This window comes from Miscanthus floridulus, chromosome 7 (assembly GCF_019320115.1).
Source record: "Miscanthus floridulus cultivar M001 chromosome 7, ASM1932011v1, whole genome shotgun sequence".
In the NCBI taxonomy this organism is placed as follows: Eukaryota; Viridiplantae; Streptophyta; class Magnoliopsida; order Poales; family Poaceae; genus Miscanthus; species Miscanthus floridulus.
In genome coordinates this window covers 135,013,908-135,155,022 of record NC_089586.1, presented here as the reverse complement: position 1 = coordinate 135,155,022, position 141,115 = coordinate 135,013,908, and the positions used below count along the sequence as shown (strand labels likewise).

Genomic DNA, 141,115 nt, shown 5'->3' with positions numbered 1-141,115 from the left:
AGGAGATGGCACTTGGTTCTTAATGAAGCATTGTGGGCTTACCGTATGGCTTGTCATGGGTCCACTCAAATGTCTCCCTATGAACTGGTTTATGGGCATCATGCTGTATTACCATGGGAATTACAGTCGGGTTCAAGGCGAGTTGTGTTACAGAAAGAATTGGCAGAAGAAGATTATAAGAATCTGATGATAGATGAATTGGAAGATTTACATTTGATTCATCTCAAGGCATTGGAAAATATTGAGAAAAATAAAATACGCGTCGCCAAGTATTATAACAAAAGGGTTAGGCTGAAGCAGTTCGCAGAAGGAGACTTAGTTTGGAAAACTATATTGCCAATTGGAACAAAGGATAGGGTGTTCGGCAAATGGTCTCCAAATTGGGAAGGTTCTTTCTGAATAGTAGAATGTGTACCTGGCAATGCATACATATTGAGGACTTTATTTGGAGAGGAGTTTACCAGAGCTATCAATGGAAGATTTCTTAAGAAATATTACCCCGGTGTTGAGGTTGGTTCATGAATGTAGATCAGAAAAACCAATAAAGAGAAAATCGCCTTTAGCCTAAAAATCAGATATAAGACTGAGAATAGCCGATATTGTTCATATCGCCTTTAGCACAAAATAGCCGATGCAGTTTGCATCGCCTCTAGCACAAGAATGTTTATGCAAGACCGGGTTATTTTCAGCATTTTTTTGATAGTCGCAGGCAGAATTTTACCGAAAAGAATCAAAGAAATAAGTATTCTTCCAAAAGACGAGATTATTTATAGAAGTCCATCCTAATACAAACTACTCCTCAAATAACTTGTTGAGGACGGACTGGGGGTTTGTGGATTTAGCAAGGGCAGCGGCATGATCATCGTAGGCCTCCAGACGCTCATCGATGTCGTCGATCTCGTCCGGGCGTCCTCCAACGAAGCCAACTAGCTAGAAGGAGTAGTCCTCGTTGGTTCGGGAGGTCATTGCTGCCAGCCCAAGAGAAGCGCCAAGGTGCACACCTTGGATGACGGCCTAATCAATACGGCCGTCCACAGCATCAAGGCGTGCCTCGGATGTCTCCCCCTAGGCATTCACCGTGTCGGCAATCTTGTTCGCCGCCGCCTTCAAGCGGTCATTCTCCGTAGAAAGAGCTGGGCAGAAAAGAAAAAAAAATGGGTCAGCAAGCAAGGGAAGCCAGAATGATAAAACCAAATGAAGATATCAAACCGGTGATGGTGTCGTAGAGTTGCTTCCGCTGGTCCTCCCATTCGGCTTGATCGATGCCAAATTTCTTGGAGACATCGCCTAGCTCCTCCCGGGCTTCGTCCCTCTCCTAGCAAAACTTGAGCGCCTCCTCGTGAGAGTACGGATGGTGTGTATCTGCTGGTTTCGCCGGGCCCCAAGGATTGGAATGATAGGAGCTTGAAGAGCTAGAAGAGCCGGATGATGGAGTTCCCGGTTGAGCTGCTGTTGCCGGAGGAAGGAGATGATATTGGTTGGAGCTGATAACCCTTATCTTGATGAATGAGGAAGAAAAATCGAAACTAAGAGATGAACAAGAAAATTGCAAGGGGCCAAAAAGCCGAATCATACCCACGACGCCGGCAGCGCGATGCTCTGCTTCCTTCAGCCTCCCCGTCGGCAGGACGCTTGCCACGGTCGCCACTGTTCGCCATTTGCTTTGGTGGAGGTTAGGGTTTTCTTCTAGAATGAATCGAACGAAGGAAGTGGAGGAGACAGATGTGAGAACGCTAAAGCGAAGATAGCGATGAAGGCTAACGGAAGGGTCTATTTATAAGCCGGAGCAAAGAGTCGTGGCGAATTCTACGGAGTCATGGGGCGAGAATGCCGAACGGTGGAGTAGGGTTTTTCCCTTTCAGCTGGGCTGCTACTGGGCTAGGCCAGGCATGGGTTAAATCAGACGTCGCTCGACTGTCTCCCTGATTTGTTGGAGCCAGTATTATTCGGCTATACCCTCACAACATTTAAATTAGGATTCGTTCGGCTATTGGAAGAATGGAGACAATCGGCTACATTCTAATCGAGTAATTTAAGGGAAAATGGCCGATTGCTTTTTTCGAATGAATAAAAATAAGTAAACATAAAGTTGGTTGATCAAGGAAAAGAGGATATCACACTTAAGTTTATTACAAACCCAATGTCTACTTGTTCAGAAGATGATTGATTGCCTCTATGGCTTCAGTCCTGATTCAGCTAACATTATCTAGCACTTTTTGATCTTCATCTTTAGAACTCTGGATGCTAGATAACTTGGTTTTGATTTGCTGGTCTTCTTTGATGGTCGAAGTTATCTTTAGTGAAGCTGCTTCTATGTCCTTCGGCAAATTAGCTTTATGGGCCCTGTGAGACTGAATTTTGGCATTCAGTTCGGCTAGTTGAGCTTCTAGTCTGCTTTTTTCATCCTCCATGGCTTTCAGTTCAGGCTCCAAGGTTGTCAAGGAATTTCTTGTAGTCTGGATATTAGAGTAAAGATCTTTAATCTCCAGCTTTTTCAAAGATCTATCCTTCTGCAGAGCAGCCCTCGAAGATATGTTCTTGGTTGCCCTTCTCACCATAGCAAAGTGGTCATCAAGATGGGCTGCAGATTCTAGGGGGGCCTTGAGAGCAGAGGTGATATCTTGATCAATGAGTTCAAGGAGGTCTTTTATCTGGTCTGTATCCTGAACTAGACTAATGGTATCCTTGTTCAGCAGAATGATCACCTCTTTTAGCCGAGCCTGATTTTCCAGCGATAAGGTTTGATAAGAAGTGATCTCTTCACCTTTCTCAATGATGTAGTCCTCAATAGAGAAGGAGTAACTGGTGGTCGGTTTAGTGATGTTCTTCTAAAGAAAAGAGAAGAAAGGAGGTGTTAGCCGATTGGGTAATTTTACTAAAATATAGTATAAGACAAGGCATTACCTGCTGAGCTAATTGATCATCAGGATGGGTTATACCCTAGCTTGTTGGAGAACTTGGCTGGAGGTTCAGAAGGGACGGGTTTGGAGCTTGATCAGGAGAAGTTTCCCTTGCCAGTTCATCTAAGATTTCATCTATTCTCAATAAAGTAAATGATAATGAGCATAAGAGATAGATGTTATTAAGAAAAAAAAAGAAAGGAGAAAAAGAGAATTGGTTGAACAATGTTACCTATAGTCTCATCAGATTTATGAGCCTTTGAACCTTCAGCTTCATGAGTCTCTGAAGTTTCGCTATCATGGATTTCTTCATCTTCAGTAGAAACTTCAGGGGTTAGTTCTACAGGTGCTGAGGTATTGCCTAGTGTGGGAATTTCGACTTGTGGCTGCAATGGAAGTAATGAATGTAGAGGTGGTCAGGTTTACTGCTAAGTGAGGTTGGTAATCTGATAGAGAATAAAAGGTTCATACCTTAAGAGATAATTTGGCTTTCTTGATCCTTGGTTTCTTAGGTAAGAGAAAACTTTCAGGTGTTTTACTTTTGCTTTTTCCTCTTGAAGATGCAGCAGCTGAAGTAGCAGGAGTTCTCATGAGTGCCTTTAAAGGTACTAAATCCAAAGTTGTAGGAGTTTTCATGAATTCCTTTAATTTGGAGCATCAAACCCCAGAGCAGGCTTGGGACCAGCCGAATAGTACTGGATTACTTTGGCTGGGGGAGTAAACTCAAGATCCTGTGTATAACTAGATGTTAAAATAAGAAGTGGATTTAAGAGCAAGAAATGATGAGCATAATGAAATTACCTCACTATCAGAAGCAAAATCAGGTTGCAAGTTTTTGCATAAAGAATGAACTGATATATTGAAGATATGAGCATGCCATTCTTGCCACCAAGAGACAAAGAAGGGATGAGCAACATCTATTAGCCCAAATGGAGATGGTTCGTATGTTGGCAATTCTCATCCTAATTCAAAGATTTTCTTGGTTTTCATTCTTTCTGTTATTACTTCCCTTGACTTTATGATTGTTGAGAAGAGGAATCTTGGAGGTAGTTGGCCACATCCTAATTGTCTGGCCACCATATTTATAGTAGAATTCATAGGTGGATTGCACTAACCTCCCATGATGAAATTCGGCTGGCAGAGTGCAAGGTTTGATAAAAGAGTTGAAAATCTTCGTGGATTCTTGACCTAAACAACCAATTTCATAGCTAAACTTACAGGGCAAAGTTAAATTTTCATTTTCTCTGTAAGGAAACCAGAGCACATTGCCGAATCCTTTGAAAAATAGTTTGAAGAAATGATCGATGTCTATGTCAATGCTTATAGATGATGCTGCTTCCCCATAAGTCTGACAAGCCTTAACCTTTGCTGTACTGCCTTTAGCATAGTTAACTGAAGGAAAACTTAGATTGAAGAGGCTCACAGAGGTTATCTGATGCATATATAGCTGGAGCCACATTTGAATTAGCCACCAGGGACCATTCACACAAGAGATTTCTCCACCTTGACGCATCTGAAGAGTAATCTGATGCATCATATGATAAACAGACCCTAAGAGATATTTGCCTAGTGGGATCTGAGTGCCTGTAGCTAAGTCTTCAGCCATCACTATATGATTCATGGTTGGTTCATTAGATTTTCCACAGAAGATGAATCTGCATAGCTACATATTCATGAAGGCTTTCAACTCTTTGTCAGAGACGGTGCCAGATGCATTCATGTAGTTCTGAATGTGTTTGATCCATCCACATCCAGAGCTAACGGCTCTTTGATTACTTTTGCTCTTGTACTTATAGGGGTATACTGGCAGTGACACGTTCAAGCCAGTCATCATGAACACGTCGGCTAGAGTGATGGTCATCATACCATGACCAAAGATGAAGGTATTAATAGTGTCAGACCAAAAATGGGAAGCTGCTATCAAAAGGGAATCATTTCTTGGTGTTTCTGCTAAAGATAATTCTAGACAATGACTGATGTCTTGACTTTCTCAGTGGCTACTGCTTTTCTCCAGCATTCTCCTGTACCAATTCCGCCATCCGGCGATTGGGGGAAATGGCCAATTCTTGAACGTGTTTGGCCATCGGTTTAGCGAGATGATCCCAGATTTGAAAGAGATTCTTTGGGTTTCCTTCTCGATAATTTTAGAAGGGTTAGGATTTCCCATTGGGCCGAGGAAATAGGAGTCGAGGTTGGCAGCATAGGGGATCAAAATCTGGTTCTTGTATTCCTTTAGAAGGTGATTGAAATCAAAGAGGAATAAGCCAAAAGAGGAACAGGAGGATCAAATGAAAATTGCCGAATATAAGTAAAGTTTACCTCTGGGATTTCATCCTGGGCCGCCATTGAAGATTCGAAGTAGGTCCGAGGTTGCGCTGAAAGCTTGAATTTTTGGGCAGCGGCTGCGGTGTTGAACGGTGCTGACCTAGGAGGAAGAAGGAGCTTGTGGTCAATTTTAGAATAAAACAACTTTTATCCCGAAATTGACGGGGCATGTGTTAACACTGGATTTTGGTCGATTCTGGAGGATGATAGGTGGACCCGCATGCGGGAAGAAGGGTATTCGGCAAACAAAACAAGCGGTCGGCTAAATGCTTGTGCGGTCGGTTACTCCAGAAGGCGGTGACTCCATTCGGGAAAGCAGAAGATGGCAGGCGAGGCCGATCGAAAAGATGAAAGTTGTAATAATAAAGGACTCTGAGAGTTTAGGGTAAGGGATCGTAAGTTTCCAAGTTTGTTTAAAAGTTCCTTTGTAAATCGTAGTCTTCTAGGACTCGTGTTTTGTCTAGGGTATAAATATTGACCCTCGACCATTGTAATAGGGGTTCACAACCAAATCAATACAACCGGCCCCGTGCCAACTTTCAAGTCCTTTTGTCGTGTCGTCGAGTTCTTCGAGAGGAGTCATCGATCCGTCGACCTCCGTAAGTTCCGACAACCTTGTTATCATGTTTAGTATCATGCGGTGGATTTAAACGTGATGCAAGTAGTCTTATTTGTTTTCAATGGTCGTGCGGCGGATCTTTGCTTGACAATCAAGAAGTCTTTGCTTATGCTTTGTTTATGAGTAGATACCGTGCGGCAGGCGTTTGCTCAATATGCTTAGTGAAAGCAAGATAGTTATCGGCTCTATTAGATATGGCAAATCTAAATAGATTCATTAAGTTATCCAGTGTTGCATGTTTTAAATATTTTATATATTTGTAACACACTTCTGCCCAATCTAGAATGATATTGTTCGGCTCTCTCTTATGGTTTTATTCGTGCTTCGACGATCATTGCTTTTCATACTACCTTTGCAAATAGATAACATGCTCATAATGGCTGAGTTATTTTAATCTAGATTGTCACATGTCGTGGGTTCATGCATGTTAATCACATTTAAGCTTTAACAAAACCAGGTGTCGTGCGGCAGATGCAGGTTTTAGATTAGTTTAATCATTTTTATTTGCACGTTCCTTCTTCATGGACCCCAATTCGGCTGGACTGCTGAGCTTGGTTATGCATTAACTCATAATTAATTTCACTTGTTTCAAACATGTCTTTCCATGCACATGCATTTGGCAATCAGGTCTTTACGTGCATTCATCTTACGATTAGCTGAATGGTTTATAAACTTGTTGGCAGACAGCTCTCTATAGCCGTATGTCGTTGTAAGTGGCTTCAGGGCCGTATATGTGGAACTGTCTAGTCTCACCCAACATGTTCCGGTTTGGCATTTAATTGTTTTATCCCTTGTTAGTTTTCAGGTCAAACTGACTGGCACGCTTCTGGATCACGAAGCACCCAGGAACCTGATTGAAGCCACGCTTTCCGGCTTGCTGTGTGTGAGGCATAGTGTGTCACATTTTGTGTCAACAATATCATCATGAACTACCTGAGTTTCTAGGGTATTGGGTAGTCGTTGCATTGTCGCCATAGCAATGGCTATGTTGGCGCTTGGAGTCCTGAAGACCTGCTTGTCCCCACCCTATCAAAGGCATTGTTAAGATCGCATGGCTAGACCCTTATACATCGAGCCTCCTCTTTGGCCTCGGCTTCGATTTGTCAGCGATTAAACTGATCAATATTGCGTGCTTCGCGTGCCAGCCTTTCTTGTTCCATCTCACCGATTGTCGGTGGTTCATCATTACTGACAACATTGATCAAGTCTCCTCACCTTGGTGGGAAGGACGAGAATCGCGGGTATCCCGGGGCGTGGTCTAGGATATCCAGATCGTATTCAACGCCTTCATTGTCATGATTCTAGAGCTCGGTGCGAACAGAGGCATTAGATGCAGTGCCGGACGAAGAGCTTGAGCCACCCTCTTGAACTATGTGGACCGATCCTTCTTGATAATCCTCAATCCGAACCATGATGACAAAGTTGCGTGGCTTTGGTCAAGGTCGAAGTATAAAACACAGATCTGAGTAGCGTTGTATATTGTATGCGTAGTTGGAGGCAGCGTTTCGCAGGCTGTAGGGCTGGGCCTGGTAGTTCTCCGTCGAGGCTTCGTACTCGAAGAGCCAGAGACCCGTCGCGGAGGCTAGCCAGCGACGAGCGGAGCGCCCTTCAGGAGTAGATATGACCATGAGATCTGTACCTAGTCGTGCAGGACGACTGGCCCAAGCTGGTTGAGTAGATCTATTGTGGGTAGCGGTTACCTGCTCATTAGGTTGACTTTGAACTAAACTTACCAGAGCTAGGGTTTCAGCAAGTTGGGTGCTGACCCGATCGATGGAGTCGAGCAGGTCGGTGTTATCGATCTGCTTCCCTTTGTAGCAGGGAAGCAGACGACGGGTTGTTGGCATGGCTGAAGGCGATACGGACATGGTCAGAGCCGGATCCACCATGGTCAGAGCCAGATCCATCATGGTCGGAGCCGGGTCCACCGTGGTCGGAGCCAGATCCACCGTGGTCGGAGCCGTAGCCGATGCAGGTGAAGCAGTGGTCGATGTGGATTGAGTCCGCGCCTCCTCCGTGATCATGGCGATGAAGTCGTCGGAGCCAATGGTCCAGGTGATCTGGCCGATGGTAAACGTGAGGCCATTCGGTGTAGCCACGGAGCCAGAGATGATGACCATCTTGTTTGCTTGGAGAGCAGTATGCACACCCCCTACCTAGCACGTCACTGTCGACGAAATATGGTCGGCAGTCTACCTAGGGGTATGCCCAAGGTAGTAGATTGTTGGCAGACAGATGCGCAAGCCACAAACAAGACGGTGACATAAGACAGACATGAGGTTTTATCTAGGTTCGGCCGCCACGAAGGCGTAATACCTACGTCCTGCGTCTAATTGTATTGATGTATGTCAATGAGAGATGTTTTCTAGAGAGGTCCCCTGCCCGCCTTATATAGTCCAAGAGATAGGGTTACAGATCTGGAAACTAATCCTAGCCAGTTACAATTGCCATAGGTGGCCGAATAAGGATTCCTATTCTAACCAACCAGGATCTTGCTTGATCTCCAAATCTACCTTGACTCCTTGCGCGGGACTTCGAATGGGTTGGCCAGGCCGTGCATCGTCTTTTAGTGGACCAAACCCCCTGATCCGGGCCGACCCAAGCCTAGCAGTAAGGGTATAGGGGTTAATACCCCCATAACTTTAGTGATGCTTTGAGGCTCTCCAAAGCTTGTTGAGCTTCTTTAGTCCAGATGAAGGCGTCCGTCTTTTTGAGGAGCTTGTAGAGTGGCAACCCCCATTCGTCGAGCCAAGAGATGAACCGGCTCAGGGCAACCAGGCAGCCGGTGAGTCTTTGTACGCCCTTGATGTTGCGTATAGGACCCATGTTGGAGATGGTCATGATCTTTTTGGGGTTGGCCTCGATGCCATGTTCGGACACGATGTATCTAAGTAGCTTCCCTTTTGGAACCCCGAAAACACATTTTTTAGGATTCAATTTGATGTTGAACCTTTGGAGGTTCACGAATGTCGTGGCCAAGTTTGTGATTAGGTCGCAAGCTTGAGCCGTTTTGACCACTATGTCATCAATATAGATGGCGATGGTTGGTTTTGGCCAGTCAATTTGATCAGGTTGGTTGAGCGAGTCGATTTGATTGGTGAAGCATTGCTGCATGCACCGTTGATAAGTGGCGCCAGCGTTCTTTAGGCTAAAAGGCAATGTTACATAGAAGTACAAACCATATGAGGTGATGAATGAGGTTATGAGTTGATCGGACTCTTTCATCATGATTTGGTGATAGCCTGAGTAGGCATCCAGAAAGGAGAGGATCTCGCATCTCGAAGTGGAGTTGACTATCTAGTCTATGCGTGACAAAGGAAAGTGATCCTTCAGAGATGCTTTGTTGAGGCTAGCATAATCAACGCACATTCTCCATTTCCTAGTCTTCTTTTTAATAAGAATAGGATTGGTAAGCCAGTCAGAGTGGTATACCTCTTTGATGAATCCAGCTGCCAGGAGTTTGACGATCTCTTCGCTTATGGCCCTACGCCTCTCATCGTCAAAGCGACACAGGCGCTGCTTGGTAGGCTTGGAGCCTAGGATGAGGCACAGTGTGTGCTCGGTGACCTCCTGCGGTATGCCTGGCATGCCGGAAGGTTTCCATGCAAAGATATCATGATTGGTGTGTAGAAAGTCGGTGAGCTCGCATTCCTATTTTGCCAAGAGCTAGGTCTTGATCTGCACCGTCTTGGTAGAGTCAGTGGGGTCGATCCCCACTGCCTTAGTTTCCTCGAGTGGGCAGAAGGTAGTCGAGGAGGTTAGCTTGTTATAGTCCAAGACTGCTGGGGTCAATAACTCCCCGAGCCACAGGAGCTCGAAAGAGTTGATGACGGCAGTGGTGAGCTCATAATGCTCGCGGTTGTATGTGAAGGCATGCGACAAGGTGCTACCCACAGTGACATCTTTAACTTCAGGTAGGTGTAGTTGGGGACCACCATGAACTTGGCATAGCATGGCCGCCCCAAGATGGCATGGTAAGACCCCAGGAAGTCCACCACCTCGAAGGTAAGCACCTCCGAGCAGAAGTTGGCTCGATCACCAAACATGACGGATAGGTCGATCTGCTCAAGTGGGTACGCCTATGTCCCTAGGATCACACCATGGAAGGGAGAGCTCACTGAGCAGAGCTCCGACCAAGGGATGCATATGGTGTTGAGGGTGTTGACGTAGAGGATGTTGAGGCCACTGCTTCGATCCATCAGCACCTTGGTGAGGTGCTTCTTGCGGACAATGGGATCGACAACGAGTGGGTAGTGCCCCGATCTGGCGATGTGAGATGGATGGTCTCTCTGATCAAAAGTGATCGGAGATTCTAACTAGTGGAGGAAGGTGGGGACGGCCATTTTGGCGATGCATGCCTCTCTATAGCGCACTTTGTGCTAGAGCTTGGAGTAGATGGCATCGGACCCCCCCGAAGATCATGATGCATTCCTTGAGATCGGGAAAGCTATCCCCCTCCTTGCTCGCCGTGCCTCCTTTCTTAGATGCTGCCTCCTTACCCTTGCCTTCTTTTGGCCCGTCAGACTATCGCAGGAAGCACTTGAGGAGCTCACAGTCTTTGTAGAGGTGCTTGATAGGGTAAGCATGGTTGGTGCATGGGCTATCCATAAGCTTATCGAAGTGGTTAGGCAGGCCCTACTGGGGCTACTTGCCCACATGATTAGCCGTGGCGACCAACATAGAGTTGGTCGGTCGGTGCCGATCCTTCTTGTTCTTCTTACCCCTCTACATGGAGGGGCCCTCATCTTGGTCCTCGCGCTTGGCCTTGCCTTTGTCCCAGCCTTCGTTGAAGACCACTTCGATCACCTCCTCGCTAGAGGCATGGTTCATGGCAACGTCGAGCAGGTCGCGGGTGGTTTGGTGCTTCAGATAGCCAAGCTTGTGGATCAGGGACTCACAGGTTGTCCCGGAGAGGAATGCGCTGATGACGTCTACATCAACGACATCAGGAAGGGAGTTGTATTATTTGGAGAACCTATGGATGTAATCCTACAGGGACTCGCTGGGCTCCTGCTGGCAGCTTTTGAGGTCCTAGGAGTTCCCAGGGCGGACATACGTCCCATGGAAATTCCCAACAAAGATTCTCTTGAGGTCCACCCAGTCGTGAATGTTGTCGTGTAGAAGGAATTCGAGCCACGCTCGAACATGTTCCTCCACACAGATGGGGAGATATTGAATGATGAAGTGATCATCATCCACTCCTTCGGCTCGGTAGGTGAGCCGGAAGTCTTCAAGCCATATACCAGGATTCATCTCCTCGGTATATTTGGTGATGTTGGTTGGCGGTCGGAAGCATTGTGGGAATGACGCTCTCTGGATGCATCGGCCAAAGGCCCGTTGTCCCAAGCCATCCCGGTGAGGACTCCCGTCGTCTGGCTAGCGACCATTCCTAGGGTGCATTTTACCGCTCCCCTCGATGGTCTAGTCGGGCTTCGTGTCATCTACCCTCACTGCCGCTCGGGGGACTTCATCATCATGCTGGGCCCGGTGCCGATTGCTGATGATGCTGTGAGCGTCTCGGTTTGGCTCGAGGCATTCATGCACAGGGGACCGGTGTGGAGCGGGTGCTAGGTCAGGCCATGGTGCAACTTGTGGCCTCCTGTTCTACGCCTAGTTGCTGCAGCGGTGAGCGGATGGAGCGATTTGTCTAGTGCGTCCCTACTCCCCTAGTGGCGAGAGAGGCTGTGAGTCAATGTCGCGATGCGTAGCTCTCCACCTATTGAACGGTGGCAGTTTCTACCAGTGCCTGGAGGTTCTGGTGGACCGCCTGCTCCTATGGGTCGACAGGCTCAGGAAGGCCACGCAGAAGCATTGCTGTCGCGGTGATGTTCTGGCTAGCCCAAGCAAACTATGGGAGATCATTCCCCTCATCGATGATGTTGCGCTGAACCTAGCAGGCGTGACCCCAGGTGTCGCTCGCCGAGTTCCATGCACAGGGTGTAGCGTGCTGCACCGAGCATGCCAGCGCAGATGGTGGCTAGTTCTACTGCCTTTGTCATAGCTCCTCGCCGTGCTCCTAGGCACATGCAAGGGCATCCTCGCGAGGGTCTTGAGGGGTGTGGGTCTGAAGAGACTCTACCACCACCAGTGGCTATTCCGGAGCGTCCGCCATAGCGTACTCATGGGACAGAGGGTGGCTAGGTGCCACGACATCATCGATGCTGGAGCCGTCGCTCTCAAAATCATTATCCATGAGGTCGTGAAAAGAGACAGGAGCGTAGTCCGCCATCCCCATGAATTCGGATGCAAGAGGGGCGACGCCAACATCTTTTGGAGCCCCCATGCATATGCGTCCATGGGGATGCGAGGCCATAGGGGAACCGGTCACACGACGATCGTGGCAGGGACAATGGGGTTCCTCTAGAGAATCAGTGGAAAATAGTAAATAATGAGTAAATAACAAAGCGTACATTACTCACAGTTGTGTTTGAGCCCAGCGTGGGCTCGGTGCGAAGCGTAGGTGCCTCATCGTTGAAGTTGCCGAGAGTCCTAGAGTCGATGGAGTGCGCCCCTCCAACGGGCGCTGGAACAAGTGCCTCCTCACGGAGGTGTAGTACGCCGAGTCGGTCGACGATAAAGTCTAGACTTCTAAAGAGAAAGGCCTAGGATGGTTCGAAGACAGGTGGAACCCACATCCCAACAGGTGGGAGTGCGGGAAACTCCAGCAAGCCAAAGCGAGTCGTATCGCTTGAGCCCGCCATGGTGAAGATGGCAGAAAAGTGGGCTATTCGATGACCAAAAGCGTGAACACACGACGTCTTCCCCACGGATGGCGCCAACTATCGGTGCAAAAAGTGACCAACATGTAAATATTTGTAGTTTTATCGTACATTGTGATCAGATGTGGCCGAGCACTCAATGACACAGGGTTTATACTGGTTCAGGCAACGTGCTCTATGTCCAGTCTGAGTCGGTCGATGACTTTATTCCTGAGCCCAGGTGCTTGAAGTTTGTTGTGGGGTTATAAACAAGAGAAAGAAAGATGAGGGGGGTGCAAGAGGTCCGGTTGGACTCCAGACTAAAGGGCCAAGAGTGACGGGAGCTCCTACATGCGCTATGTATTCGAGTGTGTGCTCTGTGTAGCTTTAGAGTGTCTAAAACTAGCGGAGAGTGAGTCGATCGTCGGTTGTTCGAATCATCTTTGTGTGTTCGAGTTGTCCATATTGGGAAAGAGTGCATCCCCTTTTATAGATGAAGGGGATGGCTTTACAAGAGAGAGAGTACGTATGCTACTAAGTTTTGTTGCCCATACCGTCGAGTACAAGATGATTGTAGGCGCCCATAATACTGTTTATGTCAGACACATGTGGAAGGTTCTACCGTATTCACCATGTATGGCAAACGATGGCGCCCACAACACTGTTGATGCCTAGAGGCATGTGAGGGGTTTACCGTGTTCGCCTGGTATGGAAATTGATGGCGCACACAACACTATAGGGCAAACGTCAGCGCCCACAACACTGCTTGGGTTCTGACATGCCTGGAAGGTTGCAGGGCACCCTTCTGACATGCCCTGTCGGTACTGTAATGCAGATGTACAGGGTACGGTCCTTGGTATTGCGATTGACATGCCCGTTTCTTGGGTCCTCACCGAGCGGGCGTCTCCGGTCGGTTGGTCCCAGTCGGCTCCGACTGCGCCAGTTGGAGAAGAGCTGTAAGAAGAGGTCCGATGCATCTCCGGTCAGAGTCGGAAGCGAGCGTCGTTCCTCCTCGGCTAGACCTTCCGGTCGGAGAGGCGGGCTGGAGTCGGAAGCAAGGCCTTCTGGTCGAAGAGGCGGGCCGGAGTCGTTGGCCAGGCCTTCCGGTCGGAGAGGCAGACCGGAGTCAGAGGCGAGCGCTGTTCCTCCTTGGCTAGGCCTTCCGGTCGGAGAGGTGGGCCGGAGTCAGAGGTGAGCATTGTTCCTTGGCCAGGCCTTCCGGTCGGAGAGGCGGGACGGAGTCGGAAGCGAGACCTTTCGGTCGGAGAGGCGGGCCAGAGTCGGAGGCGAGCACCGTTTCTCCTTGGCCAGGCCTTTCGGTCGGAGACTGGATCGCCCTTCTGGCTTGTCGTTTAGGTATTTCGGACCGGCCTAAGAGTTGCGCGTCGTTCACAATATCGTCTGTCGGGTCGAGCTTTTGCTGGGAAACAGGTTCATAATGGACCCCGGGTTTATGAACACGACATTAACCTTAGTTTCTAACTACTTGATGCGTTTTCACAGGAGCTTATCATGCACGTGAAAGTTTTGCCTCGAGGAAAAATGAGTGAACTTATTTGCTGGTACTTCCTCCTGCCTCGCTTTTTTTTTTGTCTTTTCTCTTTCTTCCTTCCAGTATTCCACTACCCCACCTATTGAGATAGAGGAACGGTGTGTAGTACTCTAGTGTTTGGGGGCATATAGGTTGAAATTTTGTGTTTGTGTCTTATCCCTAATATAAATTAGTACATGTATGGTGTATTAGTATGTATATGGTACTATAAGCTTTGGTGTACTAATAAGGAATGAAGAGGCGTATGGGTCACATCTACAATATTTTTCTCTCACATCAAACCAGCTAGTGGTAAATAATCTAAGATCGTTTACGACGAGACGAACATGCTGCTTATTATTGATGTGCTGCAGGGCTAACGCTAAGTGCCTGTTTAGTTCCCAAAATTTTGCAATTTTTTTCAAGATTCTCCATCACATCGAATCTTTAGACGCATGCATGAAGCATTAAATATAAATAAAAAATAAAACTAATTACATAATTTAGACGAAATTCACGAGACGATTCTTTTAAGCCTAATTAGACTATGATTGGATACTAATTGTCAAATAACAACGAAAGTGCTACAGTACCATTTTCTAAAAAAAATTCATTAACTAAACGAGGCCTAATCTCTGGAAGAGGGGATCCTTTTTGCAGTTGGGTTGGCAAGTTAGCGTCTGACCGAGTTATTGTAATATAATAAACAGAGCGCCAATCGCGGCCTCACACACCACAACGATGGGAGGAAGGAAGCAGTGAGGAAACGGTTGAATGAGTCTTTTGCGTGCCGCGTCTGCTGCTGGAGCTGGAGTGCTGGCGCATCAGAAGATCACATCACGCGCTCCGCGCAATCTCCCTCGCAGGGGGCGTTTAGCTGCCGCCTCAAATTCACCAGCACTGTAGTGTAACGTAACTTTTTATTTATATTTGATAATAATTATTTAATTATTAATTAATTAGATTTAAAATGTTCGTCTCGTAAAATACCATCAAACTATGTAATTAATTTTTAATTTTATTAATATTTAGTATTCCATACCTGTAGGTTCGAGGTGAATGGAAATTTTTTGTTTTCGTAGTGCCAAAGTAGTTTCTACTCCTCCCTCCCTCCCTTCACCGGCACGGCACGGCAGGCGTCTCTCCCTGATCTGCCCTGCCTGGAGACCCTCCTCGTACTCCAGCCCGCCCTGCTCTCCGGCTCCGACCGACCACCGTTGCGGCAGCGACTCCGACTCCTGCCCACCCGCCCGCCCGCCGCGGCTTTGCCTGAGCCCCAGATCTCACTGCGCCCTACACGCCGCGGGCCCCAGATCTGCGGCGCGCCCGCCATGGACGCCGGCGCCGGGGCCACGGCCATCCGAGTGCCCTACCGCCACCTCCGCGACGCCGAGATGGAGCTCGTCAGCCTCAACGGCGGCGCTCCCGGAGGGGACGCGGGCCCGATGCCGCCGCCGCCGCCGCACAAGGACGCGGACCCGGACCCGGCGGGGCCGCACCAGCCGCGGAGCCGCGGCGCCACCGACAGGACCAAGCTCGTGCTCGCCTGTATGGTCGCCGCGGGCGTCCAGTTCGGATGGGCGCTGCAGCTCTCCCTCCTCACGCCATACATCCAGGTATTCTGCTACCAAGTTGGCGCACCACCTGCCCACCCCTCTGCTTCGCTCCTCGCTCACGCTCTTGCTAGCTGCTGTTCTACTACCTAGCTAGATTCCGCTGCCTGGCCTGGCCTCTCATTTGGGTTTGGTGGAGGCCGTCCCCTGCTGTGATCCCCCACTCCTTCTCGCGGCCTGCCTTCTTTGCTCTGCGCATTTAGGATAGCAGCGCCGGTGGATCTCGTCTTGCCCACCGCTTTCTCTTTTGGGTGACTGCATTTCTGTTTCCACCGCGCACCGATTACAGTCGCACACCGACTGCTTATTCCTACTCTTGTCTGCTGTATAAATGTTCCACATACCCAATTGTTTTCAGATTCAGATATACTAACGCTTGCTGCCAATACATTGAACTCTCAAGACAGGGAATACTCACTATCTGGCTACGAACTAGGCTAACACCAAACAAATCATGGCCGCTAAAACATCTCTAGACTCCAGGCTAGCAGGCAAAACCGCCACTCGGTTTTCATATCGATACCACATTGCTATGCTAAATTGAACCGTCTAAGACTTGTAGTAATGTCGCATATAAATGCTGGAATGCTGATTAAAATGTACTGTAACAACCACCGGGGTCGACCTGCATTTATGTTTTTTATGCCCCCACATCTCATTTCTGCAATGTATTCACCTGTTGCTTATTTCTCAATTTTGTGCAGACCCTAGGAATAGACCATGCCATGGCATCATTTATTTGGCTCTGTGGGCCTATAACTGGTTTTGTGGTAAGTCACCCCAGGGAGAATAAGGCTCCCCTCCTTTTTCTTTCTTTACTTGATTCATAGCCAGGATTAGAGCTATGTGCTGATGCGTCGCCTTTCCAGGTTCAACCTTGTGTTGGTGTTTGGAGTGATAAGTGCCGTTCAAAGTATGGGAGAAGACGACCATTTATTTTGGCTGGATGCATAATGATATGTGCTGCTGTGAGTTAGATGAAGTTTCCTAGGTCATTGTATTTCCTTTTCTCCGCAATTCCGCATGATCTAATAGATAGACTCCATACATAGGTAACTTTAATCGGGTTTTCTGCAGACCTCGGTTACATCTTAGGGGACACCACCGAGCACTGCAGGTAATCATCACAATGGTTCCTTGCTTGCTTTTATTTGCATCAAGCTTGTTGTCACTGAAATGCTGTGTTTTTTTTTAATTCAGAACATATAAAGGTTCAAGATTTCGAGCTGCTATGGTTTTCATTCTAGGATTCTGGATGTTGGACCTGGCAAACAATACAGTGCAAGTAAGCTTGTGATCTGGCATGCCTGCACCATGTCTTTATCAACTTTGGTGCTGAAGTTATATTGTAAAACTAAAAGACCTTTTAATGGACGTTCTCCTAACATTTTTGTTCCTTTCTGATATGTTTAGGGTCCTGCTCGTGCTCTTCTAGCTGATCTTTCAGGTGGTTACTACCCTAAATTTAGGAAGTTTACTAATGCTGGATTCACCATCAAGTCTTAGTTATTCAATGATCCTTTCTATTATGCAGGTCCTGATCAGTGTAATTCTGCAAATGCAATATTCTGCTCATGGATGGCTGTTGGAAATATTCTTGGTTTTTCAGCTGGTGCGAGCGGGGATTGGCACAAGTATGTTTTTTTTATGTGCTCTCTTTTGTGCTTGCGTAACCATGACTATGGTTCGACAGTTGATGTTCTCTTTAAGATAGTTATTATACATTTGATTTAACTTGTGCTAGTTGATGTAAATGGTACCTTGTGCAGTTAGCAAACCATAAGATATGTGTCGATTTGCATCCAAAAGTAATAGGCTAAAATTTGTGTGGCATTTTGATTTTTTCTCTGTTTATTCTGTAAAAGTAGTAGAGGAAACTAGCAATCCCGTAAGTTTGCTCTCTTACCTTTCCAATTTTTGTTTTCATGATGAAAATCCTCGCATAGTCAGATAAGCTTATATAAAAAAAACGATGATGGCATGTATAGCTCTTCATGCCATCTTTTGACATTTGGTCCTCTTATTAGGTGCTTCTTGGTCCACCAAGTTCACATATAATTTCTCCCAAATTCTCCCTAGTCAACAAAATCTACTTCTTTATGAGAATTGAGCTTGCCTGCTTGTTCTTTGTGCAGATGGTTTCCTTTTCTAACGACAAGAGCCTGCTGTGAAGCTTGTGGTAATTTGAAAGCAGCTTTCTTAATTGCAGTTGTAAGTTTTCAGAAATTCTGTAACTGCCCTTGGAATTTGAAGCTAGTACTTATGCACTAAGGATCCTTCTTAGATGTTCTATGGTTCTTTTAAGGACTGTGTATGCCAAAGCTTAGCAAGCTGAATTTTGCAGGTATTTCTTTTGTTTTGTATGTCTGTTACCCTGTACTTCGCTGAAGAGATCCCACTAGAGCCAAAAAATGCACAAGGACTATCAGATTCTGCTCCTCTACTGAACGGTTCTAGAGATGATGCCCATGCATTGAATGAACCAAATAATGAAAGATTTCCTAATGGCCATGTGGATGGAAACAATGTGTCGGCTAACAACACTGAGGAATTTCTAAATGCGAATTCCACCACAGACAATGGAGTCTTCAATGATGGACCTGGAGCAGTTTTGGTTAACATTTTGACCAGCATGAGGCATCTACCTCCTGGGATGCATTCAGTGCTTGTAGTTATGGCCCTAACATGGGTATGCTAGCAGATTACATATATACATGCCTACTGACACTTGCTGATGGTTTGTTTTCCATCTTCTAGATTGATGATTTACCCTTGTTTTATTTTCTTTGCAGTTGTCATGGTTTCCCTTTTTTCTTTTTGACACTGACTGGATGGGGCGTGAAGTTTACCATGGGGATCCAAATGGAGATCTGAGTGAGAGGAAAGCTTATGACAATGGTGTCCGAGAAGGTGCATTTGGTTTGCTATTGAATTCAGTAAGAACTCACGATCAATTTGTATTGCTAGTGTTTTTAGTGTTTGTGTATCTCAACGTAAGTTTGTAACTGTAATATTTACTCCATTTGTGTAGGTTGTCCTTGGCGTTGGTTCCTTCCTTGTTGATCCACTATGCCGGATGATTGGTGCAAGATTGGTTTGGGCCATTAGCAACTTCACAGTGTTTATTTGCATGATGGCTACAACAATACTAAGTTGGATCTCTTCTGATCTGTACTCAAGCAAACTCCATCACATCATTGGGGCAAATAAAACAGTCAAGACTACAGCATTGATTGTTTTCTCTCTTCTCGGATTGCCACTCTCCGTAAGTATCAGAACCATACTCAACATATTGTTCTTTGTGAATTAAGTTGGAAGCTGTCTTATGCTTTGCTCTTACGCATTGCAGATCACTTATAGCGTTCCATTTTCTGTGACTGCTGAGCTGACTGCCGGTACAGGAGGTGGACAAGGTTCGTGTTGCAGATATATTAGCACTGTTATTTATTATGCCCTTGTGAATCACACTGACTGATATTGTTTGTGCCCCATCTCCAGGTTTGGCCACAGGAGTCCTAAATCTCGCTATTGTAGTTCCGCAGGTTAGCAACTACCATTTTTGTTTTGAACCGTCTGCTGTATGCATAGCTGTGAAAGATGTCCATACACTAATGCTTACATTTTATTTACAGATAGTAGTCTCACTCGGAGCAGGTCCATGGGATGCTCTGTATGGGGGAGGAAACATCCCAGCGTTCGCCTTGGCTTCTGTCTTCTCCCTGGCAGCAGGTGTGCTCGCAGTTCTCAAGCTACCAAAGCTGTCGAACTCGTACCAATCTGCCGGTTTCCATGGATTTGGCTGATGCTCATGCCCAGAGCCGTCTGCCATGTAACATCCAGATACACACCAACACCTAGCCCCATTTTTCCATTCGTTTACAGAGAAATGATTCTTTTTCCTCGTACCCCTACAGAATAATGATAGTGAAAGTAGAAAATTAGGTTAGAGAGGCTAGTTAGGTTGATGTGCATACAAGCCAATGCAAAGGTGTAAAAGCTGTATCTTCGTTTTTTTGACAGTGTATGTAAGAGCCGCCCATATGGTGGAGAAATTTTACAAGTGGTGTAACATGTTTTGGTCCTAACCTGCCCTCTTTTGTACATTGTACTACTACAGCTACTACCACATGCTTATCTGTTTGTACCTTGTACTACTACCACTGCTGCATGCTTACAAGTGTTGATCAAATTCAGATGGTTCTGTATTTACATACAATTGAACTGTATACCATATCAAAATAGTAACACATTACATGCCTCCTCGCAAAAAATAAAACAAAAATTTACGTGCCTGCATAGTTTTGAGACAAGGACATGAACCAAGAGTTGCACTAGCTTCTTATCTTGGTCCGACTCGAATTAGGACTTTTGCGCTAACCATCCTCTCCTCGCTCGGCGCTCATTGGCGCGAATCGTAATCCGAGCTCGAGTCCGACATGGCATGGGCCTGTCTATTGGGCCATGAAACGGCCCAGCCTGGGAGTGGAGGAGAAGGCCTTGGCAGGGCCTTCCTCGTACCGGCCGCAACGGTACCGGAATCCTCCGGATCCTCGTTCCTAAATCCTAATCCTACCACCGGTGCCGATCGCCATGGCCGCCGCCTAGGTTGATCCGGCAACGAACCCTACCTCTGACCTCCACAGCGGGTCTGCCGACTCCGCCGTGCAGGACCGGAAGAAGTCCCGCGAGAGTGAGCGCCGCCGCCGCCGCCGCAAACAGAAGAAGAACAAGGCGGCGTATGCGGAGGCTGACGAGGAGGCGGGACTGACGGCGCCAAGGAGAATGCCGATCCGAAACCCCAGGTGCGGAGGAAATTATCGGGCTCGTGAGGGTTTAGCTTGGAAATGGTTTTGGCCTGACCTCTAAGGAACCACGTGGTGTGTGGCTTCGCCGCAGGTTGAGGTGGAGGTGGAGTACGTGCCGGAGAAGGCCGAGCTTGACGACGCCCTCCTCTCCCACTTTAAGGAAATCTTCGACAAGTTCACCTTCAAGGGCGCCCCCGCTGCCACCGAGGTAATCTCACTATTCTCAGTGATTGCCATTTTTGCCAACTTGAACAAAGGACCCGGAGACAGTGACGTCGCAGTGTAGTTAGTGCTCTTGATGCTGTTCTGTAATTTGACTGTTGGGTTCCTATCTTGCTGGTAGGATGGTGAGAAGGATGAGGCTGGCACTGATGCGGCCAAGAAGGGGGATGGATCTGACTCAGACGATGACGCACAGGAGGCCCAGCAAAAGAAGGAAGGGGGTGTGTCCAATAAGCAGAAGAAAGTTTGTTCTTCTGTCTCTGACTGTTTATTGTTACACCGAATCAGGGATTACGTTCTGTGCTCATTACCTTAAAATTGCATCTCTTTTGTGTTTTTCCAGTTGCAACGGAGGATGAAGATTGCAAAACTGAAACATATATGTGCCAGGCCAGATGTGGTTGAGGTAGCATGCCTCCTATTATATTATATACTTATTATAATTGCTCTGGAAAGTTTAATGTCTAACCTTGGTTGATTTTGCTTCCTACTGTATTTATCCACCTAGCATTGCATTGCCAAAAACTGCTGATGGCATCATGCACTTGGAACCAAAGTGAATCCAGAGATGTGTCTAACGGATGATATAGCTCAAGTAGAACTGCTTATGACAAATTGTATTAGATTTCAGCCATTTGATTTATCAAGTTACTGTTATCATTAGATGTGCAGTAGTAGCATTCTTTGCCCCTGTTGTTATTGCTCATTAAGGTTGTGTAGGACATTATTGAACCTTTCTGTTTTACCTATGTAATAGTTACAACTCATCTAGATTCTAGCATTGTTATGATTTGGGTAGATAGCTAGAGAAGTGAGTAGCTTTTTTCCCCCCACTCTTTACAAAAACACATTTGCAGACCATGATTGCAATACTGTTAAAACAAACATGAAAGTTGGTTTTAGTATTACTCAAGGGAGTAAGTTTAACTAAAGAACCTGTTAAGCTATTTCTGTGTTTTGTGCATGTATTTAACTCTTAATGCCATTTATTACTGTAAGGCTGCTTACGATGGTCTTCGTTTGATACAACTGTGCTTGCGTTGCTAGGTATGGGATGCTACTTTTGGCTCGCTGAGGCCTTGTTTTGGTTCTGTTGTGCAGGTCGATCTTCTCAAGAACCAGAAGTCTGATAAGGTGGATGTCACCATACAGCCTGAGGAATTGGAGGTTATGGATGATGTATTGGTGAATAATCCGCCAACCATGAAACAGGTATGAAGAAGCACAGAGAGGAGGAGAAGCTGTGGAATCAGAAGGAAGACTTCAGCGACATGGTGGCAGAGGTACGCACGTTTTGTTTTATTCTTTTGGCTTGGTTTCTCCTAAACAAGAGAACACAACCAACAGTGGCGCATTGTATTGTTTGGTGTGCAGAATGCAAGCAAGTGGAAGAGGAAGCGGCAGGAGAAGGATGGGAAGTCGAAAAAGAAGGAATTCAAGTTCTAGGGAGGGCAGAGCAACCTTCTCAAGAGAAGAGGGCGTTTGTTTGCCTGCCTCGTCAAAAAAAAAAAAAAAAATGGAAAAATAATACCACCCCACATTGTATAGAAGGGGGTATGCATACGCGCATGGACGAGTGTAGCTGTAATAGCTTCATGCGCCTGATGGTGGTACTGTATACTGACTACCATGTATGTCTCCATGCTTATCTAAGTCGGAGCAAAAACAATGTAACTAACCAGAGCTTGCCTGGAAGCACATAAGCCATGGCTATCCTACAGGGGTCCATGACGAGGGCTACCTGAAGAGGGCAGAGTCAAGTTGCAGCTTAGGTTCCAGATTACCGAAATTCAGAGTGAAGTAGTGAACCAAAACCAAGTTGACTACTCTGGATTCTGAAGAACAATGTGATCTGGTTCTTGTCTGGCAGCTTTGGCTTTGCCATTTGCTGTGCTCCCAGCGGGTGAGGACAAACTCGCAATTATTGAAGAGCTTTTTCAACTTTTTTTTAATCGCCTAGCACAAATACTTGTTGCACTTCAAATTTTACTTGGATGATGTATCAAATCGTATTGATCTATTTTCTGTTGTTTTTTTTTTTTGGGGGGGGGGGGGGGGGGGGGGGGGGGGGGGGTGGGGGGCGCCAGGAGCACCTGCAGTCCTGCACCCTCAATGGACGGAGGAAAAGCAGTAACGGGTTTGAGCCCTTCTCTTTCGGACAGGCCGCAAGGTTTGCTGGGCTTTCCTCGTTCCTTCCCTCAGGGCCCTGGGCCGACTTCTTCTCCTTCTTGTCGTCCGAAGTCTGAACTTCTGAAGCTTGTTGCTCACCGCTGCTGCGATCACCACCGCATCATTCAGCAGATGCCTTTCCAACCTTCTTGCCATTCGGTTCGGCCGGCGGCACCTAAGCCACCGCCGCCTGACGCGTGGCTCAGCCTCTCCGTCCCCACCCATACCCTACTCCAGTACTCCGCTACTCGGAAAACGAAACCGAACCCCATCGGTGAACGGCGATCGCTAGCTAGCTTGGCGATTTTCGAGCAGGTATTAATGACAGATGTTCTCTCATCCACCTTGATGGGGGAAATTGGGATCGAGCTGACTGGGCATGATTTTTGGCGCATTGGGAATGGGACTCGCATTACTAGCTACTTCCGCCGGATTCTTTCTTCTTCTATTCTACAGGCAGTTCCACATGCTGTTTCTTTGACGTGTTGCCATGCATTTATCCACTTTCTCATGCATGCTGCACGCACTTTCATTTCCTGTTCAGCAGTTAATTTCGGTTGAATAGTCATGGCACTGCCACCACTAGCCTATTTGTGTGTCACGTCATGGCCTCATGGCATGGCATGCGTTTCTTCGTGATGAATCGATCGATGATACTCCCTATGCAAAACGATCCCATTTCTTCAGCCAAGAGCTAGTGCTGGCAAACAAATTTGGGAATTGCTAGAACTCTGTGTTGGTAAATTGTAGCAGGGAATATATTCAAGTGCCCATATTGCTTCTTTCAGGATCTTGAGAGCCTTCTTGGACCAGTCTTCCCTTGTGGTAAGTAGGAGTATCTGTTGAGTTTAAATCACCCGGTTCTGATTTAGTAACGTAAAATAGTTTGACTTGATCTCATTTTGTATCGCTAGTACTATAAACTATTGAGTCCTGTGTGCGGCTGAGATTCGCTAGTATATGAATGACTTGCTGCAGTACAGTGCTGGTACTGCTGCAGCTTGATGGTAACTGAAACTGCGGGCGGCCGCCGCGTGGAGCTGCTGGAGCAGGAGCACGACGGTTGCGGTGAAGGGTGGGAGTGGGACACGTGGCGTCGCGACGGCCTCCGTCTTCCTCATCCAACTCGGTTGAGTTCTTCTTGTGTGCGGCTGCCAGCTGCGGCAGCGGCAGCGCCCTGCTCTGCTCTTCGCCTCCCTCAGCCTCAAGGTTAGCTAAGCTTGGTGAGTTTCAAAAAAAAAAAAGGTTAGCTTGGTGGAGGTCTCACTCCCATCCCATACCATGGCGCGCTTTCTTTCCCTATCTTGTTCTTATTTTGACTAGTATAATAAATAAAATCGTTTTCCTCCTCCTTTTTTTTTGTCATGCCGCCTGCCCTTTTGGGTGGAGCCTAGGCCATTTTGGGTCTCCACCACTACTCCCAAATCTTACAATTTTGGAGCCAGCCACTACACTAGTCTTCTCTTGCAGGCTGTGGCTGTCCCACTCCCAACCCAATTCCATTCCAACGGCAGGGCCTGCGCCACAAGTAATAAAGTAGCCTGTTTTCTTCCTCTCATGTTCCATTCCACCATCCCTGGCCCTGCAACTGCAATAGCACCACGAAACCTGAGGAACCCAGCCAGCCGCCAGCCATTTCTGAACCTCAACACCCTGCCACCCAAGGCCATAGTATCACTGTCACTGGGTGCAGGCGTGCAGCAAATTGAGGGAGGGAAGGCGACTCATTTTATTAATCCGTGCAGGCGTGCAGCACATTGATCAAGTCCTGTGCTGTGCTGTGCTGTGCTGTGAAACCATCTCCATTCCATTGTGCTACTGCATGCTATGCTATCCACCCGGCTTTTGACTTGACCAGCAGCAGGCTCTGCCTCTGAATGTGCTAGCCTACGACTGGCACACCTACCTGTGCTGTATGCCATGGCTGGCATCATTATTATCATTCAACGCCGTGGATGAGGTTCTCGCTTCATCTTCTTCTTCTTTCCTATCACCTAAGCAAAGCATAAATACACAGGCGTCAGTCATCGCATTCCTGTGTTGTGTTGTGTTGGACTTGAAAGACTGACTGAGGGAGGGAGGGGGGATGGTGAGCAGGAGCAGCAATCTAGAGGTCTTCCTGGAGGCCGCCACTCCACGGTTGCCGTGGCGATCAGCGCCCATGGTGAGACGACACCTCTGATATCCATTCTTACCAATCTTGTGCTGGCTAGCTCCTGCATTTGCATTCTCCACAATCAAGTGTCCTAGTCTGATCATTCCTAATAGAGATGTCCAATTTTTTTTGCACTTACTGATAATATATGTATGATACTTTTTCTAGTGATTGCTCACCTTACCATTTTGCACCTGTGAGCAAAAAAAAATATTTTTTCTTTACTGTTACCAACACCATCAGGCTCTGTTCTCGTCAATCAACAATAATTCGACTGTTTTTCTTCTCCTTTTTATATACAAGGACTGTTTCCGAGGGCCAGACACTGTCTGGCAACTGGAGAAGAAACACTCGGTCGACTACTTCACCCTGGAGGATCTGTGGGAGCATTATTCAGAGAGCAGCGCGTACGGCCTCGCTGTTCCTGTCCATCTTCAGACGACGGGCAAGTCAATTACCCAGCATTTCGTTCCCTACCTATCAGCTATTCAGATATACACCGCCAAGGCTCTTGCTGGTGTCCCCAGGTTCGCCCTACTTATTATCTGAATTGATGCCTGACTTGCTTAGCTAGCTCTCATGAGTTGCATTTCAGGCAACATTCTAGTCTAGCTCTTTCGTTCTCTGGGAACTGACCAACAATTTCCTGTGCATGCCGATTGGAATTGATGAAAACCCACACAGCAGGAGCATGGAAAGCGAGACTGATTCTTGGAGCGACGATAATAGCGTCGGCGACAAGGATTCCAGGTCTTGGGATGCCGCGTCATCGTATGATTCAAGCCATGAAGACTTGGATGATCCTACTGTTCGTTCAAAGCAAGGTGGATACTTGAATTTCCAGTACAGTGAATGCGACCCACCCTATGAGAGAATTCCTCTTGCAGACAAGGTACCACTAGTCCTAACATATGTATGCTATATGACTGCTGAACAGTCTAATAATCTCTCAAGTTGAAAGACTAAGGCAATGCGGCAGTAATTTTGAAGTAGTGTGTTACTTACGATCAGGTGGCAGAGCTGGCACAAGACTATCCGTGCTTGACATCGCTGAACAGCGCAGAATTGTCACCTTCAAGCTGGCTATCGGTAGCATGGTACTTCATTTTTTGTACCAAATTTCATCCATCTATTGCAATTTGTTTTGGAGATTATATGGCAGAACAATATCTACTGTTACCTTTTTGACAGTATAGAGAATGAGATTCCAGCAACATGAAGAAGCTATAATAAATAAAGCTATAGACGCCTTTAATGATTCATCCTTTTTCTAGCGCTGTCCATTGTGATTCTGCCTTTCCGAGATATATATGTTCACTTTTGCTCTGACTTATCCTTCATTCATCAGGTATCCTATTTACCATATCCCTTATCATGGGAACCTGAAGGGAATTTCTGCATGTTTCCTTACCTACCATTCTATTTCAACGGTGTTTCAAGGTATGGTACCCTTCTGTTCTATGCATGATCGAAAGGAATTCCATTCACAGTACATCTCTTTGTTTTTTTTTAAAAAAAATATATGGCAGGAGCTCTGCCTCTCAATTAAGATATGAATAAGAGTTTATGTACAGAATGGCCGAAGGCCTAAATGCACACCCAAAACACTTTCTCTGCTATGGGAGCACCGAACACACTAATTGAAATTGTTATTGAACGCCCTCCCATGTAGTTCGATGTCTTCTTTGGCTTTGGAGGCCACCTGTCTTGCATCCATGGAGCTGTTCTGGAAAATCCTCCTATTCCTTTCCTTCCAAATATTCCAAAACGTGTAGATTACCACCCCGTACATCTCTTGTTTGTTGCATGCAAACTTTTGTCTTAGTTTCGTGCATTATATATGCTTGAGTATGTAGTTGCTGCAATCCAATCTAGCTTCTTGCATTGTGGAGAAAGAGCCTACTCTAACGAAGTTGTTTCCACCTCCCCGAAAGACAAACAGGCCTGTCATTACTTCAGTATTGTAGTGCATGCGTGCATATATGATATGATATTAATGGGTTGGTCATACTATATATATGCATGTAACAAGATTGCTGCATAACGTGTGTTTGCGGCGATGGTGATTCCTGGCACGGACAAATTAAACTGAACTGAAATGAATAGGTTGGTTGCATTGCAGATGAGATCATAGTGAGATGCGGTGGCGACAGGACCGTGGCGCTTTCCCCATTCGGACTGGCGACCTACAGAATGGAAGCAGGGAAGCGGATCTGGACGGAGCCGCATCACATGCCTGCAGCTGCTGGTAGTGGTAGTGGTAGTGGTGGTGGATCACCAAATGTTGCTGCTGCTGGTAGTGCTAGGTTATCAGTCTCATCATCCCATTCTGACCTCTACTGGGCAGCATCCTCTTGGCTGAAGCAAGTGGGAGCACACCATCCTGACTTTAACTTCTTCACAGCTCATCGCTCTGCGATCAGATAGCAGGAGCAGGAGACATCATATATGATATACAGATGCCAATGCCATGTATTTTTCTTCCTTTCATATGCATACACTTCAACTGCTGTCTGTTGGTGAAAAAAAAGGGACAACAGGTAAAGTAGCGATGGACGTCTCTGTTTCCGTCAGCCTCGGACAAAAGCACAAACAGTTAAACACCACTCAGACAGGTTCTTGTGTCAATTTCTTTTATTTATTCTTTTTATGAGAATACACTGAAGAATTGCATGTCAAACGTATTAAGTAAAATATGCACTACGACTACTGGAGCGCTCAGTACCCTACATCAACACAGGATCACACACCAACCATACTATCAAGTCCTTTCTCCCCTATTTTCCCGTTGGTAGTGGAGCCACACATCTTCTTTTTTTATTATTTACTAGCAAACATGTCCGTGCGTTGCAACGGGAGAAAATCAAAATTTGTATCTCCACTTAGTTACTAAAGATATGTATATTTTTGTAACGCCCGAGCTCGGAAAAAACGGCTAAGATCCACTCTACACGTTGAATGGACCACACCTGCTAATTAACTCACTTACGCTTTCGTCCTCGCTTCACGCAAAAGGTTCAAACCGAAGTTTATTAGCTTCCCGAAGCTCAGGCTTTTAAGTTGGCTCCACCCACCCTCTGGTTCGTACTAAGGCCGGCTGCTACAGTAGGTTCCACGGCTACAGTATCCGACAACCTTTCACGTCTATAGTCCGGCAATCTGAGCTACAGTGGTCCGTCGGCCCAGCCCATCATCAGACCGGCCCAAGGCCCATTAGTGGAGTCTCACAATTTTGCATTTAATCCATCAGCAATGAAGCAATAATTAAAATTTTGAAATGAAGCAATAGTTAAATTAGAACATTCTATAAAGTGCAATTTAGAATAACACCAGCTAAATTAGTAAATTTCTTCTGTAGTGCAAAATAAGTAGATATATAAGAGCATATTTAATTATCCATGAAAGAGCGGAAAAGTTCAGTGCAAAAAGGAATCCTTGTAGGCAGCCCGCCTTGCTTGCTAGGGCACCGCCGTTGGCGGTCGCATCCGCTTCGCCGCCGCCGCCGCCGTCGGCAGCCACCTTGCCGACGTTCGCCACCTCCTCCCCCGCTCGCTTCCCCACCCTGATAGGTTGTTGATGGCCACCTTGCCGCCCCGCCGCCACCCCCTCCTGCGGCGTCGCGTTTGCCGGCGGCGCAACCCCCGCTACCGCCTCCCAGTTAGATTAGACCATAGGCTGCCCAAGATTTCTGTTTATGATTTAATTAATTAGACCATTTGCTGATCTAGGTTATAATAAAAATAATTTTTATTCTTAATCAAATTACATCAATAATTTAGTAGTTGAAATATTTGATTATTAAGGATTAGCGAAAGATGAAAGATCTAAAGACCCATAATATATTGTGTTTATTATTTATTTTTATGCTTATAAGAAAAAACCTGAGAGAATCGAGAAAACAAAAATGACATGCAAAATAGTAAGGGAAAAGGCATGAGAAAAACGGACTTGATAGTCCATAAAAGAAAAAGAGAGAAAAAAGAGAAGAAAAAACAAAAAAGGAAATCAAATATGAAAATGAAAACGGATACGGTAACTAATCGGAGATAGTCCAGAAAAAAGAAAAAAGGCCGGACAGATGATGGAATAGAAAAAGAGGAAAAAAACTGAATTTACTATATATACACTAATCGTATTGGGTAAGGACTTTTTTTCGCAGGAGCATACGCGACTCAGTATGTTTTGGAATTGGACTCCGTATCGCGCTAGACAAGAGCTATTCTAGCTCGTATGAGTACATGTTATATACATAAGTCCGGACAGAGAAAACTCTCCATTGTTCTGTAGTTAGGAGAAGACGGTAAAAAAATGAACGGATAAAAAAAAAGGTGGGAGAGAAATTTTGTGTTCCTTTCTCCGGTTTAAGATCCCTCCGGTTTAAGGCCCTCAGCTTCACTAGAGGAGTTAGGAAGACAAAGAAATCATCTTTTAGAGCACCAACAACATAGGCATACAAAATCAATTGTCCCAGCAAAAAGTTATATATCTTCCATATAGGATATAGGATCCGAGGCATTGACGCTAATGTCATTCTATCCCAAGCCACTATATATATACACACTGTATTTTTCTTCGTACCAGTCCTATATTACTTGTTCTTCTACCTTTCTCGACCTCAACATGCAAGCTGCTAGCTCCAACCGTAAGCCTTCACGTGCGAGGGGTGGACTCCTCTGGATAAGAGAAAACACATCTCGAAGGTGTTCATCTCTCACAATGCGTTGTTCCGGTGAGTGCTTCTGCACAAAGTCAGGTGAGGCACTTGTTGACAACCTGCAATGCAAGGCTACTATCTCCATGCTTTTTTTTTTTTTTTTGAGTTAAATGCACCAGAGATCCATTAACTTATGAGGAGGTTTCAGTTGGGTTCATCAACTTTTAAAATGGTTTTTTTGAATCCATAAACTTTTAAATGGTTTGCTGTAGTCCATACATATTTATTTAACTTTAAATTCAAAGCACGTTGATAGAAACCCCCTTTCCGCACCGCTGCTGGACGGCTACCAGGGCCGCGGCCGGGAGTTCAGGCTCTGCGGCAGGGACCCGGCGCTGGCGACCCGACGGCAAGGGCACGGCATCGATGTTCACGATGTGCTCCTCGTGGAGGTCTAGCAGGCCGAACGTGCTCTGGGATGCGGCGGCTCGGGATGGGGTGGCGCAGCTCTACGTGGCTCGCTGGCTTCCGCGACAACACCTGCAACTCCTCCCAGCACTCGCGCGCAACGCCGCGCGGGCGAGCGGCCGGAGCGAGCAGAATGCCTTGCTAGCTTGATGACATCACCATGAAGTCATGCTCACACATTATACGACCATTTTCCTTTAGAAAAATAAATTCAGAAAAACTTTAGAAATACACTTCTGCAGTTCCTCTCTGGCAGGCGGACACGGCAAGACAGGGAGAGGCATGCTCAACAGCGCTCGTGTGTGTGGTCCGGATAGCTTCGAATTTAGCTCTCGAATTTTACGGGATGCCGGCAGGGGCGGCGGGCGTGAGATTCGCGGCGCACTGGGCGCGACCGCGAGCGAAGCGAACCTCCACGCGCGCGCGCAGCGGCTGCGCACGCAGACGCAGGCCCTCTGCTGCGGGTCCGCCGGCCGCGGCTCAGGGCCACGGCGCGGGGTCACGGCGAGGAGGCAGCCGGCCGCGGAGTCGCCAGCCGCGGGGTCATGGACTGTCTGCTCTGCCCGGCCTCTCCTTAGCCATGGACGCCGCAGCAGCAGCCGCCTCCACAACGCTCCTCTACGGCGCGCTCCTCCTGGCGGCGTTCCTCTTCGTGGCCGCCGCGGGAGCAAGAGTGGTGGTCAGCTCCCCACTCCCAGGTGGACCCACTCTTCGACCCTAGGTCGTCTCGCACCTACTCCCCGTTCTCCTGCAGTTCCGCCGCGTGCGCGCAGCTCGGCCAGGAAGGCAACGGCTGCTCAAGCTCTACCTCATGTTCAAGCTGCGATGCATCCTCTCCCAGGCTATCGGACGCGTCGTCGCCGCCGCGCTTGTGGCAGCACTCAAGGCGCGCCCAGGGCTCCCAGGTGCCGTTGCCTGCTCGCGCACCCTCGTGGCCGCGGCAGCGGCTCGCCAGGGCGCTCGCACTTCGCAGCGGTCTACGTCTGGCACGCGATCACCGGCTACTGGGGCGGCGTCCGTCCCGGCGGGCCCGGGACGGAGCACTACCGCTCCAGCATGCAGTTCCCCAAGGTCTCGCCGGGCGTCATGGAGAACGAGCCCGGCATGAAGACCGACGTGCTCACCGTGCAGGGGCTAGGCCTCGTGCACCCGCGCGCCGTGTACCACTTCTACGACGAGCTCCACGCGTACCTCGCCGCCGCCGGAGTCGACGGCGTCAAGGTGGACGTGCAGTGCATCCTAGAGACGCTCGGCGCTCGCAGGCGCTGATTCCGTCGCCGCCTCCGTCGGTCGCCCTGAAGCAGTACACGGTCTGCACGATGACGGTGATGTTCTGGTCCAGGTTAGAGAGGTAGTAGAGGCCGTTGGGCGTCTCCTCCGTCGGCGGCACCAACGACGGCTCCCTGCGTGCGTGCGTGCATCCATCCATGCAGGAGAACGTAGACGAGCAGGAGAACTGGATGAACGAACATTTCCATTGTTGGAGTCAGATCAGCAGCGAGCAGCAACGGATTGGATCTGGACGACGTAGACCTAGTTTGTGCCGCAGTTCGCTCGCTGGCGTGGGCGTGGACTTGCCTGCTTCGCGCCGGCCTACCAGCCGTGCGCACGAGCAGGCCTGCCGTGGCCACACGAGCCACCGCTGCGAAGTGCGAGCGCCCTGGCGAGCCGCTACCGCGGGCGCGCGAGCAGGCAACGGCGCCTGGGAGCCCTGGGCGCGCCTCGAGTGCTGCCACAAGCGCGGCGGCGACGACGCGTCCGATAGCCTGGGAGAGGATGCATCGCAGCTTGAACATGAGGTAGAGGATGAGGACAAGGATGCCGAACCTGACAGCTACAGTGCGTGCAGCCAGGGGCACGACGGTGGAGACTGCCGGCGGGGGTGGCTGGGTGCTCGCGTGCTCGCTTGGCCGCGGCGGCATCGTCTTGATGCGCTGCGCCTGGTCCGCCAGGGGCACGTGCACAGAGAGCCATGCATGCACCTGCATGCGTGTGGGAAGGTGTTTTCTATAAATGTGCTTTGAATTTAAGGTTAAATAAATAGGTATGGACTACAGTGAACCATTTTAAAAGTTTATAGACCAAAAAAACCACTTTAAAAGTTGATACCTTACAAGTTAATGAATCTATGGTGCATTTAACTCTTTTTTTTCTTCTATATGGCGTCCAAGCCTACCTGGCATGACGAGACTACCAGCCAACCTGTCCCCCGTTGGGCGTGCTCTTAGGTGGCTTCACTCTTTGTAGTTCAAAAGGCGGCTTTTGCTCTCTAGCTTATCTCGTGTAACCATTTTCTTGAGTTAGTGAAAAGCTAGAGAATCCATGGCTTAAACTATCAAGAAGTCTTGCCAAACAGACACGGCTTCACTTCACAAACACACACAAAAAATGAAAGATGTTTACGTTGTTAATCATAGGAGACGATATGAGCTATCACACTCGACCACATGAGCCTAAGTTCAATTATAATCACGTGTTCGATCGTGCACGTGTTGACCCTTAGCTCTCGTAGTTTTGTTATTGCCCTTGGCTGCGTCATCGGCGCTAGGTCCACGTACTTATGCCGCCCTCCTCTCTACGTGTTTCTTTTTGTGACCGCTTTCTCTGAAAACATAATACCATTACATATCGGTGTCAAAAGATAATATATAGTTTAAAACAAAATACCGCAAAGGGTTCATCCTAAAAATTTGACACACTCATGTGTATAGGAGTTGCAAATAAGAGACGGAAATACTTTGAGTAGAGCGTCCATTTCGTCCGGACGCATGTTGGTGGGCCTTAACGTCCGCTCGAATGGTCCAATAGGCAACACTGCCATCTGCATGGACGTATCCATCTCGCGTTACTCAAGATAAAAAAATCTCCGCTCTCACATTCCTCTCAAATCGTCGTTGTGCCCGCATCCATTCTCGAACCCACTCTCCGCGCGCGCATCGCTGTGGCATGCTCCACTGCGACCGCATTGCCGCGCCTGCGGCGCAGCGACATGCTGCACCGCGTCCGAGCACCGCCGCCGCCTGCCTTCCTGTTCCCCCGCTGCCACTCACCACTCGCCGCAGAGTTCTTCGAGCCGATGCGTCATGGTCCACGACAACGGCTCCGGCTCCGCGTTCTTCACCGCACCCGGCCGCTTGCCTGCCGGCATCCTCCCTCTCCATTGCACCTGAGTGCTGCTTGTTGGCTGCTACCGCAGTTTCCCACCAAGTAGGCCATGGCTGCCGGCGACGCCATGTTTAAGTGTTTCAGAAGTTGTTTTCAAGTGTTTCATCTGGATGTTGCGTATGTTGCAATGGCTATATACGCATGTTGCAAGTATATGTTTCAAGTGTTTCAGTTGTTTCAAACGTATGTTTCAGTTCATCTAGATGTTGCAGAAGTATATCTAGATGTTGCATAACATGCATGTTGCAAGCGTATGTATGTATGTTGCAAGTGTTTTATCTGATGTTGCAAAACTAGATCCGGATGTTGCATGCGTTTGCAATGATTTTGATGTGTTTTCAGGTGTTTTGTAAGTTTTTCAGACGTATTTTCGGACGTATATTGTAAGTATTTCATCTAGATGTTGTAAAAGTAAATATGATGTCACACATGTTGCACTGGGACCACCTACCGCAGTCGCTTGCGGCAGCTGCTGGGGCGTTGGAAAACGTACGATGCACAAGTGGTCCCCGCCTGTAAGCGCGTAGAAAGTACGAGGCAAGCGACGAGCGACCTTCGCGTGTTGTCGGTTGGGCGAGCGGTGCGCGTGGTCTAGGTGGTGCGGCCCCACGTGAGTGCACCAGGGTGCGTGGGAAACGAGGTAATGACACTGGTGTCTGTCTGGATGTCCGGGGCTAAGGCCTCTTTTGGAATCTAGGATAGGAAAAATACAGGAATACGATAGGTTTGCGTATAGAAAACAAGGATTCAAAATCATAGGAAATTTTGGATTGGTGGTTGTTTGGATGAACATAGAAATTCGTAAGAATGGAAAACTTAGGAAACTTAAATCACCTGTCATTAGAAAGAATTGGAAAGATATTATTGTATCGTACATATACGTGGTCATCCTAGAAGCCATGCCGCTCGTAACCGCCGCAAAAAAAAAAAAAAAAACTCGATCTTATCCTCTCCCACATTTGTTTTCATCCGCTCGCCCTGTCTCTCAGAGTCCATCGCAGGCAGGACGCGCGCGCGACCATCCGAGTAGCTGACAGATGCGGAATGAGCGAGCTCGACCTACGGTGCGGCAAGCACGGTGCAGTTGAGGCGCTCGAGCTCTAACGCGGCTGGCGGGCGAGCAAAGACGAGCTCGAGCTCGCACTGGCCGGGCGGGCGGCCGACGACGAGTTGCAGCGGCGGCAGGCGGCCGGACCAGCGCTTTGAGCTCCTTTGCTTTCTTTTCTTTTTTCTTTTTTGACTTAGTCGTTTGGCTCGCAGAAATTTAAATTGGCTAAAAAATACTGTTTTTATTGAAATATTATGAGAGAGATACCGCTTTAATAAAAAAAACCGAACATATCGAATTTAGGTTAAGCCGAACGGGCTTATGCCGTGCTTCTACGATGAGGTTGTTGGACGTGGTTACACAAAGGAATGGAAAAAAAGAGGTCGGCGTGGATTTTAGTTTCGTCCGTTTTTTCGCATTAGAATATTTCCTCCGTTTTCCATAGGATCGATTCCTGCGATCCAAAGGGGTAAACAGTGCCCAATCAATTCCTTAGGATCTCAAATCCTACGTTTCACCCTCAATCCAAAGGAGCCCTAACCAGAGGGAAAAAAAGACTGCACAACCGTTGCGTGAAGCAAGCACAGACATGTGGGCCCAAGACATTCCGTAACCGGACCCACGCGTCACCGCGTCCACACGCTCCTCCTTTGCTCTGATTTTTTTTAATTTTAACAATTTTTTGAAACTAATTTTAAATCTAACACGGTCGTTTTTTTAAAACAAACACTTTTGGCCACGCCTATTTTCCTGGCGCGGTCAAATGCCTAAGCCGCGCCATGCATGGTGGCGCGGCGGAGGGCTGACGTGGCGGTGATCAGAATCGCTGACCGCTGACGGGGCAGGGCCTGCCGTGCCACCGATCTTGACGCGGCACTGCCGTGTCCTGATCCGTGGCGCGGCAGAGCCGAATAAAACCCCCCGCCGCGGCCTGCGTCCGCCAGTGGCCGAGCCGCTGCCGTTGCCCGAGCAGCGCAACAAGGCCGCCTGGTCCCCGCGCCCACGTCCGCCCGCGCCAGCCCGCCGTCAAGCATGCCGGCCGCCACAGCCGCGTCCGCCCGCGCCAGCCAGCCCGCCGCCGAGCACAGCATGGCCGCCGGCCGCCCGGTGCGGCCGTCGAGCCAGCACACCGACGCGCCACCCCCTCCGGCCACGCACGGCGGCTGCCAGCCGAGGACTGCGCCCGCGCCTCCTGGCCCGGTCTAGCGCGCTGCAGCAAGGTACTCCCCTAATAAAGTTAGTAAAATTATTAAAATATAGTTAGTATAGTTAGTAAAGTTAATTAGTTTAGTTAGTATATGTAATATAGTAAGTTAATATAGGTAGTAAAGTTAGGTAGTTTAGTTAGTACAGTTATTGAGTCTAGTTATACATTGGATTTAGTCTAATTGGTTGTTGTAGTTAGCCTTGTATAGATGTTAATATTAGATTAGTTGGTATAGTTATAGTTAGAATATGTATTAATATTACTATGGACATTACGTACGACGATTTCGACGACTTGACGAAGTTTCTTGAAATGCTTTTGCAGATGGATTGTTGTGTTAGAATTTTGTATGGAGGAAGTGTTAGGAGAGAAGATGGTATGTTTAACGATATCGAAGAAGAATTGGAATAGTTTGATGAACCTCCTAGCTTCAACGACCTTTGTGTCCATTTGAATGCAAAGTTTGGTGGTGATTTTACACTAAATAAGAGGTTTGATACTGGGAAGACTAGGGCACACTATGTCCTCATACCCTTGCATGACTCTGCTCACCTGTCCCGCTACACTAGGGTTCTCTAAGGTTTCAATGTGCCCATGGCTGAGGTGGTGGTGGAGAATGGGTACAGGATGTAGGATGTTCAGGACGGTCCATCCATTGACGGTGTTGGAGGCAATGAGCAAGAATTGGAGGTCGAAGGGGAAGCAACTCAGGATAACATGGATTTAGATGATCAGTTGATGTAGGGAGCAGTTTCATTCAACTGCAGTAGGTTGTATAAACAATGACTTCGATGTGAATGATTTCGAACGAGAAGAGGAGGAGGATGACAAGATCGGTGATGTAGTTAGCAGTGATTCAGACAATTCTGATGATGACCAAGGAGGTACAGATGCTATTGAAAGCTCAAGTTTGGTTTTAGTTTATTGATAAAACTCTAAGTGCTAACCTAGTTTATCAAAATGATCATGAGATAGGTAGTACTACTCCAAGTGATGAAGCAATTACGAAGATCATGACATTGATGATGATCAAGTGCTTAGACTTAGAAAGAAGAAAGAGAAAAACAAAAAACTCAAGGCAAAGGTATAACCATAGGAGCTATTTTGTTTTGGTGATCAAGACACTTAGAGAGTGGGCCTGCGTCCGCCAGTGGCCGAGCCGCTGCCGTTGCCCGAGCAGCGCAACAAGGCCGCCTGGTCCCCGCGCCCACGTCCGCCCGCGCCAGCCCGCCGTCAAGCATGCCGGCCGCCACAGCCGCGTCCGCCCGCGCCAAGCCAGCCCGCCGCCGAGCACAGCATGGCCGCCGGCCGCCCGGTGCGGCCGTCGAGCCAGCACACCGACGCGCCACCCCCTCCGGCCACGCACGGCGGCTGCCAGCCGAGGACTGCGCCCGCGCCTCCTGGCCCGGTCTAGCGCGCTGCAGCAAGGTACTCCCCTAATAAGTTAGTAAAATTATTAAAATATAGTTAGTATAGTTAGTAAAGTAATTAGTTTAGTTAGTATATGTAATATAGTAAGTTAATATAGGTAGTAAAGTTAGGTAGTTTAGTTAGTACAGTTATTGAGTCTAGTTATACATTGGATTTAGTCTAATTGGTTGTTGTAGTTAGCCTTGTATAGATGTTAATATTAGATTAGTTGGTATAGTTATAGTTAGAATATGTATTAATATTACTATGGACATTACGTACGACGATTTCGACGACTTGACGAAGTTTCTTGAAATGCTTTTGCAGATGGATTGTTGTGTTAGAATTTTGTATGGAGGAAGTGTTAGGAGAGAAGATGGTATGTTTAACGATATCGAAGAAGAATTGGAATAGTTTGATGAACCTCCTAGCTTCAACGACCTTTGTGTCCATTTGAATGCAAAGTTTGGTGGTGATTTTACACTAAATAAGAGGTTTGATACTGGGAAGACTAGGGCACACTATGTCCTCATACCCTTGCATGACTCTGCTCACCTGTCCCGCTACACTAGGGTTCTCTAAGGTTTCAATGTGCCCATGGCTGAGGTGGTGGTGGAGAATGGGTACAGGATGTAGGATGTTCAGGACGGTCCATCCATTGACGGTGTTGGAGGCAATGAGCAAGAATTGGAGGTCGAAGGGGAAGCAACTCAGGATAACATGGATTTAGATGATCAGTTGATGTAGGGAGCAGTTTCATTCAACTGCAGTAGGTTGTATAAACAATGACTTCGATGTGAATGATTTCGAACGAGAAGAGGAGGAGGATGACAAGATCGGTGATGTAGTTAGCAGTGATTCAGACAATTCTGATGATGACCAAGGAGGTACAGATGCTATTGAAAGCTCAAGTTTGGTTTTAGTTTATTGATAAAACTCTAAGTGCTAACCTAGTTTATCAAAATGATCATGAGATAGGTAGTACTACTCCAAGTGATGAAGCAATTACGAAGATCATGACATTGATGATGATCAAGTGCTTAGACTTAGAAAGAAGAAAGAGAAAAACAAAAAACTCAAGGCAAAGGTATAACCATAGGAGCTATTTTGTTTTGGTGATCAAGACACTTAGAGAGTGTGATCACATTTAGGTTGATAGCTGTACTATTAAGAGGGGTGAAACTCGTATCGGAATACGGTTATCAAAGTGCCACTAGATGTTCTAACTCATTGCATATGCATTTAGGATCTAGTGGAGTACTAACACCCTTGAAAATATTTATGAAAATATGCTAACACATGTGCACAAGTTGATACACTTGGTGGTTAGCATATTTAAGCAATGGTGAAGAAGATATAGGAGAAATGAACTCAGTCTCACTGTTTTCATTGCGACCAGACGCTAGGTCTGAATTGACCGGACGCTGTAAGTCCGAGTCCGGTCGAACTAACGGGTCAGTACAGTATCCAGGGTTTTGCACCGGACGCTATAGTGTGTCCAATCATGGTGGACCGAACGCGTTCGATCAAAGAAAACCTGTTTTGGAACCTTACTGTAAATAACCGGGCGCTGGAGGTCCAGCGTCTGGTCACTTATGTCGGAGCGTCCAGTCGCTACTTAACCTTTGCGATCGGGTGGTTCCTGTTGAATGGACAATGACACGTGGCTTACATCGGTTAACCGAACGCTGGGTCTAGAGTTTAGTTAGTCTGACCGTAGCGTCCGGTCACCCCGATTAGTATCCAGTGAAGGGGTACAACGGCTCTATTTCATGGGGGCTTCTATTTAAGCCCCATGGCTGGCTCAAACTCCATCTCTTGCACATTTTCACTGATATAGTAACCTTATGAGCTTAGCCAAAGCCCTCCCATTCATCTCCATCATTGATCCATCATCATTGTGAGATTGGGAGAGAATCTAAGTGCATTGCTTGAGTAATTGCATCTAGAGGCACTTGGTATTCATGTTGCGCTGCGGATTTCGCTTGTTTCTCTTGGTGATTGCCACCACCTAGACGGTTGGAGCAGCGGTGAAGGATTGGCATGAGTTGGTGATTGTTCGTGGTCATCTCCGGTGATTGTAAGGAGAGTTGTACCTTCCCCGGTGGAGTGCCGAAAGGTAACTCTAGTAAATTGCTCGTGTCATTAAGTTACCTTACTTGTGGGTCAGTTCTTACGGTGTCCTATCGTGTAGACGAGGTTTGTGAAACACCTCTTAGCCACCGAACCACCAAGTGTTGGTCGACACAACGGGAACGTAGCGTGTTGGCAAGCACGTGAACCTCGGGAGAAAATCGATTGTCTCTTGTCTTTGGCATTCTCCCGGTGATTGTCTATATATTCATCTTGTGATTGGTTCATCCCCTACACGGTGGTATAATCACCCTACTCACTTATTTATATTCTTGCAAACTAGTTGATACAAGCTCTTTAGTGTAATTAGAATTGAGAGCTTACTTTATTATTTACAGTCATCTAGTTGAGCTCTTTAGAGTAGCAAAATTGTGTGCCTTAGTAATCATTGCAACTAGAATTATTGGATAGGTGGCTTGCAACCCTTGTAGAGCTAGAGTAAGTTTGCATTACGCTATTTGTCATACTAATCAAGTTACTCTAGTTGATTTGTAAATTTTTAAATAGGCTATTCACCTCCCTCTAGCCATATTAGAACCTTTCAGCTATGCCAACACCGGCTGATGCCATGCCGGTACTGGTTCATACTATACTATTATCAATACCAACTGAGATTTTGCATGATGTCTAGGTTTAGGATAGACTAGTCATAGATTTAGCTGCAGATGATATCCCCTATGATTCATGGGCCAGAATTAGCAAAGCGCAGTAGTATGTTCCACCACCACCTTACACAGCGACTGAGCTTGAGCAACTAAGGTCCAAGAATGTACCTTTTATGGGCGTTCCGAACTATAGGGATGTCAGCATGACGAATATGATAGTTTATGACACTGGTCTCTAGATGTGTAGGAATTCATTGTATAACCATGAGAAAGAAACTCTTAGGAAGGAAATGATATTCAACACAATATCAGAGATGAAACTCTTCCTTCAGGACTATATTGTGTACCACCATAGGCCATACACTGTCACTCATTTAGACCAGGAGTTGAGATACCACGTGATATGCAAAAACAGTTATATGTAGAGGTTAAATGCACGGAAGAGACAGAGTGATGGCAAGTGGAGGATAACTAAAGTTGTCAAACCCTACACTTACCTAGACAATAGGGGGAAGGAAAATCATTAGTACCTCACTACACATTACCTTGCCCATCGTATATTGGGGCTCGTTGATGATAATAATGATATCTCGGTGTCTTCTTTACAACAATCTATATCTAGATTTGTTAGGTACGATGTGATGTACGGAAAGGCTTGGCGTGCTAAGCAAATTGCTCTAGCGATTCGATGGGGTGCTTGGGAAAAAGCGTACAATAGGGTGCCCCGCATCTTATGTGCAATGCATTACTACAACCCTGGCTTGAAATGGTTTGTGGACACCAGAGGGATATTTTTTCGGGACCCATTGAGGCATGTCCTCTATCATGTGTTCTGGTCGTTCGTGTAAATGGAATATGCATTCCAGTTTTGTCGGCCAGTCGTACTTGTTGATGGCACTTTCCTAACAGAAAAATACAGGGACACCTTAATGATGGCTGCTGCTATTGATCCTGAGGACCAGATAGTACCCATGGCTTTTGCTTTGGTAGAGGGAGAGAATAATGAATCATGGTCATGATTCATACGGCTTCTACATGTGCAAGTGCTTGGCCCAACTCGCACTATATGTTTGATCTTGGACCGTCACGTAGGGCTTCTTAATGCTACAGCTAAGCATATAGATGGGTTCTCGCCTCTAGTACATAGATGGTGCATGAGACACTTTATCGCTAATTTCTAGCGGCATCAGCAGAAGCAGGAGGTATGTGACAAGGTAAAGGCTCTATGTTGTGTACGTACAGAGTACCAGTTCAAGGAAACAAAGAGAGAACTAGACAAGATGATAAATGTAGTGGGAAAGACCTGGTTAGAGGCATAGATAGAACAGAAGGCTCAGTGGGCGTTAGCATGTGACGAGGGGTGTTTCAGGTATGGCATCATGACCACTAACTTCTTAGAGTCCTTCAACCGTGTATTCATCGGAGTTCGATCATTGTCTATGTTTGGAATTGTTGAGTTCTTGTTTCATAAGTGCAATGAATATTTTGTGAAGAGGTGGGAACTTGTGTAGAGGAATATAGCTGAACAGGGGCGTTTTGGAAAGGCCGAAGCTAAACATTTGAAGGAGGCCGAGGAATTAGCCAAGCAGCACACCGCCGAGCCATATGGACCCCCGCCGCCATATCTTTAGTGTACGGGGCAAGGGTGGCACAAGTTTGGACGACGAACTTTATGGTGGACGAAACTACTGAGTTGATCTTGAAAAGGTAGAGTGTAGTTGCAACGTCTCTCAGATTATGCATGCCCCTTGCTCTCATATGATCACAGCCTGCAGGGTTCGTGGATACAACTATAAGGATCTGCCATATATGTCACCCTTGTATCTCTATTCGAACACCGTTAGTATTTGAGAGATGAGCTTCGAACCATATCTTGACCTGACACAGTGGCCACCTTATAATGGTTATGACTACGTGCCGCATCTAGATCTAATGAAGGTAGGGAAGGGTAGAAGGAAGAAGAAGCGACTCAAGGGGGACATGGACGCTATGAGAGGGTACGGCGAAGACATACGGCGGAGGAGACTTCAACAAGACCCGTGGCAGGAATCTTTGCTCCGTTTGTAAACAATCTGGTCACAAGACTAGCCGGCATAGAAGACGAGGGCAGCAGGTGATTTCGTATTGTGTTCGTACTGCATAACAAGTAGTTTAAATTTTGTAATGCTACATAATATTAATCTGAATATTATTAATTTGAATACTCTAACCCATTTTTATCAATTTGTAATAGGATGGCCCCTCCCACGTCGCACCAGCTGTACCCCCTTCTTGAGGTAGAGTACAATGACCCCCTTCTTTTATCGGACGACGAGGTTTCCAAAAGGCATTCGAGGCATCCTTACATTACTAGGACTTAGTTCATTACGTCGAACTTATGTCGAACGAATATTATCATCAAAAACTTACAGACTTATAAACCAATGAAAATATTATGTGGCAACTTGACGTCCATTTATTTGTTTCATGTTCATTTTAACTTGCGCACGGTCGCGACACCACTTGTAGTTTTGTAACAGCACCGACAACAACTCAATTGAAGTTGGATGTTGTCTGTCCGCGTCGCTGTCATGCCATCGTCTATGGCATGGCACTGACACGCCGTGGACTCTGGCATAGCAGAACCTGGGCTATGGCGCGGCTGAACCAGTGGGCTACGGCGTTGTATTCGAGATAATTTCACCCGATTACGTTTATTTTAGAAATTTTAAACACATAATACAAACAGATGTGATCACTTAAGATCGATCATGAGTAATTCGAGTACATGACATATGGGTATAATACATCAGTAGTTCAAATGGAATATAAGACAACACAATGGAATTTCTACTACATAGCTACATTGATCATTAATAAAGCATGGAACTAACAGTCGGCGCAATTAAAAACCCTCAGTCAGAAACGTACTGAGTAAGCAACTCATCGTTCGAGTACCAATCCTCAATCACAACAATATTATTGTGGCTAGGCTCACCTGTATTGCCCTAATCTGCCTTTCGCCTATAGTAAGCGACCTCTGCTTCATCTGCGGCCTGAGTGAAGAACACGTCGTCATCGTCCTCCGCCTGCAAGCCCGCCTCTACTAGAGCGATGAGCTCGCTCAGTCTGCCAGTGTTGTCCTCAGCCTCCTCCGCCTGTAAGCCCGCCTCTGCTAGAGCAATGAGCTCGCTCAGTCTACCAGTGTCGTCTTTAGCCTCATTCGCCTGTAAGCCCGCCTCTGCTAGAGTGATGAGCTCGCTTAGTCTGTCAGTGTCGTCCTCATCCTCATCTCCCTCATCAGACAACACAATCGGTGATTCAATAGTGTGACCAGCTCGCTTTATGTGCTCATCTAACTTCTTTTCTCGTACCTTGCACAAGCCACCTCTGCAACATGGTCCTCGCTGCATCCAATCCCTTTATATATAAAATGCAATCAGTTAGCAACGCGACTATATTACATTTAAAATCAGACAACAAAAAAAGGCTTCGAAGTACTCACTGGCACATAATGAAACAACATGCTCGTTAAAGACCCACATCTTTGACAAGCCTTCTTTCTTGCCCTCTCCGCCTCTAATGTCATCTATCTCTCCAATCCTCATTTGACAAGCTCAATGTCGATCGGGTTACAAATACCGCACTGTCCAGTAAACTTACACATCTTGTCTTGTGATGTTTAACGAAAAGATTGGCGTAGTTAGGTCCATATCCCCTCTTTCGTGCAATTACTTGCTTTTCCTTCAGTTCATTCAAGAACTTAGCTTGACCATTATAACATTTTCACTTGCATTTGCTAGTGCTCTGTTTAAACGATAAATTATATCATATATGTCTTAGCAAAAAAAAAACAAAATACGATTTCATGGTTACCACAAAAATAACCAACCTCATCATAGTCAATCATATGGCCGCAATAATGGCCTATTCTAAGTTCCGAAGGGACTAGACCGTAGTTGGATTTAACACCACATTCGCACTTGACTGACGGTACTTTATAAATTAATCTTTCTTTCTTCTTTTGCTTTGCTTTTGGAGATTATTTGGCCTATTTGTTCTTAGGACCATACAACCACTCCTTAAAACGATACTTTGTCATTGAATACATCTAAATAACGTGACATTAGTACATGACACATATAGCTTAATATTTCAACGCATACACTTTGTACTTACTTCATGCTTGTTTGAACACACAAACTCTAATGTATTATTAGGGTTTATTATGGCCTTGTCTTCACAATGGCATAGAGAATGTTCCTCGAATCGTCTAACTGTGGCTAAGTGCTTCTTCTTAGCTGTTATTGGAGGGAGGTTAGAAAGAGGTGAAACCCACCGCTCGAAGTGTTCTCGTGGATGTCGCCCTCTCCACTAATCATCGAAAAGGAGATATCTAGAGTCAAACTTGTCTGCACCGTCGATCCACTAAAAGAAAAAATACCTCTCATGGTCCTACACAATAAAAATTTAATAAAATATTAGTAACCTAGTAATACAAATGAAGAAGAAAAATATACGAAAATAATTACTTATATTAAAACGACTGCACATGTAGAAGCAACGAGCCGCTGTGTCCGGATGTCTCGATTGAAACACGTCGGCCGGACGACCACAGTCACAGTTAGGGACAGGGAGTTCAGGAGGGACGGGGGGCATCTTTGCTAGATTCGTCGAGGTACAATTCTCTAGGACGACCCCGTTTTCGCCATAACTGCTTCCGAAACATGTCTTCCATCTAATAAAACAGTTCAAATTAAACATAATCAAAACAACGTAAATTAATATAAAATATAATCATTTGCAATGTAACTAAAATAATATAACCGATAATTATAGCAACAAAAATATACATGGTAAACATACTTCTAACTAAATAATTAACCTTAACATTGACAAAATCAAACTAATATATTTCTTCAAACCGTAGACCATAGTTTCCAAACATAATTTTTCTCCTAAACTTAGTTCCCATTCATAATATACTATCCACCATTCAAACAAAAATAAAATATGCGTCATTACCTTGCACGAGGACGAGGAGGGAGGGAGGCGGCCGGGGAATGCAAGGGAAGGGAGGGAGGCGGCAATAGAGGGTCGGGCGGCCGGCGTTCGTGGTGTGGCGACCGGCGTGCTTGGTGGTGGGCTGGCGCGGACGGACGTTGACGCGGCGGCCAGGCGGCCTTGCTGCTCGGGCAGTGAGACTGGCGGCGGGGGTTTTATTCGGTTCTGCCGCGCCACGGATCAGGGCGCGGCAGTGCCGCGCCAAGATCGGTGGCGCGGCAGGCCCTGCCCCGTTAGCGGTCAGCGATTCCAGTCATCGCCACGTCAGCCCTCTGCCGCGCCACCATGCATGACGCGGCACAGGCATTTGGCAGCGCCAGGGCAATGCAAAAAATGTTAGTAAAAAAAAACCGACCATATTAGATTTTAAATTAGTTTTCAAAAAATGTTAAAATTTAAAAAAAATCTCTGCTCTCGACTCTCGTACACGGCGGCACGCTAAAGAGAAGACAAGAAAAGAAAAGTAGAAAGGCAGGCAGTCCACGCCCCCCCACCCCCACCCCACCCCCACCCCACTTTTTCTTCTTTTTACAATCCGCTCCCCCGCTCGCCCAAAAACCTGACACCCAGGTCCCCCACGTCGCCGGCGCCCGGCGATGGCGCTGCTGCCCTTCCTGCTAGGTTTCCTCATCGGCGCCCTGGCGCTGGCCGCGCTCGAGGCGGCGGCACTCCTACTGCTGCTCCGCCGCCTCCGCCGCAGGAAGGCTGCGCCGGAGGACGCACCGCCGGCCGCCGACGAGCTGCCCGGGGAACGCCCCTTCCCCTACGAGAAGCAGGTGAGTGGGGGCGCCGCGTTCGTCCTTTTGCTGCGCCTAGCTCAGCTCTCCCTTCGGTTCGGTTCGCTCGCTCGTGTCCGCCCTTAGCTTAGGGCATCCACTGCCGTGGGGGTGAGAGGAGTAACTGCCTTTTGCTGGAGTGGAGCTTTGAGGAGATGCGGTTTCTAGGATCCATCGTCCCCTCCCCGCTTCGCTGATTTTCGAGCGAGCGGAAGCTCACTCCAGGAGCTTTTCCTCATGTGTTGTGATGGAGCCTGTATTATGTAGGCCGCACTGCTTGCAGCTGTACCTCACTAGCTTCCTTGCGTTGCTGCTTGATGTGTGCATCCATGTCGATTAATTCAGGACCCCCCCCCCCCCCCCCCCCCCCCCCCCCCATCCCAATCCCCCAATTGCTTGATGTTCGTTTCCAAAAATAGTTTGGGAGTCTGTGTCTCAATCGTAAAACCAGTGCTGCTTTCTTAATTCTTACTGCAAATTGATTCCAAAGCCCTCTTGTCTGTACCATTTGTTTGTTCTGCCACTGTAAGATGTAATCCCAACTCCTGTGTATCACATTTATCGACTTATTATAGATGCCCTTTCTTAGCTGTATTTTGTTTTAAACTAGATTACCTTTGACACTGACAGGTAGCGTTATATGTTTTCAGGGTTCTCTGTGGTTACTGGAGCCAGAAAAAATGCCAAAAGTTAGTAATGAACGCTTGTCAGTTGGAGGTCCCAAAGAGACAAAAGAGAAGAAGAATATCTTGGAGGTTTTCCCTGCAAAGAAGATGGCTAAAATCAAGGGACACTCCCTTTGTTTGTCTGCTCCTGATGGCTCCCAAACAACCATTGAGCTTTTGAACTGCACGGTCCTTGCAGTTTCTGCGTCAAGTATGCCCTCACATAAATGGTTAGTGCTAGCAAACTAAATACCATTTGTCAGTAACTCATCAATCACTGCTTGTCGTGTAAACATGACAAGTTTGTTGAATTTGACTGTGCGTTCTTAGTTATCAGATATAATCCTTAAGTATATTATTAAATAATATGGACATTGGAAGCTTTGCCTTAGGGTTATGTATATGTTGCAATCGGATAAATTTAAGTCCATTTTATTTCTTGAAAGAACTTCTGTACAAATGAAATTCATCTTACAATGTAGTTAAGTGTGCTTGTCAATCAAATTTCTTTGCCTATAAGGTTCTTTAGGATTGATTCTGCTCATTGACTTATCTTACTTCACTCTTGATGTAACTTTACTTCTGTTGCTAACTGTCAGGGCTAAGAGGTACCCAATAAAATTAGAAAGCAAGGACAGTGAGATTTATAATGGAAGCAAGGTATGCTATCTTTATGCAGACACTTCCTGGGAGAAGGAATCATGGTGTAAAGCACTCCGTATTGCAGCTACTGCTGACAAGGAAAAATTAAATTGGCATGCCAAGCTGAGCGAAAAGTTCCTCAATTATATATCATCATTGAATTCTGAATACCCATGTTTCCTAAAGCCTCCAATACTCTCTGGTGAGGACCATGAGGTTATGGACAGGACATCAAAGACTGATGGATCTTCAAAAGTCCGTCTTTTCCTCAAGAAGTTGGCAAAGAAGGCATCTACGAAGGCACCCTTAGATGGCAAAACAAGTTCGGGGTCATCAGTGCAAGGTGAAAAAAAGATACTTGATAAATTGCGCAGCTATCAGGGTGCACCATTTATTGAAGCATTAATAGGTCCACAAGAGGACAAGCTCGGTAGCAGTTCATCGCAAGATACTGTAAAAGCCACTGCCCCACCTGCTGCATTGAATCAAACTGGACAGCTTTCAACTTCGTCTGAGGTGAATGCAGATGATCGTGTTGCTGATGAAGGTACACTTTGTTGGAACCTCCTGTCATCACGGTTGTTTTTCGATGCTAAAATGAGTGATGAGATAAACGAAGGCCATCAAAGCACGCATTCAGGTTTGATATACTGCTCACTTTAAATACACTTGTATCAATATCTTTTATTAATTATTCTTTTGTTTGGTCAGAGGACTCTGTCAAATATGAGGACTCCATCTTATGTGGGTGAAATTACACTTACAAACTTTAGCCTTGGAGAACTTCCACCTTATGTGCATGCGATGAGAGTCCTTCCGCTGGATCTTAATGAATTATGGGCCTTTGAAGTTGACTTTGAGTATTCGAGTGGGATACTGCTGCACATTGAAACAAGGCTTGAGGTTCAGGAACCGGAGTTGCAAAAGGACATCATGAAAAGTAATTTTGGAGCAGATGCTAATGGAGAGGTTGATTCTGATCTTCTTGAGAGTATTGAACAGTATGGTAATCAATTTAAAGGCTCGCATAAGTCAGCTTCTTCAACTGGGGAGAATGATGAAGCAGGTCTCTTTTAGTTTCTTATGTCTTTCCTTGTTTAATATATCTACTGGAACCATTATTTGTTCTTATGTAGTGCAGTGATTCAATGGTTGTTTGAACAACAAAGACAAATTCATACAATTGTGTACTTGTGTAGTGTGTACCTTAAGGAGTATGTTGTCCTGTTTTTTCTTATTTATGATTGTTCAGACTTAAGGTATTACATTGCTAGAATGTATGGTCCAACAGCTTTTTCGTTCCTTTGGTTGACTGTTTAATATTGTTAGGATTTATTTATCCATGTAGAGGACATTAGGTACACATTACTAGAATTCACAGTTCCTTTCTTTAGTTTGCTAATATATCTTTGTGACAAAGTACTGAGCTGAGAGAAACATAAAGGAAAAGGGTAAAAACTCGTATGCATCAAACTTCGATTTGGATCATGAATGTGATAGTTCAATGCTTGTGTAACAGATGCATCAAGTCAGTCAAAGAGCACTGGATGGACTTCAGCATATATATCAAGATGGAAAACTATCCTGCACTCAATAGCCGATCATGTCTCGCAGGTTTGCTCCTTCCTCTGTCTCCATGTGTTTTGCTGCAATTTTCTGCGTCATGTCACCTTTGTCCTGATAGGTGCTGACTCAAAGTGTTTAAAACTGTTTAAGTAGGACTTCTATACATTCTATGCCTGATGAAAGCATAACAAGATAATGGAAATGGCAATACACTGTGATATTTGTTTATGAGGAGAGTCAGTCTTGAACCCTGACCTTATTAACCCCCACAACCCTGGGCTCTACCAGTGCGCCATAGGAGTCCCCCCCATAAATAGGACATTTAATTTCAAAACCTTAGCTATTATTAGTGTTACTAGAAATACTTTTACATGTATGATGCATTTCCTTCCGCTGCAGGTTCCTCTTTCTCTGGCAATAAGGATTTCATCTGTTCGAGGTGTCTTGCGGGTGCATATGAAGCCCCCTCCTTCTGATCAAATTTGGTATGGATTTACGTCAATGCCTGATCTAGAATGGGATTTGGAATCTTCTGTTGGGGATAGGAAAATCACCAACAGTCATATCGCTGCACTCATTGGTAACAGATTCAAGGTATTGAATGCACGTTTTGCTCTGAGCATATTCTTGCTTTGGTAAAGTTGTTTTGATTGTAAAACATGGTTCACTGTTCAGGCTTCGCTTCGAGATAGCTTAGTGCTTCCAAATTGTGAAAGCATCTCCATGCCATGGATGTTGGCAGAAAAGGATGACTGGTTACCTCGCAAGGATGCTCCTTTTATTTGGCTAAATCACGAACCCACTGAGATGAGAAGCCATGCTACAGTTACACCACCAGCTCACCCTGAGGAAGGTGGCGCAAATGATGATGCTAGTAGCAAAAGGCCGATGACAAGTTTACCCAACTCATCAAGTGGGAGCGAGGAATCATTGAGAGCAGTGGCATCCATTGACGAGGCAAAACAAGAGCCTATGGCAGAAGCATCATTACACAGCCAGTCTTCATCTACTCCAGTTAGTGAATGTGTCCATAGCGATGGAAATGAGGAACTGAGGAAGCCGTTGTTGATCACAGAGAAACTCCAGGAAGATGCTTCAGAAAGTAGAGTTATGTCTCCCATGTCCACATCTCTGAGGGCAGGTGATACCAGCAGGGGAGCAGCCGCAGGTGTCAGCATCACCCATTGGAGAGGACTTGAAGCGAAAAGGCGGGAGGCGAGCTCGGATGATGGATTTCGGGAAGAGGATGGGAGACAAGCTGGAGGAGAAGAGGCGGACTATCGAAGAGAAAGGGAGGCATATCGTGGAGAAGATGCGAGAGAATGCCAGGACCAACAGCATGGAGAGGACTAGTAGCTAGCGAGGATGTAGGATCGGCATCTTGTTTCATTGATTTGGGAAATGGTGTATAGGCTGAACTTGTATGCTTTATTTGTAGAGCGGTTGCAACATTTAGGGTTCCACGAGAGCTGATCTATGTAACGGCGGCAAATATGTGTGGATGGATGAGCGATGTACTTGTAACTTCATGTTAATATCAGCTTGTGGAATACTATGAAAAGGGTTGGGAAAATGCAGGTACCAATGGATCCGTTTTGATAAGACTTGAGTATCAGCCGGTCTGGCTACCAGCTTCATCTCGTGCAGCCTGCTTTCCACCATGGCTGTATAAACGACGCGCCAAAGACACTACTAGTTTGTCCGCAACTTTTCCCAAGTTCAAGAATGATGTAGCAAAAGCATGTGATCAACTGTGACACCTTCACTTTACTTCCCTTTATAAAAGTTCCAGATCAGTATGTAAAAATCACCTGATTGACTCATCAGGTTTTCCTCCAGATGCAACGGTGCGTAGTGGAATCCTAAGTCAGGATAGTAACGTGAAGAGAGGCAGAGGAAGACCGAAGTTGACTTGGCATCAGGTTTTCCTGACATTGCAAGAAGAATACAGGTAATGCTTGGTCTTGAATCATCATAAAGAAACAGACGTGTCTGAAACAAAAAATACATCCGTACTTTTCTATTTTCCTAGCCTTACTGTTTCAATAAAACCCATGACAATTTATTTATTTATTTACATACAAGAGCACATCGAGATACAGGCAGTCTTCAGTCAGTCCTTACTCAAATTTCTCGGTCAGCCTTGCATCACCACATCATGTCACCTGTCAATATCATATCTTGAAATGCTTGTATCCATAATCTGAGCTCGTCATGCCCTCTTCCCAGTCACCCATTTTCTTGCCTCCAAAAACCACTTGTTTGATACCCAAGTGCCTGCAGGTTCAGTCAAGGCAACAAAGCTGAGTTATAAGGTGCAATGTTTTCAAATCTCAAAAATAATATACAGCATTTCATTATGCATGTGGTCCTGCTTTGAAGTGATGTTGTGTGGTCATGTACAAAGCTAGCGCTCAAGAGTGTAAAAATGGCTAGTTTAGTTAACACTTAGGAGTATATACCCTCCTGGAGGGGTTAAAGATCTCTCTACCCTCCTGGAGGGGTTAAAGGTCTCCCTGATTCTTTCTAGGTTAATCTTCACAGATCGAGTTTGGCTACATACGTATATCAGGTTTCCGGAGCCAATTGATCTCCATATTTGGGGTGATAATGAGGCGACCAGTAATAAAGCCACCTCCAAGCAAAAATTGCAACTATATTTTACATGATCAGTGAAAGATGTCTCACTCTGAGCTCAACTGTGTTAAGCAGTTTAGTAATACATCCAAGCCAAGGTAATCCGAGGTTCCAATGTCCACCCTGAAAGGGTAAAAAAAGTGAGGGGAGTTTCAGAATTTGCACACATCCTTTTTTAAGTGCCCAAACTGTCAAATGATTCCAATGCTCACCAGACCCTGGCCCAATTGTCTTGGAACTCAACATCGCTGATATCATGGAAAGATGATGGCATTACTGAGGAAGCTTCTTCAGAATCATATGAAGGGTCATAGTCCATCATTGAGTTGGCCAGCTGACATATTTGACAACATTACATGTTTTCGAAAGAGCTGACAAGTTAAGCAGCCAACAAAGGAAATAAAAAGAAACATTTGAATGAACCCAACCTGCAAATTTGAAGAATTATAAGCTCCTAGCCTTCCCATGACGTACCAAGCCTGAATTACCTGTGAAAATCACTTCATGTCAAGACAGTATGTTGTTTTCTGAATAAGGAGAATCCAATGGAAGTGTACAATGCCACTTTACACCGCCAAGCAGGTCAACATCTCGATCTGTTGGTTCTCCAAAGAGCTCAAACCAAATGAATGAATTCAACGGGTTGAAGCTGCAATAATAAAAGAACAAATGTCAATCAAGGTTAACTTGCTAAAGATCTTTTTTTACGAAAACAAGGATTACATCAACCCCCAGCTTTTACGGAAGGCAGGATCTAAGGTCTATTACATCTGAAAGTGGAATAAACAAGAAACAAACATGAATATTCAGATATTGGCACAACTCATTTGGACTCGGAGAATCAGACATACAGAGAGCAAGGGAAGGAATGGTGTGACGACATGGATCAAATCTACTGCCTGTGAAATGTGAGTGCCATTAACCCAGACACCTAGTTATTCAGTGTTGATTCATCTTCATATGCTAGAGTAGCCCATTTCAGATTTATAATCTTTCAATGAGGAAGAAAACCGATTATAACAAAAGTTTTAGCATGTAAACACAAGTTGGTTGAAGATGTAAATTGAGGAGATGATCATCTATTTATCTTAGGCCGTTAAAATTATACAGGATCAAAAAAATATGAGATCAAAGGAGTGCAAATACCAAATATATCTTTTTGCAGAAACATGGAGCCATTTCATTAGAAACATATGTGTTTAGCAGCTCAGGTAGTCCAATTAAGTTGAAACTATCACAGTATCATGTGTGCTGTAGGAACTATTAGCACACTCCACTACTGATCCTTTGACATGGCAAACAGAGAAATACAAACGTGACTACAGCGGGTGAGAGAATCTCACTCTCGGAAGCTGACTTTAAAAGCAACAATGGAGCCTGTCTTGGACTTGTTGAATTGAGCCCTGCCTTTCTTGCGCACCCTTTCTTGGATCTGTGAATCACGTACACAAGGCGTGGCATAAGTACTGTCTATCAGGGTAGCAACAAATCCTCTCAGTAAAACAGCGAAACAGGGGAAGAGCAAAAGAGCAGTGAACGCAGCAGCAGCGCTCACCCTTTGCTTCATGAGCTCCGGGTTGCCGATGCTATCACCGAGAATGGCGCGGAGCTCCTCATCATCTCTGCAGGCGTTCTCCAGAACCCTGCATTGCCATACCACAGCATTAAGAAACAGCAGGCCGCCATCTGGATTTCGACAGGATGGGAAGGCCAAGATGAAACAAACAAGAAACTGAACAAACGAAGACATCCAGATTCCAGCCAGTAAATAGTGAGTGTGTGTGTGTGTGTGAGAGAGAGGGGACAAGGAGGACAAGCTGCGTACTTGGCCCATCCGGGGTAGGTGTGCTCCCGGTCGTACTCGCGGCGGCGGCGCTCCTCCCGCACCTTGACCAGCCGCCGCTCCCTCGCCGTCGTCCCGGACGCTGCCGCGTTCTCCGCCGCAGCGCCTCTCCCCGCGGATGTACGGACGTGGATGCGAGGAAGAGGAAAAGGATGAGGAGGCGGTGGCGGCGAGAACGCCGGGAAGGGAGAGAGCAGGAGGGTTTTAGCAGGCGGGAGTAGCCGTGACATCGCCGTGAAATTTCACAGCTTGATGAGAGTGTCGTTCCCTCGAGAAGGACGAGACGAAGAAAAGCAAAACATGCGACAGAGGAGCTTATCTTCTTCCTCATAGGCCTTGGGCCTGGCAGTGGGGCCGGCCCAGTAGTCTTGGGCCAAAACACATACAATTGGACAGGTCACACAGCACAGGTCGGGCCTAGGCTCTTAGCGGGGGCTTCTTTTGAAATTTTGATTCTCAAGAAAGAAAGAAAGAAAGAAGAAAGAAAGAAAGAACTGGGGCTTCTTTTCAACTGAAGATTTCTGCCAATCAAGCACAATTAGCAAAACATGGAGGAACAGTTCACAACGCAACTGAAGATATTTTTTTTTTGAGAGGAACCGGAGTGATTCCATTAAATAACCAAGCCAGCTAAATCGCTGGACACCGCAACCGATGCACACGCAGGCACACCTGCCACTGCCATTACAAAGTCTGAATCAAAAGGGCAGCTATTCCCTAGTACTGCTAGAGCATGAGCTAATTGATTGATGATTACATTCTCTTGGAATATGAGCTACTACACCAGCATCAGCGAAGCCATCGTGTAATAGATGAGGCCTCCCAAAATGGCCAGGCGGTAGTCAATTTCACCTGCAAGGCGTCAGTCTCCAGACAAATACGTGCAATTCCCAATTGTACAGCTGCTCTTACACCTTTGATACAGCCAATCACTTCTGCGTGCATCGGATCAAAGATATGCTCCAGGCTCCCTGCACCCGTTTGAATCACACTGCCTTCCTCATCGCAAATAACATAACCCCAGCTTCCCTTGCTGCATCTTCGATCAAAACCTCCATCTACATTAATCTTTAGAGTTCCTGGTACTGGCGCTGCCACTTCTGCTTCCTCCGCCCCTAGATGTTCCATGTGTTCTTTGTGTTGCAAGTTCCTGATTTCATCAGCTTGTCTAGATGTTATGGCAGCAACTTCCCATCCTTCTCTTTTCCTTTCCCCTTCTCTGATTCTATTTCTTTCACACCACCAATTATTCAGGAGACACAAGACATTTAATTTCTGTTCACTGTCAAGTCTTAGTATATGTTCAGCTACTTCCTTTGTGACCCATATGAAGCCAAACGCTCCCTGGTCTCATTTAAGTTCATCTCACACCATACCTGTTTTACATACTTGCACTTCAAAAAGAGATGGCCTCCATCTTCATCTAGCCTTCTGCACACAAAATAGCGTGTATCCACATCCATTCTCCTTCTCTTGAGGTTACAACATAAGGCCAAAGAATTATGAGCCATTCTCCATAGGAAGTGCTTAATTCTGTTTGGGCAATTTAACTTCCATATTTTCCCCCACATATGGTCAGTGCTGATTTCATTGGAGCTTTAGATGCAGCCTCTCACCGACTCGTCCTCAGGCTATCATCGCAGTGCACTTTGTAGGCAGATTTCACTGAAAAAACCACCTTTTGCATCATAGTGCCAAGCCATGATATCATCCATACCTCATGTACCGGCAGAGCTAAAATGGTGGCTGCATCTTCTTCCCAGAAGATATCTGTCTCTGTCACCAAGTCCTTTGTCCCACTCCCCAATACTATCCAGATAACAGGGGAGTGGGAAACATGGACTTGGTGACAGATATCTGGCCCGGCCCGGGCCGGGGCCTTGAGGTCCCCAATACTATCCAAATACCATCTGGCCCCGGGGCCTTGGGGTCCCCAATACTATCCAAAGCCGATTCATCTCCTCCCATGTGAATTCCCTTCATCAGATTTTCATTCATTCTGGGTGTGACACATGGAACAGCAGCATCAAAGTTGCACCCTGAATGTCCTGGATCCAGTTGTATTCAAGTACCAAGTGTAGCCTCTAGATAGTCTGGCCTTGAAACAGGAGCACATCCCCCAGTCTCGACTGCAAGCTTCTTTGATTCCAGCCTTGCTTGGTGCATCAGTTTGTACACACTCTTCCTGATTAGGCCTCTCTCAATAGCACGAACCCACAGCATATTGAGGGTTTCCTTCTCATCAGCATAAGAGGTACACAGGCAGTTGTAAATCTGGGGCGTTATGTACAATTGATTCTTTGCCATATCATCCAAGGTATTCGAAGCGGCAACTGGCTTTCCTTCTGTCAGATACGTGTATGCAAGTGTGGTGTATACAAGGCTTGTCACCAACTAAGCCTTTGCCTTGCATCTGGTCGAATACTTTTTGTGCCTGATCAACCATCCCTTTTCTGCAAAGCCTTCGAATCAGAGATCTATATACTGCTTTATCTGGTGGAAGACCTCTTTTCATAAGTTCATAGGGGATGACTAGCACTGCATCTGCATTGTTCTTCTTGCAGAAACCATCGACAAGCCATGAAAATACACTATAATTGGGTGAAAACCCTGCATACAACAAAAGCAACCACATCATCAGAAGATACAGTTTATGATATGATCGAAAGATAATCAGTGAGATTGCAAACTGGTTGCCTATGATCGCAACATAATGATCTTAGTGCCATTTAAACTGCCAAATGCAGTCCTTATAGTTAGCTAGTGGTACTAACTGGAACCATAAGATAAGATGCAATTAAAGCACCTGCATCGACCATCTGAAAGAAGGCTTCCTTGGCTTCATCGAGCTCCTTGGCCTTGCAGAATCCATGGATGAGAGCCTTGTAAGTGAACTGATTGAGCTGCAGCCCAGACTCCATCATCTTTTTCTTGACCTTGCATGCCGAGGTCATGTCCCCTCTCTTGCAGTACGCGTTGATCAGCGTGTTGCAGGTCACATGATCAGCCTGCACCTTCCTCTCGTCCATCTCGTTAAGCAACTGATTAACTTCCTTCATCTTGCCATCCTCACAGAGCTTCCTGAGAATGGCATTGTAAGTCGCGACACCTGGGAGCATGCCCGTCGCCTCCATCTCGCTTCGGAGCTTGACCTGCCTCCTCAATATTGCCCGCACGACAGTACCCATCAATCAGTGTGGTGTAGGTCACATTGTCCGGCGTCGCCTGTGCCGCTACCATCTCTGCAAAGAGCTGAGCTGCCTCCTTCACCCTGCCATCCTTGCACAAGCCATGGATCAAGGAGTTCCATGTGACGGTGTCCGCCCGTATCCCCTCCTTGTCCATGCGGTCCCGCACGCACATGGCCTCGTACCTCATCCCCTTCCTGCAGTAGAGCGCTATGACGGTGTTATAGGAGAATCGGTCCAAGGGCACGCCAGCCGCGTCCATCCTGGTGACGAGCGCCTCGGCGCGCGCGGCGTCCCCAGGCCTTGAGGCACACGTGCAGCATGGCGTTGTAGACGTGCGTGCTGACGGCGAGCCCGGCCCTGGCCATTTCGTCGAACACCCTGCGCGCGGTGGCCGTCATCCGGGCCCTGGCGAGCGCGGTGAGGAGCGCGGTGCAGGCGTGGGCGTCGGGGGCGAGGCCGCGCGCGCGCATCTGGTCGAACACCCGTACGGCGTCGTGGGCGCGCGCGGACTGGGCGAGGACGACGACGAGCCAGCTGGGAACGCGGGGGTCGGCGGCGGCGGCGAGGAGGGAGGGGAGGACGAGCGGGGAGGGGGTGGCGGAGGGAGAGGTCCCGGAGGAGGGCCCGCGCGGCGGGGTGGTGGCGCGGGTGCGGCGCCAGGAGGCGGAGGAGGGCGAGCGAGGCGTCCAGCGGGTGCGGCGGCGGCAGCGCGCGGAAGAAGGCGAGCGCGGCGGAGGGGAGCGGGGAGAGGCGGTGGAGGACGGCGGTGAGAAGGGTCGGCACGGCGGCGTGGAGCGCGAGGTGGAGGTTGGGCCGGAAGGTGGATTTGATGACGGCGGCGCAGAGCTCTTTGGAGAGGTCGACGGCGGCGCGGGATGCTGCCATGGGTGGCAGCTCTGGCGGGAAAGCTGTTGATGTGTATTGTCATTTTAATAAGAGAATTCCCACAACACCAGAAAAATCTAGCTCGTTGATCATACTTGTATTATACAGTAATAATACTTGTATTATACAATAAGAGAATTCGGCCTGTTCGTTTTGTCGTAAACGATCGTGGATTATTTACTGTTGGTTAGGTTTAGTGCGAGGGAAAAATACTGTTCCAGCTTATAATCCACGATCGTATACGAGCAAGCGAACATGCTGATTGTATATAGCTTCATATATATATGGAATACAGTTCCAGTGCACCCTTTTCTTTTTGGTTCCAATTGTTCTCTTAGTCCAGTTTTGTTAAACGTAATGGTAGCGGTGTTGCTCTACAGAGTACAGACTACAGCTCCTGTGCCGGTGCTATACAGCATTTCTTCTCTCCGCATAGGCGCATACTCTTCATACTGCTCAATCAATCCTCCTATCTTCAGCTTCACTCCTTGGATCCTACCACCAGCAGCCCCAGTGCACCAATTAGCAGATACTGCACCCACAAATGACAACAGTCAACCAAAAACGTATACCAGTACAACAGACCCCTATTACTTCTAACAAACTCACAGTCCAACACAAAAAGCATTTCTCTGATGAGCTTGCTATTTTGCCTCGAGACGCTTTGGGCCTGCTTCGTACAGCTTATAAGCTGCTTATGGATAAAATAAGCTGAAATCAACAGCCAAACGTTACGTTTTTTCAGCGGCTTATTCTGGCCGCACTTATTCCCACAGCTCCCATTTGTACTAAAAAGTAGAAGCTGGATCAAACCAGCTTATTTTGACCGCCGTTTTTACTCTATTTGTGCAGCTTATCGGGAAGCGCTTCCCAAATAAATTGTACCAGGGCCATTGGCACTCTGACAGAAGCGTACCTCATAAGCAATGTAATGCTATGATGGACAAAAGACGACAATAAAAGTAGAGTTACATTTCCTTTTTTGTAATTTAGCAACATATCTCGATAATTGGAATTTTCTTACTACAACACTCCATTTGTTTAACCACTATGTGCCCAATAAACCAGAATGCTCATACCTTGAGGACTGGTTTCTCCGTCATGGCGATTGTAAGCCACCCAGCATAAGGCAGATAGCTGCTCAAGTGTTAACATTAGATAACAGGAACAGCAGTCAGATGGAACAAACAATCATTAAGCAGCAGTCATGACGATGAATGTAACGTATTCCCTCAAGAGTCGAGACAAAGATAAAACTCACCCAACAGCCCGTCCAATAATGTGCTGTCGCTGAAGCCAAAGCTGCCCATTTGCATACAGCATTCCCATTCGGTCATCCTCACGGTTATTGTCACCTGATGATACACAACTTATCAGTGCACTAGCAGTAGTAAAACACTGCAATTCGCAGTATAGCGTGTCTTTACTCTTTAATCTAATCTATCAAATACAAACACCATATTTCTGTTCTTGACAATACTCATGGAGCAAAATAAAGCAGCTGAAAAGAATGTGGCTACCTTTTGTGAGAATATCAAATTCAGGTTGTATCATGGCGTTCATGAACCTATGAAGGTGGACACAAGCAACCTCAAGCCACAATCCAAGTATAGTATATAAACATAATCTACAGAAGGGTTGAATTAAATAGCTTACTACCTTGATCACACGATGGACAATTGGAATATCACGGCCCTGCAATATAACAGATAAAGTGGTAAATTGGTTACTGGCAGATCATGTACAAGCACACATCACAATTAAATATATAAAAAGAAAAATGATTCCATCAAGCTTCAGAATTTCAGATACTACTAGTCTATGGACAACGGCAAGAAGCAAAAAGGAATTCGGTAGGACTTACCTCAACATTGAAAACAATTATTTCTCCTGTGCGGATAGGTTCCTTATTCATGTGTAAAAATAGGATATCGCCCTACAAAACAGTTAAGTACTGGTCATTCAGGGACAGCAGCAAGACAGATGACAGCACTTGGAACTTAGTAGTGTGTAAGAGCTATGGAGTAAAAAATGCCCAAATATAATGTGTTGTCCTAGAATTAAGTCCATCAGCAAATGGCACAAATATGGCAATGGAAATTTTATAAGTTTCTGATGAAACTGGTATATTGCTGAAAAACAAACAACCAAATTTTTGTATTGTGCATAAGTTGCTGAAGTTCAGGTTATTAGTCACACTCTTCCCTATGCTGTGGCATGCCATAGCACCGAAAGAGAGAAAAAAAATAACAGACACAATTGGACATAAAAATCATCAGCATCCATGGGGATTCTGTAAGATGTAAAATGTAAAACAAGGCAAAGGAATGCTGATTATTGTATTGTGGGAAGGAGGAATGAACCCTTCGAAACCCAGGCTCCATGCTTTCAGATAGAACCACCACAACCGGCGACTCGCTCCCTGTTACGACAATCAATCCTTTCCACATGATCAATGCCGAAGTGAGGATCATCCCTGCAAAGCCCAAAATAGGGGGTATTTGAGAGTCCCAGTAAAATTATTACAGGCAAGAACTGAAGCCATGACTATTCACTTGTCTACACTACTAAGAGGGTCTGCAATGTATGCACTGTACACTGATAGAAACACGATGGCAATCACTGAAATGTACCAGTAGAGCTTTACTTCCTATAGCAAATCAAGACTCCATCGCCTGTAAATAAACTATGCGCTGCCGCCTGTTCTTCCTCTAGGAAAAGAAGAAATCTTTCATGTCATCTTTTTGCGTGGAAATTGTGAGCAATAGGCCCTCAATAACCACCAGAGGATGTGCGAAACATCCAAAAGAAAAAAAAAGTGCTAACAGAAAGGAAACCGCATCTATCGCGCGGAAATCGATTCCTATGGGAACAGAGCGGGGGAGATTAGAGCGCAGCGGAGTGAGTAGAGTATGCCTAGTCCTCAGGCTCACCTAGGGTGATGATTTGGGCGAGCACGGGGCGGATCTGCATCGTCCGAATCGGCTCCACCATGTTGCGCAGGGAATCCATCTGCCAAGTTCTTCTCTGGCGCCGCGCCGGCGTCTCTCCAACTCCAACTGAAGCGGGGAGACCGGGAGAGGAGCAAGGTGTTGACTAAGTCAATATACACGGCTCGCCTCGGATGTCGTGTCATGTGTGGGCCGCTGGGCTGCGTCGCCAGGCCAAATAAGGAGGGAATGCTGACTAGCGTGAGTAGACCAGTCAGCCGACGACTATGGATAGCTCTGCAATAGAAAAAAAAATAAAGTTGAGATGTACTCTTCCGTCCATAGAAAAAAAAAAGTAACTATAGGATTTATGTCAGTCAAACTAGTTTAATTTTGATCAGATTTGTAATAAATATTATTATCATTTGTGTCTCTAATAAAATCTACTACAAAAATATATTTTAGAATTAGTCTAATTGTTTTATTCTGTATCATAAATGTTAGTCGTTTTTTATCTAACTTTAGTCAAGTTTAAATTGTTTGACTTAAAAAAAATGAGAATTGCACTTCTTTTTTTGTGGAAAAAGGGAGTAACCACCACGGAGACGTCGTTGCGAATTCACGACACATCCATATATTCAATGCTACACAAACATTCAAAACATGTAATATTAATTTTAAAAGATGAGTGGAAAAAAATCTATTTCATAAATTCAGGAGCATATTGTGAATATGTGACCATGGAAAAAGTTTATTTTTCCCTTCAAATAAACTATGTTGTTTCTCTAATTACCTTTTCTCAAGCGAATAACTTATTAAAAGCTAGTACCTTGGGGTTAGGCTATCTCCAACAAAGCAACCCAAACCCAAAATGCAGCGTGCACAGTGTATTTATTTAACCAAAAACCTCTCCAATAGAAGACCCAAAGAGGCTACGCATTTTGCGCCCCTGCTGCACCGAAACGCAAAAAAGCGACCTCGTTGAACGACGACGCAAACCTCTGGCGTGCCCGTAGCGGTGGGCCCCGCAGCGTGGAGCGGCCGGCGGCGAGGCGAGCGGCGTGGAGTGGCCGACCCCTCCTCCTCCCTGGTTGACGCGCGGTGGCCTCCCCCTCCACCTCCCTGGTCGACAGCGCGGCCCTCGACGACGCGATCAGCTCGGCGAGGCGAGCCCGCTATGGCGAGCCGCCGGTGCTTCCAGGCGAGTCCGCGGCCGGCGGGCGAGACGGGGAGCGGGTCGAGGCGAGGAGCGGGGTGGGGCGTGGGTGCGGCCGGCGTGGAGAGGAGCAGTGGGCCCGCGCCGGAGGAGCCGCCGGAGCCCGTGCTCGCCGGAGGAGCCACGCGGAGCCCGTGCTCGCCGGAGATGCCGCCGGCGCCTGTGTGGATCTGGTCCTGCCCGGCCCTGTAGGCCGCAGGCGTGCGGGCACCGCCGCCGCTCCTAGTGCCCTGGTCGCAGGCGTGCGGCCGCCGCCGCCGACGGAGAAGAGGAAGAATGGGTCAGCTGTGGTTGTTGGAGAAGGGAGAAAATGGGTCAAGCCCTTTTTTACTGTTGGCACCCTAAACTACTAAATGGGTGTTGGGTTTGAGTGCTCACCGTTGGAGACAGTCTTATTCATCGCTTTTGCTTGGGACCTAGGCTCTAAAACCGTGTGTTTATTGGGGGCCCTAACGCCGTCCACAACGTGAGTGGTGCCTGGGACTGTTTACGCCCACCAACTCGTAGTCGTAGTGATGCTTTGTTGAGTTTCAGATTGCAGCGCATAGCTTTCTTTTCATTTTAGCAGACCACACTGGCCCGGTTTTGCCACCAGGCGAAAAGCAACTTATAGTGAATAAAATATTTCTCGTCGCAGAGCAGGCATCGGTTCCTCAAATTCCTATTTTTGGCACCGGTGGTTGCAGTGTGGAAAAGTAGCGCTGATACTCTCTCCCTCCATGTGAAGCATCACTATAAGACCTAAGGATCCAACCTTTTTTATTATTCTTATTTCTCCCTTTTATTGTAATGCAAAGCTCCTACTACATTTTTTTAGAAAAAAAAAGGGGAGACATTCGGTTGTGCTATAGTTATCGACTGTGGCTGCACCTGCGGGTAAAGTGATCTCAGAAAAACACTGTGCCAAGAGCGCCATGTTTGTTACACCACGTACACATCACAGCAGCTCTGCAGGGACAAGTGTTTCAGATTCAACATCGTTGCAGAGCAGAGCAGAGCAGCTTGGAATGGGAACATGTTCGGTTCTCCTGATGCCTCCTGGCTCTAGTCATTTGACGCGCCTACCGTCACAGCAGGGAGCCGGTACTCCTCGGGCTTCAGAGCCACCACGAAATCTGGCAGCGCCGGCACGGCCTCACGGATGCTGCTACAACACACGACACAGGTTCAGCCTTGTAGGCAGACCAACATTGCAGTCTGGGAGCAAAATCAGTGTAACAGCAAGCACCTGTCGTTGCTGTAGAGGTCCTTGTTGATGCGAACTTTGCAGGACGAGTCCTTCTGGATCTTCTCGTGGAGATACTTCATCGATCCACAAGCAGGCGGGCTTCTGCGCAACCAACAGTTTTTATTTTAGAACGCCACAGCTCAATCAACCAAAGACGAAAGACATGCAGAGGTAACTAATACAGGGATATGGATGCATTGCCATTGCCTTGAAACAGGAGGTGCTGCGTGGAAGGCTTCCGCCGCATCTTTGCTCTCCTTGAGAAACTCCTCTGCAGATTGCAATGCTGCCACGGCCATCCTGTGGGATTTCTCCGTGTTGCCTTCGTCAAGGATAAGACCATGATAATAGTATGCTGCAGCCTGTACCATTTTAGTTGAGATATACAAAAGTTATCTCCTTTTGCTGTCTGCCTCGTTTTTACACATACTTACTGAAACTGAAGGCGCTAACTGCAAAGCATTTTTAGTTCTACCACCTTATATGGTTAATTTTTTTATGGGTGTATGATTAACACTCTACACCAAACAGTAAAGGCCAGATACAGGCTTTGCTTACATACAAAAAAAAAGTTTATAAGAAACATACTTGGGATGAGAAATTACAAAAAGTATGATGTTTAAGAAATGCGAAAAGACCGACATACTTTTGCTTCAATATACTTCCACGTCACAAAGAGCCTGTGCTTCTCGCCCCAGCTATCAATCAGAGGTAAATCCGCCATACTTTCATGTGCCTGCGAATAAATTCAGGATGATTCTAAGGATACAAACAGATATATTGATCGATTCCTAATTTCTCAAACTACATGACAATATTAGGAAGGCAAGAGTGGATAACTGTTTGAAACTCTTGTTCTGCTGCTAATTAGTTTCAGGGCTCTAGGTGAACATGAGAATCTTCATTGTATTACATAGATTGGCGTGATGAACTTTAGGAGCACAACAGTTTTAGACTAAAACAGCGTTACAAGGGAGGTTCAACTTAGAACTTGCGTAAATTCAGAGCATTGCCTCCGGGTGACACTAAATATCACATCCCATTTTGCCATGCATATCTTTATTGCCGATAGTATCAGTATGCAGAACCAGCGAGGGCAGAACATCACTAAGAAAATTCAAATGCCATGCAAATCCTTGTTACTGTTAGTATTAGTAGTATTAGTATACAGAACTGAACTGAGCCAACTGCAAGTGCAAACATCTGAGCAATTCTGATATGTTCGGAACATCAAACACAGGAAAACAAAAACGATGAAACGATCAATCGTACCTGTTGCCAGCACTTGACCATCTCACATGCTAACCTCCTTTTCACTGCTAGGGTAGCCTTTGGACTGTCAATTGCCAACCCAAGTTGGACATCAATTGCCTGGCAACATGACATTTTTTTTATGTAGACATAATTGGTTAGCTTGTGTTTTCAGATGGCAAAACAGGTAAAAGGAGCCATAAAACTGACATCTATGTGAGGTTATGCATGGCATGAATGAATGGCATGATGAACTATGAAGTGGACAGTTGAGCTGATCGTCACATGAATCGTGTGATTTCAAGCAGCTATTGTCAAGAAAGATGAACTGAGAAGAAAAGGATGGCAAACAGACAGAGGGGAACACATACTTGACCCAGAGCTTGCATGCAGATCGCTTTCAGGACTCCTTCAGATAAGTCTACAGGAAGACCTTTCCTACACGAAATGGCAGTTAAGAACAATAACTCCTGCACTAACTACAAAATCATGAGCCTTCTGCAAGTGGTAAGGAACTCCACCCACCTATTTTCTGGGGATATCCTAGGAAGAACATGTTGGATAGCACACTCCAAGAACCCAGATGCCTTGAGAAATGTTTCAACGGAAGCACGTTTGTTATCTGAAAAGTGGATGGAATCACAGAGTTTAATTACCATAATGCAATTGACAAGAACTACAGTTGCTGAAATCTGTAAATGCACCTCTGTAGCATTAAAAAGATAATTATATATTTCTGCAGCAGCGATGAATGTATTGTGTATTGCAGACCTTCAGATACTTTAGCATGGTAACCCTCAAGTGATGTCTTTGGAAGAAGCAGGGAATTTGCTTGAGATAAACGCAGCATAGCCATCATGTGCAAAACTGACAACACCTCATACCAAGAACTGGGCAATGCCGTCTCCTACCAGCAGAAGTCAGCTAATCAGTACTCTTCAATAGAACCGTAAAACATACACTGACAGGGTCAGGGTAAGCAGACCTCTGCATCATCTTCTTGGTTCATCCAGGAAAACTGTATCTTATCTTCCAAGTTGCTCCCTGTTAAGCATTGAACCAAAATGAAGGCAACAACAATCGGCACAGATTTGTTTGGTCAGATTCAGAGCAAGATGGAAGAGAAAAGTATACAATACTTACCCTCTTTTACCAGTCCAAGAAGAACTGGCAAGTAATCATCCAAAGCCTGCAGAAGATCAGCTGATGTAGATCCTCCTGCAGGGCAACATACTCGGAGAGTTAAGTATTTCTCTTTTCTCTGGCTCACATTAGTAAGAAGCCATCATGCAAACTATGGACAAACCATGCTGTGTGAAGGTGCGCTTCCTGGGCCTAGTCACCGACAATGCCTCATGAGCAGCCATGACCACTATTCGGCTCCTCAACGCAGCCAAACGTTCAGTCAGCCTCCTCAGGTGGCCATCGCCTAGCGGCTGAGATAGCTCCAAACTCTCAGGAACCCGCAATCCAGGTATAAACACAACAACCTCACCTATGTTCCCAGGTCTTCTTCTGATTGCACCAGCATCATTTGGCTTAGAATTGAAGCACCCCATCTCCTGCAAGTTTGCAGATTTTTCTGTAAGAATTTTTGGAAAGAAACAACATATGACCCAGCATCAAGTCGTGGACCAGAAGATGAATAGTTGCTCTGCTGAAAACTGAATCAGTTAATAAAAAAGAGAAGGTTTAAGGTAACACATGTGCATGCGTTTAGGTTCAAGCATTGAATAGGTGATTCAAAAATAATTGTGCGCCTTTCAGTAGAACAAAATAAAATGAAGGCTATCAATCATTGAAATATTAGCACAATGAAAGAACTTCAATCTGGCATACCCAATTACCCATAGAACATCCTAGCACATGGAATCAAAGGGTTTTTTTTTCTGAACGAAGATGAAATCAAAGTGCCAGTGAAGAATGGAGAAGCAGCCATAACAAAGGCATGGCACTAACAAGAAACGGAAGCAGCTTGTTCAAGAAAAAAAGAAACGGGAGCAGCAACAAATTCAAGGATGGATGAAAGGGCATACACGGTGGCACCTCTTGGAGAATCCACTTCAGCGCGTACGCTCAAGATCAGCAGTTCAATAGAAATGGGGAAAGGTAAAAGGAAAAGAAACTGAAGAGACAAATGTGCAGTGATTTAGTCAAATAAATGCCAACCAACAGAGGGAACCAATTAAGTCTGTCACGAGCATCACATAGACATCAAACAACCAAAGTGGCTGAGAGCTCACATGCCCCAGGAAGACACGTCAACAATCTCACAACCAGATTTTTCGCTTTATTCACCCCTCCTCCTTTGTATGACTGAAAACTTGTGGCGTCTCCACCTCCCAAGTACTAATCCTGAAGAAATTACTAATTCCAACTGTAACTTTTTGTCTGTATAAGTTACCTCTCCACCTTCAGTTAGAGCAGTTTGGTTCCAGGCCACATATGCACTTCGTTCTGTTTCTCCAAAACAAAGTTAACATAACATAAGAAAAGGATAAAACTGCTTTTTTAAGAAGGTAATGACGCGGTTCAACTGAGAAGTAAACTGAAAATTAGAGTGTCTGGATAGGCAAAATAAAAATGGAAACAGCACACAAACTCGTCAATCATCCTAAGACACCAGAATTGCTTATTCCAACTTTCAAACAGACGCGACACCCCCAAGGCATCATACCGCTACCGAATTCAAATTCCAACTGAGTTACCCAGCAGCAAGGGAAACCGCGAGAAGATCGGCATTAAGATCTGAAATCCTTTATTATTACAAAAAAAAAACCGTAAAATCAATCTTGGGTCAGATTAATCAGAATTTAACAAACATAACTCATTCGTTCTGCAGGAGAATTTGAACCGCAAACAAAAGCAGGGACTAACAATAATGGTTATAATAACTGTATCTTTGTTTGTTCGAATGAATCTGAGATCATTCCACCTAGATTATTTGTAGTTTTTTTCGTTTACATGTGGTAGTTTATAATAGAATCCACAACGAAACCCTAGATGAGCTACTCTCCTCTCGTCTCCTAGGGTTTGCGCTTGCGGGGAAGAAACAAGAAGGTTTGGGAAGTGGCGCCAGAGGAAAACTAAAAATTGCATCCCACGTTTTTTTAACCTATAATAACCAATAGAAGATAGAAACCTTGTGGCATAGTAATTTCTTCTCAACTCAACAAAAGGCATGCAAAAATAAGCAGCAGCCTTACAGAGATTCATTTGCCTGCGTAAAAAAATCAACACTTCTGACTTAACAGTCTACCAGGCAATCACCAAACTACTTTAAAATGTGTGCTAGAACATAAAGGCTCGGTACCAACATGGTACCACTACAAGATCCCAGAAGAACCAAAAACATCTGGACTGAACTTCCCGATGCCACCTCATTCACAAGCTTCTTCCCAGTCGTCCACGTCCACATCTGGCTGCAGCTTGGTCACTGATGGCCCAGCATTCCCAGCGTTTGGTATTGCGCTGTATGAAGCATCGGTGCGTGGAGCAGCCCTCCTCCACTCGTTGCCTGGAACAGAGCTTGCAGCAGCATCTGATTCCAGAACATTCCATCGGTTTGGAGTCCCCATGACTCGAGAGGTAGTGTTGGCGCCTCTCCATCCTGGTGCTGGGGCATGCCCAGCAACACCAGTCCTGTCTCCAGAGGACATGTCAGGTTCAGCAGAAGCAGGCTTCTTCCAAGGATTGCTCCTAGCAGCGAGCCCTCCATCCTTCTGCCCTCCAATCCAAACATTGCCTGAAGAAGATGCCTGAGCACTGCTTGGCATAAACATCGCAGCACCCTGGTAAGCAGACCCATAATCCAGCCGCCTCAGCGCTGTTGCTGCTCTAGTTGGATCATTGAAGACAGCTATGGCATTCTTGTCATTCAGCCAGATCAATTCACATTCCCCACCAAACCTTAGGACTAGAGCGTTGACATCAGCATCCCGTGGCAGGTCCAGCATCGCGACAACCACCCTCGGATCCATGTCAACCAGTGGATCAAAGTAAGGATGGGCAGCTGTAACAGGTGCACCTGGTTTGGACCCCAGGATGCGAGCAGGCAGTTTCGACTTGGGTGTGACATGGATGATAACAAAATGCTTAGGCTCCCAACCAGCCACCTGAACAGAAAGCTTCCATCGGTTTGCAATTAGACTGATAGCATCTCTCTTGTCCTTCAACATGTGACAAAAGACATGCAGTTTCAGACTGCTTGAAGAACTGCCTCTCACCTTCCCAAGTACAAGGAACTTGCACCTCTCTTCTATGGCCAGCACCCACTTCGGCTCACGCCGGAACAAGTCAGCAACCAAATCCGATGAACTTGAATTCTCACCAAAATGCAATGCATCCAAATTGGGTGGAGTGATGTCAAATGCTTCAGCAAGGACCCTCTTCTTCTCCATCTTTGCACACTCCTCATCACAAGAAAGCTTCCTCTGCCCAAGAGGCACCCTTCTCCCATTTGATTCCACTGGCTGGAGAGGCATTGGCAGCTTCTGGATGATGGAGACTTCAAACATATTATCACCCATGGAGGCTCCACCACCACCGCAGGGAACAGTTGCAGTGATTCGTCCGCAAGAACAGGTAATAGTCACAGCGAATTCACATCTCAAATCTGGGCATTGGGACGATGGGTGGCATGGGGCAGTGCATCTATGCTTGCATTCTCTCCTTGCAGCACCACATACCTGTCCACAAGAAGCTTTGCCACCAGAGCTTGAGCTAGCATCTCCATTTGCAGGTGGCTGATCACAGGGGGGAGGATGACAGGGCCTGTTGCAAGCATGGACTCCACATTGGCGATTCTTCCCACATGGTTGGTTGCACCTGATATCCTTCGATCCGCAAGGGATGTTCCTCAGCATCACATGTGCCCCGATGCATTCTCTCATTACTGGCACCACACAAGGCGGACAGTCCCCAAAATGGCATGAATGCGAGGCTGGATGTCCGCAAGGCTGGGGAACTGAGCACTGATGCGAACAAGATGGTGTTGGTGTTCCACAAGGCAGAGGTGGTGGGAGAGAAGTTCTGCCACAGGCACAAGTGAGATCAGTGAATATAGTCTCCAAGCAGGGCAGGCAATGACCACTGTGGCAGAGTAGCTGGCACGAATGCTGCCCACATCGGAGCTTCTTGCCACATGATATCTGGCAGAGATGGGGATCCCAGTCGCCACCTTCAAGCTGTGCAAATTTTCTGGACAGTGGACAACAGAGCTCACTGCACCGATGCCTCCCACAGTTCTTCTTGCGGCCACAAGGCTTGTTGCAGCGGAACTCTTCCATTGAGACCTTATAGCACTCCACCATCTGACCTGATGAGCCACAACGGCACTTCTGCTCAACGCGCACCAAGCAAGGCGGGCATTCTCCATCATGGCAGTTGACCTTGCACCTGTGCACTCCACATGGCAGCTTCTTATCGCATATCTTGTCGCAGGTGGGGATTGCGTCCAAGCAGGTTTCCCTCCTCTCCTGCAGCCTTGTCTTGCTGCAATGGCATGTACTGACCTTCCCCGGCATAAGCTCGCACTCCCCACAAGACCCTGGGTGGCACATATCCTTGCAGGCATGATTGCCACAGGCAAGTGTGCGGCCACACACCTCACTGCAAGAAAAAAGGCCGTCCTCAGATAGATTCCCCTTTACCACCATGTCTCCACATAGCAATGCCTCGTTCTTCTTGCCGCAGAAGCACCGCGCAGAGATGAGAACGGCACAATCCCCGCAAGAACCAGTGTGGCAAACCTTGTCGCAGCGATGCCTTCTGCAGGTCAGCATCTGTTCGCAAGGGCGGCCGCAGGTGACAGGCGTGCTCCGGTCCGCACACCGCCGCACGATGATCTGCTTCCCGCAGGGGCAGGGCCGATCCGGAGCGAATGCTTTGCAGGGCGGGCACGGGCCCGGGTGGCACTGAAGGACGCAGACATGCGGGCACCTGGTGGCGTCAGCGTCCTCCCCCTTGGCGCCCGGCGGTTCCGCCCTCTCGAGAGGCCTGGAGCAGGGCTCGCCGCAGGAGTGGGGCGTGAGGAAGTGGTCGCTTTGGGGATCTCTCCGGCGCCCGCAGAAGCAGGTGTAGGCGAGGTCGCGGGCGGGGATGGCGTAGACGAACTGGCACCCCGGGCAGCGCCAGGAGGGGGAAGCGGAGGCAGGGTCTGCTGCTGCCGGGGACGCGTCGGCGGCGGAAGCCGGAGAGCGCACCCACTTGCGGATGCAGGGGAGGTGGAATATGGAGAAGCAGCTGCCGCAGGACCAGATGGGCGCCGACCGCCGCACCATGTCGTAGCAGATCATGCACTCCACCGCGCCGCGGGCGAGCTTGTCCTGGATCTCCTGCACCAGCTGCGGCACCGCCCCATCGCCCCGAGTCTCACGGGCAGGGGCCGGGGCAGGCGGCGGCGGGCCGTGGCGATGGTGTCCTGCGTCGCCGTTCTGCTCCTGAGGCGGGTCGGGGCGGCGATTGTCCCCGCTGTTGCCGTGATTGGGGCGGCGCGGGCGGCGGTGGCGCGGGCGGGCCTCCGGGGCGGGCGTAGGGAGGGGCAGGATCGGGGCGGCGCCGTCGGGGCCAGGGGCAGGGGCGGCGTAGCGGGGGCGCCACATGCGGGAGGCGGTGGCCACGGGTCCACCCCCGCGGCGGCGATTCGTGGAGGGCGGCATACGGTTACGGCGGCGGGTAGTGGTGGAAGACGTGGTGTAGAAGAGGAGGCGGCCGGGACGCCGGGTATTTGAGGGATCCTTGGTTCGAGAAGCACGCGTGGCTGACAAGTGGGCCCTCCGTTCTACTCCGTCGGTTCATCCTCATGTGTTGGAAAAAATCCTCGTGTTTTTTTTTTTTTTTGAGAAAACAGAAAAGAATATGCAAAAGATTTGATAGGAAATACGCACGAAATTTTTTTTTAAAGCTGGAAATACAACACTTATTTCCCAGACAATACTAACAAAGATGCATGCTCGCATATTTATATATAATAACAAAAGCGTATTGGCCAAAGGTTTTTTTAGCTGCTCTGTTAATCTTTTAATGGAAATGATGCGCTAAGGGCGTCCGATCGTGCGGACACTCCAGTTCACGGGCCGCGACACCAGTCCAATAGCCTGACAGTCGTATCCTCTTCAATACTCGGACGCTTCCATTCTCCATAAGACTTCCAACACTGTGGCCGCCCTCTGTCTCGCCGCCTCGGCGTTCTCCATAACATCCGAGTGCCCGCCGGCCGGCATCTCCACCGCGTCCGAGCGTGGCCGGTCGCCTTCCTCCATCTCCATCACGCCTCCAACCTGCTGCGGCTGCCGGCCTTCCTTCATCTTTGCCGCGCCTCCCGTCCACCATGGCCTTTTCCAACGTGCATACGACCTCCACCGGAGCGGTGACAAATCGCGCCAGATCCATCGCGGCCTTCTCCACAAGAGTAGCAAGCTCTACACCGGTGAACTCCACACGCCGACGAGCCTCCATTTCCAAGCAACAAGAGATGTCGCACTGAAAGCACATGTTGCAAACATATGTTTCAGGTGTTTCAGATGTTTTAGAGATATGCTGCAATTGTTTTGTATCGGTATTGTAAAAGTAGATCGGGATGTTGCAAAAGTAGATTGGGATGTTACAAATGTTGCAATGGCTATGCATGTATGTTTCAAGTGTATGTTCCAAATGTTTCCTTCGTATCAGACGTATGTGTGCAAGTGTTTTTATCTAGATGTTGCAAAAGTATATTTGATGTTGCGTATACATGCATGTTGTAAGAGTATGTTTTCAAGTGTTTCATACGTCTATCACGAGTGTTTCATTTGGATGTTGCATATGTTTGCAATAGTTTTCAAGTGTTTTTACAAGTGTTTAAGACGCATGTTTCAAGTGTTTCATCTATCTTCTCTTGTATGTTGCAACTGTTGCATTTGAATGTTTTAACAATAGATCGAGTGTTTGTAACACCCAAAATTTTTCATTCTTTTAAATAAGTAAATTTGATTTAATTAAGTTATTAAGTGTGCATTCAATTATAGGAAATTAATAATTTTTGGGGAATTAAAATCAATTATAAGATTTGAAACTTTTGATGCATACATGCTGCTGCACTATTTAATCATGTGATGATTGTTCTTGAATTAGAGTTCAAATGAATTCAAAAATTATTTGAAAATGCTTTTGGGAAAATTTGTTTGGAAAATAAAAAGTGAAAATGATCATCTCCTCTTTTCCTTGTTTTCGGCCCGCAGGCCATTTCCCTGGCAACCGTCGGCCCAGCTCTCCCTCTCCCCTTTTCGCGCCCAGCCCAGCAGCCGCGCTCGGCCCAGCAGCCGCGCCCAGCCCAGCGGCCGCGCTTGGCCCAGCAGCCGCGCCTGCGCCCGCGCCAGGCAACCGCCCGCGCCTGCGCCCGCGCCCAGTCGCTGACCGCCTGGGCCCACTTGTCGGCGCCGTCTCCCTCCTTCCGCAACCGCCGCGCCAGTCAAGCCGCAAGCCGCAACCGCTCCACTCCGCGTCGTGGGAGCGTCCTCCCGAGCGCCCAGCCCCTTTAAAACGGCACCGAGGCTGTCCCCGCACCCTCTGCTGCTGTTCCCCGCTCCCTTCGCGCTCGCCAAGCACTGAGGAAGCCGCAACCGCTGCCCCGAAGGTCACCGGAAATCCGCCGCCCGCCTTTGCATGGATCGTCGCCGCCGGGCATCGCCGTCCCCTTTCTTCCCCGTGGTGAGCACCCCTCGGCCTCCCTCTATCTCCCGGTATCTCTTTTTCTTGTTTTTTTTGGCTTCTCGAGCCTTGGCCGCGAGCTCCGCGAGCCATGGTCGCCGGCCATGGCGGCCACCGCGCTAGCCGCCGTTCCCGGCCGCCAAAGCGGCATGGCCGCGACCCCCTTCCTCCCCCGCGTTCCCCGGTGCACTCGGTTGTCTATTTGGTGAACCGTAGGCCCTAACCGCGCGCTCCGGCAAGACCACTGCCGCTGGCCATGGCACCTAGCCGCTGGTGATACTGTTTCGGTCGGCCGTTCCCCCCAGGCCAATCCTAGCCGCCTATCGCGAGATCAACGGCCAGGATTAGAAGATACCCCTTCGCGGGTGATTTTGCAAAAGAGCCCCTAGACTTTTCTAAGTCCTAACCCGCAGTCCAAAACGTATTTCTCCGAATGCGCAATCTCGATTGGAAAGCGTAAACTCCACGGCTTAAGTCAAAAGTACGCTTTCAGTATTTACAGAAATGCTATTTGAACTGTTTCGCTTATAAGATTGTCGTTTTAGCTCCGAATTGATCCATTCAAATCGCGTTAGCTTTGGAATTTCATAAGCTACATGTTGGAGCTACTGTTAGTTAAGTTTGGAACTTTTTAAATTCATGATTAGATTTAATTAAATATATGGCTATAGGAAAACCCGTTTAAATCATAACTTTCGCATTTTAGCTCCGTTTTTCGTGAACTTCGCGTTGACGTGATCGTAGCGAGACGTAGATTAGTTTTACAAACATTTTATCTTGTTTTCAATACTGTTGGTGTACTGTTCTAATGATAGGAATGTTTGCTTTGCATGAATGCTTTTGGAATGTTGTATGTTGCTGTGTTGGTCGCGTTCAGACGGCAAGGAAAACATGGAAGACCAAGAACTCTTCGATGACCAGTAGGACCAGCACGAGTTTGTGAACCAAGGCAAGTATAACATGGGCCTTCCTTGATGTTCCTATTTCACCTTAATTCATTTGCATGTGTCTAATTTTGATACCCGTAAGGACATCCTAATGATTGTTTATCCTGTTCCTTGTCTCCTATAGGTTAAATGCATATGGGTAGATTGCTAGTGCTCTAACTGAACTTGATATACATGTTGATGAATAATACTATGGAACAAAGTGAGTAACATGATTTATAACAACTGTTCCATAACCTTTGTTCATGTTGCTCCCGGCCCTCCATAAGGACTTATCTGTCGGCAAAAGCTGGGACTGACAGTGCAACCGGGAGAGTCATATGGCTCTGACTTTAGCTCAGTAATAGGATCTTTCCTAACTAGTTAGAGGTTACCTTTTTGGCGCAAATAGGGCTTGCCACTTTGGGTATAGGACTGTCTCTGTTCCTATGAGTATAGCCGCGATGGATTTGTGCCATAGGAAAGGAGGGTCCCTACATCTACCTGCCAAGGAAACCTAGCGGCCATAACTTGATAGGGAAACCTATGAAATGGCTTCATAGTGTATCGTATCCGCTCACCTTGGTAGTGACATGAGAATAATTAACCCGGACATATGGGGATCACGACTCGCGGTGAATGTGCACCACCTCTGCAGAGGGTAACAAACTGTTATAACAGCCGTGCTCACGGTTACGAGCGGCCCAGAAAACTCACAGAATAACTGTTTTAATTATTGATGATCATTTAAAGTTGTTCAGTGATGATATATGGTACACCTGACCCCGATATTTGTTCTTATGGAAATTAAATGGGAGCTTAAGCATAACTTGATAATACTTGAGAATAAAAGCTTGACCTATTAAAAATGCTAACTGCAGTAAACCAGAGTCTAACCTTTTTGAGCTTCATAACCCCATGTTAGCTTGCTAAGTACGGAATGTACTTATACTTGTTTATTTTCTTTACTTGGATAAAAATCCCGGATGGGTAACAGATGACAACGGGTATGAGGATTTTCCGGAGGATTATTAGGCTTGTGGTCAACCAGTTGACCTTTCCTGTGATGACGGCCACGAGAGTTTTATTATCTTTTTATTATTCCGCTGTGATGTATAAGACTAAGTTTTATTATAACTCTGATGTATGAGACATCGTGATGATACTTTATGTAATTTGTCAGCTTGTATGTGTGATTGATTCCTGGGCACACACGAGTTTGGTGCATTCAATTTTATCCTTAAAATTGGGTGTGACAGTGTTGCACATGGTATGCACAGGCAACTTTCGAGGCAGCGCGGGCCCCACTGCTGGGGCGCTCGCTCTCAAGACGGACGTGCTGGGGTGCTCGCTCGCTCACTAAGTAGGCACCGTTCGACCCGTCCGAATGACCAAATCGGACGTCGGGGTGCTAGCAAGTCCGTTATTTTAAAGACAGTAATATTTTTGCCAAAGTGAGTGGTCTCTAGAAATTTGATTTGTCCTAGTGGTAAAAAAACTAAGGTGGTCAAGACAATTTGGAAAAGAAAGAGTACTTGTCAATATGTCCGAATACTCATGTAAAAACATTTTTTAGAGCTAAATACTTATGTAAATAACATTAATTAACTCTCAAACGCGAATAGATTGGAGGCTTACCAGCGCTTCAGCTACTGTTACGCTAAGCGAACGCGTTTTAGTGACCTATAACCGCGGTTCACGTGTCCCTGGGAGACTGCCTGGTGCCGGTCGTGCTCTGTCTGCCAATGGCCTTGGCCGGTATCCGCTTTTGGCCTCCACGGGGCGCGTGCCGCCGCTGGTTTTCCACGCGATGCGGAGGGGAATATAACAAGTCACAGCTAAAAGGCCCACAAGTCATCGGACATGTTCGCTTTGCTGAGTTATTACAAAAAAATATTATTCACTAATTTATTAAAAGAGAAAAATACTGTTTATTTGTTAAAATAGTATGGTTGATTTTTTTGAGAGAAAAATATTGTACCGTGGCTTATAAGCCAGCAAATAAGCTGGCTTATTAGGCTAGCCGAACACTCCCTGTCCCCAAGTCATGGGACATGTTCGCTTTGCTGAAAAATCATGGCTAAAAATACTATTTGTTAATTTGTTATGAGAGAAAAACGTTGTTCGTTCGCTGAAATAGTACGGCTCATAAGACAAGCGAATAGGACCATCGTCTAATTAGCAATAATTAATCGCTTCGCTCCCGCTAATCACTCCACCCGTGCTAATCACCCCGCCCCCACACGTTTAGCTAGCCCCGCTCTCTCTACCGCACGCGCAATCGCCGCCCCAGCGTGCACGACGCCCAGCTCCCGCCCTCCTTCCCTACCGCCCACGCACAACTGCTGCTCAGATCATCGCCCGATCCATGTGCGCACCATGAAGCCCCTTCGCCCTTGCCCCATCGACACCGTCACCTCATGGCTGCCCGCATCCCGCTGCCGCTGCCGCCTCTACCCGTCGTGCAATTGGGAACCGCCACTACACCACAGCCCCAGACTAGGGATGTACCGTCGGTCGGTATAGGTCGATATAGCGACGCTCCGTCGGTCGGTATAGATCTATGCCGACACTTACTTGCAGCCACTGAAAGTGGTGTCGGTATAGCCTACCGAAAGCTCTAGTTTGGTTTTGGTGAATTGATGAAACCCTAAGTGCTAACCTAGTTTATCAAGTGATCATGAGATAGGTAGCATACTTCAAGTGGAGAAGCTAATGAAGATCATAGCATGACTATGGTGATGATCATAGGGCTTAAACTTGAAAAGAAGAAAGAGAAAAACAAAAATCTCAAGGCAAATGTATAACTTGTAGGAGCTATTTTGTTTTGATGATCAAAACACTTAGAGAGTGTGATCACATTTAGGTTTGATAGTCGTACTATTAAGAGGGGTGAAACTCATATCGGAATACAGTTATCAAAGTGCCACTAGATGCTCTAACTCATTGCATATGCATTTAGGATCTAGTGAAGAACTAACACCCTTGAAAATATTTGTGAAAATATGCTAACACATGTGCACAAGGTGATACACTTGGTGGTTGGCATATTTGAGCAAGGGTGGAGAAGTTAGAAGTAAAAGGGAGTTGGTCGCAATGATGCTGACGTCGGTCAACTGACCGGATGCTGGGTCGCTCTATGACCGGACGCTGAAGGGCTACGTCCGATCGAGTGGTCGGTCGGCACAGTGATTAGGGTTAAGCATCGGACGCTGGACTATGTCCGGTCAAGCATGACCGGACACGTCTGGTCGGCAAAAACATGTTTTTGACCCTTACTGTAAACGACCGGACACTTAGGGTCCAGCGTCTGGTCAGCTCTGTCGGAGCGTCTGGTCAACTCGTCGACCATTGAGATCAAACGTTCACCGTTGAATGCAGGAGACACGTGGCCGCCATCGGGCGACCGGATGCTGAGGAGCAGCGTTCGGTCAGTAGAACCGGAGCGTCCGGTCACCCCGATTAGTGCCCAGTGAAGGGGTACAACGGCTCTATTTCATGGGGGCTTCTATTTAAGCCTCATGGCTGGTTCAAGCTCACTCTCTTGGCTATTTGCATTGATATAGTAACCTTGTGAGCTTAGCCAAAGCCCTCCCACTCATCTCCATTATTGATTCATCATCATAGTGAGATTGGGAGTGATCTAAGTGCATTGCTTGAGTGATTGTATCTAGAGGCACTTGGTGTTCGTATTTCACTGCAGATTTTGCTTGTTACTCTTGGTGGTTGCCGCCACCTAGACGGCTTGGAGCAGCGAGGATCGTTGAGCGGAGGGTGATGATTGTCTCCGGCTCCGATCGTGGTGATTGTGAGGGGTTCTTGACCTTTCCCCGGTGGAGCACCAAAAGGTACTCTAGTAGATTGCTCGTGGCTTGTGTGATCCTCATCTTGTGTTGGTTGTGCGGCACCCTATTGAGGGTTTGGCGTGTGAAGCCAATTAGCGCGTGAACCTCCAAGTGAGTGAATCACCGCAACGAGGACTAGCTTGCCGGCAAGCAAGTGAACCTCGATAAAAAATTATTGTGTTCATCATTGATTTCGAGGTGATTGGTCTTCATTGTTATTCATCCTTGTGATTGATTGGTTCCTTTCTCTACATAACGGTATAACCTTCTTGATCACTCTCTTTACTTTACCATAAACTAGTTGACAAGCTCTTTAGTGTAGTTAGTTGTGAGAGCTTACTTGCTTGGATTGGTGTGGCTCTTTAATTAGCCTTTGAGAGCACACTAACATAGGGTAGTGTCATAACTATTGTGTGAATAGACACTATCTAAACTAAAATTGTGGTAGGTGGCTTGCATTTTGAGTAGGCTAGCGCAACACTCACTTCGCCTCATAATCGTCTAACCGTTTTGTTAAGTGTTGTTGTAGAATTTTTATTAGGCTATTCACCCCCCTCTAGCCATTAGGACCTTTCAAGTGGTATCAGAGCCGAGGTCACCGTGATTTGAGACTTAACAACCTTCGGTGTAAAAATAGCTTAAATCAATAACACCAAGAAACCACCCCAATTTGATGGCACAAATTATCCCTATTGGAAGGCTAAGATGACAACATATATCAAGTCAATCAATAGAAAGATTTGGAAGGTGGTAGAAACAAAAATTGAGATAGAAGATGAAGAGGCTCCCACCGCCGCTAAAGAATTGCTACTCTAAAATAATGACATTGCTCTTAGTGCCATCCATGATGCTTTGGATGAGAGAACATTTGAGTAAATCAAGAATATTGAGAGAGCTCATGAGGTATGGAAGAAATTGAAAGAATCATTTGAGGGCACCAAGGCAATCAAGGGTGCAAAAGCATACATTCTCAAGGATAAATTTGCTAGTTTCAAGATTAAGAAAGATGAGAGTGTGTCGGACATGTTCCATCGAATGGAAGTGATTATAAATGATCTCAAGGCACTTGGTGAGAAGATAGAGGACAAGGAATTCTCAAATAAGTTCTTGAGATGCTTACCCTCAAGATTCGGTACATTGGTCACTATTCTAGTAAGGTCTGGTTTGGATACAATGACACCAAATCAAATCTTGGGAGATATCATGACCGATGATGCTTATAGAGATGATGATGAGAAGGAAGAAAAGAAGAAGAAGAAAGAAGAAAAGAAGGATGACAAGAAGAAGAGCGTGGCATTCAAATCCACATGATCCAAGGGAAAAGCCAAGCAAGAAATATCAAGTGAAGATGATGATTCATAGGATGATGATGATGATGATGAGAAGATGGCTCTATTTGTCAAGAGATTTGGCAAGTTCATGGTGAAGAAGGACTACCGTGCTAGAAGAAAGAAGTCTTCATCCAAAAACAAAGAAGAGTCAAGAAGGTGCTTCAAATGTGGAAGCAAAGATCATCTTGTTGCTCAATGCCCATACCATAGCGATAATGATGATGACAATAAGAAGAATAAGAAGGAAAAGAAAGAGAAGAAGGACAAGATGGCCTTCAAGAAGAAGAAGGGTGGTTCATATGTAGTCACTTGAGATAGTGATGCTTCCTCAAGTGATGATGATGATGATAGTGATGATCACAAGACCACCAAGAAGACGGTTCTTGCAAGCATTGCTATCAATGAAAAGCCTTCTCTCTTTGAATCTTCATCATGCTTCATGGCTAAGGCCACTAAGGTATAATCTTGTGATGATGAAAGTGATGAAGAACATGTTGATGATAATGAACATGAAAATAAAAATGATAGTGATAGTGATGATGATGAACCTACTAAGGATGAATTATTTGACATGCTAGAAGATGCTAAAGAACACTTTGACATTAAGAAAAGGGAATGCAAGAGCTTGAATAAGGAGATAAAAGCCCTTAAGCAAGCCCTTGATGAGCTCAAAGCAACTCATGAGAAGCTAGAGGAAGCCCATGAGAAGCTTGGCAAAGCTCACAAAAAGCTTGAAAAGGCTCATTCCACTTTGCCTAATGAACAAGATAAAAAGAAGCATGTTGAAACTTGTGATGTAGGTTTAACTTGTGATACAATTGATGAATCACTATCTATGCCTATCATTGTTGCTCCCACTAACCCTTCTTGTAGTACTTCCACTTCCTTCTCATCTAGTAGTGATGGTCTCACTTGTGATGCCTCACTAGTGATTGAGAATGAGAACCTCAAGAAGGAGGTCACTAAGCTCACTCACACCTTAGCTAAGGCTTATGGTGGTGAGGACCGCTTGCTTATGTGTTTAGGTAGCCAAAGAGCTTCTCTCTACAAAGAGGGATTGGGCTATACCCCCAAGAAAGGCAAGGCAGCCTTTGCTCCTCATAAGACTAGTTTTGTGAAGAACAATGGTTGGTTTTGTACTTGTTGCAAGCAAGTGGGTCACAAAGAGCAAGAATACAAAAACATGAGCAAAAATGCTAATGTATCCTTCATAAAGCTTGATTCATGCTATATGCTTACTAAGGGTGCAAATGGTGTGAAGGCTAAGTTCATTGGTAAACCATGGATGGGCTCAATGAAGAAAACTATTTGGGTACCAAAGAGCCTAGTAACTAACCTTCAAGGATCCAAGCAAGTTTGGGTACCTAAAAAGAATTGATCTTCTTTTGTAGGTTAATTATAAAGCCGAAGGATGGCATTGGGTTCTTGATAGTGGGTGCACTCAATATATGACCGGTGATGCAAGAATGTTTAACTCAATCAACACCAATGGCAATGATGGTTATGATAGTATCACATTTGGTGATAATGGCAAAGGCAAGGTCAAAGGGCTTAGTAAAATTGCAATATCTAATGACATGAGCATATCCAATGTGTTGCTAGTAGAGTGCTTGAACTTTAATTTGCTATCCATGGCTCAATTGTGTGATCTTGGATTCAAATGCATATTTGGAATAGATGATGTAGAGATCATAAGTGTAGATGGCTCTAATTTAATCTTCAAAGGCTTTAGATATGAGAATCTATAGTTGGTTGATTTCAATGCTAGTGAAGCTAGATTATCTACATGCTTGTTCACTAATTCTAGCATGGGTTGGTTATGGCATAGAAGGCTTAGTCATATTGGTATGAAACAATTGAATAGATTGGTTAAGCATGACTTAGTTAAAGGCTCGAAAGATGTTGTATTTGAAAAGGATAAGATTTGTAGCTCTTGTCAAGCCGGCAAACAAGTTGAAAACACCCATCCTAAGAAAAGCATGATGAGCACTAGTAAAGCATTTGAGTTATTGCACATGGATTTGTTTGGGCCAACACAATACACTAGTATCGGTGGAAACAAATATAGATTTGTGATAGTGGATGACTATACTAGATACACATGGGTATTCTTTCTAGTGGACAAAAGTGATGTGTTTGCAACATTCAAATCATTTGTCAAGGGCATTCACAATGAGTTTGAAACAACCATCAAGAGAGTTAGAAGTGACAATGGTAGTGAGTTTAAAAACACTAGAATTGATGAGTTGTATGATGAATTTAGAAGTAGACATCAATTCTCGACCAAGTACACACCTTAATCAGATGGTCTTATTGAGAGAAAGAATATAACACTCATCGATATGGCAAGGTCTATGCTTAGTGAGTACAATGTGAGTCAATCTTTTTGGGTCGAAGCTATCAACACGGCTTGCTATTGTAGCAACCGCCTCTATTGTCACCGATTGAAAGAGAAGACACCATATGAGCTCTTGAACGGTAGAAAGCCCAACATTGCATATTTTTGGGTCTTTGGTTGCAAATGCTATATCTTGAAGAAAGGCACTAGATTGGGCAAGTTTGACAAGAAATGTGATGAAAGATTCCTACTTGGCTATTCCACTATAAGCAAAGCATATAGAGTTTGAAATTTGGATAGTGGTACTCTTGAGGAAGTTCATGATGTTGAATTTGATGAAACCAAGGGTTCACAAGTAGAGAATGAAAACTTGGAAGATGTTAGAGGCATTCAACTTTCAAATGCCATGAAGAACATGGATATTGGAGAATTGAGGCCTAGGTAAGTGAATGATGATGAAGATGATCAAGTACAAGTGCTCTCCAACTCAAATGTGCTAGATGATATAAATCAAGCTAGTACAAGTAGATCTCATGATAATGAACAAGATCAAGTGGCTAGTACATTATCTCAACCCAATGATCAAGCAAGTGCAAGCAATCAAGTTCCAATCATCCAACCATCCAATATTGCAAGAGATCATCCATTAGACACTATCATTGGTGATATTTCAAGAGGTGTACAAACAAGATCAAGATTGGCATCATTTTGTGAACACTTCTCATTTGTGTCATTTATTGAATCAAAGAAGATAGATGAAGCTTTGAAGGATGTTGATTGGGTGAATGCTATGCATGAAGAATTGAACAACTTCATAAGAAATCAAGTATGGGAATTAGTAGAGAGACCAAAGGGACACAATGTGATTGGAACCAAATGGGTCTTTAGAAACAAGCAAGATCAAGATGGGATAGTAGTAAGGAACAAAGCAAGATTGGTAGCACAAGGCTATACTCAAGTTGAAGGTCTTGACTTTAGAGAAACATATGCCCCGGTTGCTAGATTGGAGGCAATAAGAATTTTGCTAGCCTATGCTTGTGCCCACAACATCAAGCTCTATCAAATAGATGTTAAGAGTGCATTTCTAAATGGCTACATCAATGAAGAAGTATATGTTGAGCAACCTCCCAGTTTTGAAAATGACAAAAAACCCAACTATGTGTACAAGTTGAAGAAGGCTTTGTATGGTTTGAAACAAACACCTAGAGCATGGTATGAGAGATTGAGGGATTTCCTACTCTCTAAAGGGTTCACAATGGGCAAGGTTGACACCACTCATTTCATCAAGAAGATTGGAAAAGATCTATTTGTATTGCAAATCTATGTTGATGACATCATATTTGGATCAACCAATCAAGAATTTTGTGATGAGTTTGGAAAGATGATGGCTAATGAGTTTGAGATGTCTATGATTGGAGAATTGAGTTACTTCCTTGGTCTTCAAATCAAGCAATTAAAGAATGGTACATTTGTAAGTCAAGGCAAGTACATCAAGAACATGATCAAGAAGTTTAGCATGATTAATAGCAAAGTCATTAGCACACCAATGGGAACCAATGGCAACTTAGATAGTGATGCAAGTGGAAACATGGTGGATCAAAAATTGTATCGGTCTATGATTGGAAGCCTACTCTATGTGACCGCATCAAGGCCGGATGTCATGTTTAGTGTATGCATGTGTGTAAGATTTCAAGCCTCACCAAGAGAAAGTCATTTGAAGGCTACAAAAAGGATATTGAGATACTTGAAGCATACACCAAATGTTAGTTTGTGGTATCCTAAAGGAGCAAAGTTTGAGCTAGTTGGTTACTCTGACTCAGACTATGCGGGATGCAAGGTTGAAAGGAAGAGCACCTCGGGCATATGTCAATTGTTAGGAAGATCACTTGTTTCATGGTCATCAAAGAAGTAAAATAGTGTTGTATTATCAACCGCCGAAGCCGAATACATATCCACCGGTAGTTGTTGTGCATAAATATTTTGGATGAAGGCCACTTTGAGTGACTTTGGAATCAAGTTCAAGAAAGTGCCATTACTATGTGACAATGAGAGTGCAATCAAGCTAACCAAAAATCCGGTGCAACATGCAAGAACAAAGCACATTGATGTCCGCCATCATTTTATAAGAGATCACCAACAAAAAGGGGACATTTGCATTGAGAGTGTAGGCATCGAAGATCAACTTACTGATATATTCACCAAGCCATTGGATAAGAAAAGGTTTTGCAAGCTAAGAAATGAGTTGAACATATTGGATTTCTCAAATATGTGTTGATGCACCCCCCCACTTATATGACATGCCTCTCCTTTGAGCAATCCAAGGTAAAAGTTGATTGACATGACATACATCTTTGCTAAGGACATGATTAGTGCATCTAGTCACATTTTCAATTTTATTAGGACCTTTTAAGTGGTTCTATTTTATTAGGCTCATTCATGAAAATCAAATGAATTTGATGCTTATATGGTATCACTATTGCTTCTATGCTTGACTTGATCTAGTGGTAGCATATGACATGTTTATGGGCTTGTAAACCTAGTGTTTAATCTAGAAAATGAGCTATAAGTATTTAACTCAACATGGTACAAGATAACCCTTATTTGGAGGTGTGAAGAAGCTTGTCCTTGGATCAAACCGAGTTAAATATCTTTGGCAAATAATCTAGATTGGACCAAATTTGGGAAAATGATCCTCACCCCATTGATTGACATTGATAATCTCGACCCTACAAGTAATACTACCTATATTTTGAACCTTTGTGGTCATTGATGACAAAGGGGGAGAGAAACAAAGATAGTAGTAAAAATAGTGAAAAAATGGAAGAAATATCATAAAGGAAGAGAAACATAAAGATATACTTGATATATGACATAGGGGGAGAAAAGTGAAAAGGGAAAGGGATCAATTAAAATTTTAAGCACACAAGTAGGGGGAGCAAGCTCATGAACTTGTATGGTGCATTTGAATGTGCATTTCAGATGTTTGCTTGCATGACATACGTTCTAAATTTAAAATATCCATGCTTGTGTGATGTATGCTAGTTGTTAGATTGAATGATGAAATGAAATCACTAGATAACTTTCATTTCCAAGTGGTATTAAACTAACCATTGTGCTAAGGATGGTATAATGGTGCACTTCGATTGGTATCATGCTTCAAAGGTTCATCTTTTATACCTTAGCATCATGTGATAGACATGGACTCCTATATTTCCTATCTAAGCATATGTGCGAGCTTCAATCCAAACTCTTAGCACATATGTAGGGGGAGCAATTGATACCATTTGGGGTTCATGAAACTTATCCATATCTTTTTACACATGGTAAATATGTTTGGACAAGCAACATGGATTCAATTGAATTTTAATTCATATCTTTGTATAAGGGTTGTCATCAATTACCAAAAAGGGGGAGATTGAAAGCTCTAGTTTAGTTTTGGTGAATTGATAAAACCCTAAGTGCTAACCTAGTTTATCAAGTGATCATGAGATAGGTAGCACACTTCAAGTGGAGAAGCTAATAAAGATCATAGCATGACTATGGTGATGGCATGGTGATGATCATAGGGCTTAAACTTGAAAAGAAGAAAGAGAAAAACAAAAAGCTCAAGGCAAAGCTATAACTTGTAGGAGTTATTTTGTTTTGGTGATCAAGACACTTAGAGAGTATGATTACATTTAGGTTTGATAGCAGTACTATTAAGAGGGGTGAAACTCGTATCAGAATGCGGTTATCAAAGTGCCACTAGATGCTCTAACTTAGTGGAGAACCAACACCCTTGAAAATGTTTATGAAAATATGCTAACACATTTGCACAAGGTGATACACTTGGTGGTTGGCACATTTGAGCAAGGGTGGAGAAGTTAGAAGTGAAAGGGAGTTGGTCGCAATGATGTTGGCATTGGTCAACTGATCGGACGCTTGATCGCTCTGCGACCGGACGCTGGGCTGTGTCTGGTCAAGCAAGACCAGACGCGTCCGGTCGGCAAAAACATGTTTTTGACCCTTACTGTAAACAATCGGACGCTGAGGGTCCAGCGTCCGGTCAGCTCTGTCGGAGCATCTGGTCAACTTGTCGACCATTGAGATCAAACGTTCACCGTTGAATGCAGAAGACACGTGGCCGTCATCGGGCGACCAGACGCTGAGGAGCAGCGTCCAGTCAGTAGGACCGGAGCGTCCGGTCACCCCGATCAGTGCCTAGTGAAGGGGTACAATGGCTCTATTTCATGGGGGCTTCTATTTAATCCCTATGGCTAGTTCAAGCTCACTTTCTTGGCCATTTGCATTGACATGGTAACCTTGTGAGCTTAGCCAAAGCCCTCCCACTCATCTCCATCATTGATTCATCATCATAGTGAGATTGGGAGTGATCTAAGTGCATTGCTTGAGTGATTGCATCTAGAGACACTTGGTGTCCGTGTTTCGCTACGAATTTCACTTGTTACTCTTGGTGGTTGCTATCACCTAGACGGCTTGGAGCAGCGAGGATCGTTGAGCAGAAGGTGGTGATTGTCTCCGGCTCCGATCGTAGTGATTATGAGGGGTTCTTGACCTTTCCTCGGCGGAGCACCAAAAGGTACTCTAGTGGATTGCTCGTGGCTTGTGTAATCCTCATCTTGTGTTGGTCGTGTGGCACCCTATTGAGGGTTTGGCGTGTAAAGCCAATTAGCGCGTGAACCTCCAAGTGAGTGAATCGCCACAACGAGGACTAGCTTGCCGGCAAGCAAGTGAACCTCGGTAAAAAATCATTGTGTTCATCATTGATTTCAAGGTGATTGGTCTTCACTATTATTCATCCTTGTGATTGATTGGTTCCTTTCTCTACACGATGGTATAACCTTCTTGATCACTCTCTTTACTTTACCACAAACTAGTTGACAAGCTCTTTAGTGTAGTTAGTTGTGAGAGCTTGCTTGCTTGGATTGGTGTGGCTCTTTAGTTAGCCTTTGAGAGCACACTAACATAGAGTAGTGTCATAACTATTGTGTGAATATATACTATCTAAACTAGAGTTGTGGTAGGTGGCTTACATTTTGAGTAGGCTAGCGCAACACTCGCTTCACCTCATAATTGTCTAACCATTTTGTTAAGTGTTGTTGTAAAATTTTTATTAGGCTATTCACCCCCCTCTAGCCATTAGGACCTTTCACCTACGCCGACCGACAAGTTTTTAGCGACCGACAGTCTGACGCCTTAGGGGCTACATATACCGACACATAGTTTGAAGCTATAAATACTTTTAGCAACTAACAATCCAACATGAATCATTCACATAGAGACAATATATATGTTGCTAATCACCAGTACATAATAACCCAAAAATAATCTATTATCAATGCACACGCATCCATTACAAGATATATTAACCATAACTGATTCATTCATATATGAGTAGTACAAAATAGATTAGAAGCTCTCAAACATGAAGTTTGTGCATGAGCAAGCCATCAACATCCCTACATCTACCTCATGTGACCAAAAGTCATACATCCACCACTTGTAACTAAAAGCTTAGCTCACTAACACCTAAAGCTCACTGCTCAAATTTCACTAATAGTGAGCTCAGAGTCTTGTCTCTAATAGGTTCAAAACAAAACATAGCTTCGATGAGCCCTTTTAACTTGTCGACACCATCAGGTACGCTGCCTAGGCCTTACAGGATGGCTAAAATGCAATATGAATATCCAATTAGCAACAATTTTTACCAAAGTTGGAGAAAGACAGCCAATGGCGCGTGAGGCCTTTGCCAAGCCCGTAGCTTGTTGCCTCTACCGATCGTCAAAGCGATGGGCTCACATGGAGCCAGTGGTGGAGATGCGCGCTAAAGGTCATAGCTCCCCCTGGCGGCCTCGGAGCATCGCCCAAGGTGGGTCAGAGGCTAGGGAGGAGCTAATCTATAAGGTGGAGGAATTAGAGGCGGCGGCGACACAATTGCTCGGGGAGAATGTAACACCCTGTTTTTTTGCATCATGTTAAAAACCACTAAAAGTTTAAACTTTTTAAAACTTTACAACAAATTCAAACATTGACTATTTATTTTCCATAAAACCATTTTTAAATAAAATATATTTTCCTAAAAACCCTTGCATCAAAATTCACCATATGCATTTGTGTTGAAATGTTTGGTTTGATTGTTTGAATGACATGAGTGCTTGAATGTGTGATTGCATGTGTGTTTGCTCTAGAATATATTTTGGCATCAAATAATTCTCCTTGACATTTTCCCTGTAACATTCTCCACCAAATACTTTTTCTTGACCTCCCCTTTGATTTATCAAGCCTTTCACATTTCAAAACCAATTTGAATTCACTCCAAATGTGCCTTGGTTTATTCTGGGAAAAAGAAAAGGAAATAGAAATGGATAAAAGCCTCACGGGCTCAATTTCTCTCCCTCTCCCCTTCGGCCCGTAGTAGCCCACTCCACTTCTCCCCCTCCCCCTCCCTTCTCCCACATGGGCCGGCCCAACAAGCGCAGTAGCAGCAGCAACCTAGCAACATGCCCGGCCCTACCTCACCCGCGCCCCTCTCTTCTCTCCCCCCTTTCTCGCTGATGCTCGGGTCCCACCCGTCAACCCTTCGCCTAGCTTGCGACCGGCAGCCGTATGCGGCACAGCGCCATGCGTCAACGCCTCCACTGCCGCGCCCCAATCCACCTTGATGCCAACATGGTAAACGGGCAACACGTCGAGACACCAAGACCCCACGACGCTCCTCGCCTCCCCTCTTCCCCCTCACTGTGAATTTGTCAACGTCGGTGCCATGGTCGCCTCTGTGCCAAGCCATCAGAGTAGCCACCAAGGCAGCTCGTCGTGCGCGTGGGCAAGCGCCCAGTGTGGTGAACCGAGCTAACAAGTTCAAACACGAGCGCGCGTGGTGGATAAGAGTGGCAACAAGAAAATATCTCGCCACCGAGAACCGACCTAGCCGGCCTATAAATAGGCCTGGCCGTCGACGCTCTCGCCTCGCCCTCTCCACCATCAGCTCTGCCGAGGCGGGAACACACTATCTCCCCCTCTGCTTCCCCTCTCCCTCCTCCTTTTCGCCTTCTTCCACTTTTCCCCAAATCAGGATTCGTCAGCGCCATTGGAGCCGCCTCCCCTCTTCTTCTCCCACGCTGCGTCTTTGGCCGATTGGAGTGACTGGTGAGTTCCAGAGCCCCTTCTCTACCTTTCCTGCTAGCTAGTTGGTCATCTAACTCTCTGTGTCGTGCTGCTGCGCCAAGCCACCATGGCCGTCGGCCATATATTGCCGGCAAGGCCACTCATGGCACTACACCACCCCACAGCACTCACCGCTCACCCACACTCACGTACACGTAATCGGTTGATTCGGTTGAGGCTCGTAAGGCCGAGTTCACTGCGCAGCACCGCCGTGTCCTCTCTGGTGAATAGTCAACGCCACTGTGGACACCCGTTGTCGACGACAACCCCGCCATCGGCTGCGGCGTGACTCCACGAACACCGTACACCCATCACCCGTCACCACCGAGGGCCGACGCCGTCGGTGTGATCAACTTCGGCGAGCTCGGGCCTCCCTATCTTGTTCTGACATCATGGTGGCCGCTTTTGTCCGCCGCCATTCCCTCTTCTCCCCCTCTCTGTCTCTGTCATGCGGGACCAGGCACGAAACAGCGTTGCCATTGCCGTCAGTCCCCGTCCGTCACTCCCCTCTCTCCCTCTTTCACTGTCACGTGGGCCCATGGCCATAACGCCGCTGCTACCGTCCCCGCTGACGTGGTAGGGTGGCCGACCTGTCACATGCACACACATGCACACACCACACATAGCGCAGGGTACGCGTTAGAAAACTCTGGGTACACCCGGCTAGTGTACACAGAGAGCTAAAAATACATCCTCCTAGCTTAGAAAAATTCCCCCAAAAAATATAAATAAACTAGATGCATTAGGGAGTTTAATCATATAGTTTGTACATATTTTCATGCACCAGAAAATGCATATAAAATTCTACCTAGTTAGTTAACTATAGTATAAACTTCTAAAATGCATAACTATTGCATCCTAAGTCCTTTTCGCATGAAACCACTTCTAAAATTCATCTAAAATCAAGCTCTACTTAGTCATGCCCTTTGTTCTATTATTTGGTGCCCATTTAATGATTGCTTTTCTATTTCTATATTTAATTTAAATACTAATTATAGTAGTAGCCATCACCATAGTAGTAGTTGACCCCGTATATTCGCGTTTGTGCATGTACCATGACACATACTCAAATACATCCGTACCCAATCACCTAAAATGAGTATATACCTATACATACAAGGATATGCCCGATACCCGGATATACGTCTGTGTATGGCTAACTTTATCTTTCGCCTTTTCTTTAACCTAACTAGTTAAATTGAGTCACATACATATGCATGAGCGTATGTGTCACTAACCCGGTGGACCTGTAAAGGTCAGACGAGTTATCTATTATGACTTGGTCAGGTTTTCTCTTTCAGGTTCACATAACATTGAACCCTAATAATAACTAGTCAGCCCCCCCCCCCCCCCCCCCCACCCCGGCGCGCATTGCGCGGGGCAAGAATACCAATCCTTGATAATAGTTATACTAATTGTGTATTAAGATGCAAAAATATATATATAAACTGCAAGTCATTTTTTAAGTATATATTATAAAAAGGATAAAATTTGGACAGATTACAGAACTTAATGTTTTTCTTCAAATGGTATCTTTAGTTATTCTACAAATGCTACCCCATAGAGCTGATTTGCAGTTGGCACCCTGGTGTCGCCCTTTTCATCAAGGAGTCGCTGGAGTAGTAACGAAAACACAAAAAAATAAAACGTTACAGCAGCCTATTCCATGCCTTTGATGCCAATGATTTAGCAATCAGAAGCGTAAAGATTATTTTCACAAAACATAACTAAACTGAACAGGATGAGAGATTAGATTGTCATGTGGGTTCATTTTGTAAAGGTGGATAGATGTCTTTTTGGTTTTATTTGCTATAAATTGTGCACCTATGCATATAAGGTAGGCAGAATATTCCATAATAAAAAAGATAATTCAAACCAAAAGCAGTCAAGTTTCTAGTATGACTATATCATCAAAGACTGAAGAAATGAACAGTGAGTAACCTTTCCTATTAAATGTTTCTCTAACAGGGATTCCTTCTTAAGCCTAACATGGAACCAATTCAGAGAGGAAAAATTAAGAGGCATGAACTGGAATTTGTACAGGACAAATAACTTGCAGCATGAACACTATGTAGCATTTCGATGTGGTTAGTAAATGAAACCCAAGTCCAACGCTGGTGCAACGCATTAAGTTAAACATTAGGAAATCTTACCCTTTCGAGACGAAGAAATCACGCTGGTGATCCCACCGGTGTTTTACTACTGCACCAAGGTGCTGGATCCCAAGAGCAGATAGCTGCAAGGGACCTTTACTGGGAGGCCATATGCAGCGATGACAGGAAGGATAGAGACTGTGAGAGAGTGGAGAAGGTCCTCTTGGAGAGTATTCAGAAGAACCCGTTTGTAGGAGAGCCTCACCTGGTTACTGCACAGCTGTATCTCAACATGGAGAGGTACGCAGAGGCGAAGAAAGAGGCCGAGGAAGGGCTAAGTTGCTGCTGGAATGGGGCGTCAGCTGGGACAAAAGGATGACATGGGAATCCTGGGTGTCTTGGGGTAGGGTGATGCTGGACAAGGCCAAGGAGAGGGAGTGGCTTCGTACTGCTGCAGGCATCACCAACCTGGGACTTGTGAAATGAGCAGCCAGAACATCCCTAGTATTGTGGTAAGGTAATAATGCTGTAGTAATGAATAATTGTGGGCAGCATGTCATGCCCATCTGAAGTGGAAAAAGGGAATAATGTAAGGCAACATTAGCCCATGTTATGTGTAATAAATAACTAGCCACTGCTGCCCGTGCCTCGCTGCGGGTGATGTGTTTGGTATAGGAAAAATCTTGAGAAATATAGCTCTTATGTCTAATATGTTTTTCCATCGCATTACTACGAAAGGTTGGTCTAGGAAAGGTAACATGGTTTCTTTCATTACAATGTTGTAAACGAACATAGAGGTTGGTTGTCATTATATAGTGCCTATTCTAGGCCACCAAATCAATGACATGTCAGTGGAAAGAAGTATTTGATGGAGTTGTGCTCAAGCAACTAACACACTTACAATTTTGGCTAGGATTAAATTATAGGTGGAAAGAGCAAAAACTACGACACAAATACGTCTCCTAACGCGAGGGTTTACAAAAGAGTGAATTAGGATCCACTCCCCTTAGGCGAAACTACAACACATTTCATAAATCTGGAATTACACAAAAGATTACACGACGGCGAATACTAAATTACACCGGGATTTAAAGTTACATGGTTAAGAGCAACCTAGTACAACCAAGGCTTACTCTAGAAGTCGGGATAGACGAGGGCAATGGAGAAACAACAAGATAATGATTATCCAAAACATGACGTATGATCAACAGATCTAGAAACAGGAGACTGAGAAGTCAAACATCATGAACCCTAAGACCAAACTAACCAAGGGTAGACTTGAACTTCTTCGAAAACCAGATCCCTTCTTCTCAGATTACACCAACGCCTCTGTCAGACGAACCTAGTTCCACAATGACGACTGGCTCTCGTAGCTCTGCTTCAGATTCGAGGGAGATGGGGATGATGAAGAAGAGTAAGGACCAAGGGCATCTTATAGTGGCGAACGGAGATAGGGCGCAGCGCACCAGAAGTGAAGATGGCATGGATGGGATACACTGCCGGTTCACGCTGTGGGGATAAAGTCGGCCATGGCGCGCTCCCTGCGCAAGCGAGTGGAGGGGGGAATAAAGGAGAGGAGAGAGAGGGTTCGCTCGACGAGGGAGGCGTGCAGGCGGCCTTGTCCCTAAAAGAAGAAAGAATGGAGGGGGGTCTGGTACGGGGACGAGGGCAAGGATCAAGAGCGGACCAGAGGCCGGAAAAAGGAGAAGCGCATAGTGCACGAGGACGACGAGTGCGGCACGATGTCGTGGACATGCGAGGACAGGGTGCTAATGGGCCCGACACCGACGGCGTCCGCAGGGCACGCGGTGACAGCGACCCGGCATGCGTAGCGTGGTCAAGCTAGGCACAGTGCTTGGGACTTGATATCCACTCAGGCTTTTCTAAGCACTCCCTACTACCCAAGGCTAATTTTTCCTAGGTGTTCTTTTCTTCCCTTCCTTGTCCACAATATGCGCCAACCTTTGTATGAAGTGAGATCGCAACATACATGCTTCCTCCAAAACCATCTCCTCTTGTTTACTTTGAGAGAACACTATTTCATCAACCCATTGTGGATTTTCCGTTCGAACACCCGAATATTTGTATCAAAAGTGGTATGACGGTGTAACTTGGTCAACAACCTCGATACCAGCGTATGCCGAGCAGCGTCACCATGTGGCAGCTGTTCCATAGGGACCCTTGGTTTCGTCGTGGCACCATAAGCTATTAACCAAGCAACTACTACCAACTTACATGCAATCAAGATAGTGGGGTCATAGACCACAGAATCAGAGAAGTATTGCAAGGGAAGATTCAAACAACAAGGGTTCCTTTCGCAACAAGGGACAAGGACTTCAAATCCAACAACGGATTTGATTTAAAGAGATTCAAGTGTTCAGCTGGGACATCCATAATTAGTCGATACAGTGTCCTATGTTATCCAATCACGACCGGTCTGCTCGCATCCAAACGGTAATTTCTCTTGTAACCCACTTAACATCGCCCTTGAAAACCCTAAGCACGTCTAACGAGACTTAAGGTAGATGAACACAATAACACAGCGAAATAAATAAAATGCATATTCCGAACGTCCTTATGCTGGTACAACATACAGGTACTTACTCTCCCATTCTCGACACATTGTTCACCTTTCCTACGATCAGACTACCTCAACAACTACGGAAGAAATACAACAGAAAGATTACAATACCGGTGGACAGCGACGAAAGACACTACTAACTACGAGTACATCATCCTAAGACAACTAATCTACTTTCGACCACGCATCTTCATTCTCGGGCTCGGTGGATTCTTCTACGCCCTGGCTATGGATCTGCCTCCTCTCTTGGCAATGGCTAAGTGAGAGGAATCAAGGGTTCTACTTCTTACACTTCCGAGGGTAGAGTTGCTGGCGGTACTGCAACACCGGTTCTCCTTCTTTCTGGCGGGTGGATAGGGATCCCCTCCACGATAAGGGATCCTACCGTTCAGCAGCCAGCGTCCTCTGCTTGGCCCTAGTGACAAGGTAGGCCTCTCCCAACTGATGGGCATATTGATCTTTAGCCTCCTTCAGAGCTTCCGATATGGCAGTCTCCTAACTCTCAGAGGCTGCCGCACCGGCATGCGCTTCGGCAAGCTGCACCTAGAGCATCCTGGAGAAGATCTTAGCTTCCTCAGCTCGCTGAAGGCACTTCCTTAGCTCCGAGGCTTGTCGATCATACTACTCATCCAGAGCAAGCAGGTACGGGGTCAAGTACACCACGGTAGGGCTATCTTCTTGCACATCCTGCCCTTGCAAAGCCTCTATGCCCGTTGATTCTTTTCTAAAGGCGGAAAGAATCTCATGGGGGTACGGATGATGGGCTCTTCATAGATCTGGCAAAGGTACCATAAGGCTTTGGGGGCCATAACCTGGTAGGTGTCGATGAAGCAAAACTCGGTTGCGGTCATATTTTAGGTTTCAGTGATGTCGGGGAACTCTTCACTCTTCCCAATGTAGATGGTAACTTCACAACGCTCAGTGCCATGCTTTTTATACTCACGCCCCTCATACTCAGGACGATCTTTGACTCCGAGCTTTTGCAGGGTGGCATACAGGATCTTGGGAAAACCCTTAGTGTTTAGGCAGTAACTACTAACCTAGGCTCCTACCATCACCGGCGGTGGTTGCAAGGAAGGACTGAGCAAAAAGCTAGCTCAAAAGAAAAAGCTAGGCGAGCTAAAATGCATCGGGTGGTGGTACCAACAGCTAAGCTAGACCCTGCTTATAAAGGCAAAGCGGTCAGTGGTCCTAGCGTGGTCCATCAAGGTTCCAGCACAAGATCACTATAAATGAATCGACCGAATTTTTCACGCGTTAGAGGCGTGCGATGTCTGAGGCCATTAATGACTAATATGGCTACAAGACAAGGTCCTGACAAGAGCCCAGAAAAGAGTACGGGGAGATGCAAGTCACGGCAGGCGTGAACCATAGGCGACACGAAGCACAAAGCCACAGTTTAGCATTAAATCCAGAACAAGAACGAGTCAGTCGTGCACCATACAACATGCGTGACACCTATGGATGATGTATCTGCAAGCAATATGGGCACTACAATGCACAAATAGAATATGCATGAATGCACGTCCTAGACGTCCTTCTACTATTGCCAACATATAGGGCAACTGTTCTTAGATTTTTGGCACACCGATCTCTCCCTGTAGCTAGTCAATACTATCAGACTATGCTCGAGGTCAGTGTACCTGCAGAAAACTTGATTAAGCCTACCTAAGTGAGCAGAGTGCCATCTATCCTGGATACATAACCATAGTAATAGGGCTACTTATATAACTTTGCATGCAACATCCTAACTTTTTAAAAAGAATCTGTTGTCAAGTTTTAGTTTAGAAATAGGTTCCAAAGCTTTATTTCCTCATTTATGCCGATGGTGCTGCTGGTAGTGTACGGCACACGAGCAGTGCAAGGAAGGCAGCAGATCTTCGGCTGTAGTCCACAACGATCGCCCTGATGTTTGCTATGGTGAGGTGGACACAGAGGTGCTAAGGGATGATGGGACACTGCATGGCTGGTAAGCTAAACCTACACTAGCTAGGGAGACGTATTAATAGCGACCAACCACAACCACCGACCACATCAAGAGCAACGTGCACGCAACCCAAGCCATCTCTTAGATACATGGATGCATGTGTAAGTACAATTGTTCCTGTATGGTCGGTGAATTGTTTTTATCTGATGGTAAGGAGAAGAGGCATTAAATGTGTCCACCTGCTTGACTTGTTTTTATGTTATGGTAGCATGGAGGGGAGGCATTAAATGTGTTCATTTGCTTTCGACCCACCTGTGTAGGTGAAGATGTTCAGTGCTTTCAAATTTACTGAGTGAATTTTTGGATAGCTTAGGGAGGCACTCGCCATCTTGTTTTATATACTTTGTACGTTCAGTCTATTGCACTCCTCGTATAAATTCTTCGGGGACCACCATTTATTACTTTACCTTTACCGTGTTTTTTTGGCGGGTCTTTATCGTGCTTTTAGTGGACTATAAAACTTTATTCGCGGACAATTTTAAGTGTTAACACTTAAGTACTCTCTCCGTCCTAAAATGAATATAATTCTCACTTTTCAATATGTCAAACAATTTTAAATTTAATCAATGAGATAAAGGGTGTGGTTTTAAAGATGTGGCCAGAGATAGCGTGATGTGAACCTCAGGAATTGCCTTCTACTTTGTCAGGACCATACAAAATCTTACAAACACAGTTTACGCTTCCAAGGCGTTGAAAAAGTTAGTTCAAATTGTGTGGGGGTATGCCCCCTGGTATCCACAAGACAAGACATGGGTCGCACCATCGGAGGTGGCCCGGCCCACAAGATCAAGGCATGCACGGCGCTGCTCGGCATACATCGCAAGACATTGTATAGTATCAAATATGATACTTTACTTGTAATCCTGTCCCTCTAGACTATATAAGGAGAGGTAGGGGTTCCCTAGTGGACAGAACATACATAGATCTATCTACATACAGATCAATACAATACACCAAAGACACAGGACATAGGGTATTATGTCGATCAGACGGCCCAAACCTGACTAAATCGCTGTCTCTGCGTCTTGTGTTACCATCCGGTTCCTGATTACGCGCACCCCCACTGATAAATCTACCATCGTGGGATGCCCCTCAGTGGACTGCCAAGCATATTCTGTCGACAGTTGGTGCGCTAGGTAGGGGTGTGCGCTTGATCCATGGTGAGCCAGATGGACCTCAAATCAACAGCGCGTTCTCATCATCAATCTCGTGGAGATCCATGCCGGTCCATGATGACGTTTCATCATTGGCTACACCAGCCCTGCGACATCAGATCTGATCTCAGAACCACCTTCGAGGTTGCCTTCACCAACAACTCACCGCCTGCCAGGTGCTCACCGTCAACACCGACCAGATAATGCCATACGTCGCCAACCAGACTTTCTGTCTAAAGCTAAGTCACGCTTTAATATTTTTCTAAATATTCTCCAATCTCCATATATCACCATGATGTTTCTCCAAACTGTTTTCTCCATATTTGCTCTCCAAATGATTTTCCAAAACCCCAAACAGTCGCGTTGATGCTCGGATGCCTCCAAAGACGGCCCTGTCTCCGGCTCCTCCCTATATGTGCTACGGGCTCCGCGCTCTGCGTTATGGGTGGTCGGCAGCGGCTCCTTGGTCACACCTATTCCTCCTACATGTGCACGGGCTCCGCGCTCGACGTTATGGACTATGGGCTAGCTAGGGCTGGAGACTCAGCTACACACTAACTGTTCGGGCGGTTTATATTAAACATAAATATATTTTCACGCCAACTGATCACCGAGTTACATACGCTATTTCATCACTATTACTGATTTTTCTCCAGAGTTCATATATTTTTACATCATGTACTACCCGTTCTACATGTTTGTATTGCAGGGTCATTGTCCAGATGATTGGATCACCTGGTGCTCGGACTTCTCCACCGATCAACTAGTCAGACCGCTTGGTTCAAGGACTCCATCGTCGACCAGTTGATCGGACTGTTCGCCGATCGCTTCTACTCAATGCTCACTTCACCGCTGACCAGTTGACCAGACTGTTCGCCGCTCGTGCTTCATCGCCAGCTACGCCGGTTACTCCTCAGCACTTGGATTCTTCGTGCTCAAGGACTAAGTGGGCACACTTCACCACACGAACGTCGCCAGCTACGCTGGGGACTCCTTGGTGCTCGAACATCACCGCCTACACAGAGGACTCCTCGATGCTCGGTCATCGCCAGTGACATCGGGGACTCCTCGCTCCTTGGTGCTTGGACATCGCCAGCGACGCTGGGGACTCCTCGCTCCTCGGTGCTCAGTCATCACCAGCGACGCCGGGGACTCCTTGCTCCTTGGTGCTCACACATCGCCAGCGACGTCGGGGACTCCTCGCTCCTTGATGCTCGGTCATCGCCAGCGACGCCGGGGACTCCTCGCTCCTCGGTCATCGCCAGTGACTCCTCGCTCATCGATGCTCGGTCATCGCCGTCATCGCCAGCAATGTCGGGGACTCCTCGCTCTTTGGTGCTCGGTCATCACCAACGACGCCGGGGACTCCTCGCTCCCAGTGCTCGGTCATCGCCAGCGATGCCAGGGACTCCTCGCTCCTCAGTGCTTGGTCATTGCCAGCGACATTGGGGACTCATCACTCATCGGTGCTCGGTCATCGCCGTCATCGCCAGCGACATCGGGGACTCCTCGCTCCCGGTGCTCGATCATCGCCAGCAACGCCGGGAACCCCTCGCTCCCGGTGCTCGATCATCGCCAGCGACGCTGGGGACTCCTTGCTCCTTAGTGCTCGGTCATCGCCAGCGACGCCGGGAACTCATCACTCCTCGATGCTCGGTCATCGCTAGTGACGCCGGGAACTCCTCGCTCCTCGGTGCTCGGTCATCGCCAGTGACGCTGGGGACTCCTCGCTCCTCGGTGCTCGAACATCGCCAGCGACGCTGGGGACTCCTTGCTCCTCAGTGCTCGGTCATCGCTAATGACGTCGGGGACTCCTCGGTGCTCGGACATCGCCAGCGACACCGGGGACTCCTCGCTCCTCAGTGCTCAGACATCGCCAGCGACGCCGGGGGCTCCTCACTCCTCGATGCTCGATCATCGCCAGCGACGCCGGGGCTCCTCGCTCCTCGGTGCTCGGTCATCACCAGCGACACTGGGGACTCCTCGCTCCTCGGTGCTCGGACATCGCTAGTGACGCCGGGGGCTCCTCGCTCCTTGGTGCTCGGTCATCACCAGCGACACTGGGGATTCCTTGGTGCTCGAACATCATCGCCTACGCGAGGGACTCCTCGATGCTCGGACATCGCTGCCTATGCCGGGGACTCCTCGGTGCTTGGACATCATCGCCTACGTCAAGGACTCCTCGGTGCTCCGACATCGCCGCCTACATCGGGGGCTCCTCGGTGCTCGAACATTGCCGCCTATGTTGGGGACTCCTCGGTGCTCGGACATCACCGCCTACGTTAGGAGTCCTCAGTGCTTGGACGTCGCCAGCTACGCCGGAGACACCTCGGTGCTCGGATCTTGCTACATCTCATCGGTGTGCTATCAAGCTGCTCCATGCTATTCGGATCAGGGTGCTGATCTTGGGCAACGTATCTGGGGTCTTGATACGTGCATGTCAGACGATGTCGGCAAGCTTTTAGACTTCTTTGACCCTGCTACAAGATTCATTCTTCATCTTCCAGCAGGCTCGGGGACTAAGTGGGCACACTTCACCTTGCGGTGAATGTGCTTGTTCTCATCTCGAGGCTACACCCCGAGGACTGGCTGTCTGCTCGGCTGGTTTTCTACTTTCTGACCCTGGCACCACACGACTACGTCACCTACTGTCAGGCTCGGGGACTAGCTATGGGGGTATGCCCCCTGGTATCCACAAGACAAGATATGGGCCGCACCATTAGAGGTGGCCCGGCCCACAAGATCAAGGCGTGCACGGCGCTGCTCGGCGTGCACCGTAAGATATTGTATAGTACCAAATATGATACTTTACTTGTAACCCTGTCCCTCTAGACTATATAAGGAGAGGCAGGGGTCCCCTAGCGGACAGAACATATATATATCTATCTACATATAGATCAATACAATACACCAAAGACATAGGATGTAGGGTATTATGTCGATCAAACGGCCCGAACCTGTCTAAATCGCTGTCTCTGCGCCTTGTGTCACCATCCGGTTCCTAATTACGCGCACCCCCACCGATAAATCTACCATCGTGGGATGCCCCTCGGTGGATTGCCAAGCATATTCTGTCAACAAATTTGGTCACCTCCATTCTTTTTAGGTTCATACTTCGCTACTTGCGGCCGGGGAGGAGCTGTGCCACAGGTGCTCAGCTTCTTGCCATTAATGGTGTCGATGTGGCACCATGGCTGCACAGGACGATGGGACGACGCTGTAGGTGGGCGGTACGTCGTGTAGCGGGGGGGGGGGGGGGTGGATGCTCGGCATGCATGGCCGGTGGCTCGTAGCGTGATGGTCGGCACGCATGCGAGTACGAATCGCGTGCATGCTGCTGAGGCCTTTGCTTGTGCCTGCGTGGACAACACGACATTACCTTTTCTGCTTTTCGCAATGTGGCGTTCGACCGCATGCGAAGGAGAAGGAGTATGGCTCGAGCACGCGGGGACGGGTCGGGCGGTAGGAGTGCGGGGCACGCTTATCTAGGCAATAGTTGGAGAGGAACGGACGCCTCTGCATGTATGGGTGCAGATGCAAGTATGGTAGCCGTATTAATGGCGATCAACCCCAACCACCGACCACCTCAGGAGCAACGTGCACATAACCCAAGCCGTCTCTTAGATGTATGGATGCATGTGTAAGTACAAATGTTTCTGCATGGTCGGTGAATTATTTTTATCTGATGGTAAGGAGGAGAGGCATTAAATGTGTCCACCTGCTTTCGACCCACCCTGCGTAGGTGAAGATGTCCAGTGCTTTTAAATTTAATAAGTGAATTTCTGGATAGCTTAGGAAGGCACTCGTGCATACATGAAAATTTACTGCCTAGTATCTATTGATAGTAAATTCATTAAAGTAAAAGGAGAAGGCACATGTGATGTAAATTCCTCCTGTCATAGTTACTTTTTAATGTAAAGGACATGTGAAAGCACAGTGATGTAAATCCCCCTACCGTAGTAACTTTTTGCATGCAAAGTACACCCACAGTTTATATTATCCTTGCATGCATGGCCATTCAATTTTTCATCTATTTCATTGAATGTGTCCACTTGCTTCATCTATCCACTGCCGAATGCATGGAGGAAGGCTGGTTGTGACACGCATCATTTGAGTTATAGAATTTCTATCTAACGCACCAACTAAATAGAACGTGGACACCTTGAAAGACCGCCTAGACGGCGTGCCTTCGTATCTCTAATATATGTGTGGGGAAGATGCAGAAGCTGCATGCATCAAGTCCACCGCTGAAACCTAAACAATGCCGCTCTGGCAGCCTGCAACTTCTTGGATTTACATCAAGCACAGCATCTTTGAGTTCCAGGCATGAGTTGTATATAGGTCACAGACTCAGTGAACAAGAATGAGATACTATAGTATCTAACCCCCAAAAAATAGTAATAATTTGAGCAGAAATATCTAAACCATGAGAATGCCAGTGACCTCTGTTCAGACATGGCTCACTTTGCTTTGCTCTGTTGTCTATCTATACCACACCCTGATACCCACATTTTTTTCTACCTGTTTTTCCCTTAAGCAGTTAAGCTTAGTTTATGTATGAATCATTTTCCATGGCACTAAGCACTACTATGGTAGCATCATGAAGAAGCAAAAGCAGCAAGGCTTAAACAATAAGCACCTTGCAAAGTAACAGGACACTGCTAGCTAGCTAGCCTCCAAGGACAATCGAATGCACACTTAGGTGGTGGACGGCCGGGCCGGGGACACGCCGCGGCGGCAGCGCGGCTCCTCACGATGCTGCGGACATGGGCCCTTCTACCTTGAATAAGAGTTGAAACCTGGCCTGCAAGCAAATCAAAATGTGCTTGCTGCCGTGCAAGCTGCTTTTGTAACTCAAAAGCTTCGGCTCTATATGCTAGTTTTGCTTCACTGCAAATACACAAATGAGAAAATTGTCAAGAAAAGCACTTATAAGATGCTAAGAAGGAACATTTCAATCATGCACTTTGCAGCTTGGCATAATTAGCATTTAACTTCACTGGGTTTACAAAATGTTCCGAGAGCAAAAGCTCAAGCAGATACCACCAGTTTAAATTCGTTTTTACAATGTTTTCTGTTGAAAACCCATTCCCGGTAAACAATTGAAGTAGCATACAAACACCCACTTGTGAATTGTGATTGGTTTCATAACATTTTGCACCAGCGTCAATTTCAGAAATCAGTCCCCACTAAAATTTGAACCCATTCTATAACTACGACAATGTAAATGTAGCAATACTTCAATATTTGGAAGTTCCAAGCATACCGGATATCAAGAATGGTTTCTTCTTATCCAAACACAGCCTCTTGATTGTCAGCCCGTTCGGTTGGCTGGTTCGTTTCGTTGATGGTTCGTGAAGAAGTACTGCTGGCTGGTTTGTGTGAGAGAAAAATATTGTTCCGGCTGAAAATTTACGATCGTTTACGACAAGCCACAGCCAAACGAACAGGCTGTGTCTTCCTTGCTTGAAAAGGCTGATCCAAACGCACGCTAGCAGCGTGAGCGAGGCCTCGCCTCGCCCGCGCGGGGGCCTCCTGTGCCAGTGGCCGCTGCGCCAGACCCGCCTGCCCGCGCCGCTGCTGAGAGTGAGGGAGAGTGAGGGAGGGAGTAGAGGAGCAAGCAGCTGCTGCCGTCTGCCATTTACACAAGAGAGAAAAAGAGGAAGGAGCATCATTTTACATGAGAGGACCATGATGGAGCCCAGCTCTGTCGACGCCTCTGCATCCTCTAGCATGCAAAGTACGTTGTCCTTGCATGTATGGGCATTTAATTTTGCATCTACTTCATTGAATGCGTCCACCTGTTTAATCTATCCACTGCCAAACGTATGGAGGAATGCTGATTGTGACGCGTTTCATCTGAGCCGTGGAGCCCAGCTCTGTCGACGCCTCTGCATCCTCTGGCACGCAAAGTACGTTGTCCTTGCATGTATGGCCATTTAATTTTGTATCTACTTCATTGAATGCGTCCACCTGTTTAATCTATCCACTGCCAAACGTATGGAGGAATGCTGATTGTGACGCGTTTCATCTGAGCCGTGGAATTTCTATCTAACGCACCAACTAAATAGAACGTACGTGAACACTCTGGAGGCCGCCGATTCAGCGTGCCTTTATATCTAAATTTGTGGTTTCCGCAGTCTTGCGTCGCTCACCGCGTGGACCGGTTAAGCACCGCAGAAATCCGGACCCCGTCAGTCGCACAAATAGTTTCTCTACTTAGTACAACCTTGTAATCCCACCGCTAATCGATTCCTTGTGTTTGTGTGCGCCTCAGTCCTTAACGACCACTCGCCGTCGAGGTGTCTATGGGCTACGTAACTTTCCATCTCCTACTTAAATAGTTTCGCTCGCTCGCTCGTCCAGACTGGCCGGAGCACGCGGTGGCGGGGGCGCACAGCCGGCGGCGGCCTCGTCGCGTACGTGCGCGCCGCGCGCGAGGTCGAGGCGGACGCGCGCCGGGGCTACGCCGAGGGGTTTGGCCTGGGCGCACGGCGTCGCCTTCGACAGCGACGACGGCGGCGCTGATGAGCGCGACGCGCTCCTGGACATTTTCTGCGAGGCCTTCGCCAGCGACCTACCGTCAAGCCGCGTCATCCGGCCGCGCAGCGACAAGACCATCCACCACCGGCTGCACCTGCACTACGAGTGCAACGTCCGCAACCCAGCCGCCGATAGTGACAACGCCCGCCGCAATAGCATTGTTCGACGTCAGCTTGCGTGACGGCGTGTTGCGCGTGCCGGCGTTCGTGCTCGACGAGGGCGCCAAGGTGCTGCTCGCGAATCTGGTGGCGTTCGAGCAGGGAGGTGGCCGCGCGGCGCGGCAGCTGGACACGGGCAACCTGGTGACGGGCTTCACGGTGCTTTGTCGGGTCGCTTGTGAACTCGCTGAGGGACTTGGAGGAAGACGGTGACTGGGTCACTTACAGCTTGGCCTCACCGGCCAGAGAGAGATAGGGAGAGGACAGGGTGGACATCATCATTGATCGGGTCCGAATGTCAGGGCTGTCAAACGGTGAAAACCTAACAGAAAACGAACGAAATGGTGTGGAAGACAAGAAAGTTTAACGTCATGGCACTAGGGTGCATTTAAACTTTTTAGTGACCTATAGACGTAGAGCATCTTTTGTAATAGCATACAGGTAAAATGCTCATTTCCATTGCTGAGTCTTGAACTAGCAGCTGCATGACTGCAGAGGGGTGAGTCATCCTACACACGGTGGGCGATGCTAGTTAGGCTAGTTTCAATGGGAGTTTCATCAAAGTTTTATTTGTATTTAATAAGCTGCCACATAGGCCCTGTTCGCTTATTTTATAATCCGTCTTTTTCAGCTTATTTTTTCAGCCGGAACAATGTTTTCTCTTGCAACAAATCAGCTAGAATAATGTTTCGGTTTATTTTTTCAACGAAGCGAACAGGGCCATAATCACTTTTGATGATGTGGTAAGGTTTTTAATAAGAGAGAAGTGATGAAACTCTCCTGACACGAATATCAACTCTCTATGAGTTATGGAATTAAATGTTTATAAACCTCTAGAATGAAACTCACCATTGAGAATGAGTGTTTCATCCATATTTTATTTTATTCTATATGACGTGACCATCTCAGAAACAACGTAATTAAACTCTCCACTTACAGTGGCCTTAGCGCGATGAATTCACTAGTTGCCCGATCCGTCCTCAATGCACGTAGAAAGAGGTACCACCGGTTTATAGATTCTGACCCCGTTCGGCTTGCTGAATCTTGTCTGAAAAATACTGTTCTGACTGAAATGTTGTGAAAGATAAACACTGTCGTAGCTTAAAAAAAAGTCGAACCAGCAGGATACGAGGGTAGGCCCTCTGATGAGAGAACGGAGGCGGAGGAGAGAACGATTTGCGATTATAATGCCCTAAAATAAGGAGTGATCACCTTCTCCTGTCGGTACGTGTCGTCGAGCGGCGGCCGGGGCCGGCGTGTCGGCGGCGGCGGCGGGGCGCTCGGGATTCTGCCTTGGTCGGGAAGACGGGAGACGAGGAGGAGACGACGACAGCCTAAGAACGCAAGGCAGGCCAGTTCGGCCTCGGGTGAGTTGTGAATTGGCCCATGAGCCATGAGGGCCCAATTTCTGAACTAGGTCCTCTCTCTCTCTCTCTCTGGCCCATAATTTCTGTGGGCTGCCCCTCCCACCATTGCCCGTGGCAAACGGTGGCCCCCCGTCCTCTGGCCCCGTGGCAGTTTGGCAGCATGCATGTACGATGATGTGTGTTGATGCTATCAGCGATGACAGCACGGGCCTGAAACGGACGGGTCGGACGCACAAGCACCAGCGTACTAGCTAGGCCCATCGCCGATGGATCGGTGTCATCTGGATCGTCAGTATCGATCACGAGCGGCTGCCTGCAGGTGGCAGGTTACGTACAAACACGTACTACTCAACAATGCATCGACACGTAGTATTGCTAGCTAACAGCAATGCTATCTGGCTACGTACAGGGCCTCCAAGGCTTCGTCTTCGGCCGGCCTATACGTACATATGATCCATCATATCTCCATGACTCCATCAGTCCCATCGTCATTCAGTTGAGCGGCACACACACTCACTCGGCCATCCACGCATCCACAGACCACCACTGCAGGCTTCTCATCGATCGATCCATCCATCATGGCCGCCGCCACCACCACCACCACCAAGATGAACGGCGGCATCAACTCCTCCAAGGAGTACTCGGAGCAGCCGCAGCACAACGCTGCTGACACCACCGCCAAGAAGACGCCGGCGGCGACCTCGGAGTCGGAGTGGGAAGCCGTGTCGTCGTTGCTTGACGCGGCGCGTCCCTTCCTCCGGGGCGAGCTGGGTTCGGCGGACCCGGAGCTGCCATCCCTGGTGGCGGTGCTGCGCGCGGCGGGCGCCGGAGAGTGCTACCACAAGCACGGCACGTTCCTGGAGCACCTGGAGGACGTGTACCGGATCCTCCGCCTGTGGGGCGCGTCCGACGCCGTGGCGCGCTGCGGCCTCTTCCACTCCTCCTACTCCAACTCCTACGTCGACCTCGCCATCTTCCAGCTCGACACGGGGCGGGGCCAAGTGCGCCGCATCATCGGCGCGGACGCCGAGCGCCTCGTCCACCTCTTCTGCGTCGTGCCGAGGCACCAGCTCATATTCGAGCAGCTCCAGCCCCGGTACACGGAGCAGGAGCTCAGGGACCACCTCGCCGCCGCAGAGGCCGAGCTCGCCGCCGCCCAGCAGGGTCAGCTGCTGGGCTCATCCCCCGTGCTGACGATGTCGCCGTGGCGCCGGAAGCTCCGGTCCGTGGTGCCGCCCGAGGGCGTGGTGGCGACGCACATCCGCACCGGGGAGCCCGTGCCGCTGTCGCGCCGCGTGGTGGCGGCGTTCCTGCTCATGACCGTCGCCGACTTCAGCGACCAGTACACGGACTACCAGGACGAGCTGTTCGAGAACGACGACGGCCGGCTCGAGCTCCGCGGCGACGACTGGGCCGCGCTGTGGCCGGGAACCGGAAAGCCTGGGCTCTGGGTCAGCGCCATGTCCAGGCTGGCGGCGCTCTACGGCCTCATCGCCCGGGACGAGCAGCTGATCGCCATGCAGATGCAGGGGGCTGGCCACCACCACCACGACGATGACATGGTTGTGGGCGAGCTGGTGGTCCCGCCGGTGTTCGAGCGGTGCAGCCGGGTGCTGGACCCCGGGGAGCAGAAGGCGGCGAGGGATCTCTACTGGGAGGCCATCACCACCACCAGGAGCAGCAAGGACAACAGGAAGGACACGGAGGCGCTGCTACGGGAGAGCATCGCGAAGAACCCCTTCGTGGGGGAGCCGCACCTGGTGCTGGCGCAGCTGCTCCTCAACGACGGCAGGTACGCGGAGGCGGAGGCGGAGGCGGCAGCGGGGCGCGGGGTGCGGCTGCTGCTCCAGTGGGGGAGCAGCTGGGACAAGCGAATGTCGTGGGAGGGGTGGGTGTCGTGGGGGCGGCTCATGGGGGACAAGCCCCGCCGCCGCCGTGGCACCTGGCCGCGCACCGCCTGGGGCATCATCAACCTCGGACTCGTCGAAGGCGTCGCCAACCGCAACTGAAACTGATCGGATCCAGGAGATGGAGCATCGTCCATCCATTCCATGCCAATCATCCATTCGTATGTGGACGGTGTACCGTACCTAGCGTACTAATGGTACTGTACTGTAGGTACGGTTCACGTGATTGTTCTTTTGGAACACAGCATATGTATGTGTACTCTACTGTATTGGTATGCATCTACCTTCTACCAACCACTCTGCCGGGTAAGGACACTCAAAGTAAGGGAGTCAGCGCCCACGCTAATTCCTCCGGATGGCTCGAGACGTATTAAAAGGTCTCGCCCGACCCCGAGGCCGTGGGCTCCGCCTCACCCGAGCTCGAGGCCGCGGGCTCCGTCTCGCCCGATCCCGAGGACACGGTTTTCATCTTGTCCGACGGGGACCCATACCGCCGCCAACCACTCTAGGTCCAAGCGTATGGGTCTGGGTCAAAACTCTGACGTCGGGGAAGAGACTGGCATGCCTCGATATAACCCGTGACCAGGCCATACCTGGGGAATCACATAAGAACAGTGTCGGACGTGCCGGCGTTGTTCTGCCTAACCCTCGTACGAACGCTGATTGGCGCGTCAGTTCACCACGACGTCCGCCGAGATGGAGTAGAACGCCATGACCAGCAGATGATGCCTGCGCATGGCGCCAGTGACGAACAGGGTCGCGATATGGAGCCATCCCTGTTGACATTTACAGGATCAACATGACCCGTACGAAGAAGAAGGACCCGATAGTCCTGGAAGCCTTCTTCTCTCTCTCGTTCTTCTACTTTTTCCTTTCTTGTAACCCGCGCTTTCCCTTGACCTATAAAAGGGGAAGCAGGGATCGAGATCTCGAGAGAAAAAAAGACGAGAGATTGAAACACGACAGCACGACACGAGCACACGGCTAAACGGCAAGCGAGCTCTCAGCACCCGTTTACTCCTTCCACCAGAGACTTGGGACCCTCTCCCTCTCTCGCCTGTTTATAACCCCTACTGCAAACCAAGTGCCGGTAACACGAGCAGCAGCGAACTAGATGTAGGGACATTTCGCCCGAACCAGTATAAATTCTTGTGTCCTCCGAGCACACTATCTGAGCCAAACGCGCAAATACAAATTTACTCGTCGGTAGCCCAAAAACACCGACAGTTGGTGTGCCAGGTAGGAGGCTTTTTGTGTGTCTCGACGTCCACATCAGACCTCGGATGGCTAGCCACGACGTCAGCTGGGTCCCGAGCGCGCACGTGCGCTTCGGGAACCGAGACTTCATCGTTACGACAGAGGGAGAGTTGGCGCAGGTTCCCGCCGCCGTCCAACCTCTCCACTGCGCCGAACTCGACGCGATCACCGAGGCGCTTAAAGAGCTGCAGCTGCACGCACCGGAGGCCCACGCCCCTGGGAGCGACCAGCCCCTCGACTTCTATTACAGGAGGTTAGAGCGCCAGCTCATCGCTTTCCTAGGACCCCGACCGTCCTAGGAGGACTTGGGCTGCCTCACCTTCTTGTTCGTCAATGTCATGACGCAGCTTGTCGGAGGAGAGCCGCTCTCTTCGGAATACCTCATCCGGAGCACCCCAACAGCACTCATGTTCGGTCTACGCCATCTTGTGGCACAACGCACGCCCCCATCCCCTACGAACGATGAGTTCATGGGGATGACCAAATACGTCGCGGAATCTTTCCACGACCTTCGCATAGGAGAATCAGAATCGCCCTCCGACTCTAACTCCAGCAGGGGGAGCTATCACCCCTCGCAAGAGTGTTTCATGGTAGGTATCCCTAAGGGATACATCGAAAGCATCCACGAGGGAGGGATTACCCCAATAGACGACCTCGACAACGAGGTCGAGGGGGATGCAAGGGCCCCACCTCGCCTGTGGGTAGAACAGCTAAGGGCACGACACCAAGAGCTCAAGGAAGCATGACTCCAGCTCGAGCAGGCACACGTGGAGCTCGAGCGAGAGATCGAGCGCTATGGAGACGATGGGCATACGCGCACCGTGGCCCATGACATGAATTAGAGGATCATCGAGGACGACTGAAAGCTCTAGTTTGGTTTTGATTAATTGATGAAACCCTAAGTGCTAACCTAGTTTATCAAGTGATCATGAGATAGGTAGCACATTCCAAGTGATGAAGCAAATGAAGATCATGACACGATGATGGTGATGCCATGGTGATGATCAAGTGCTTGGACTTTAAAAGAAGAAAGAGAAAAACAAAAGGCTCAAGGCAAAGGTATAAATGGTAGGAACCATTTTGTTTTGGTGATTGAGACACTTAGTGAGTGTGATCACATTTAGGATCGATAGTCGTACTATTAAGAGGGGTGAAACTCATATCGAGATACGGTTATCAAAGTGCCACTAGATGCTCTAACTCATTGCATATGGATTTAGGATCTAGTGGAGTGCTAACACCCTTGAAAATATTTGTGAAAATATGCTAATACATGTACACAAGGTGATACACTTGGTGGTTGGCACATTTGAGCAAGGGTGAAGAAGATAGAGGTGAAAAGGAGTTGGTCTCGCTGGTCACAAAGTGACTAGACGCTGGTCTCAGAGGGACCAGCGCGTCCAGTCAGTTGTAACAGCGAAGACACTGGCGTCGGTCAAACGACCGGACGCTGGCAGGTTGTGTCCGGTCATGTTGACATGGTAGCACAGAGAAAGACACCGTGTGACCAGACGCTGGCTGTGTTCGGTCGGGAAAAATCGTCTCTAGAAGGTTACTAGAAACGACCGGACGCTGAGGGTTCAGCGTCCGGTCACTGTTCGCTGCTGCGTCCGGTCGTCTTCTGACCGTTGAGATCAGGCGAACAACATTTGAAGAGAGGGGACATGTGGCACATATCACGTGACCGGACGCTGAGGTCCAGTGTCTGGTCAATATGACCGGAGCGTCCGGTCACCCCGCGTTGTGCCCAGTGAAGGGGTACAACGGCTCTATTTCATGGGAGCTTCTATTTAAGCCCCATGGCCGACTCAAGCTCACTCTCTTGGCCATTTGCATTGACATAGCAACCTTGTGAGCTTAGCCAAAGCCCTCCCACTCATCTCCATCATAGATTCAACATCTTTGTGAGATTGAGAGAGAATCTAAGTGCATTGCTTAAGTATTTGCATCTAGAGACACTTGGTGTTCGTGTTTCGCTGCGGGATTCGCTTGTTACTCTTGGTGGTTGTCACCACCTAGATGGCTTAGAGCAGCGAGGATCGTCGAGCGGAGGGTGGTGATTGTCTCCGGCTCCGATCGTGGTGATTGTGAGGGGTTCTTGATCTTTCTCCTGCGGAGAGCCAAAAGGTACTCTAGTGAATTGATCGTGGCTTGTGTGATTCTCATCTTGTGTTGGTTGTATGGCACCCTATTGAGGGTTTGGCATGTGATGCCAATTAGCGCGTGAACCTCCAAGTGAGTGAATCACCACAACGAGGAGTAGTTTGTCGGCAAGCAAGTGAACCTCGGTAAAAATCATTGTGTTCATCATTTGATTCCGAGGTGATTGGTCTTCATTGCTATTGATTCTTATGATTGATGGGTTCACTCCTCAACAAGGCAGTATAACTATCTTGCTCACTCTCTTTACATTACCACAAACTAGTTATCAAGCTCTTTAGTGTTGCTAGTTGTGAGAGCTTGTTAGTTTGATTAGTGTGGCTCTTTAGTTGGCCTTTGAGAGCACACTAACTTAGTGTAGTGACATAGCTATTGTGTAGATAGAAACTATATACATTAGAATTATGGTAGGTAGCTTGCAATATAAGTAGGCTAGCGCAGCACTTGCTTCGCCTCATAATTGTCTAACTGGTTTGTTAAGTGTTGTTGTAGAAATTTTTATTAGGCTATTCACCCCCCTCTAGCCATTAGGACCTTTCAACAACGAAGCCCTCCCACACTTCACCCGGGTAAGCTAGAACATCACTGCCGTGGCGGCCTTGCTCTAGGAGCTTCTAGAGCCCACGACACCCGAGGATCATCGAGCCCATCACAAGATTCGTACGCTACTCGAGCGTGTGGTGGCTCAGCAGGCCGAGAGCTTGCTGTCCCGACAATGTGAGCTTGACATAAGCCAGCACACGACCTCAGAGCGACCCGATAGGGATGTGTTAGTCCACTAGGCGTAGCGATGTGATAGGCCACGCGCCTCGACTCCGGTGCATGAGCGTCTCGGCCTATACCATGACGCGCGCGACACCCTAGATGCCATAGGCGTGCCTGTGGCAATGCGAGGGAGGAGGCTAGCCGCAGCTACCAACCTCATTGTGGTGGACGCTACGACAACGGTGAGGACCGATGCTCGAGCCCCAACTTACCGGGACCTTAGGCCTTTGGCCGACACATCCTCAACGCTGTCTTCCCACTGTGGTACCGACCACTGACCAACTTCCTAAAATACTCTAGGGAAACAAACCCTAGACTATGGCTAGAGGATTATTGGCTTGCTTGCTAAGCTGGTGGAGTGGATAATGATGATTTTATTATCCACAACCTTCCATTGTTCCTTGCCGATTCGGCACGAACGTGGTTGGAACATCTTGTGCCCAACTGAATCCAAAGTTGGGCGGACCTAAAAGAGATCTTCGTGGGAAACTTTCAGGGCACATACGCGCGTCCTAGGAACCCATGGGATCTCAAAAACTGCTGACATTAGTCCAAGGAAACTCTTTGTGGGTACATCTGGCACTTCTTCCAGTAGTGCAATGAGCTGCCCAACGTCGCTGACATCGGCGTCATAGGAGCTTTCCTATCTAGGACCACCTCTAAGTCCCTGGTTCACATGCTGGGATGTAAAGGCCCATGAACCACCAAAGAGCTCCTTGACATCACCACCAGCCACGCCTCGGGCGATGAGGCGGTCGGGGTGATTTTTGACCACCCCAAAGGCAAGGCAAAGCAGGACGAGGACGCTGGCGAAGGCACCTCCAACCGCCCCACAAAGAAGAAGAACAAGCAGCGGTGCGAGGGCTCACTGAAAGGATCTAGGATGCCGCCTAGAGGGGGGTGAATAGGCGTTTCTAAAAAATCAACACCTTTAAATGCGGAAACGATTAGTAATAGGAGTTTCCAAAATGGAAACTCCAAATCAAAGTAATACAACCCCTCACAAGTTAGCCACAAAGTGTATAAAAGATACTAGATAAACCTAGGGAGCCAAACAGCGGCAACCAAAGAGTTGAATCAAAATGCACTAGTCTGTTAATGTCGGAAGTCCCGACGTTTGGGTCAGAACTTCCGACGTGTCGGAAGTCCCGACGATTGGGTCAGAACTTCCGACGTGTCAGAAGTCCCAACAGTTTGAGTCAGAACTTCCAACGCAAACTGTCAGCACTTCCGACCCCTGCGGGAAATGAACTACAAGTGCTAAAATGAACTTTGCGATGCCGATAACTTACAAACCCACTTCCTAGTGGTAAGGTAAGGTGTTGGGTCACTCTCTTGACGTCGATAAGCCACCAATCCGTAGATCGAGTCCCAAACCCTAAGAAATAGCTAGAGAGAGGGAGACAACCAAATACAAGTAATTTCGAGCAAATCACAACAACAACAAGCACGCGGGAGACAATAATTTATCCCGAGGTTCGGTAGCCCCACAAAGGAGTTCCTACGTCCTCGTTGTTGAGGTGACCACTTAGGTCGGAGTCTCTTCCACCTCCTTGCCTCACTCAAGGATACCACAAAGGTCACTTGAGTTTCTTCACTAGAAAACAAGGGTAATACAAACTTCCCAAGGCTCTTCCACAAGATGGAAGCTCTTGGGCGACGCCTAGCCGGCTAGGGGAAAATCCCCAAGAGTAACAAATGCAAATCAAACCGGCTTGACGAAGAAATCAAGTGCTCAAGCTTGCTCCAAGTGTTTTTCTCACTCAATCCACTCTCCAATCACTCAAACCCTTTGGGAATCGAAGTTGGAAGTAAGGGAGTGAAGAGAGGGGAGCCTAGAATGCTTGGGGGCTGTTTGGCCGAGTGTTTGTCGCAATGAAATGAGTGGGCAACGGTTAGAAGTGAGGAGAGGGGTATTTATACCCCAAGTGAAAATCAAACCGTTCAGATCTACGTCGGAAGTTCCGACGCAGATCTCGGGACTTCCGACGTATGAAGAAAACACTGTTCACAACAGGTCAGAAGTCCGTGTGTGCAAGTCAGTGTCGGAACTTCTGACAAACGTCGGGACTTCCGACGGTCATCACTTCCGACGTACGTCGGGACTTCCGACGTGCACAGTTAAACAAACAGCCAACACCGCTGAGGCCGGGACTCCCGGCTTGGGTCAGGTCAGTGTCGGAACTCCCGGCGAACGTCGGGACTTCCGACGGTCGGAACTCCCGGCGAACGTCGGGACTTCCGACGTGCACAGACAGCGAGCAGTCAAAAGAACCATCGCTGCTGGGACTGCTGGCTTGGGTCGGGACTTCTGACTGTCGGGACTTCTGACACACGTCGGGACTTCCGACTGTCGGGAGTTCCGACACACGTTGGGACTTCCGACGTCCACAGTCACCACCCAGGCTGTGACTGAGAGTCAGCACTTCCGGCAAGAGTCATGACTTCCGACTGTCGGGAGTTCCGGCTTACGTCGGGACTTCCGACACCGACAGTCACAGAAAATTATTCTATGTGCTCGTAAAGTGCTAGAGTGTCTCATTATTGATTTAGTTATTATGCTTGAGCACTCTATCTTCCTCAGACCACCTAAACTTGCATCCCTCTTAATAGTACGGCATTCCTATTAACTCAAATTTAAAAGTATAAGGAAATTAAACCTTTTGAGTTGATCTCTTTGAACCGAAGCCGTGTTTTCCAATCTTCATTAAGTGAGGGTGCCAATCATGTTGATATTGATCTTTTCACTTGAGCATAGCCATCTTGAGCATGTGACTTGATTCCATTCATCAAATATGAATAACTCCAAATGCATCAAGTCACTTCCAACGCTTTGTCTAATATAGGTTTGATCCTCCACATCAATATGACTATCGCAGCTTGATTAGTACCTCAACTAAATGCAAGTACTTCCTTCTTCACCCTAGCTAGGTTCTTCGGCCGCCAAGCCGTCGCTTGCCCTTCACCCTTGCTTAGTACCTCGAAGCCTTTCCTTGCTATCTTCACCATCTCAAGCCATCAAGTCACATCTTGTGTTGAATCATCCATTCATTTGTATTGTTGTCTTTTTTCTTTTCAATTTAGCAAGCTTCAAATATAAGACCATTCCATATGCAATCCCTCATGTCTCATTAATTAATTTTTATCGTGCTTGCTTTCACATAGATCATTGAAATCCCACAATAAATAAGCCTTCACATGAATTCCATTTGCATTGTTGTCTTATGCTTGAACTAGATTGTTTATACAACAATACATCATTTTTGGCTTTATACAATTTCATCAAGTATCTGTGAGATAATCAATTTCCTGTCTAACACTTAGTAAACATGTTAGACCTTTAATCGTGTTGTCATTCAATCATCCAAAACTCACTAAAGGGCTAGATGCACTTTCAATCTCCCCCTTTTTGGTGATTGATGACAACCCGATTAAAGCTTACAAAAAGATATAAACAATTAGGCTTTTGGATTCAATGATATATGAGAGGCTCCCCCTTAATGTGTGCAATATGAATTGAATTCATAAATGACCTCAAATGTCAATTTGCACATACTAAAGCACATAGGAGACCCTTCTTAAATCATTGCATCCGTGGGGTGCAAGTGTGTGTCAAAATAAAAAAAACGTGATGCATATGACATGATATATCACACAAGACTAAACATAAAGCATCACACCATACAAAGTCACTCTAAAACATGCATGGTCCTTATGAAAGTAAATACATCATATATATCACACACATAGCACTCATCACAAAGATTTCTCAAGTCATATCTCTCCCCTTGTCATAGCTAGTCTCCCCCTTTCATAGCTAGACACAAGGTTGCATTCCTGAAGCTTTAAACATATCTCTCCCCCTTAAGCTTTCATCTCTCTCTCCTCCTTAAGATTTAATCATATCTCTCCCCCTTTGTCATCTATCGCCAAAAAGGGTCACACAAAGCACAAAGGGTGCTTAAGGTTCAAACTTTGTACTAATCTCTCCCCCTTTGTATTAAACTCTCCCCCTTTGTCATGGCGTGGGTCATATTACTTGTCACTCCCCGTTGTCATCTTAAAGAGGTTGTACTTGTCACTTGTTTGCAATTCAAAATAGATCAAGTACATGGGTTCACTAGCTCATGAACAAACTCATACACTAACCACTAGACCATATAATCATTCAAGCAATAGTGGTAGTCTATGAATCTAAAAATTTTCATTTGTAATGCATGATCATATAAGCATGTACTATATGCATTAACCGCATACTAGTAAGGGATGAAAAATGATCATGCACAATACAATGATACCTTTGCTATGTTGGAGAGGAAGATAGTCATATAGATTTCAATTCATTTCTCCAATAGCTCCATGAAGTCCAATTATAAGCTTGGTGAAGACCAATAGATACCAATTCTTTGAATTCCTATTCTTCACCCATATGAATTGAGAATCACTAATGATCAAGTGCACTCTTCTTGTTGTGGTTGGCTTGCTTCTTCTTTGATCATTGCTTGCTTGAGAGAACTAAAAGATGCACCACTTGTAAATTTCATGATACCACTTGAAATTTCACGACTTGTTCTTTTTTTTTTGGGTGTTGCTTGCTTTCTAGACCAATCTCTTGATTTTCTTCAACCAAGTACCTCAAATGTCCCTTTAGATTACCACTTTGATTTTAGTCATCCAAGCCTAGGGCGAAGTGACCTCTCTCCAAAGAACCATCCTTGATACTCACTTGAAATAACTTGAAAGAAAATCACTTGATCCACTTGAAAGATTTTGTTTGATTGATCCGTATTGTTGGACTTAATTTGATGAATAACTTTGAATCCTTCTTTAAGTCCTTTTCTTTCTACTTATTTAAGTCCTTTTGTTTCTATCAAAAGATCTCCAATTATCACTAGAACTTAAACTTCATCTTCATCTTGATCTTGGTCTTGATCTCTAGCTTGAGTACCAAATGTGTACCAGATACACTCTTCAAACAAATTGTCTTGTACTCATCATTTATCATGCTTCTATCTCAAACCAAAACCAAAAGATAGGTACCTCAATCACTTATAGATATGATTCTAATTTGAGGACCTTTGAATCTAAGTGACTTTTGATCAATCCAATAATTGTCACTTTCCTGGCAGATTCTGTACTCTTCAAAGAATAAATCATATCTCCCAAGGTACATATCCAAAAACCACGAAATTTGATGAAGATGTGACACACTAAGTCTTCTAGTAGCTGTAAAAATTTGAGCTTCTTTTGACTTCTATATTGCTACCAGATTTCACATCTTTCCACACTGCTACATGCTGAAAACTGCTGCACTATAGCTGACAAGATCTACTCCAAATCCAAAGTATCACTTACCCAAATCTCATGAAATTTGCACAGCAACTAATACCATAAGTGTAGAGCATGCAGACCAAATTTCAAGCCAATATAAATAGATTTGATTACTCAAACATGTCTATGATCACTGCTAGCTCAGATTTTCAATATTGGACAGATTTCAATAATTGAGCCATTTTTCTCCAAATTGAACCAAACTTGAAATCAACTTGTTTGAATACTCTCACAAGACATATGTCCATTCAAACCACTTACTAGAAGAAATCTTATGAACATATTCAATCAAACCAACTTCAAACTTGATTACTTAAGCATTTAATCCATTCAAACATCTCATAGCAAGCAACATATGCATATATATCCAATTCAATTAACTCATATGCACCCAAATAAACTTTGATCAACAAGAGATATACATTGATAGCTTATGATCATCTTTGCAAGCTTCAACTCCACTTATTTGTATGCCTTCAAATATATCAATAAATTCCCACAACTTGAATATGACACTTGTATGTTGATAGCATATGGACTTCACTCAATTTTGACTTGGCATTGGGATAGAATTGCACTAGGCTTCAATACTTGACTCAACATAAGATGAACAATAATAATTCCATTGAATCAAGTCTCCAATGCCATGGTACCTACAAACGATCATCCACTTTTCGATGGTACCCAAACTAGTTTGGGTCCTCTCATGTTAGACGCAACATACTTAGGAATAGCCTTAGTATGAATAGTAGAATTTTTTTTTTTTTTTTTGAATATTTGGCAAATTTATGATTTTCAAAAACTTGAGAGAGATTTTAGACGGACATAGGGATTTTTATGGACTTGAGAGAACCATGTCACATGTGATTAGGCAAATAATCAACCAAGGGTAGCAATAATCACAATATGACATGACTAGGTCACAAAGACCCAAAAACCACATGATTTCAAAAACCACACCACCTACACATGCTAGTTAGGGATTTTGAAAAACATCTATCCTATATCACACTAATGCACACACTAGCATATAAAGGGCCTTAGATACACTTACAATGCATGTATGTAAATACATACCTTTGCCTTGAGCCCACAATATCACCACTGAGATAATACATGGCATGACAACATCATGTTGACCTCACTTGTCAAATAATCATACCATATATGAAATCAATTTTCATCTATAGGACTACAAGTAATGCTAGATAAATTTGTTAGTCCACAATGGTGCAAAATAGAAACTGAGCTCCCCCTAAATAAGTACCACAAGTAATTTGAATGACTTTCAACAAGCACTTTATTCTTTTTAAGAATTTGGGAGTCAATTTTCTATTTTGACCCACACAAAGTAATTTGCCATATTTAAATTTCGTTGAGACATACTCACAACCCACTTAGGTTTGATAGATCACAAGCTTCTGAGCAAATTAAGGATATATGAAATCATATGGATCAAACCTCAATTACATCCCAATTAGTGCTCTGGTTCTTGCCATACCAGACACGTCCGGTAGACATTCCGGACACGTCTGGCATGTGAAGAACATAAACACTTTTTCTTTCTGCCCTGGCCATACCGGACATGGCTAGTAGGCGCAGGACAGAAACAATTGAAGCGCTGCTTGTAATTCTTCGTTTTAGCTCTAGTACTTCTTGTATGCCTGCATCTGAACAAATGCATTGCTCTACTAGAGAGCCATTAAAAGCATCACATGGCAAATATGATAATGATTAAATAAAACTAATTAGTCACTTCCAATTCTTTCACAAATATGCTTATTTGTGAGCCATTGAGCACTAAACACAAAGTGGCTATCCTATAAGGTCTTTAGGTACTTGTTACCAATGGTAGAGATGAAGCAAACGATATGGTCATTGATTTATCTTCGGGTCAACCATATATGAGATTATGATAAGAATTGATTGATAGATTGAGTGAATATTGTCAAATTGTTTGCTCAACCACCCCGAAGCTTTCATCTCACCACCAAGTACCTATATTATCAACCTAAGCACATTTTGGTACCCAACTCTTGTTGGGTCCTTTTGGGTTAGTCAACAAGTGCTTAGGCACCCAAATGGCCTTAGTACTAGTTTGTGGTGAACACATCACCTTGCTAGTGCTAACTCCATTTGAGGTCTTCCTAAGCATATTATCATAAACAAATATGTTCGGCTTAGGGACGTTACCTTTTGGGCAATCATAGCTTAGATGCCCCTTTCTTCCACAAGCATAGCATATGCGACCTTTGTTTGCTCTATGCTTGTTTTGCTTGTATGGACATCCATCAACCTTGTGGCCCATCTCATTGCATCCATAGCATCTTCTTGTTGCAACTTGGGCTTCCTTTCTTGCCTCTTTGTACCTTGGGCATTTCTTGGTTGGATGCCACAACTTCTTCCACATGAGACAAGTGCTTTGTCCATCACTTTTCCTTTGGTTGGCCAACTTGTTTAAGGACATTTGATTGGCCACTTCACACTTATCGGCCCAACTCTTGTGTGGACACATGGTAATCTCATGTCCATTCACTCCACAACCATAGCATAGTCTTTTTTTATGTTTCTTGCTCTTGGTTGTGTTGGCCTTGCTTGAAATGTGATTCTTTTGTTGGGATTTGGAGGAAGCAAGGTTTGAACCCTTCTCAAGCTTCTTCACCATGTTAACACGGTTATCTTGAGAAGGTTGTGCTCTCTCCTTACCCTTCAATCGAATCACATCATTTCTTAGCCTTTCCACTTCTTCCTTAAGCTCTACGTTTTCTATAAATTTTTGCTCAATCGAAGATTGGCTTGCTTGAGAAGCACACTCATTAGTACAAGAAATATTCAATTTAGATTGTGTACAAGTGAGTGTGTGAGTGGGAGGTTGAGATGATTTTACCGTTGTAATCACAACCTCATGAGCCACCTCAAGCATGATGCTTGATTCTACTAATTCTTCATGAGAGCACTTGAGATGAACATAGTTTGCTTGTAGCACATTATATTTGCTTGAGAGTTCATCTAATTTTGCCTTGAGCTCAAAGTTTTCCTTCTCTAGTTGTGAAACACTAGAAGAGGAGTTAGTAACTAAAGCATGCTCAATTGATAATTTTTCATACCTCTCATTTATGGTCTTTAGCTCTTGCAATTTGGAGATGAGAAACTTTTCTTGATTTTGAAGTGATTGCTCTTGTTTCTCATTCTCTTCCTCTAGCTCATCATTCTTCTCAACTAGCTTCATGAGAATGAGCTTGTCTTTGTTGCTTAAATGATCAAGAGTGTAGCTATCTTCAATTTCAATATCACTCTCTTCTTGATCATCTACTCGTGCTATCTCCTTGGCTTGATCTTTCTTGCTAGCCTTCTTCTTGCTTTTCTTGGCCATGAGACACAAGTGATGAGTATCATGAGATACTGAGGTTGACTCATCACTTGGCCGCCACCGGGCTTGAGCCTCATCATCACAGACTGCCTGCTGTCCGGCTGCCTCGGCCATACCGGACATGTCTGGTAGGGATACCGGACACGTCCGGCATGTGCTTGCAGACAGCGTAGTCGCCTCAGCTTGCTCCTCTTGCTTCGGCTCGGCGCTCTTGAGGTCTTGTGAGGCTTCTTCGCTACATGAAGACATAATGGACATATTTTCCATTGACTCGACCTCAAGTACATCATCGCATTTGGATTTTCTATATAACTCAACGAGTTTGGTCCAAATGAGATGAGCACTCTCAGGAGGTGGTTGTCCATTGAATATTGCCTCATCTTGAACCTCTGCACTCAATGTACTCAAAATGATATTAATAGCTTGAGCATTGAGTTGCACGCATATCTCTTCCTCTTTTGATAAATTCTTATAGTTGCTCCAATCAACTATAGGAAGAGGTATGCTTGCAAACACAATATGCTCAACAAGAGGACTAATATCTCTAAAAGCATTGAGTACATGAATTGACCAAGGTAGAAAGTTTGAACCATCATTTTGGAGAAGCACCGGCTCCAACTCGATAGGCGTCGACATCCTTTTCTCACGGCGGTGAAGCTTTAGGTGAGAACCTCGCTCTGATACCAATTGAAAGGATCTAGGATGCCGCCTAGAGGGGGGTGAATAGGCGTTTCTAAAAAATCAACACCTTTAAATGCGGAAACGATTAGTAATAGGAGTTTCCAAAATGGAAACTCCAAATCAAAGTAATACAACCCCTCACAAGTTAGCCACAAAGTGTATAAAAGATACTAGATAAACCTAGGGAGCCAAACAGCGGCAACCAAAGAGTTGAATCAAAATGCACTAGTCTGTTAATGTCGGAAGTCCCGACGTTTGGGTCAGAACTTCCGACGTGTCGGAAGTCCCGACGATTGGGTCAGAACTTCCGACGTGTCAGAAGTCCCAACAGTTTGAGTCAGAACTTCCAACGCAAACTGTCAGCACTTCTGACCCCTGCGGGAAATGAACTACAAGTGCTAAAATGAACTTTGCGATGCCGATAACTTACAAACCCACTTCCTAGTGGTAAGGTAAGGTGTTGGGTCACTCTCTTGACGTCGATAAGCCACCAATCCGTAGATCGAGTCCCAAACCCTAAGAAATAGCTAGAGAGAGGGAGACAACCAAATACAAGTAATTTCGAGCAAATCACAACAACAACAAGCACGCGGGAGACAATAATTTATCCCGAGGTTCGGTAGCCCCACAAAGGAGTTCCTACGTCCTCGTTGTTGAGGTGACCACTTAGGTCGGAGTCTCTTCCACCTCCTTGCCTCACTCAAGGATACCACAAAGGTCACTTGAGTTTCTTCACTAGAAAACAAGGGTAATACAAACTTCCCAAGGCTCTTCCACAAGATGGAAGCTCTTGGGCGACGCCTAGCCGGCTAGGGGAAAATCCCCAAGAGTAACAAATGCAAATCAAACCGGCTTGACGAAGAAATCAAGTGCTCAAGCTTGCTCCAAGTGTTTTTCTCACTCAATCCACTCTCCAATCACTCAAACCCTTTGGGAATCGAAGTTGGAAGTAAGGGAGTGAAGAGAGGGGAGCCTAGAATGCTTGGGGGCTGTTTGGCCGAGTGTTTGTCGCAATGAAATGAGTGGGCAACGGTTAGAAGTGAGGAGAGGGGTATTTATACCCCAAGTGAAAATCAAACCGTTCAGATCTACGTCGGAAGTTCCGACGCAGATCTCGGGACTTCCGACGTATGAAGAAAACACTGTTCACAACAGGTCAGAAGTCCGTGTGTGCAAGTCAGTGTCGGAACTTCTGACAAACGTCGGGACTTCCGACGGTCATCACTTCCGACGTACGTCGGGACTTCCGACGTGCACAGTTAAACAAACAGCCAACACCGCTGAGGCCGGGACTCCCGGCTTGGGTCAGGTCAGTGTCGGAACTCCCGGCGAACGTCGGGACTTCCGACGGTCGGAACTCCCGGCGAACGTCGGGACTTCCGACGTGCACAGACAGCGAGCAGTCAAAAGAACCATCGCTGCTGGGACTGCTGGCTTGGGTCGGGACTTCTGACTGTCGGGACTTCTGACACACGTCGGGACTTCCGACTGTCGGGAGTTCCGACACACGTTGGGACTTCCGACGTCCACAGTCACCACCCAGGCTGTGACTGAGAGTCAGCACTTCCGGCAAGAGTCATGACTTCCGACTGTCGGGAGTTCCGGCTTACGTCGGGACTTCCGACACCGACAGTCACAGAAAATTATTCTATGTGCTCGTGAAGTGCTAGAGTGTCTCATTATTGATTTAGTTATTATGCTTGAGCACTCTATCTTCCTTAGACCACCTAAACTTGCATCCCTCTTAATAGTACGGCATTCCTATTAACTCAAATTTAAAAGTATAAGGAAATTAAACCTTTTGAGTTGATCTCTTTGAACCGAAGCCGTGTTTTCCAATCTTCATTAAGTGAGGGTGCCAATCATGTTGATATTGATCTTTTCACTTGAGCATAGCCATCTTGAGCATGTGACTTGATTCCATTCATCAAATATGAATAACTCCAAATGCATCAAGTCACTTCCAACGCTTTGTCTAATATAGGTTTGATCCTCCACATCAATATGACTATCGCAGCTTGATTAGTACCTCAACTAAATGCAAGTACTTCCTTCTTCACCCTAGCTAGGTTCTTCGGCCGCCAAGCCGTCGCTTGCCCTTCACCCTTGCTTAGTACCTCGAAGCCTTTCCTTGCTATCTTCACCATCTCAAGCCATCAAGTCACATCTTGTGTTGAATCATCCATTCATTTGTATTGTTGTCTTTTTTCTTTTCAATTTAGCAAGCTTCAAATATAAGACCATTCCATATGCAATCCCTCATGTCTCATTAATTAATTTTTATCGTGCTTGCTTTCACATAGATCATTGAAATCCCACAATAAATAAGCCTTCACATGAATTCCATTTGCATTGTTGTCTTATGCTTGAACTAGATTGTTTATACAACAATACATCATTTTTGGCTTTATACAATTTCATCAAGTATCTGTGAGATAATCAATTTCCTGTCTAACACTTAGTAAACATGTTAGACCTTTAATCGTGTTGTCATTCAATCATCCAAAACTCACTAAAGGGCTAGATGCACTTTCACTCACTCATGGCCACTATCAACCGTAAGGGGGGTTGGAAGCCCACTAAGGGTACCCCAGACTACTTCGATAAGCTGCTTGAAGGGCCATGCCCAAACCATGCTTTCCCCATCATGCACCTATACAAGAACTACGTCCTCATGAAGCGGTTCTTGTCTGGAGGCTCCAAAAAAGAGGGAGCATAGGAAGGAGCCCAAGCCGGCCACAGACGACGTCGAGGGGAAGGATGATGGATTTTTGGCACTAGATGGCTACCTCATGATCTTCGAAGGGTCGGTGGCCTATGACTCTAGGTGCCACCAGAAGCTTGTGCGCTATGAGGTCTATACGACCAAGCCGACCATGCCTTCCTTCCTTCGATGGTCGAAGTCTGACCGATCGCGCATCCGGCCGACCAGGGCGCCTTTCCATGGCATCGTGCCTAGAAAGTAGGCTATGCTACTTGGGCAGATCAATCTACCCGTCACCTTTAGGAATCTGACCAATTATAGGATGGAGACTCTTAACTTCGAGGTGGTCGGGTTCCACGGGACATACCACGCCATCCTGGGACATCCATGCTACGTGAAGTTCATGGTCGTCCCCAACTACACCTATCTATAGTTGAAGATGCTGAGTCCATGCAGGGTCATCACCATCAGCACCTCCTTCCAGCGCCTATGAGTGCGAGGTCGAGTGCTATGAACATGCCATGACAATTGTCGCCCCCAAAGAGCTTGCAGCCATCTAGAAGGAGGTCATCAAAGAAGCACCCAACCCCAAGTGATCGGCTAGGTCTTTCGAGCCTATAGAGGGTGCCAAGAAGGTCCTCATAGACCCCAGTGGCTCCAAGGGCAAAGTGGTGCGCATCGGCACCACACTTCCCTCCGAATAGGAAAGCACGCTCACCGACTTCCTCCGCGCCAACAGAAACATCTTTGTGTGGAGACCCTCGGATATACCAGGCATTTTGAGAGAAGTCGCCAAGCATGCCTTGAAGATAAAGCCAGGCTCCAAGCCGGTGAAGCAGTGCCTATGTCGCTTCGATGAGGAGAAACATAGGGCCATCAGCGAGGAGATTGCGAAGCTTTTGGTGGGTGGTTTCATCAAGGAAGTATACCACCCCGAGTGGTTAGCCAATCCTATTATTATATGAAAAAAGAGTGAGAAATGGAGAATGTGTGTTGACTACATGGGTCTCAACAAAAGCGTGTCCAAAGGATCCGTTTCCTTTGCCATGCATAGATCAAGTAGTCGACTCGACCTTAGGGTGTGAAACCATTTGCTTCCTTGATGCATACTCTGAGTACCATCAAATCGTGATAAAAGAGTCTGACCAGCTCGCGACATCTTTCATCACCCCATTCGGATCATTCTGCTATGTCATAATGCCGTTTGGCCTGAAGAACGCAGGGGCTACGTATCAACGCTGTATACTCAAGTGTTTCGGGGATCTCATCGGGCAGACCATTGAGGCCTACGTGGATGACATCATGGTCAAGTCCAAACGGGCTGACTAGGTCATAGCCGACCTAGAGTAGACCTTCGCGAAACTCCAAGCAAATGGCATTATGCTTAACCCCGAGAAGTGCGTTTTCGGGGTCCTAAGGGGTATGTTGTTGTGTTTTATCGTCTCTGAACATGGCATCGAAGCCAACCCAAAGAAGATCTCGGCCATCATGAGGATGGGCCCAATTCAGAACATAAAGGGGGTACAACGAGTTACAGGGTGCCTCACCGCGCTTAGCCCTTTTATCTCGCACCTCGGTGAACGAGGTCACCGTCTCTATCAGCTTCTGAAGAAGGATGACCATTTCGAATGGACGCCCGAGGCCTAGGAGGAACTTGACAAGGTCAAGCAGCTCCTGATGAAGGTCCCGATCCTGGTCCCCTTGACCGATGAGGAACTGCTTCTGCTCTACCTTGCAGCCACCACACAAGTGGTCATCGCTGCCCTAGCAGTAGAGCGAGAAGAAGAGGGACACGCCCTCAAAGTGTAGCGTCCCATGTACTTTGTTAGTGAGGTCTTCTCTGATTCTAAGACTCGCTACCCCTAAATCCAGAAACTCCTATACACCGTCTTTATTGCCAAGAGGAAGTTACGTCACTACTTCGAGTCGCATCCGGTGATGGTCATGACGTCCTTCCCTCTCGGCGAGGTCGTCCAAAACCGGGATGCCACGGGAAGAATCGTGAAGTGGGCACTCGAGCTGATGGGTCAAGACATTTCATATGCGCCTCAAACGGCCATCAATTCCCAAGCACTGGCTGATTTCATTGCAGAGTGGACCGAGATCCCAAATGCCGCCAACAGTCATCGACCAAGAGTAATGGACGATATACTTCGATGGATCGCTGATGAAGAAAGGCACCGGCGTGGGGCTGGTCTTTGTTTTGCCCCTTGGAGTACGCATGAGGTACATGGTTCGCATACATTTTCTCTCTAATAATGTGGCCGAGTATGAGGCACTCATCAATGGCCTACGCATCGCCATCGAGTTGGGTATCCGGTGGCTTGATGTCCGGGGCAACTCCCAGCTAGTCATCGACCAAGTCATAAAGGAATCAAGATGCCACAACGCCAAGATGGTTGCGTATTGCCAAGAAGTCCACCAGCTAGAGGACAAGTTCAATGATCTCAAGCTCAATCACATCCCAAGGCATCTCAATGAGGCGGCCGACGTGCTGGCGAAAACACTGTCTGGCTGAGAGCCGATGCCGACGGGCTTCTTCGCCAGCGATCAGTACAAGCCCTCGGTCCACTACGAGGAGCCAAAACATGCCAGTGATGGGCCGCCTAGCCTAGGCTAGGGGGCTAACCAGCCGGTGGCTCCATCCGACCCCAAAGTCATGGAGCTTGATGAGGATCCAGCGATAGACTGACCCTTTGGCCGACTAGAGGATGCCTTACCTCGACTACCTCCTCCATGAGGCGCTGCCGATGGACAAAATGGAGGATCGGTGGCTCATGTGTCACGCCAAGTCCTTTGTCATTATTGAGGGCGAGCTCTATAGGCGAAGCCACACCAGGATCCTACAGCGTTGTATCCCCATCGAACAAGGGAAGCAGTTGCTGAGTGATATCCACGGTGGGGTCTGCGGGCACCATGCCATGCCTAGGACCCTAGTCAGAAACACATTCCGACAAGGCTTCTACTGGCCGACCATAGTAGGCAACGCTAAACATATTGTGTGCACCTATGAAGGGTGTCAATACTACGCTTGGGAGACCCACCTATCGACCCAAGCACTCCAGACGATCCCCATCATGTGGCCATTCACAGTCTGGGGGCTCGATCTGGTCGAACGTCCGAAGAGGGTGCCCGAGGGCTATACGCACTTACTTGTCACCATAGACAGGTTTACAGAGTGGATAGAGGCTTGACCAATCTCCGCAATCAAGTCCGAGCAAGCCATGCTGTTCTTCTTTGACATCATCCATCGCTTTGGAGTCCCGAACTCCATTATCACGGACAACGGCACATAGTTCATGGGGAAGAAGTTCCTCTAATTCTACGATGAATACCACATCCGCGTCGATTGGACCACCATGGCGCATCCCCGCACGAACGGGCAGGTCGAGCGTGCGAACGACGTGGTCCTACAAGGCCTCAAGCCTAGGATCTTCAACTGGTTGAAAAGTTTGGCAGATGATGGGTCACGGAGCTTCCCACGGTGCTCTAGAGCCTAAGGATGACCCCCAGCTAGGCCACCAGCTACTCACCATTCTTCATGGTCTATGATTCCGAGGCTATCCTCCCGACTGACCTCGATTATGGAGCACCGAGGGTCATGGCGTACAATGAACAGGGTGCTAGGGTGTCCCTCGAGGATGACATGGACTAGCTAGATGAAGCGCACGATGTTGCCCTCCTTTGCTCGGCCAAGTACCAGCAAGCATTGCGCCGGTACCACAGCCATCGAGTGCGGGGTCAGGCCTTCAACGTCGAGGACCTAATGCTCCACCACATCTAGAGCAACAAGAACTGCCACAAGCTCTCTCTCTCTGCCATGGGAGGGACCGTACGTCATCGCAGAGGTGCTCTACTAGGCACCTATAAGCTCAGGACCATCGATGACGAAGTCTTCGTCAACGCCTGGAACATCGAACAACTACGTCGCTTTTACCCTTAAATCTACGTACGCTTTCTCTTATTGGTTTCACTATTGACTCCTTGATCTTTAGTGACACCCAACCCTAGTGATAGTAAGGGGCTCAGGACCATCGATGGCGAAGTCTTCATCAATGCCTAAAACATCGAACAGCTATGTCGCTTTTACCCTTAATTTACGCACGCTTTCTCTTATCGGTTTCGCTATTGACTCCTTGATCTTTAGTGACACTCGACCCCAGCAACGGCAAGGTGTCAAGCCTCACTCGAGGGCTGATAAAGAGCATATCTATTCGGTATACATTCTTTGTGCCCGACCCTTTCTCACATTAAGATCTTAGAAGCAAGGGTTGTAGAAACAAGCGCTGAGTAAAATTGGTCTGACTACAAGAAACCTACGCCCCAGCGGCTACAGCGTTTTTGCTCACCAGTGTGATCATAGTTTTTTGCCCGCATGCCAAGCTTTTTAGTCTGAACTACAAAAAGAGTCGGAATGCATTAAAGAGTATATCTACCCGGTAAACATTCTCTGTGCCTGACCCTTTCTCACGTTAAGATCTTAGAAGCAAGGGTTGCGGAAACGAACATTGAGTAAAACTGGTCGGACTACAAGAAATCTACGCCCCAACGGCTACGGCATTTTTGCTCACCAACATGATCAGAGTTTTTTACCCGCACCCCAAGCTTTACAGCCTTAACGACGGAAAGGGTCAAAACACATTAACTTTTTTATAAAAAAGGAGAGAAGAGCTAAAAATCTGTTTGGCCATAATGAAATTTAAGAACTTGTCCACTTATTACAAGTTCACCGCCTGGCTTATCTACCTAACTAATTTCTTAGGGGATGATCTCAGCCTCTATCTCCGTAGGTAAGTCCTATGCTAGAGGGGCCACCTTCTTCTCGATGTCATCCAGCTCGGCATGAGAACCATCACAGGTAAGGTGGGATACGAAGCTGAAAACGCTCCTACGGCCTATTCAGGCCTAGGAGTTCGAAGGTTGGACCTCTAACGGGTTCACAGCCGCTCCGGGGCGCCCTTAGAGCGAGGGGTGGAAAGGGATGGGCCCATTAGCAGCCAATACCTGGGCGCACGAGCGCTGCAGGCATCCCGGCCCACGTTCGAGTCTTGGTCGGTTTTCAGTCTATAGTTTTTCCTAGAAGAAAGACAACGAGCCCTTGGAACCGGTCGAACGGACCCGAGAACTATATAGATTGGCCACCAAGAGTCTGGGGTCGGTCACCAGCTAACCCATGCCGGACCCCTACAAATAGGAAGCCAGGGCCCCACTCGAACTAGCCCGTTAATAGCTCACCGAGCACCATGTTTCGTCCATCAAGGAAAAACGTGGCACGGCTTAGGCCCTCCGTTTTATAAAAAAAACGTTTGAGGGATGACGATCACAAAGACGAGCCGACCCTCAACCAGACCCCTGCTACGCGTGGGGGCTCGAGGGAAGTTGGACTAACAAGAAGACCGAACACGCGGTCATAGTACAACGGTGGACCGATCGGATCCTAGAAGACCAGAATCAAGAAAAATCTTTTCGACCTCTCGAATCCTATGGTTACACGCCCTCAAGAAGACCAATCACGACAAAAGGGAATCGATGTCCTACCAAGACACACCACGGGCTACGAAAAGAAGGCCGAGACCCTTAGAGTCCTCTCGTCCGAAAAATAATGTAAATTCTAGTTGATAAGCCACCTGATAAGTTGGAGTGAACAGACCTTCATGCTAGGGGTCGTATTATGAAAGCAAACAAGCCTAACGATTCACTTTGTAATATGCTTATCCACGTCACAAAGGCAGAGAGAATGAGAATCTTGGGTGATGCGATGCGACGCGATTGCAATTTACAAGGCAGGATCATGTCAGTCACAGGCTTTCCTTTTCCTTTTCCTTTTGCATTGACACACAACCTAAACAAAAGGCTGCTCAATTACCAGTCAGATTACTTTCTATCACCCCTGAAGAGTTCAACTCGTGACTTGTACACATGATTCGCACGTTTGTTCATCAATGACTTACCTCTGGTCAAGAGTCAACATGGGACTTGAAAAATAGGCTAGGTAGAACAATGCAAGCTCACTTTTCCGAGACAGGAGCAGGACAACATGTTATGTTTAGGACCTTTTTGGCATGGTTTATGCCAGCTTCGACTTCATCTATTTTGCGTAAATCGAGGCACTGTAGTGTAAAGCCGTTTTGTAAGCTAGGGTTAAAATGAACTAGAAGCCAAAAAAAAGTCAGTTTTTCTGGCTTCACCAGTGAAGCTGTTTTGGATGAGTCGTGCCAAAGAGGACTTTAGTACGAGTGCAGTCTGAACAATTGAAAAATGAGTGCCAAAGCAGCAGGAGCAGGAAGAGCACATGGCCTGGCGATCGTATACTCGTATGTACTATACGCCTAGGCTCTACTAGGGGTAAAGACGACGACGACACGGAGGGAGGGAGAGCTGACCATCGTCGACTGAGTTATCTTTTGTTTTCAGATCTTATCCAAAAGGCCAGGCAACCAGATTTGCTTCAGAAAGAGGAGGCGCAAAAGGCCAAGAGCATGTTCGTTTCGGCTGAAACGATCGTAGATTATAAATCAGAAATACTACTGGCTGATTTGGTATGAAAAAAAATACTATTTCAGTTTATAATCTACGATCGTATAAGCCAAAACAAACATGCTGCAAAAGGGAAATAAGTAGACAAGACGGAGGCTAGTGACTAGTGACAGAGATGATCCCCCACTCAAACACCACACCAGACAGCAACAGTGCAGAGAATCAACACAAGAATGATGGCCATTATAGTTAGGGTGCGTTTAGATCCAAAAATTTTTGGATTTTGGCTCACTGTAGCATTTCGTTTGTATTTGGTAATTAGTGTCTAATTATGGACTAATTAGGTTCAAAAGTTTCGTCTCGCGATTTCTCGACCAACTGTGTAATTAGTTTTTTTTCGTCTACATTTAGTACTCCATGCATGTACCGCAAGATTCGATGTGATAATTACTATGCAAAATTTTTTGTCAACTAAACGGGGCCTTAACTAAAGGGCGAAAGCCACACAAGGAAACAGCCGCGATACCTTATCAAAAGCTGGTTTGCCACCACCACAGTACACACAGTAGCACACACCCAGTCTCCCAGAGGAGACGGACGAGAAGGATGCATGATTACTACTGGAATATCCTACGCAAAAAAGAGAATTCCAGCATTACTGCTACAGACACATCAGGATTTGCAGCTGCAATGCCCCAATGCAGCGCGCAAGTACCTGACAATTCCCATCCACCAGTGTCCAATTTTGCAGGCTACTACGTGCTCCAGTTTTGCAACCATGATTGTACGATTGACACTGCATACAAAGGGAAAATCTGCCTAGGAGTACACGATCCTGATGGTACCTAAAGTAACGAGACAGAGACGCAGCAACCAACAGCAGGCACATAATATGCCATGGCAAGAAACTGGATGTTGAATTGAATGGAACAAACCTTATTTTTCCAATTCTTATTTTTTGTCCATTAATTGATCAACAAACACATCATCAAACAATCCGTACGTGGATACATACATGGCGTACACACACACATACATACAGGACCTGAACTGAGCTACTGCCAACAGCTGATGACTAATAAATAAGTACTTAGACTACCAGTGGTACTTATATTATTCTCAAGCACTAATCCAATCCAGATACGAGCTCAAAAAAGAAACCAACTTAACTGCTAAGTAAATGACAGCAAGTAGACGCAGCACAACAGAGCAAGGGAGAGGAGGAACATATACATGTGGACAACTTAACAGCCAGGGCCAGCCTCAGTCTGTCTTCCCTCCGAGACTGACAGACACAACACAATCATAGGATGGGAGAGCTGATGCAGCTGTAGGGATGGACGACGATTCCACGCCATTTGCTTGGTACTCGCTCCTCTTTGTTTTGTGCAATAAGGAGAAGACTGGACTGGACCTGCTGCTTATTGTTCTTGTTCTGTTGCAAGAAACAGCTCACAAGGAAAGCAAGGATAGACCACATTCCTGTTCTGAGTTGTGACAGTCCCCAACAGCAAACCCGCCATGATCCTTCAGGAGCTTTGCTACTGTGGATGCTGCAATGCAAGCAGGGGTGGAGTGACACAAGAGACCCAGTAGTGACTAGTGACAAGCAAGCAAGCGGCTGGACCTCCAATGCCGCCGCCGGCCGACGCTGAATGGGAAGAACAGAGCAGAGCAGAGCAAGCCTTGCATTTCCTTTCTTTCCTTGTTGCAGTGAAATTGAGCAGGTGATGAGCGATGATAATCTGTTGCAGCTGCTTTGCTTGATTGCTTACTTGAAGGCCACCCAATTCGGGTGGCCAACACGACACTAGAAGAAAGGAAAAGGAAGCCCAAAAAAAAAAGGAAGGAAGGCGACATGGCTGCGACTGAGAGTGACACTATCAGTCTATCCATCCCTCCCGAATTGAGCACGCACACAGCACAAGACTGACTGACTGACTGACAGAGAGACAAGACACGCGGAATGGAGCTGAGCAGCCAAGCCAAGCAAACCGGAGAAGTCGGAATTGGAAACCCTAGTGAAAGGGGAAGAGTAGGCCAGGCCGCCCTAAAACCCTAGCGGCGGCGGACGGGACACAGGAAGCGGAGATGAGTGAGATGACGAGGACCCTCAGCCGCTCAGCGTGCGGTCTCCTCCTCGGCCCGGCCGGCGGTGGCGGCGGCCGCCGTGGGAGCGGGCCCGCCGGAGAAGGAGGCGAGCAGGTTGAGGTTGCCCTGCGCGACGGGGAGGTAGTTGCCGACCCTGGCGGCGGCGGCCGCGGCCACCATCATCTCCGGTGCGGCCGCGAAGCTCCAGAGCTGGCCGAAGTCGGCCCGCGCCGGCAGCGCCCAGAACCCCGGTGCCGGGGCGGCGACGGTGGGCTCGGCGTCGGCGCCGTCCCCGCGGACGCGCTTGCCGAGGATGAAGGGCGCGGCGGCGGCGTGCGGGAGGCCGCCGGTGGGGGAGGCGGCCAGCGGGTGCGGGCTGGTGGAGGACGGGGATGAGGTGGAGAAGGAGGCCGGCGTGGTGCCGGTGCCGGTGGCGGCGATGATGGAGGGCTCGGCCTGGCGGAGCAGCCACTCGATGGTCTGGCCGTCGGACTTGTGGCCGAGCTCCCGCGTGAGCTGGAACACGCGGGCGGCGCAGATGATGGGCATGCGGATGCGCCGGCCACGCCCGTCCACCTTGCTGTGGCGGTCCTTGGAGGGCGCCTTGCGGACGGCCAGCGCGCCGGAGTTGCCGTTGCCGTTGGAGGCCGGCACGAGCTGCTTGTCCGCGGGCGCGGCGCTGCCGCTGCCGTCTGGCCTCGTCGTCATGAGGAGGGTGGCACGGACGGACGGAGGCTGCCCCTGGCCCAATTCGCTGTGGGACTGGCTGAGCGAGCGAGCTTGAGCTTGGGTGCCTGGGTGGAGGAGGCGGTGGTGACTGGTGGCTGCCGACTGGCGGACTGGCGGAGCAGAGCAGGAAGAGAGGCGGAATGGAGCCGGTAGAGGGCGGGGCGGGGCCAATGATTGGGGCCCAAGCCGCCCGGTGGGTGGAGACAGCACATGGGGGAGCGGTGGGGACCACGAGCCCCACCCTCGCGTCCCCACTCCCAGTCTGACCGGTGGGCTCGGGAGGATGGTAGAACCCATATGTCAGTTACAGGGATTACCTGTGACTCGGGTAGCGTAGCTGAAGGTAATAGAGGCGAGGGGGGGCCTCGTCCCCTCTGGCCTGTGCCCCTGCTCCCTCGCCCCACCCAGCGTGTGAAAACAAGTGGTGCGTTCGCTGGTATGACCAGCCAGTTTCAGCCGGCTGCTCCTCCTCGCAACGACCCAGTCAGTTTTAGCCGCTTCTTCCTCAAAACAACTAGTTAGTTTCAGTCAAATTTTAACCAGCGAACGGGGCCAAGACCATCCGATCCAAATATGATCCGAAGCGAAATGGATTTTCACCGGGGACATGTATGTACATTTAAATATACAGTACATTATATTTTGGATGCAAAACAGTTACATATGAAGCAACTACCTTTTTATCCATGAATCGATAAATACGATCCTATGTGCCATCTCTATAAAATTTAGATAAAAAGTAAATTTAAACAAGTTTATTTTTAGGGCATGCATCGTAAGTGTCATTGCGGACGATTTGTCTGAAACCAAGGGCTCGTTTGGTTCATAGGAAAAACATAGGAAGATCAAAGGAATCAAGTTCCAATAGGATTTTTCACTGTAGCAGTGTTTGGAAAAAAGGAAGAGACCCAAACCGTTCCAGACGAAAGGCAATGGAACCTGCAATTTTGGAGGAAAGAAAACATGAGGTCTGACCTCATGGGAATATTTCCTGCGGCTCATGCACTCTCACGCGCACTAATCTGCATACTCCCTCATGCATGCATGCACAGTAATTAGCTCCTATTTAATCTAAACAATTATGTTTAGCACAAACCAATAAACTTTCATGCTATTAGTATTCCTGTGTTAGCATTCCTGTCTTCCAAACACTTGTTTCTACAAAATTCCTGTGTTTTCCAATCCTCTGTTTTACACCTCTATTCCTTTCTCATTCATGTGTTTTCTCTCGTTCCTGTGTTTTGCATCCCTCCGTTCCAAACAGGCCCCGAACGGTTGTGCGAAACATCCTCATCGCCTCAAGAAAGGTGACTAGGCGAGAAAGGGGAATCAAGCCAGGCCAGCCATGTATGAAGGGAATGGATACGACAGAAGTCTACTCCGGTTGGTTTCCTGCCTTCACCCTTTGGTTAAGTATGTTCAACTCTCTCTCTGATTTTGGTTTAATTATCCCAAAAAATGAATCAATTTGCAAGTCTTCATATTTATTTTTCAGTTGTGTGACAAAGATCACTTTTTTGCCCCGTGCAACATTCCTCTCCATGACACCACCACTACTCATTCTATGACGAAGGGATTTTGCGCCACGAGATCCGCCACCACAAGGGATATCAACGGGGAATTTCATGCCAAGGGATACGGGTCACCTTTTTTGTGCTTGTTTGTGGTACAAAATTGAAACTAGTAGTATCTTAAGATGAGAATTAAATAAAGGAAAGGAAACCAAGCTTCCAAACCTTTGTTAGTTGTGTAGTCCATCAGGAGAACCATTTCTTCTTCCTTGTCAACCGCTTCTCTTATGTTTCACTTCGTCCAGTCCAACTAACTTTTCGGTTGGGTTCGAAAAACATGCAAGTCTTCCCCTCGGCCGCAATAGGGCAGCCCGGTCGACAAACCTCAGCCACCGTTTTAGACATGTGGCAAACCATAGGGCAAAACTCAAAACACATTCCGTTTCAAGTTTTACGCAAATTGGATGTATGTATCCATCAACTTGTTTTTACACGAATTTTAAATTCTTGGACTTGGATTAGCCAGATAACCCGGTCTCTGATCTTCTTCTTTTCGAAGAGCGTCGTCACAACCAAATTGGATCTTGTCCACCAGCCCGGGCGTTGCAGCAGTGTTGCTGTGCTTTGTGACTTGTGAGCTAGTTAGTCACCACGAAGAAATCGGAATGAAACAGCAGCCACAGGATGTGGATATTGTTGCTGCATGGTACAAGAAAGAGGAAGGACTAGGACTAGGACTGGCACTAGGTGAGGCAATGACGTTTCTTTGGATGGTTAGCAAGAGGCACACACTTGGCGGGTGCCACGTCAGCCAGAAATATTTGTTACTTGTTGGATATTTGGATTTGAAACTGAGAACGATTCGACTACATTTTAGGAAAGATATGGATATGGATGGCTCCATCATCAAATCGCTCGGCAAGGAAATGTAAAAAGAAAAGGAGAAATGGGAATTACGTACATGATTGTGATGGCTGACACGACGGAGACCACAAGTAAAAAATACTCCATTCGCTCCAAGTTGATCACTCGTTTTATTCAAAAAAAAATTATACCAACATAGTCATTCTTAAAGAACTTTTGTTAATAAAGCAGGCCACAACAAAAGAAATGATATTTTGTATAAATTTTTGAATAAGACAAGTGGTCAAACTTGAAGTCAAAAAAGTCAAACGAACTATAATTTAGAACGGATTTAGTAAAATAAAAATGGATGTGCATGTCCGCCACTACCTTGCATATGTAGCTATATATAGCTGCTTCCTCGCCTACATAGACAAGACGTTAGTTCTCGTTTAACCAAAAACAAATTGCTCTCTTGCTATAACAATTTGATCTGATTCAAAATTACGCCTAACAAAAGAGGAGATAAAAAACATGTCGGCACTTGCAAGGGCCGGAGTGAGCTAGCAGGTGGCTGAGGGCTGAGGCGGCAAAACTAAAAGCAGCAGCTTAGGCTTAGGCCATGTTCGGCTGCTTCGTATTTCTCTTCTATATAAGCCTTTGTTTAGTTTCACCCCCAAAATCCAAAAAGTTGCTATAGTATCTATCACATTGAATGTTTACGGCTCGTACATGGAGCATTAAATGTAGACGAAAAGAAAAACTAATTGTACAGTTTGGTGGGAAATTGCGAGACGAACGTTTTAAGTCTAATTAGTCAATGTTTGGACACTATTTACCAAATAAAAACGAATGTGCTACAGTAGCCCCAAAATCCAAATTTGACGAATTAAACAAGGGCTAAATTTATACATCAGAGTGACAGTGATGTGATGGAGGAGAACCTCCCATGCATGCTCATCTGCGGGCGCCTGGAGAGGGGAGAGAGGGTGGGTGTGGCATCGCTATCGAGCCCGTACGACGGACGATCCGAATCGGATCGGGTCCCGTCCCTTCCAGTTTCCTTCACACAGGCAGGTAGGGCCCACGCTGTCCAGCTCTTCCTCGGTGGCTATCCGTTGGTGACGTCGGCGTGGACCCTCTACTCTGAAAGTCTGTCCCGTCCGGATCCGCTGCGGCTGCGGCTGCGCTCACCCAATCACTCACTGGTGCTCTGCTCCCAAGTCCCAAGTTTCCTGGAATTCTCACAGTGACAGTGCAGGAGATAGATCGAGTAAAAAAACAGTGTTTGTTACTACGGGTTACGGCGGTGGCCCACCCAATCCGTGTAAACGCCAATCCTTCTGTTCACCAGTCACCGGACTCACCGCAAGCCTAACAGTAGTAACGTGCAGGTGGACACTGGACTGGAGCTGCTGCAAGTGGAGGGAGCTACCTGGTCCGATCATCCCAGCCCTAGCCACCTGTTGGGCTTACCTTATAATCTACACTATTCAACTTATTTTTTCAGCCGGAATAGTATTTTTCTCTCACAACAATTCAACCAGAACAGTGTTTTCAGCCAATTCGGCTAAGTTTTAGCAAGCCGAACATGACAATATTCTACCCAAATAAAATAATTACTTCCTCCATCCCAAAACAATACTACCATTCTAAGTAGGTCTGTTTGAATTAAGTCAAACTTTTATTAAGTGTTCGGGCTGCTGCTGCCGCCGGGGCGCGCTCGAGGAGACGCGGCCGCCGGGGTGAGGACGAGCGTGGCCACCATGGTGCGGGCCACCGCGGCTGCCATGGTGCGCATGAGCACGGCTGCCGGGGCGCGGGCAGCCGCGGCCACCGTGGCTCCGGGAAGGGTGGGGCGGAACAGGGACGGGGCCAGGGCTTGGCTCGACTTGGTGCAGGGAGGGGCGGCGTGCTGGCGAGGCCGCCGGCAAGGGCGGGGCGGAGGAGCGGGCGAGGCCGCGGGGACTCGGCTCATGGCGGCAGCAGGTCAGGGCGTGGGCGGCGTGGGGGAGAAAGAGAAGGAAAAAAATGGAAAAGAGAAAGAGGCAGGGGTATTAAGGACATTTCACCGCTCTTCTCTATCCTCTAGACCCGGAAATGAATATTTTATTCGGTTCGGTGTCCACCAGCAAATTTGACAAAGAAGGAGAGTGTCTATCAGCAAAATGCTCTATTTTGCATGTCCAGCAGCAAATAGAGGTCATTTTCCAGTGTCCCGTAGCCAATTTTGCCATAAAAAATATACTTATTCTATTGATTCATCTAGTGGCTTTCACTAAGCATCACATATATTACTATCTTTTATACATATTTGATCGAGCATGAGATTCGTTGGCTCAACGAAAAAGCGAGGGCCACATTTTTTTTTGAGACAAAGAGAGCAATATACTACTACACCAGTAGTACAATGAGGCTGTTCGTTGGTTGGTTTCTGGACTGATAAGCCTAGCTGATGTTGGTTTGTTGTGAGAAGAAAACACTGTTGACTGGCTGATAAGCCCTGGCTGAAACCAACAAACAAACATGCTGAATTTACCACTCATTTCAAGTCTCCTTCAGTTACACCGGCTGTGTTTCGCCAGTGCTCCTACTACCTTGCCTCCACTAGACATTATTATTGTATTTCACATTTGTAAGGACACAGACAGTTTGTTCGTTGGTTGGTTTCTGGGCTGATAAATCCGGCTGGTACTGGTTTGTTGTGAGAGAAAAATACTATATCATAGCTGATAAGTTCTGACTGAAACCAACATACGAACAGGCTGAAAGAAGAAGAGAATCTAATCTAACACGGGAGGAGTACACAGTTAAGCAACTAACACGACATGCCTCTCCTAATCTATCTAACACGGTGCTATACCTAACTGTACGCCTCGTCTGCAGGCAGCATCCCCATTTCCGGCTGCCAATCCTTAATAATCTGGGTTTGTATTCGCGAATGCATACATATTGCTTGCCTTTAGGAATTGATGTGGACTACTAGTACGAACAAGAATGTTTTCCTTATCTTGATTATCTATTAATATATTATAAAGTGCGGGTGTACTACATTATGAATGATTAGTTTATCATATGAAAGGAGAGTCCTGAGGATGGAGACGGCAGCTCTGCGGGACACAGGTTGACATGTCCACCAGGCCGGCCCAGCCTACCCTCCAACCCTCTCGGAACCCATACGTGGGCCAGAGGGCCCTATTTTATGATCCTGAGGCCGGTTGACTGGGCCCTTAGGACTTAGCAGGAGGGAGCAGGCCCACTGACCCCATAAGGGCCTGTGTTTCAAACCGCTGTCTTTTCTGAGTCCCACAAGGTAATGGCGTCAAGGCATTGTTTGGATAGGGAGGACCGAAGCAAATGCGCTCCATCTTCTTTGGCAGACACCTGATGATGTGCATTGCGAGGCAATATGTAATTCAGAACACTGCCCTGCATAAGAACATCACCAGTCAGCTGCAATTAATTTTAAAAAGTTAACCTGTAGCAGCTTGCTGAGGACGATCACTATCAGGCAATTTATTTGAGAGATATTAGTTGCAGACTGACAGTATTAACAGCAGAGCAATACCTGCGATGTTTTTGACATTCAGTGCTCATCACCGAGGTTCTGCATCTCCAAATAACCCTCTCAGAGCTAGGCAGCGGACAGCATGTAACTATTGAATGTTAACACATTCATTAATTTTCCTTATAAGTAGTGTTAAAAGTCCACCCTGACATGAAAAAAGAGAGAGCAGCAGCAAAGCATCTGACATGAAGAAAAAAGAGACCAGCAACGCAGCAGCAAGGGCAAAGAACACATCATTGTTGTTTCAAAAATGTTTTCACTTTAATATCATATCATGTGCAAATAGCATCATCAGTAGCAATGAGACTTCAACCGCGGGCAGTCCCAGTCCCATCAGGAAGGGAAAAGGGTCCTCTGAAATTATAGCATTATATATAAGCTTGGCTTTAACCAAACGATATTTTACATACAGGATAAATAAATTCCTGCTCTGGTGTAATATGGTGCACAAGGTATTACATTACAACCAGATACTAATTTCAGATAAAAGAAGGAACCCAAAAAAAAAAAAACAAGTAGCCAAACAGGGCCTTATACTAAATGAAATGTCGATAACATAAAGTTTTGAAACGCAGCATGGCCATGTACCAGTACCATACATACCAACAACTGGTGAAGCCAGTGCTTAAAATATGTATGAAAAAAAAAATCAATGCAAGTTCTTAGCTCTATATAATAATAATCCAGGTCCCAATACAGGTATTGACAAACGTAACTGGCAGTTTCGGGGACTGCCATCGTATTGAATTTCCAGCTATTCTACATGAAAAGATGAATTTCCAGAAATTCTACAGGCAAAATCCCTATTTCCCTTGAATGGGTAAGCAAAAAAAAAGTATTAAAAAATACATCATGCATTTGTAGCAACAGCTCTTACTTCCACATCAACACGTACAAACAATAGGTTACAACAATCTTCTAGGGACGACGGTTAACATCCCAGGTTGGCATGTACGACCTAAACACAAGTAAACACCAAGTTAAAGAGCAGTATCAGACAATGTACTAAACAGATGTAGGCTTTAGTACACAACAACCCACACATACCATTTTATAGTTTCATGCATAAGTTTATCTTTCAGATAAACACCAGCGGCAGAGTAAAAGTTCTATTCCTGAGTTTGTTAAAGAAAAAAAAAGCTCTATTGCTGAGTCCATGGTTTAAAACGATATGTGTTTCTAAATTCTTAATTCCCTCTAAGGCTTCGCACGGGTAAGTCAGTATGAACAGGATTCAGACCCATCAATATGTAATTCTAGCTCGAAATAGGAATATTCGGCCAGGACCAAAACCATAAATAATGGCCTGGCTATGTGGTTGACTTGAGTATGTTAAGGATCCATCCACGTGTAGGGGTAGGCTTAAGCTAGGGAAGAGAGGCTCAATAGCAGATTTGTATTATGCGTTTTAGCTTTGTCATATATCATTTATTCTGAAAATGAGCATAATTAATTGTCAAAAACCAAGTTAGGAACTCTAATAAAACAGGCTCGTTTCAGAGGATTTAGAAAGTCAGGACTTCATACCTCACATACATTATACAGCTGAGAGACTGCCAATCTTTCCCATCTCATATGTATCAGCATAGTAGTACAACTTGATCTTATTTGACAAAGACAGTCCGGATGCCAAAGGAAGATTTCGCAAGTTTAAGTTCTCAAGCTCAGAAATGTCATCAACAAAGGCAGTGACATCACCAAGTAATCTAAAGATAACGCAGCGAGCATCCTGTTGTAGATCCGGGAAATCAAAATATAGTGGTGTATTCGCTTTTACTTCTGGTAAACGGTATTCCTCTACAACCAACTTGCCAGACTCCTGTACAAAATCACAAGCACAACAGAAATGTTTCATGCACACATACAAAATAGACACTGACAAAACTACAAGTACCAAACGGTCCAACCCTCAATCAACAGCATGTGGAAAATTATCATAGTTTGCAGCAAATCTCAAAAAGACCATCATCACATAGGTGAACTAACAATACTTTATTTTGTGGTCATTTGCCAGCTTTGAATACCACCACTATATATAAATGAAGTTTTGAAGACAGTTCAGTTGGACATTCCACTAATTACTACTAATAACAAGGAAAAAAACAAATTTTGCAAAATGCAGAACTGTCTGCGATGCAGGCCTTACTCGACAAAACTAGGTCACATGACTACCTGGACCCATTCCATTGTAATTTGAACCGTTCAGGGACAAGCATTAAAGGAGATCTCAAGAAGCATAAAATAACCAACCATAGCCACCAAAGTAAGAGAATTTTGAAGAGTGACAGTGGCCTATTACCTTAACAACTGTGACCTGTATATAAAGAATTGCTGGATTTACAAATCTATCCTCCATTCGTGTCAATGAAAACTTCCTCATGTCCAATTCTGATGAGGAAGGTGAATGGGTCACACGAGGTCTTATAACATTGAAAAAATCAAGCCGGAATCCAGCTATTCCAGGTGAATTAGCTAAGGGATATTGCTCAAGAACAAGATCATTATCTCTCAGCCTCTCAGCTTCAACTGGAATCTGGAAAATAAAGAAGAAAAGTTTCAGTCACAGCTAGAATGCAAAGCTCAAAACTGTCAGCAAAAGACATAGGGTTTACCCTAAATCTCCCCAAGGGTGGTGATCTGTCTAAATAACTTTTCATTCTCATTATTCCCCCTGACGTGTCAGGCCCCACCTCCTTTCTCAAAGAACTGCCAAAAACAACAATTCTTTTTGCATGGATAAATGAATTCTGTGGATTGGTTGGCTTCGATTCATAAACTGAGCTATCATCCAATGATAGAAGATTAAACTCCTCACTAAACTTGGTTGAACGAGAACCATTATGGGGAAGTGTCATTTTTATTGAAATTATACGACAACGGATGGGATTTGGGAAGTGAAATTTAATGTGTCTTGGTCCTTCACTCAATCTACTAGATTTTTCAGGTCCACAAAGCTGTGGAGATGAAGATATTATATCCTGTACATCCCACTTTCCTATGAATGTACGATCTTCTCGGTGTATTTTATTACTCGCCCATATCTCTACCTGCACAAGCAGCATGATTATTAGAATACAAAGCAAACAAGTTAAAAAATGCATCCAAGGAACAGAAGAAATGAAAACAGCTCAACAGGCTAGATTGTTATGCATAGATAGAGCTATGACAGAATATGGAGACAATGTTTTGCAGGAAAATGCACTAAAAGAACACAGAAAGCTAAGATAGCTCAGTGGGCTAGTTCAAATGATCCACTAGTTGTGCATAGATAGCTAACTCTGCAGTATATATGAAAAAGAAAGAGTTAAATGCACCGTAGGTCCATTAACTTTTGGTGACTTTTCGTGGTGTATGATCCAAGTCCATCAACTTTCAAACTGCATTTTTGGATCCATTAACTTTTGGTGGTGTGTCATCCAGGTCCATCAACTTTTAAATTGCATTTTTGGGCCCCTAAACTTTTTAACTGGTTCACCGTAGGTCCGTACCCCTTCGTTTAGCGAATAGATCTGACATGGCACGCCAAAAAAGCAGCCACCGTGGCCGGTCAACCAAACATAAAATCCAGTCTAATCTACTCGGTACAAAGCCGAAGGCCACACGAATAGGCACGTAGGTCACCTGACCCAAACAAAACTCGGACTCCACCAGCCCAACTAGGACCGATTGACCCTGAGTCCCTGATTCAGCTAACATGCATGGCACGTCCAAACGCAGCCACCAATTTGATTCATGTACATAGGTGCACGCAGGCACTAAAAGCTAGATGCTAGATAAAAGATTGTGTATCACAACTGGATAGGAAACTAATGCATGGAAATAATAAAATACTACGGCAAGGATGCTAATCACATTGGGAAAATTCCATTGATGATCTCCACCTCTTTAGAATTAGTACTGATGTATCTTGTTGGCTTCATTTTCTCCTCCTTTCCACGCAATAAGG

At 46.7% G+C, this 141,115-nt stretch overlaps 9 protein-coding genes, 2 long non-coding RNA genes and 3 pseudogenes across 20 annotated transcripts in view; 7 read left to right on the top strand and 7 right to left on the bottom strand.

The window, feature by feature from the left end:
- The first annotated feature begins 15,165 nt into the window (after positions 1 to 15,165).
- LOC136468119 (sucrose transport protein SUT4-like) lies at positions 15,166 to 19,826 on the top strand. Of its 2 annotated transcripts, XM_066466987.1 has the most exons (14): positions 15,167 to 15,689; positions 16,391 to 16,456; positions 16,556 to 16,654; positions 16,739 to 16,803; positions 16,887 to 16,971; positions 17,100 to 17,133; positions 17,221 to 17,320; positions 17,822 to 17,897; positions 18,031 to 18,375; positions 18,479 to 18,622; positions 18,718 to 18,951; positions 19,036 to 19,099; positions 19,185 to 19,228; positions 19,319 to 19,826. In XM_066466987.1, the coding sequence occupies exons 1-14, from the start codon at positions 15,405 to 15,407 to the stop codon at positions 19,487 to 19,489; spliced, it is 1,812 nt and encodes a 603-aa protein (XP_066323084.1). In that variant the 5' UTR covers positions 15,167 to 15,404; the 3' UTR covers positions 19,490 to 19,826. The 2 variants fall into 2 exon arrangements, with proteins under 2 accessions (XP_066323085.1, XP_066323084.1); XM_066466988.1 differs by lacking the exon at positions 18,031 to 18,375 and having other exon boundaries at positions 15,166 to 15,689.
- A 418-nt stretch (positions 19,827 to 20,244) lies between these two features.
- On the top strand, positions 20,245 to 22,626 carry LOC136464922 (uncharacterized). The gene is made up of 6 exons (XR_010761300.1): positions 20,245 to 20,488; positions 20,583 to 20,699; positions 20,835 to 20,957; positions 21,057 to 21,119; positions 21,815 to 21,996; positions 22,088 to 22,626. It is a non-coding gene; the product is annotated as an uncharacterized lncRNA (long non-coding RNA).
- A 424-nt stretch (positions 22,627 to 23,050) lies between these two features.
- LOC136464921 (uncharacterized) lies at positions 23,051 to 24,052 on the top strand. The gene is made up of 3 exons (XR_010761299.1): positions 23,051 to 23,197; positions 23,671 to 23,707; positions 23,861 to 24,052. It is a non-coding gene; the product is annotated as an uncharacterized lncRNA (long non-coding RNA).
- Positions 24,053 to 24,314: 262 nt separating this feature from the next.
- Positions 24,315 to 27,527, top strand: LOC136468121 (uncharacterized). 4 transcript variants are annotated; one of them, XM_066466992.1, is made up of 7 exons: positions 24,315 to 24,842; positions 24,980 to 25,046; positions 25,341 to 25,564; positions 25,722 to 25,929; positions 26,049 to 26,134; positions 26,386 to 26,477; positions 27,160 to 27,527. In XM_066466992.1, exons 1-7 carry the CDS (start codon positions 24,838 to 24,840, stop codon positions 27,462 to 27,464), a joined length of 987 nt encoding a protein of 328 aa, XP_066323089.1. In that variant the 5' UTR covers positions 24,315 to 24,837; the 3' UTR covers positions 27,465 to 27,527. The 4 variants fall into 4 exon arrangements, with proteins under 4 accessions (XP_066323089.1, XP_066323088.1, XP_066323087.1 ...); XM_066466990.1 differs by having other exon boundaries at positions 24,321 to 24,842; positions 24,946 to 25,046; XM_066466991.1 differs by having other exon boundaries at positions 24,319 to 25,046; positions 25,725 to 25,929.
- A 2,911-nt stretch (positions 27,528 to 30,438) lies between these two features.
- LOC136464920 (uncharacterized) lies at positions 30,439 to 31,691 on the top strand. The gene is made up of 2 exons (XM_066463868.1): positions 30,439 to 30,880; positions 31,001 to 31,691. Exons 1-2 carry the CDS (start codon positions 30,442 to 30,444, stop codon positions 31,426 to 31,428), a joined length of 867 nt encoding a protein of 288 aa, XP_066319965.1. The 5' UTR covers positions 30,439 to 30,441; the 3' UTR covers positions 31,429 to 31,691.
- A 13,591-nt stretch (positions 31,692 to 45,282) lies between these two features.
- On the top strand, positions 45,283 to 50,466 carry LOC136468116 (uncharacterized; annotated as a pseudogene).
- On the bottom strand, positions 50,366 to 53,197 carry LOC136468118 (uncharacterized). Its single transcript, XM_066466986.1, has 8 exons — positions 52,882 to 53,197; positions 52,612 to 52,699; positions 52,400 to 52,488; positions 51,627 to 51,705; positions 51,485 to 51,544; positions 51,269 to 51,390; positions 51,108 to 51,179; positions 50,366 to 50,696 (listed from the first exon to the last, which is right to left on the bottom strand). Exons 1-8 carry the CDS (start codon positions 53,127 to 53,129, stop codon positions 50,594 to 50,596), a joined length of 861 nt encoding a protein of 286 aa, XP_066323083.1. The 5' UTR covers positions 53,130 to 53,197; the 3' UTR covers positions 50,366 to 50,593.
- A 1,598-nt stretch (positions 53,198 to 54,795) lies between these two features.
- Positions 54,796 to 56,982, bottom strand: LOC136468113 (pentatricopeptide repeat-containing protein At5g38730-like; annotated as a pseudogene).
- Positions 56,983 to 57,119: 137 nt separating this feature from the next.
- LOC136468115 (uncharacterized) lies at positions 57,120 to 60,989 on the bottom strand (annotated as a pseudogene).
- Positions 60,990 to 61,882: 893 nt separating this feature from the next.
- LOC136468114 (uncharacterized) lies at positions 61,883 to 65,889 on the bottom strand. 3 transcript variants are annotated; one of them, XM_066466983.1, is made up of 12 exons: positions 65,637 to 65,889; positions 64,907 to 65,162; positions 64,744 to 64,818; positions 64,586 to 64,644; positions 64,372 to 64,507; positions 64,126 to 64,222; positions 63,972 to 64,038; positions 63,622 to 63,720; positions 62,996 to 63,085; positions 62,557 to 62,711; positions 62,350 to 62,451; positions 61,883 to 62,268 (listed from the first exon to the last, which is right to left on the bottom strand). In XM_066466983.1, exons 2-12 carry the CDS (start codon positions 65,157 to 65,159, stop codon positions 62,166 to 62,168), a joined length of 1,236 nt encoding a protein of 411 aa, XP_066323080.1. In that variant the 5' UTR covers positions 65,160 to 65,162; positions 65,637 to 65,889; the 3' UTR covers positions 61,883 to 62,165. The 3 variants fall into 3 exon arrangements, with proteins under 3 accessions (XP_066323080.1, XP_066323081.1, XP_066323082.1); XM_066466984.1 differs by having other exon boundaries at positions 65,647 to 65,889; XM_066466985.1 differs by having other exon boundaries at positions 61,884 to 62,265; positions 65,637 to 65,886.
- A 626-nt stretch (positions 65,890 to 66,515) lies between these two features.
- On the bottom strand, positions 66,516 to 70,291 carry LOC136464919 (NF-X1-type zinc finger protein NFXL1-like). Its single transcript, XM_066463867.1, has one exon. The coding sequence runs from the start codon at positions 70,257 to 70,259 to the stop codon at positions 66,981 to 66,983; it is 3,279 nt and encodes a 1,092-aa protein (XP_066319964.1). The 5' UTR covers positions 70,260 to 70,291; the 3' UTR covers positions 66,516 to 66,980.
- Positions 70,292 to 104,226: 33,935 nt separating this feature from the next.
- LOC136464918 (uncharacterized) lies at positions 104,227 to 105,963 on the top strand. Its single transcript, XM_066463866.1, has one exon. It carries the CDS (start codon positions 104,354 to 104,356, stop codon positions 105,782 to 105,784), a length of 1,431 nt encoding a protein of 476 aa, XP_066319963.1. The 5' UTR covers positions 104,227 to 104,353; the 3' UTR covers positions 105,785 to 105,963.
- A 23,543-nt stretch (positions 105,964 to 129,506) lies between these two features.
- Positions 129,507 to 131,824, bottom strand: LOC136464917 (transcription factor TCP7-like). The gene has a single exon (XM_066463865.1). The coding sequence runs from the start codon at positions 131,542 to 131,544 to the stop codon at positions 130,549 to 130,551; it is 996 nt and encodes a 331-aa protein (XP_066319962.1). The 5' UTR covers positions 131,545 to 131,824; the 3' UTR covers positions 129,507 to 130,548.
- A 4,845-nt stretch (positions 131,825 to 136,669) lies between these two features.
- Positions 136,670 to 141,115, bottom strand: part of LOC136468111 (probable phosphoinositide phosphatase SAC9) — a 12,812-nt gene continuing 8,366 nt past the window's right edge. For 2 of the 4 annotated variants that reach the window (XM_066466980.1, XM_066466981.1), the window contains exons 9-12: positions 139,782 to 140,216; positions 139,469 to 139,702; positions 138,697 to 138,988; positions 137,279 to 138,127 (exon numbers count right to left, since the gene is read on the bottom strand). In XM_066466980.1, coding sequence (XP_066323077.1) covers positions 138,707 to 138,988; positions 139,469 to 139,702; positions 139,782 to 140,216 — 951 coding nt within the window. In that variant the 3' untranslated portion in view covers positions 137,279 to 138,127; positions 138,697 to 138,706. Of the gene's footprint in view, positions 137,031 to 137,169; positions 138,128 to 138,696; positions 138,989 to 139,468; positions 139,703 to 139,781; positions 140,217 to 141,115 lie in introns of those variants that run through there. The other 2 variants (XR_010761671.1, XM_066466982.1) reach the window with 2 other exon arrangements.

Excerpts from the sequence above, each read along its gene's own strand:
- LOC136468119 (XM_066466987.1), top strand. The coding sequence starts at position 15,405 with ATGGACGCCGGCGCCGGGGCCACGGCCATCCGAGTGCCCTACCGCCAC. Across the intron at positions 17,134-17,220 it reads TCTTCTAGCTGATCTTTCAG|GTCCTGATCAGTGTAATTCT; the intron begins GTGGTTACTACC and ends TCTATTATGCAG. Across the intron at positions 18,376-18,478 it reads TAGTTATGGCCCTAACATGG|TTGTCATGGTTTCCCTTTTT; the intron begins GTATGCTAGCAG and ends TTTTCTTTGCAG.
- LOC136468121 (XM_066466990.1), top strand. The coding sequence starts at position 24,969 with ATGGTGAGCAGGAGCAGCAATCTAGAGGTCTTCCTGGAGGCCGCCACT. Across the intron at positions 25,047-25,340 it reads CGTGGCGATCAGCGCCCATG|GACTGTTTCCGAGGGCCAGA; the intron begins GTGAGACGACAC and ends TTTATATACAAG. Across the intron at positions 26,478-27,159 it reads TATTTCAACGGTGTTTCAAG|ATGAGATCATAGTGAGATGC; the intron begins GTATGGTACCCT and ends GTTGCATTGCAG.
- LOC136464920 (XM_066463868.1), top strand. The coding sequence starts at position 30,442 with ATGCTCAACAGCGCTCGTGTGTGTGGTCCGGATAGCTTCGAATTTAGC. Across the intron at positions 30,881-31,000 it reads GACCCACTCTTCGACCCTAG|GCTATCGGACGCGTCGTCGC; the intron begins GTCGTCTCGCAC and ends ATCCTCTCCCAG.
- LOC136468118 (XM_066466986.1), bottom strand. The coding sequence starts at position 53,129 with ATGTCACGGCTACTCCCGCCTGCTAAAACCCTCCTGCTCTCTCCCTTC. Across the intron at positions 52,700-52,881 it reads ACCTACCCCGGATGGGCCAA|GGTTCTGGAGAACGCCTGCA; the intron begins GTACGCAGCTTG and ends ATGGCAATGCAG. Across the intron at positions 52,489-52,611 it reads CGGAGCTCATGAAGCAAAGG|ATCCAAGAAAGGGTGCGCAA; the intron begins GTGAGCGCTGCT and ends CGTGATTCACAG.
- LOC136468114 (XM_066466983.1), bottom strand. The coding sequence starts at position 65,159 with ATGGGGTGCTTCAATTCTAAGCCAAATGATGCTGGTGCAATCAGAAGA. Across the intron at positions 62,712-62,995 it reads GGAAGTATATTGAAGCAAAA|GCTGCAGCATACTATTATCA; the intron begins GTATGTCGGTCT and ends AAAATGGTACAG. Across the intron at positions 62,269-62,349 it reads GACCTCTACAGCAACGACAG|CAGCATCCGTGAGGCCGTGC; the intron begins GTGCTTGCTGTT and ends CGTGTGTTGTAG.
- LOC136464919 (XM_066463867.1), bottom strand. The coding sequence starts at position 70,259 with ATGCCGCCCTCCACGAATCGCCGCCGCGGGGGTGGACCCGTGGCCACC.
- LOC136464918 (XM_066463866.1), top strand. The coding sequence starts at position 104,354 with ATGGCCGCCGCCACCACCACCACCACCAAGATGAACGGCGGCATCAAC.
- LOC136464917 (XM_066463865.1), bottom strand. The coding sequence starts at position 131,544 with ATGGGTTCTACCATCCTCCCGAGCCCACCGGTCAGACTGGGAGTGGGG.